Below are 144,179 nucleotides of genomic sequence, written 5' to 3'. Positions count from 1 at the left end.
TAGAGAGTTGAAAACAGCAGGTCTGGGACAGGTAGCACGTCCGGTGAACAGGTCAGGGTTCAATAGCCGCAGGCAGAACAGTTGAAACTGGAGCAGCAGCACGGCCAGGTGGACTGGGGACAGCAAGGAGTCATCATGTCAGGTAGTCCTGAGGCATGGTCCTAGGGCTCAGGTCCTCCGAGAGAGAGAAGGAAAGAAAGAGAGAAAGAGAGAGTTAGAGAGAGGGGTCAGGAGACACCGTGGCCCCATCTGACGATACCCCCAGACAGGGCCAAACAGGAAGGATATAACCCCACCCACTTTGCCAAAGCACAGCCCCCACACCACTAGAGGGATATCTTCAACCACCAACTTACCATCCTGAGACAAGGCCGAGTGTAGCCCACAAAGATCTCCGCCACGGCACAACCCAAGGGGGGGCGCCAACCCAGACAGGAAGACCACGTCAGTGACTCAACCCACTCAAGTGACGCACCCCTCCTAGGGACAGCATGGAAAAGCACCAGTAAGCCAGTGACTCAGCCCCTGTAATAGGGTTAGAGGCAGAGAATCCCAGTGGAGAGAGGGGAACCGGCCAGGCAGAGACAGCAAGGGCGGTTCGTTGCTCCAGAGCCTTTCCGTTCACCTTCACACTCCTGGGCCAGACTATACTTAATCATAGGACCTACTGAAGAGATAAGTCTTCAGTAAAGACTTAAAGGTTGAGACTGAGTCTGCATCTCTCACATGGGTAGGCAGATCATTCCATAAAAATGGAGCTCTATAGGAGAAAGCCCTGCCTCCAGCTGTTTGCTTAGAAATTCTAGGGACAATTAGGAGGCCTGCGTCTTGTGACCGTAGCATACGTGTAGGTATGTACGGCAGGACCAAATCGGAAAGATAGGTAGGAGCAAGCCCATGTAATGCTTTGTAGGCTAGCAGTAACACCTTGAAATCAGCCCTTGCCTTAACAGGAAGCCAGTGTAGGGAGGCTAGCACTGGAGTAGTATGATACAATTTTTTGGTTCTAGTCAGGATTCTAGCAGCCGTATTTAGCACTAACTTAAGTTTATTTAGTGCTTTATCCGGGTAGCCGGAAAGTAGAGCATTGCAGTAGTCCAACCTAGAAGTAACAAAAGCATGGATAAATATTTCTGCATCATTTGTGGACAGAAAGTTTCTGATTTTTGCAATGTTACGTAGGTAATCTATTTCCCTTCATTGCCCAGGTCAGCCTGGGGGCCAACATCCTACAACATGCCTCTGGCCGCCTGGGGGCCAACATCCTACAACATGCCCCAGGTCAGCCTGGGGGCCAACATCCTACAACATGCCCCAGGTCAGCCTGGGGGCCAACATCCTACAACATGCCCCAGGTCAGCCTGGGGGCCAACATCCTACAACATTCCTCTGGTCAGCCTGGGGGCCAACATCCTACAACATGCCTCTGGTCAGCCTGGGGGCCAACATCCTACAACATGCCTCTGGTCAGCCTGGGGGCCAACATCCAACAACATGCCTCTGGTCAGCCTGGGGGCCAACATCCTACAACATGCCCCAGGTCAGCCTGGGGGCCAACATCCTACAACATGCCTCTGGCCAGCCTGGGGGCCAACATCCAACAACATGCCTCTGGCCAGCCTGGGGGCCAACATCCTACAACATGCCTCTGGTCAGCCTGGGGGCCAACATCCTACAACATGCCTCTGGTCAGCCTGGGGGCCAACATCCAACAACATGCCTCTGGTCAGCCTGGGGGCCAACATCCAACAACATGCCTCTGGCCAGCCTGGGGGCCAACATCCTACAACATGCCTCTGGTCAGGCTGGGGGCCAACATCCTACAACATGCCTCTGGCCAGGCTGGGGGCCAACATCCAACAACATGCCTCTGGCCAGGCTGGGGGCCAACATCCAACAACATGCCTCTGGCCAGCCCGGGGGCCAACATCCTACAACATGCCCTAGGTCAGGCTGGGGGCCAACATCCTACAACATGCCTCTGGCCAGCCTGGGGGCCAACATCCAACAACATGCCTCTGGCCAGCCTGGGGGCCAACATCCTACAACATGCCTCTGGCCAGCCTGGGGGCCAACATCCAACAACATGCCTCTGGCCAGCCTGGGGGCCAACATCCTACAACATGCCTCTGGTTTATTTAAGCCTTCAGTTAGATCTAGATTAACCCTAATCGTCCTTATGGAAATCAGATTTTTAAATCTAGACTAGGGCAACTCTAAAACTCTTTTAATAAACTGCAATTTCAGTTAGTCCTGTTTAAAAGTGCAATTTAGTCTAGGATTACGCTTAATCTGTGTCCACGAAGCCAACCCATAGAGTCCCACTAATCCAGTGTTAAATGAACACCTTTGAGTTGATAAAACAACACTTGCTTGATCTCACAGGCGTGACAAAGTGTAGCGTAATCGCCAATATTTAGTTTTAATGCAAATCTTTTCAGGTAATTTCCTTTTCTTCTCCCAGGTAGGTTATTGAGTAAACATGATCTTCTATAGAAATAACCTGACCACAGTAGATGTGGTGACCTTTGACTGAAACAACAGCAGGGTACAAAAGGCTGGTGCGTTCCTCTCTCTGCCTGTTCTATTGTTACCCCTTTTAGGAAAAGACAACTCCTCTATATTTGAATACAGTTTTACTGGGCCATGCAAATCACAGTATTTAAGTGTTAACCTTCATCAGGCTGTCTCAACATGTCACTAGCCAGGTGTCCTGCCGGTCAATTAGTTAGTTAGTTAGTTAGTTAGTTAGTTAGTTAGTTAGTTAGTTAGTTAGTTAGTTAGTTAGTTAGTTAGTTAGTTAGTGCATGGTGTGACTGACTGACCCTCTCCTGTCCCCCTCCTCCTCCTCTTCTTCTACCTCCTTCTTTCCCCTGTATACCCTCCGTCTCTATTGATAGTAACGGTGTTATGATGATGTTACTCAAAGGATAACAACACTGATCGTGATTGTGCTACATCGCCGTAGAAGAAGGTATTTTCTTTGGGACAAAATGCAACACAAGGCCTTTTTCCATAGCATTTACATGTTGCTTTAGAATACCAAATCTTCATGCCTCAGCAGAAACAGAAGATACTCTGAGCGTTGGTCTCAGATGACAGAGGCCTGAACACGCTGATAGAGCTGGAACAATGTGACTGCTCTACTCAAGATACATCAAACATAACAAACATATTATACATGACCCGGTATTTAACGATCTGATACAGAATGTCTCACGGTTAAATGTCCCACCGTGTCTGTCACTCCTGAGACTGAGCTTTCTGAACTCGGGTTCCTAGAAGATTTACAAACATTTGCAAGAATTCGTAAATTTGCTTACTTTGCAAACTTGTGAAGTTGAAGGATTTGCTTGAGACTATCTCCTTGATCTCGTTGTTGTTATTGACAACCATACACACATCCAGGTAGCCTGGTGCCAGTCTGTTTGTGCCATCATGCCACTCCTTGCCACGTCAGATATGTTTGGCAAATGACAATGAGTTGACATGAAAGCACAAACTGATCTGGGACCAGATAGTATTATTATTTTATTTTATTTAACCTTTATTTAACTAGGCAAGTCAGTTAATAACAAATTCTTCTTCCAAATTATTAGGGTTAGAGAGTCTGGTTATTAGGGTTAGGAGTCTGGTTATTAGGGTTAGGGTTAGGGAGTCTGGTTATTAGGGTTAGGGTTAGGGAGTCTGGTTATTAGGATTAGAGAGTCTGGTTATTAGGGTTAGGGTTAGGGAGTCTGGTTATTAGGGTTAGGGAGTCTGGTTATTAGGGTTAGGGTTAGGGAGTCTGGTTATTAGGGTTAGGGAGTCTGGTTATTAGGGTTAGGATTAGAGAGTCTGGTTATTAGGGTTAGAGAGTCTGGTTATTAGGATTAGAGAGTCTGGTTATTAGGGTTAGAGAGTCTGGTTATTAGGGTTAGAGAGTCTGGTTATTAGGGTTAGAGAGTCTGGTTATAAGGGTTAGAGAGTCTGGTTATTAGGGTTAGGGAGTCTGGTTATTAGGATTAGAGAGTCTGGTTATTAGGGTTAGGGAGTGGTTATTAGGGTTAGGGTTAGAGAGTCTGGTTATTAGGGTTAGAGATAGGGTTATTAGGGTTAGAGAGTCTGGTTATTAGGGTTAGGGAGTCTGGTTATTAGGGTTAGGAGTCTGGTTATTAGGGTTAGAGAGTCTGGTATATTAGGGTTAGAGAGTCTGGTTATAAGGGTTAGAGAGTCTGGTTATAAGGGTTAGAGAGTCTGGTTATTAGGGTTAGGGAGTCTGGTTATTAGGATTAGAGAGTCTGGTTATTAGGGTTAGGAGTCTGGTTATTAGGGTTAGAGAGTCTGGTTATTAGGGTTAGAGAGTCTGGTTATTAGGGTTAGAGAGTCTGGTTATTAGGGTTAGGAGTCTGGTTATTAGGGTTAGAGAGTCTGGTTATTAGGGTTAGGGTTAGGGAGTCTGGTTATTAGGGTTAGAGAGTCTGGTTATTAGGGTTAGAGAGTCTGGTTATTAGGGTTAGAGAGTCTGGTTATTAGGGTTAGGGAGTCTGGTTATTAGGGTTAGGGAGTCTGGTTATTAGGTTTAGAGAGTCTGGTTATTAGGGTTAGAGAGTCTGGTTATAAGGGTTAGAGAGTCTGGTTATTAGGGTTAGGGAGTCTGGTTATTAGGGTTAGAGAGTCTGGTTATTAGGGTTAGAGAGTCTGGTTATTAGGGTTAGGAGTCTGGTTATTAGGGTTAGGGTTAGGGAGTCTGGTTATTAGGGTTAGGGAGTCTGGTTATTAGGGTTAGGGTTAGGGAGTCTGGTTATTAGGGTTAGGAGTCTGGTTATTAGGGTTAGGGAGTCTGGTTATTAGGGTTAGGGAGTCTGGTTATCAGGGTTAGGAGTCTGGTTATTAGGGTTAGGGAGTCTGGTTATTAGGGTTAGGGAGTCTGGTTATTAGGGTTATAGAGTCTGGTTATTAGGGTTAGGAGTCTGGTTATTAGGGTTAGAGAGTCTGGTTATTAGGGTTAGGAGTCTGGTTATTAGGGTTAGGGTTAGAGAGTCTGGTTATTAGGGTTAGGGAGTCTGGTTATTAGGGTTAGGGTTAGGGAGTCTGGTTATTAGGGTTAGGAGTCTGGTTATTAGGGTTAGAGAGTCTGGTTATTAGGGTTAGAGAGTCTGGTTATTAGGGTTGGGAGTCTGGTTATTAGGATTAGGGAGTCTGGTTATTAGGGTTAGAGAGTCTGGTTATTAGGGTTAGGAGTCTGGTTATTAGGGTTAGAGAGTCTGGTTATTAGGGTTAGAGAGTCTGGTTATTAAGGTTAGAGAGTCTGGTTATTAGGGTTAGGAGTCTGGTTATTAGGGTTAGAGAGTCTGGTTATTAGGGTTAGGATTAGAGAGTCTGGTTATTAGGGTTAGAGAGTCTGGTTATTAGGGATAGAGAGTCTGGTTATTAGGGTTAGGAGTCTGGTTATTAGGGTTAGAGAGTCTGGTTATTAGGGTTAGAGAGTCTGGTTATTAGGGTTAGGGTTAGAGAGTCTGGTTATTAGGGTTAGAGAGTCTGGTTATTAGGGTTAGGGAGTCTGGTTATTAGGGTTAGAGAGTCTGGTTATTAGGGTTAGGGAGTCTGGTTATTAGGGTTATAGAGTCTGGTTATTAGGGTTAGAGAGTCTGGTTATTAGGGTTAGAGAGTCTGGTTATTAGGGTTAGGGAGTCTGGTTATTAGGGTTAGGGTTAGAGAGTCTGGTTATTAGGGTTAGGGTTAGGGAGTCTGGTTATTAGGGTTAGAGAGTCTGGTTATTAGGGTTAGAGAGTCTGGTTATTAGGGTTAGGATTAGGGAGTCTGGTTATTAGGGTTAGAGAGTCTGGTTATTAGGGTTAGGGTTAGGGAGTCTGGTTATTAGGGTTATAGAGTCTGGTTATTAGGGTTAGAGAGTCTGGTTATTAGGGTTAGAGAGTCTGGTTATTAGGGTTAGGGAGTCTGGTTATTAGGGTTAGAGAGTCTGGTTATTAGGGTTAGGGAGTCTGGTTATTAGGGTTAGGGAGTCTGGTTATTAGGGTTAGGGAGTCTGGTTATTAGGGTTAGGGAGTCTGGTTATTAGGGTTAGGGTTAGAGAGTCTGGTTATTAGGGTTAGGGAGTCTGGTTATTAGGGTTAGGGTTAGAGAGTCTGGTTATTAGGGTTAGGAGTCTGGTTATTAGGGTTAGAGAGTCTGGTTATTAGGGTTAGGGAGTCTGGTTATCAGGGTTAGGAGTCTGGTTATTAGGATTAGAGAGTCTGGTTATTAGGGTTAGAGAGTCTGGTTATTAGGGTTAGAGAGTCTGGTTATTAAGGTTAGAGAGTCTGGTTATTAGGGTTAGGAGTCTGGTTATTAGGGTTAGGGAGTCTGGTTATTAAGGTTAGAGAGTCTGGTTATTAGGGTTAGGGTTAGGAGTCTGGTTATTAAGGTTAGGGAGTCTGGTTATTAGGGTTAGAGAGTCTGGTTATTAGGGTTAGGAGTCTGGTTATTAGGGTTATAGAGTCTGGTTATTAGGGTTAGAGAGTCTGGTTATTAAGGTTAGAGAGTCTGGTTATTAGGGTTAGGAGTCTGGTTATTAGGGTTAGAGAGTCTGGTTATTAGGGTTAGAGAGTCTGGTTATTAGGGTTAGGAGTCTGGTTATTAGGGTTAGGGAGTCTGGTTATTAGGGTTAGAGAGTCTGGTTATTAGGGTTAGAGAGTCTGGTTATTAGGGTTAGGGAGTCTGGTTATTAGGGTTAGGGAGTCTGGTTATTAGGGTTAGAGAGTCTGGTTATTAGGGTTAGAGAGTCTGGTTATTAGGGTTAGGGAGTCTGGTTATTAGGGTTAGAGAGTCTGGTTATTAGGGTTAGGGAGTCTGGTTATTAGGGTTAGGGTTAGGGAGTCTGGTTATTAGGGTTAGAGAGTCTGGTTATTAGGGTTAGGAGTCTGGTTATTAGGGTTAGGGTTAGGGAGTCTGGTTATTAGGGTTAGGGTTAGGGAGTCTGGTTATTAGGGTTAGGAGTCTGGTTATTAGGGTTAGGGTTATAGAGTCTGGTTATTAGGGTTAGGGAGTCTGGTTATTAGGGTTAGGAGTCTGGTTATTAGGGTTAGGGTTAGGGAGTCTGGTTATTAGGGTTAGGGAGTCTGGTTATTAGGGTTAGAGAGTCTGGTTATTAGGGTTAGGGAGTCTGGTTATTAGGGTTAGGAGTCTGGTTATTAGGGTTAGGGTTAGGGAGTCTGGTTATTAGGGTTAGGGAGTCTGGTTATTAGGGTTAGAGAGTCTGGTTATTAGGGTTAGGGAGTCTGGTTATTAGGGTTAGGGAGTCTGGTTATTAGGGTTAGGGAGTCTGGTTATTAGGGTTAGAGAGTCTGGTTATTAGGGTTAGAGAGTCTGGTTATTAGGGTTAGGGAGTCTGGTTATTAGGGTTAGGGAGTCTGGTTATTAGGGTTAGGGTTAGGGAGTCTGGTTATTAGGGTTAGGGAGTCTGGTTATTAGGGTTAGGGAGTCTGGTTATTAGGGTTAGGGAGTCTGGTTATTAGGGTTAGAGAGTCTGGTTATTAGGGTTAGAGAGTCTGGTTATTAGGGTTAGAGAGTCTGGTTATTAGGGTTAGAGAGTCTGGTTATTAGGGTTAGAGAGTCTGGTTATTAGGGTTAGAGAGTCTGGTTATTAGGGTTAGGGAGTCTGGTTATTAGGGGTAGGAGTCTGGTTATTAGGGTTATAGAGTCTGGTATATTAGATTGACAGATTTGAGCTTTTTCAAGGCTAGTGTAACAAAACAAAAATTAAGTTTACAAGAGACTTTTTGTCTTTGTTTATTTTACCTTTATTTAACTAGGCAAGTCAACAACAAATTCTTATTTACAGTGACGGCCTACCGCGGAACAGTGAGTTAATTGCCTTGTTCAGGGGTAGAACGACAGATTTTCACCTTGTCAGCTCGGGGATTCGATCCAGCAACCTTTCGGTTACTGGCCCAACGCTACCTGCCGTAAATGATACATCCTCATTTCATTAAAACCTTGCCCTCTACCCCACGGTACAAAACATCACAATAACCAAAACCTCAACACTTCTACAGCCGTATATCCCATCTTCCCCAGCTATACAGACTACCCCCCCCCCCCCCAGAGAATATCCCATTAAATAATTGTAAAGGGTCTGTTATCCCCTCACCTTTACCCTATTCCTCCATGTTAGACAATGCATACCCTTGGCTTCACTGCTCTGTCTTTCCAAACCAAAGAAGAAGGAGCTGAGAGCATCCATCTCCTTTAGCATGGAGAACCTAGCTCTTACAAGTGCACCCTTTGCTTTAACCTGGAAAAAACTGCCCAGGTCCCTACGTAATTCAGCTAAATTAGCCTGGTGGCCTACATTGCCTTTCCCCATCAGCTCTACCTCCACTTCACTGAGACTACGCTTTAGTTCCCCCAATACTCTCCTAGCCTCTGAGGATGAGAGAGCTGTACAGTCGTGACCAAAAGTTTTGAGAATGACACAAATATTAATTTCCACAAAGTTTGCTGCTTCATTGTCATTACATATTTTTGTCAGATGTTACTATGGAATACTGAAGTATAATTACAAGCATTTCATAAGTGTCAAAGGCTTTATTGACAATTACATGAAGTTGATACAAAGAGTCAATATTTGCAGTGTTGACCCTTCTTTTTCAAGACCTCTACAATCCGCCCTGGCATGCTGTCAATTAACTTCTGGGCCACATCCTGACTGATGGCAGCCCATTCTTGCATAATCAATGCTTGGAGTTTGTCAGAATTTGTGGGGTTTTGTTTGTCCACCCGCCTCTTGAGGATTGACCAGAAGTTCTCAATGGGATTAAGGTCTGGGGAGTTTCCTGGCCATGGTCCCAAAATATCGATGTCTTGTTCCCCGAGCCACTTAGTTATCACTTTTGCCTTATGGCAAGGTGCTCCGTCATGCTGGAAAGGCATTGTTCGTCACCAAACTGTTCCTGGATGGTTGGGAGAAGTTGCTCTCGGAGGATGTGTTGGTACCGTTCTTTATTCATGGCTGTGTTCTTAGGCAAAATTGTGAGTGAGCCCACTCCCTTGGATGAGAAGCAACCCCACACATGAATGGTCTCAGGATGCTTTACTGTTGGCATGACAAAGGACTGATGGTAGCGCTAACCTTGTCTTCTCCGGACAAGCTTTTTTTCTGGATTCCCCAAACAATCGGAAAGGGGATTCATCAGAGAAAATTACTTTACCCCAGTCCTCAGCAGTCCAATCCCTGTACCTTTTGCAGAATATCAGTCTGTCCCTGATGTTTTTCCTGGAGAGAAGTGGCTTCTTTGCTGCCCTTCTTGACACCAGGCCATCCTCCAAAAGTCTTCACCTCACTGTGCGTACAGATGCACTCACACCTGGCTGCTGCCATTCCTGAGCAAGTTCTGTACTGGGGTGCCCCAATCCCGCAGCTGAATCAACTTTAGGAGACGGTCCTGGCGCTTGCTAGACTTTCTTGGGCGCCCTGAAGCCTTCTTCACAATTGAACTGCTCTCCTTGAAGTTCTTGATGATCCGATAAATGGTTGATTTAGGTGCAATCTTACTGGCAGCAATATCCTTGCCTGTGAAGCCTTTTTTGTGCAAAGCAATGATGACAGCACGTGTTTCCTTGCAGGTAACCATGGTTGACAGAGGAAGAACAATCATTCCAAGCACCACCCTCCTTTTGAAGCTTCCAGTCTGTTATTCGAACTCAATCAGCATGACAGAGTGATCTCCAGCCTTGTCCTCGTCAACACTCACACCTGTGTCAACGAGAGAATCACTGGCATGATGTCAGCTGGTCCTTTTGTGGTAGGGCTGTAATGCAGTGGAAATGTTTTTTGGGGCTTCAGTTCAGTTGCATGACAAAGAGGGACTTTGCAATTAATTGCAATTCATCTGATCACTATTCATAACATTCTGGAGTATATGCCAATTGCCATCATACAAACTGAGGCAGCAGACTTTGTGAAAATGTATATTTGTGTCATTCTCAAAACTTTTGGCCACGACTGTATAGTGTTGACAGAAAAGCTGAATTTTGACTTTTCCAACATCCCACTATTGACACAGAGACTCATACTCCTCTTTTCGCTGCCCCCACCTTTCCCAGAAAGTCTGGAAACCTGTGTCAGGGCTGTGGGTAACTGGTGAAAGGAGTCAGGCGCATGAGAGCTGAGATGCGTGGACAAGGTATTTAATACAAGAAAACACCAGTATAAACACAATACTACGGTGCGGGAAAAATACCGGTACCACGAAATAAACGGGCGTGATAACAAAACCCGGCAACAAAATACCAGCCAGCAGTAACAGCCTGAACAATAGAACAAACACGTCTACAAACATGGGGGAAACCAGAGGGTTATATAATGAACATGTAATGGGGGACTTGAAACCAGGTGTGTAGAAAACAAAGACAAAACAAATGGAAAATGAAAAGTGGATCGGCGATGGCTAGGAGGCCGGTGACATCGAGCACCGCTTGAACAAGGAGAGGGACTGACTCCGGTGGAAGTCGTGACAACCTGAGCAAAAAGTGGCATATTGTAAGAGCTTTACATTAAACTTCCAATAGGATACCTGCTGAAGCCCTGGTGAAATAGACAGCCGAGCCCTGGTTGTGTGGTGATCTCTGGCTCCATTTATATTAAGTGAGCCTACCCGAAGAGCCTGCATAAGAAGTGGGAGAAAAGCCAGCGAAGAAAGAGACCAATAGCAAAGCTCAAAAAGCCCCAGTACCAAAAAAACAATTAATCTAAACAGCATCTGAAGGTAGACCCTTACGCACGGTTGTGACCCACTTCCTCAACCTAAAACGTTTCCTGGGTGAGAGGTCACCATGCTCTTCATTTTTCATAGCGTGTTGTACTGATCTTACAACATGCTTAACGGATTCTGCCTGAAAACCTGCCGACAGTACATGAAAACTGCTAGCAAACTTACCATACCGACTCAGTTCTTTCCGGATTTCATCCTCCTTAAAAATGGAGGCAGATTCGCAACTATCAACCTAGTCGAAGGAGTCGAAAGAGGAGTAATCAGCAGCAACACATCCCTTACAAATATTCCACTAGCAATCAGCCTACCCACTAAATGTACTATTTTCATGAACACAACCACAGCTTTATTAATTCTGGATGCAGAATGTATAAATTCAGCTCCTTCCTGTTCACCGACCGTGAGCAGAACCTCCTCCACCTCAACTCCATTCTCAGGACACACCTGAAACCTCCTGTATTCCCTGTTCACCCATGACTGCATGGCCAAGAACGACTCCAACACCATGATTAAGTTTTCCGACGACACAACAGTGGTAGGCCTGATCACCGACAACGATGAGACAGCCTATAGGGAGGAGGCCAGAGAACTGGCTATGTGGTGCCAGGATAACAACCTCTCCCTCAACGTGATCAAGACAAAGGAGATGATTGTGGACAACAGGAAAAGGAGGGTCGAGCACGTCCCCATTCTCATCGACGAGGCTGTAGTGGAGCAGGTTGAGGAGCTGCAAGTTCCTTGGTGTCCACATCACCAACAAACTATCATGGTCCAAACACACCAAGACAGTCGTGAAGAGGGCACGACAAAAGATTTGGCATGGGTCCTCAGATCCTCCAAAAGTTCTACAGCTGCACCGTGGAGAGCATCCTGACTGTTTGCATCATGGCCCTGTATGGCAACTGCTCGGCCTCTGACAGCAAGACACTACAGATGGTAGTGCATATGGTCCAGTACATCACTGGGGCCAAGCTTCCTGACATACAGGACCCCCATACCAAGCGGTGTCAGAGGAAGGCCCAAAAAATTGCCAAAGACTCCAGCCACCCTAGTCATAGACTGTTCTCTCTGCTACCACACGGCAAGCCGTACCGGAGCGCCCAAGTATAGGTCCAAAAAGCTTCTTAACAGCTTCTACCCTCAAGCCATATGACTCATGAACAGCTAATCAAATGTCTACCCGGACTATTTGCATTGTCCCCACCCCCATTTTTACGCTGCTGCTACCCTCTGTTTACTATCCATGCAAGGTCACTTTATCTCTACCTACATGTACATATTACCGAAATTACCATGACTAACCGGTGCCCCCGCACATTGACTCTGTACCGGTACTCACTATATATAGCTACTGTTATTTTATTGCTGCTCCTTAAATTGTTGTTATTTTTGTTATTTTTGATTTTAGTAGTAGTAGTAGCACCAGTATTAGTAGCACCAGAATTAGTAGCACTAGTATTAGTAGCACCAGAATTAGTAGCACTAGTATTAGTAGCACTAGTATTAGTAGTAGTAGCAATAGTATTAGTAGCACTAGTAGTAGCAGCAGTAGTTGCACCAGTACTAGTAGCATATAGTAGTAGTAATAGTAGTAGTAGTAGTAGTAGTAGTAGTAGTAGTAGTTACACCAGTATTAGTAGCTCTAGTAATAGTAGCAGTAGTAGCAGTAGCACCAGTATTAGTAGTACCAGTATTAGTAGTACCAGTAGTAACAGTAGCTCCTGTATTAGTAGCTCCAGTATTAGTAGCACTAGTAGTAGTAGTAGTAGTAGTAGTAGAAGTAGTAGTAGTAGTAGTTACACCAGTATTAGTAGCTCTAGTAATAGTAGCAGTAGTAGCAGTAGCACCAGTATTAGTAGTACCAGTAGTAACAGTAGCTCCTGTATTAGTAGCTCCAGTATTTGTAGCACTAGTAGTAGTAGTAGTAGTAGTAGTAGTAGTAGTAGTAGTGGTAGTAGTAGGAGTAGTAGGAGTAGTAGCAGTAGCAGTAGAGAAAGTATTAGTAGCACCAGTATTATTACTATTATTAGTAGTAGCAGTTGCACCAGTATTAGTAGCACTAGTAGTAGTAGTAGTAGTAGGAGCAGTATCAGTAGGGAAAGTATTAGTAGCACCAGTATTATTACTATTATTAGTAGCAGCAGTTGCACCAGTATTAGTAGCACTAGTAGTAGTAGTAGTAGTAGGAGCAGTATCAGTAGGGAAAGTATTAGTAGCACCAGTATTATTACTATTAGTAGTAGTAGCAGTTGCACCAGTATTAGTAGTAGTAGTAGTAGTAGTAGCAGTATCAGTAGGGAAAGTATTAGTAGCACCAGTATTATTACTATTAGTAGTAGTAGCAGTTGCACCAGTATTAGTAGTACTACTAGTAGTAGTAGTAGGAGCAGTAGCACCAGTATTAGTAGTAGTAGCAGTAGCAGCAGCATCAGTATTAATTGCACCAGCAGTAGTATTAATAGCAGTAGCAGCAGCAGATGCAGTAGTAACAGAAAAAGTAGCAGAAAAAATAACAGAAAAAGTAGCAGTAGTAGCAGTACTAACAGTAGTAACAGTAGCAACAGTAGTAATAGTTTCAGCGAAAGTAACAGTTGCAGTGGTAGTAACAGTAGAAGCAGTAGTAACAGTAGCAGCAGTAGTAAGTAACAGCAGCAGCAGTTGTAACAGCAGCAGCAGTAGAGGCAGCAGTAACCGTAGCAGCAGTAGTAGCAGCAGTAACCGTAGCAGCAGTAGTAGCAGCAGTAACCGTAGCAGCAGCAGTAGTAACAGTAGCATTAGCAGGAGTAGTAACAGCAGTAGTAGTAGTAACAGTAGCAGCAGTAGTAGCAGTATCAGCAGTAGTAGCAGTATCAGCAGCAGTAGTAAAAGTAGCAGCAGTAGTAACAGTAGAAGCAGCAGTAGTAGTAACAGTACAGTAGTAACAGTAGCAGCAGCAGTAGTAGTAGCAGGAGTAGTAACAGTAGCAGCAGTACAGTAGTAACAGTAGCAGCAGCAGTAGAAGTAGCAGGAGTAGTAACAGTAGCAGCAGTACAGTAGTAACAGTAGCAGCGGCAGTAGTAACAGTAACAGTAGTAGTAGTAGCAGGAGTATGAACAGCAGCAGCAGCAGTAGTAACAGCAGTAGCAGCAGCAGCAGTAGCATCAATAGCAGCAGCAGGAGTAGTAACAGTACTAACAGCAGTAACAGTAGTTGCAGTAGTAACAGTAGTAACAGTAGTAACAGTAGCAGCAGTAGTAACAGTAGTAACAGTAGTAGCAGTAGTAACAGTAGTTGCAGTAGTAACAGTAGCAGCAGTAGTAACAGTAGTAACAGTAGTAGCAGTAGTAACAGTAGCAGCAGTAGTAGTAGCAGCAGGAGTAGTAACAGTAGTAACAGTAGCAGTAGCAGCAGTACAGTAGTAACAGCAGCAGTACAGTAGTAACAGCAGCAGTACAGTAGTAACAGCAGTAGCAGCAGCAGCAGCAGCAACAATAGAAGCAGCAGGAGTAGTAACAGTAGTAACAGTAGTAGCAGTAGTAACAGCAGTAACAGCAGCAGTAGTAACAGTAGCAGCAGCAGCAGTAGTAACAGTAGTAACAGTAGCAGCAGTAGTAACAGTAGTAACAGCAGCAGCAGTAGTAACAGTAGCAGCAGTAGTAGTAGCAGTAGCAGCAGTAGTAACAGTAGCAGCAGTAGTAACAGTAGTAACAGTAGTAACAGTAGCAGCAGTAGTAACAGCAGCAGCAGCAGCAGTAGTAACAGTAGCAGCAGTAGTAACAGTAGTAGCAGTAGTAACAGTAGTAACAGTAGTAACAGCAGCAGTACAGTAGTAACAGCAGCAGTACAGTAGTAACAGCAGTAGCAGCAGCAGCAGCAGCAACAATAGAAGCAGCAGGAGTAGTAACAGTAGTAACAGTAGTAACAGCAGTAACAGCAGCAGTAGTAACAGTAGCAGCAGCAGCAGTAGTAACAGTAGTAACAGTAGCAGCAGTAGTAACAGTAGTAACAGCAGCAGCAGTAGTAACAGTAGCAGCAGTAGTAGTAGCAGTAGCAGCAGTAGTAACAGTAGCAGCAGTAGTAACAGTAGTAACAGTAGTAACAGTAGCAGCAGTAGTAACAGCAGCAGCAGCAGCAGTAGTAACAGTAGCAGCAGTAGTAACAGTAGTAACAGTAGTAACAGTAGTAACAGTAGTAGCAGTAGTAACTGTAGTAGCAGTAGTAACAGCAGCAGTAGTAACAGTAGTAACTGTAGTCACAGCAGCAGCAGTAGTAACAGTAGCAGCAGCAGTAGTACCAGTAACAGTAGCAGTAGTAACAGTAGCAGCAGTAGTAACAGTAGCAGCAGCAGTAGTAACAGTAGTAACTGTAGTCACAGCAGCAGGAGCAGCAGTAGTAACAGTAGCAGCAGCAGCAGCAGTAGTAACAGTAGCAGCAGCAGCAGTAGTAGCAGTAGCAGTAGCAGTAGTAACAGTAGCAGCAGTAGTAACAGTAGCAGCAGCAGCAGTAGTAACAGTAGCAGCAGCAGCAGCAGTAACAGTAGCAGCAGCAGCAGCAGCAGTAGTAACAGTAGCAGCAGCAGCAGTAGTAACAGCAGCAGCAGCAGTAGTAGCAGTAGTAACAGCAGCAGCAGTAGTAACAGTAGTAACTGTAGTAGCAGTAGTAGCAGTAGTAACAGTAGTAACAGCAGCAGCAGTAGTAACAGTAGCAGCAGTAGTAACAGTAGCAGCAGCAGCAGTAGTAACAGTAGTAGCAGCAGCAGTAGTAACAGTAGTAACAGTAGTAACAGTAGCAGCAGTAGTAACAGCAGCAGCAGCAGCAGTAGTAACAGTAGCAGCAGTAGTAACAGTAGTAGCAGTAGTAACAGTAGTAACAGTAGTAACAGCAGCAGCAGTAGTAACAGTAGCAGCAGTAGTAACAGTAGTAACTGTAGTAGCAGTAGTAACAGCAGCAGTAGTAACAGTAGTAACAGTAGTCACAGCAGCAGTAGTAACAGTAGCAACAGCAGTAGTACCAGTAACAGTAGCAGTAGTAACAGTAGCAGCAGTAGTAACAGTAGCAGCAGCAGTAGTAACAGTAGTAACTGTAGCACAGCAGCAGGAGAGCAGTAGTAACAGTAGCAGCAGCAGCAGCAGTAGTAACAGTAGCAGCAGCAGTAGTAGCAGTAGCAGTAGCAGTAGTAACAGTAGCAGCAGTAGTAACAGTAGCAGCAGCAGCAGTAGTAACAGTAGCAGCAGCAGCAGCAGTAACAGTAGCAGCAGCAGCAGCAGCAGTAGTAACAGTAGCAGCAGCAGCAGTAGTAACAGCAGCAGCAGCAGTAGTAGCAGTAGTAACAGCAGCAGCAGTAGTAACAGTAGTAACTGTAGTAGCAGTAGTAGCAGTAGTAACAGTAGTAACAGCAGCAGCAGTAGTAACAGTAGCAGCAGTAGTAACAGTAGCAGCAGCAGCAGTAGTAACAGTAGCAGCAGTAGTAACAGTAGTAGCAGTAGTAGCAGTAGTAACAGTAGTAACAGCAGCAGCAGTAGTAACAGTAGCAGCAGTAGTAGCAGTAGTAACAGTAGTAACAGCAGCAGCAGTAGTAACAGTAGCAGCAGTAGTAACAGTAGCAGCAGCAGCAGTAGTAACAGTAGCAGCAGCAGCAGCAGTAACAGTAGTAACAGTAGCAGCAGTAGTAACAGTAGTAACAGTAGCAGCAGTAGTAACAGTAGAAGCAGTAGTAACAGTAACAGTGGCAGCAGTAGTAACAGTATCAGGAGCAGCAGTAGTAACAGTAGCAGCAGTAGTAACAGTAACAGTGGCAGCAGTAGTAACAGTAGCAGGAGCAGCAGTAGTAACAGTAGCAGCAGTAGTAACAGTCAGCAGCAGTAGTAACAGTAGCAGTAGCAGTAGTAACAGTAGCAGCAGCAGCAGTAGTAACAGTAGCAGCAGCAGTAGTACTAACAGCAGCAGCAGTAGTAACAGTAGCAGCAGTAGTAACAGCAGCAGCAGCAGTAGTAGCAGTAGTAACAGTAGCAGCAGTAGTAACAGCAGCAGCAGTAGTAACAGTAGTAACAGTAGCAGCAGTAGTAACAGCAGCAGCAGTAGTAACAGTAGCAGCAGCAGCAGTAGTAACAGTAGCAGCAGCAGTAGTAACAGTAGCAGCAGTAGTAACAGTAGTAACAGTAGCAGCAGTAGTAACAGCAGTAGCAGTAGTAACAGTAGTAACAGCAGCAGCAGTAGTAACAGTAGCAGCAGTAGTAACAGTAGCAGCAGCAGCAGTAGTAACAGTAGCAGCAGTAGTAACAGTAGTAACAGTAGTAACAGTAGCAGCAGTAGTAACAGCAGCAGCAGCAGCAGTAGTAACAGTAGCAGCAGTAGTAACAGTAGTAGCAGTAGTAACAGTAGCAGCAGTAGTAACAGCAGCAGCGGTAGTAACAGTAGCAGCAGTAGTAGTAGCAGCAGTAGTAACAGTAGTAACAGTAGTAGCAGTAGTAACAGCAGCAGTAGTAACAGTAGTAACAGTAGTCACAGCAGCAGTAGTAACAGTAGCAGCAGCAGTAGTACCAGTAACAGTAGCAGTAGTAACAGTAGCAGCAGTAGTAACAGTAGCAGCAGCAGTAGTAACAGTAGTAACAGTAGTCACAGCAGCAGGAGGAGCAGTAGTAACAGTAGCAGCAGCAGCAGCAGTAGTAACAGTAGCAGCAGCAGTAGTAGCAGTAGCAGTAGCAGTAGTAACAGTAGCAGCAGTAGTAACAGTAGCAGCAGCAGCAGTAGTAACAGTAGCAGCAGCAGCAGCAGTAACAGTAGCAGCAGCAGCAGCAGCAGTAGTAACAGTAGCAGCAGCAGCAGTAGTAACAGCAGCAGCAGCAGTAGCAGCAGTAGTAGCAGTAGTAACAGTAGTAACAGCAGCAGCAGTAGTAACAGTAGCAGCAGTAGTAACAGTAGCAGCAGCAGCAGTAGTAACAGTAGCAGCAGTAGTAACAGTAGTAGCAGTAGTAGCAGTAGTACAGCAGTAGTAACAGCAGCAGCAGTAGTAACAGTAGCAGCAGTAGTAACAGTAGCAGCAGCAGCAGTAGTAACAGTAGCAGCAGCAGCAGCAGTAACAGTAGTAACAGTAGCAGCAGTAGTAACAGTAGTAACAGTAGCAGCAGTAGTAACAGTAGTAACAGTAGCAGCAGTAGTAACAGTAGCAGCAGTAGTAACAGTAGTAGCAGTAGTAGCAGTAGTAACAGTAGTAACAGCAGCAGCAGTAGTAACAGTAGCAGCAGTAGTAACAGTAACAGTGGCAGTAGTAGTAACAGTATCAGGAGCAGCAGTAGTAACAGTAGCAGCAGTAGTAACAGTAACAGTAGCAGTAGTAACAGTAAGCAGTAGCAGTAGTAACAGTAGCAGCAGCAGCAGTAGTAACAGTAGCAGCAGCAGTAGTACTACAGCAGCAGCAGTAGTAACAGTAGCAGCAGTAGTAACAGCAGCAGCAGCAGTAGTAGCAGTAGTAACAGTAGCAGCAGTAGTAACAGCAGCAGCAGTAGTAACAGTAGTAACAGTAGCAGCAGTAGTAACAGCAGCAGCAGTAGTAACAGTAACAGCAGCAGTAGTAACAGTAGCAGCAGCAGTAGTAACAGTAGCAGCAGTAGTAACAGTAGTAACAGTAGCAGCAGTAGTAACAGCAGTAGCAGTAGTAACAGTAGTAACATTAGCAGCAGTAGTAACAGCAGCAGCAGTAGTACCAGTAGTAACAGTAGCAGCAGTAGTAACAGCAGCAGCAGTAGTAACAGTAGCAGCAGCAGCAGCAGTAGTAACAGTAGCAGCAGTAGTAACAGTAGCAGTAGTAACAGCAGCAGCAGTAGTAACAGTAGCAGCAGTAGTAACAGTAACAGCAGCAGTAGTAACAGTAGCAGCAGTAGTAACAGTAGCAGCAGCAGTAGTAACAGTAGTAACAGTAGTCACAGCAGCAGGAGCAGCAGTAGTAACAGTAGCAGCAGCAGCAGCAGTAGTAACAGTAGCAGCAGCAGCAGTAGTAGCAGTAGCAGTAGCAGTAGTAACAGTAGCAGCAGTAGTAACAGTAGCAGCAGCAGCAGTAGTAACAGTAGCAGCAGCAGCAGCAGTAACAGTAGCAGCAGCAGCAGCAGCAGTAGTAACAGTAGCAGCAGCAGCAGTAGTAACAGCAGCAGCAGCAGTAGTAGCAGTAGTAACAGCAGCAGCAGTAGTAACAGTAGTAACAGTAGTAGCAGTAGTAGCAGTAGTAACAGTAGTAACAGCAGCAGTAGTAACAGTAGCAGCAGTAGTAACAGTAGCAGCAGCAGCAGTAGTAACAGTAGCAGCAGTAGTAACAGTAGAACAGTAGTAACAGTAGCAGCAGTAGTAACAGCAGCAGCAGCAGCAGTAGTAACAGTAGCAGCAGCAGCAGTAGTAACAGTAGTAACAGTAGCAGCAGTAGTAACAGTAGTAACAGCAGCAGCAGTAACAGTAGCAGCAGTAGTAGTAGCAGTAGCAGCAGTAGTAACAGTAGTAACAGTAGTAACAGTAGCAGCAGTAGTAACAGCAGCAGCAGCAGCAGTAGTAACAGTAGCAGCAGTAGTAACAGTAGCAGCAGTAGTAACAGTAGCAGCAGTAGTAACAGCAGCAGCAGTAGTAACAGTAGCAGCAGTAGTAGTAGCAGCAGTAGTAACAGTAGTAACAGTAGTAGCAGTAGTAACAGCAGCAGTAGTAACAGTAGTAACAGTAGTCACAGCAGCAGCAGTAGTAACAGTAGCAGCAGCAGTAGTAACAGTAACAGCAGCAGTAGTAACAGTAGCAGCAGTAGTAACAGTAGCAGCAGCAGTAGTAACAGTAGCAGCAGTAGTAACAGTAGCAGGAGCAGCAGTAGTAACAGTAGCAGCAGCAGCAGCAGTAGTAACAGTAGCAGCAGCAGTAGCAGCAGTAGCAGTAGCAGTAGTAACAGTAGCAGCAGTAGTAACAGTAGCAGCAGCAGCAGTAGTAACAGTAGCAGCAGCAGCAGCAGTAACAGTAGCAGCAGCAGTAACAGCAGCAGTAGTAACAGTAGCAGCAGTAGTAACAGTAGTAACAGCAGCAGCAGTAGTAACAGTAGCAGCAGTAGTAACAGCAGCAGTAGTAACAGTAGCAGCAGCAGCAGTAGTAGCAGTAGTAACAGTAGCAGCAGTAGTAACAGTAGCAGCAGTAGTAACAGCAGCAGCAGTAGTAACAGCAGCAGCAGTAGTAACAGCAGCAGTAGTAACAGTAGCAGCAGCAGTAACAGCAGCAGCAGTAGTAACAGTAGCAGCAGTAGTAGCAGCAGCAGTAGTAACAGTAGTAGCAGCAGTAGTAATAGTAGCAGCAGCAGTAGTAATAGTAGCAGCAGCAGTAGTAACAGCAGCAGCAGTAGTAACAGCAGCGGCAGTAGTAGCAGTAGTAACAGTAGCAGCAGTAGTAACAGCAGCAGCAGTAGTAGCAGTAGTAACAGTAGCAGCAGTAGTAACAGCAGCAGCAGTAGTAACAGTAGCAGCAGTAGTAACAGTAGCAGCAGCAGTAGTAACAGTAGCAGTAGTAACAGTAGCAGCAGTAGTAACAGCAGTAGCAGTAGTAACAGCAGTAGCAGTAGTAACAGTAGTAACAGCAGCAGCAGTAGTGACAGCAGCAGCAGTAGTAACAGTAGCAGCAGTAGTAGTAGCAGCAGCAGTAGTAACAGTGAGCAGCAGTAGTAACAGACAGCAGCAGTAGTAACAGCAGCAGTAGTAACAGTAGCAGTAGTAACAGTAGCAGCAGCAGTAGTAGTAACAGCAGCAGCAGTAACAGCAGCAGTAGCAGTAGCAGCAGTAGTAACAGTAGCAGCAGCAGTAGTAGCAGCAGCAGTAGTAACAGCAGCAGCAGTAGTAACAGCAGCAGGCAGCAGCAGTAACGAGCAGCAGTCAGTAACAGTAGCAGCAGCAGTACAGCTAGAGCAGTAGCAGCAGCAGTAGTAGCAGCAGCAGTAGTAACAGTAGCAGCAGTAGTAACAGTCAGCAGCAGTAGTAACAGCAGCAGAGTAGTAACAGCAGTAGTAACAGCAGCAGTAGTAACGTAGCAGCAGTAGTAACAGCAGCAGCAGTCAGTAGACAGCAGCAGCAGTAGTAACAGCAGTAGTAGCAGCAGCAGTAGTAACAGTAGCAGCAGCAGTAACAGTAGCAGCAGCAGTAAGCAGCAGCAGCAGCAGTAGCAGCAGCAGTAGCAGCAGCAGTAGTAACAGTAGCAGCAGCAGTAGCAGTAGCAGTAGTAACAGTAGCAGCAGTAGTAACAGTAGCAGCAGTAGTAACAGTAGGAGCAGCAGAAGTAGAACCAGCAGTATCAATCAGTCAAATGTAATTATACTGAACACATATATAAACTCAACATGTAAAGTGTTGGTCCCATGTTTCATGAACTGAAATAAAAGATCCCAGAAATGTTCCATTCCCACAAAAAGCTCAAATGTTCTGCAAATGTGAGCATTCCTTTGCCAAGATAATCCATCCACCTGACAGGTGTGGCACATCAAGAATCTGATTAAACATAATGATCATTACACAGATGTACCTTGTGCTGGGGACAATAAAAGTTCACTCTGTTGCCAGAGAATTGAATGTCCATTTCTCTACCATAAGCCGCCTCCAACGTCGTTCTAGAGAATTTGGCTGTACGTCCAACCGGCCTCACATTCGCAGACCATGTATTACCTGCGGTACTGCCCAGTACTTCCACATCCGGCTTCTTCACCTGCGGGATCGTCTGAGACCAGACACCAGACAGCCCTTTTGTGGGGAATTACTCGTTCTGATTGGCTGGGCCTAGCTGCCCAGTGGGTGGGCATGGCTCCCAAGTGGGTGGGCCTATGCCTTCCCAGGCCCACCCATGGCTGCGCCCCTGCCCAGTCATGTGAAATACATCGAATTTGGGCTCCCGAGTGGCCAGCAGTCTAAGGAACTGCATCTTAGTGCTAGAGCCGTCAACACAGACCCTGGTTTGATTCCAGGCTGTATTACAACCGGCAAGGGAAAGTGACAACCAGGCAGGATATAACCCCAACCACTTTGAAAAAGCACAGCCCCCACACCACTAAAGGGATATCAACAGGCCTTTAACTTACTACCCTCAGGCAAGACCGAGTACAGCCCACGAAGATCACCCCACCAGACAAGGACAGGAAGGATGGAAGAGCGCGAGCAAGCCAGTGACTCAGCCCCCGTCAGAGGATCACAGTGGAGATATGGGAGCCGGCCAGGCAGAGACAGCAAGGGTGTTTGTCACACTAGTGCCTTGCCATTCGCCTTCGCACCCCTGGGCCAGACTACACTCAATCATAGGACCTACTGAAGAGATGAGTCTTCAGTAAAGACTTAAAGGTCGATAGGCAGATCATTCCATAAAAATTGAGCTCTGTAGGAGAAAGCCCTGCCTCCAGCTATTTGCTTAGAAATTCTAGGGACAATTAGGAGGCCTGCGTCTTGTGACCGTAGCGTACGTGTAGGTATGTACGGTAGGACCAAATCGGAGAGATAGGTATGAGCAAGCCCATGTAATGCTTTGTAGGTTATCAGTAAAACCTTGAAATCATCCCTATCCTTAAAACAGGAAGTCAGTGTAGAGAGGCTAGCACTGGAGTAGTATGATAAAAAATATTTTTTGTTTCTAGTCAAGATTCTAGCAACCGTGTTTAGCACTAACTGAAGTTTATTTAGTGCTTTATCCGGGTAGCCGGAGAGTAGATCATTGCAGTAGTCTAATCTAGAAGTGACCAAAGTTTCAGATTTTTGCAATGTTAAGAAGATGGAAAAAAGCTGCCCTTGAAATATTCTTGATGTCAAAAGAGAGACCAGGGGTCCTTCAGTTTTATTTGAGACGGCTGTCACATCAAACAGCAGATCTCTTTGTTTCTTGGGATCTAGAACTAGCATCTCTGTTTGTCCAAATTTAAAATCTAAACATTTGCCGCCATTCACTTCCTTATGTCTGGAACACAGGCTTCCAGGGTAGGTACTTTTGTTTTCTCGAAATGTACAGCTTTGTGTCGTCCACATAGCAGTGAAAGTTGACATTGTGTTTCCCGAATGACATCACCAAGAGATCGGGATATATATATGTTTGTCTATGGAGATTGCGTGTGCTCGATTTTATACACCTGTCAGCAACAGATGTGACTGAAATAGCCGAAACCATTGATATGACGGATTGTCCACGTACTGCTGTACATACAGTAACAGTGTATTCTATAAAACACATTCCTCTTTTTTAGTTGTGCTTTTAATCCTCTCTAATGACTTCTAAACACTTGTACTTGGGCTGTATTCAATCGGTAGTGTTGAATCTAAATTTAAAGCTAATTTCCAAATATGGCGACATATGCAGCGTTTACCGTGACTGCAGTGTCCGCTACTGCGGGAACATTGCCTTTAAATTTAAATCATGCTGTAACGCCAAACTTCAGCGCAATTGATTGAATCCAGCCCTTAGAAATGCTTGGGGGAAAAAATGCTGATTTTATAAAATTCTTAATGTCTAATATATAACCAATAGTCAATGACAAGGTTGACCCACAGCCCATCACATCAAACATCATTAAATCCTTATGGTTAAATCATTATAATGAAATCATTCTCATTAAATCATTATCATTCTCATTAAATCATTATCATTAAATTATTATCATTAAATCATTCTCATTAAATCATTATCATTCTCATTAAATCATTATCATTAAATCATTATCATTATCATTAAATCATTATCATTAAATCATTATCATTAAATCATTCTCATTCTCATTAAATCGTTCTCATTAAATCATTCTCATTAAATCATTCTCATTCTCATGAAATCATTATCATTAAATCGTTATCAATAAATCGTTATCATTAAATCATGATCATTCTCATTAAATCATTATCATTAAATCGTTATCATTAAATCGTTATCGTTAAATCATTATCATTAAAACAAATGTATCCAAAGAATTAAACACCAAACCTGATACAAGAGCTTGATTATTTATAAAGTTTATTGACACATTAGTGATACATTTAAATACTCTACACCATAAAGAGATTTACAACATGCTCATTTAAAATATAATATACATATAAACATTTACATTACCGCTTGAATGAAGTATGTCGGTACTGAGAGGCAGTGCTTATTTAAAAAGAATAACAAAATAGACCAACTACAGCAATAAGTACAGTGACAGACATCGGCATCTAATGGAGTGTCTGTGTGTAATGGAAGACCAGTTAAAACAATTTCCTGATCAAATCCTTGGACAGTAGATGGTCTGAGAGAGCACTGCATAGTTCAGAGCAGACAGAAACGGATATGTCTTAGGGCAATTGGTCCAATGCCAGAATGGTTGGTCTATTTCAAGCCAGTGGGCCAGACTTAATTGAGGGGTTTGTGCAGAATCATCATTATTTAGCCGATAATGGAGGTCTCAAGGAAAAAATAAATACGAGGTTGATTTTTGGTCCCAGTCCGTTCCTGGTAAACATGACTGTTATTACTGTGATGCTCTGTTCGTAACGTTAGTGTGATGTTCTGTTCGTAACGTTAGTGTGATGCTCTGTTCGTAACGTTAGTGTGATGCTCTGTTCATAACGTTAGTGTGATGCTCTGTTCGTAACATTAGTGCTCTGTTCGTAACGTTACTGTGATGCTCTGTTCGTAACGTTACTGTGATGCTCTGTTCGTAACGTTAGTGTGATGTTCTGTTCATAACGTTAGTGTGATGCTCTGTTCATAACGTTACTGTGATGCTCTGTTCGTAACGTTAGTGCTCTGTTCGTAACGTTACTGTGATGCTCTGTTCGTAACGTTACTGTGATGCTCTGTTCGTAACGTTAGTGTGATGTTCTGTTCATAACGTTAGTGTGATGCTCTGTTCATAACGTTACTGTGATGCTCTGTTCGTAACGTTAGTGTGATGTTCTGTTCATAACGTTAGTGTGATGCTCTGTTCATAACGTTACTGTGATGCTCTGTTCGTAACGTTAGTGCTCTGTTCGTAACGTTAGTGTGATGTTCTGTTCATAACGTTAGTGTGATGCTCTGTTCATAACGTTACTGTGATGCTCTGTTCGTAACGTTAGTGTGATGTTCTGTTCATAACGTTAGTGTGATGTTCTGTTCGTAACGTTACTGTGATGCTCTGTTCGTAACGTTAGTGTGATGCTCTGTTCATAACGTTAGTGTGATGCTCTGTTCGTAACGTTAGTGTGATGCTCTGTTCATAACGTTAGTGTGATGCTCTGTTCATAACGTTAGTGTGATGCTCTGTTCGTAACGTTAGTGTGATGCTCTGTTCGTAACGTTAGTGTGATGCTCTGTTCATAACGTTAGTGTGATGCTCTGTTCATAGCCGGTGATGGCCTATTCAAAATGGCCTCCACAGAGAAGGATAGAGACTGGCTGGACACGACCTTCGTCCCGGCTGACTTAGACAGGAACTCCTTGCTGTATCTATTAGAGCCTTTGAAACTGTAGAAGTCCTTAGAAGGTCCTTCACGGTATTTTCTAGCTGCTTCCTCCAGCAGTTCGTTACAGTAAGGGCCCCGGAGCTCGACCCCGGTCCCAGCTCTCTCCCCAGCCCCAGCTCCTACCTCTGCCCCGGCCCTCTCGCTTTCTCCAGCCCCGGCCCTAGCCTTCTCACTCAGTGTCTGCTGGATGAGTGAGTGAAAGGAGTTGAGCTTCATGGATAGCGTGTGTTTGGCGCTGTCCTTGCTCAGCTTGTTCAGGACATGTTCGTGGCTGGGGTGGTGAGGGTGAGGCTGGGGGTGAGATGTACTTGGAGGGAAGGCCTGTCCGAAGCCTCTTTTCGGGGGAGAGAAGGCTGATCGTTTGCGGTGCCCCCCCTGGGACTGGGCGTGGCCGTCCTGCTGCTGGGGGTCAAAACCCTCGGGGAGGCCCACAGCGACCCTCGACCCCTCCAGCTTGGGGGCAGTGATGGCAGTGGTTGCCGTGGCGTCGTGGTCGGGCGGGAGGCTCTCTGCGGCAGCGGCCATCGTCCTGGGATCCCAGACTGCACCTGGCTTCATGTTCTGGATGGCCGTGGTATTGCGCAGGCACTGCTGGTACAGGAGGGAGGGCCCACGTGGCCACACCATGAACCCCCGCGAAGAGGTCAGCGGTGAGGTCAGAGGGTACTGGCGGTAGGTGGTCGCCACGGAGACATTGGAGGAGATGAGCTCCATGTTGCTGGGGCTGGTGGCATATTTCAGGGAGAGGTCCACACAGCTGGGTGACAGGAAGCGACAGAGTTCCTTGTTGTTGTGCTGAGGCTCCTCCGGGGCTGCCTTGTAGGACTTGTACTCTGCAGCATGCCGGACCAGACTGTTGGGGAAGAGCAGAGAGGCTGTAGCAGCCTGGGAGGTTCCTAGCAGCTCTCTCTCCTTGTACTCTCTCTCCAGCATGATCCTCTCCAGCTCTTTGTCAGCAAACGCTCTCCTCTTCCTCATCCTGTCGCTGAGAGGCGGCGGGAGGGACGGGCTGGCCCCCAGGTACGGGTCACCCTGCACCGGACGGTATCCTGAGAGGAGAGATGACATACAAATCAAATCAAATCGGTCACATACACATGGTTAGCAGCACATACACATGGTTAGCAGATGTTATTGTGAATGTAGAGAAGTGCTTGTGCTTCTAGTTCCGACAGTAGAGCAATTTATTTTTTTTTTTTTATTTTACCTTTATTTAACCTTTATTTAACCAGGCAAGTCAGTTAAGAACAAATTCTTATTTACAATGACGGCCTAGGAACAGTGGGTTAACTGCCTTGTTCAGGGGCAGAACGACAGATTTGTACCTTGTCAGCTCGGGGATTCGATCTTTTGGTTACTAGCCCAACGCTCTAACCACGAGGCTACGCTGCCGCCCCAATGCAGCAATTGAACTATATAACAATATGATAGTACATGATAATAATATAGTACTATATTAATAATATTATACCATAATAATAATATAATACTATATGACACTATATGATATTAATTGATACTATATAATAACAATATAATACAATATGATACTATATTATAGTAATACTAAAAATAATAATAATACAATATTCGATTTCATTCTGGGTTAGACTTAATGTTATAGTAAACTGCTGTAAGTATACTTGATCTGTTTCGATATAACTGTTCATTTTATGGATGTTAAAACTGTTCAAAAGAAAGGTAACTGCTTGTAAATGATTGCAGGTTTACGGTGTGGAGTTAAACCTATTGGATATATTTATTATTTACTTTTATGGATGTATGAATCAGATTAGGTTAAATAAGCAGGTTAGATATCAGTCAGATTAGGTTAAATAAAGCAGGTTAGATATCAGACAGATTAGGTTAAATAAAGCAGGTTACATTTAAATCAAATTAGGATAAATGAAGCAGGTTAGATATCAATGAGATTATGTTAAAAAAAAAGCAGGTTAGATATCAATGAGATTAGGATAAATAAAGCAGGTTAGATATCAATGAGATTAGGTTAAAAAAAAGCAGGTTAGATATCAATGAGATTAGGTTAAATAAAGCAGGTTAGATATCAGCCAGATTAGGTTAAATAAAGCAGGTTAGATATCAGCCAGATTAGGTTAAATAAAGCATGATAAAACATAGAAAGTATTGAATATAAGACTAATTATGTATGTGTCTTTTCCACTTTAAAGCATTTTACAAAACATCTCAAGGAGATAAACAAATAATAACGAGAGAGAGAGAGAGAGAGAGAGAATAAACAGGAAGGGTAGGGGAGAGGAGAGGAGAGGATAGGATGAACAGAATAGGAAAGGATAGGAGAGGAGAGGATAAAACAGAATAGGATAGGAGAGGATAACATAGAATATAATAAAATAGAATAGGATATAATAGTATAGGACAAAATAGAATAGGATAGAATAGAATAGAAGATTATAGGATAGAATAGTATAGTATAGGACAAAATAGAGTAGTATAGGACTAGTATAGAATAGGATAGGACAAAATAGAATAGGAGTGAATAGAATAGAATAGGATAGAATAGAATAGGTTTGAATAGAACAGAATAGTATAGGATAGAATAGAATAGGATTGAATAGAATAGAAGAGTGTAGGATAGAAGAGAATAGGTTTGAATAGAACAGAATAGTATAGGATAGAATAGAATAGGATTGAATAGAATAGAAGAGTATAGGATAGAATAGAATAGGATACAATAGTATAGGATAGAATAGTATAGGATACAATAGTATAGGATAGAATAGTATAGAATAGTATAGGATATAATAGTATAGGATAGAATAGTATAGGATACAATAGTATAGGATAGAATAGAATAGAATAGTATAGAATAGAATATTATAGGATAGAATAGAATATAAAATAATAGTATAGAATAGAATAGTATAGAATAGAATAGAATATTATAGGATAGAATAGAATAGGATAGAATAGAATAGTATAGAATATAATATTATAGGATAGAATAGAATAGAATAGAATAGTATAGAATAGGATAGGATAGAATAGAATATTATAGAATAGAATAGAATAGGATAGAATAGAATAGTATAGAATAGAATATTATAGGATAGAATAGAATAGAATATGATAGTATAGAATAGGATAGAATAGAATAGAATATTATAGGATAGAATAGAATATAAAATAATAGTATAGAATAGAATAGTATAGAATATAATATAATATTATAGGATAGAATAGAATAGAATATAATAGTATAGAATAGGATAGAATAGAATAGAATATTATAGAATAGAATATAAAATAATAGAATAGAATAGTATAGAATATAATATAATATTATAGGATAGAATAGTATAGGATAGAATATTATAGGATAGAATAGGATAGAATAGTATATTATAGGATAGAATATAATAGAATAGAATAGTATAGAATATAATAGGATATAATAGAATAGGATATAATAGTATATGATAGAATAGAATAGGATATAATAGTATATGATAGAATAGGATAGGACAAAACAGAATAGTATACAATAGTTTAGTATAGGATAGACTAGACAAGACTAGAATAGACTGTTACCTTCCAGAATGCTCTTAGCCAGCATCGTTGATGGCCTGATGTGTCTCTGGTATATTGCTCTTCTCTCTGCTGGAATTTGCTTCCCACAAATTCCCTTTTTATCCTGATAAAATTACAGAAATAAAAACATTTGAATCGTGATTTCAGAGACCTTATTCGTTTGATACCAGTCCCAAGGTTTTGAAAATATTCGATAATTTATACCAAGAGGCTACTTATAATATAAATACTGTTATTAATGTATTATTCATATCATCCTAGCATGTTACTGTGTTTGGTGAGGAAATAAATAAAATAACTCTACTAAACTAAAACTAAACATTTAAAAATATATTCTGTGTTAGACTTTGCTGCTTCTCTCTTTGTCCTGATAATTCCAATGCTTAAGACCGAAACGGGACATGATTTCAATGTAGGCCCTTTTTACAATGTTTTTTACAATGTAAAAATGACATATGTTTCTAGTCAATGAAGACAGTTGGAATCGATTTTAAATTAAAATGATTTTAAGATACAGTTTTGGCAACATTGCTTCCAAAAAGTTGCATGTGAAACCAACGAGTTTTACACCCTCTCGAATGACTGGGAAAAAACACACACACACACACACACACACACACCTTAATTTAATAACATTATAATTTAGTAGAATCCAAACACACACCTCTGTAGCTTGTTGTCTCCGTAGCGCCACCTGAGCCGCCATGACCCGCTGTCTCTCCACTACCAGAAGACAGTTGGCACACTGGCAGTCCCTCCAGCGACAGAACCGCTTATGCCCCTTCAGACACGACACCACGCCGTGGTTTCTGCAGCGGGCACACTTCGGCGTCCGGCTTAGCTTCCGCTGTTCACCGGACCCCTGGCTGGTGGCGGCCGGCTTGTCATCTCCCTTGGCCCGCGGCTCGTTGTCTCCTGCGCAGGGCAGAGAAGAGCTGTAGTCCGGCTGGTCCTGGTCGTCACTTTCGGTCTCCAGACTCTCCACGTCGATCTCAAACTCTGCACCGGTGATATCCGTCATCATGTCTGTTGCCTGTCTCCCGGTGCCTCGTGCCTACCGTCTTATCTCACGCGACGGTTAGTTCACTACAGTCAATACAGTCTGAAATAAAATAATACATCTGTCATTAAAAGCACTATGGAATTATGTTCCATATTGCGCGCCCTATGGATGACACTTTAATAAATGTCCAATAAAAATACAAATGAGTAATAAACAGAGAAATAATAACAGCATATATTCCCTCCAATCTATGAAGTGTGAAAAACGAGTAAGATAAATGGGTAAACCAGTTAGACTTTACCTCAATGCAGCCAGGTTCCTCCAGAAAAGTTCCTTGACAACATCTAATACTTATTGCAGTTTGTCTCTAGTCAGTGCGCTGTGAACTGATGAACTTGTCTGTAAAACAGCACTGACAGACACCGCTGACAATCTGTTTAATTGTTGCTCAATGTACCGCGGAACAAAGATATCCCAACGACGTGGTCTGTCACTCTGGTCCGCTCCACGGTTTTCTTCCAGGCTTGAAGCCAGAGCACCATCCCAATGAAGAATTTGGGTGCGAGTGGATTCCATCGTGATTGGCTCGTTTTTAACCCCTCGACCCTATTGGCTGTTCACGACGTTCTCTTCCTTGATGGAATTGTTGTAATGGCGTGGAGTTACAATCTAAACAAAACGAGGAAATGACTCGTCAACATATTGGAGCGCAGAAAGAGAGAGAGAGAGAGTGAGAGAGAGAGAGAGAGAGAGAGAGAGAGAGAGAGATGGAGAGAGAGAGAGCAGAGAGAGAGAGAGAGAGAGAGAGACAGAGAGAGAGAGAGAGAGAGAGAGATGGAGAGAGAGAGAGCAGAGAGAGAGAGAGAGAGAGACAGAGAGAGAGAGAGAGAGAGAGAGAGGAGAGAGAGAGAGGGCTTGATGGTGGCGTCATGCGTAACGACAGCCTGTAGCATAGGCCTCATATTCAATGGTAAGAACTTGAAGCTCTTATCAGTTCATGAAGTGTAACAAAGTTGTCTGAGATAAGATAGGTTTCCATCCAATTGGCGCCAGATTTTCATGCGAATATTCAAAAATTCGCATAAAAATATCCATCAAATTTACTTGCTGCTGAAAGAAATGATGTGCGTGATGAGGTAGTGCACATACAAATTACTTTTGTGGATTAAATTCCCATGTACCGAATAAAGAAATACACGTTAAATGTGTTTCCATCGTATTTTCAACTCTACTGATGGTTTTGTCACCAAAAATGTTGCGTTAAATAGTGAATGTGTGTGTAGCCAACTGCTCGCAGGTAAAGTGCGGGTACATCATTACATTATTATGGACAAAAGAGCTAAATTATTTTAATTTGTCAACCTCATCACCGTGCCTTTTCACCACCCTGTGAAGTTTATCATAATGTATGTAATATGTAACCTATTATCTTAAACCGCGTGCTTTCCCGAGTCGTAGTGGGAGGACGACACGATATACTACCACCGCGTGACTCCAAGTTTATTTCAAAATCAAGGTTATTATATCAATGTTTGTCCATAAAAGCGTTTACACGCCGTTTCTCGCATAGTTCATTTTACTGACACAATAAGAGCCCACCGTGTTTAGCATATTTCGTTTTGTCTACATTTGGTCCATTTACCGAGAGATTTGCTGTTTTCATCAGGCCTGTTGTGTCATGTACTTTACTTTCATAAAACGGTGGTTATTTCAAATACAACTTTTTAGAGATGTTCTTTGCATTTTATTATGTTTTTTTAAATGGTCCTACTGTCGGTTTGGAATGATCCCAATTAGGCCCTATTAAATTGTAAATTATTCAACAGCATTTACGCTTTGTTACAATGACCGTTAGACGGTTCAGCAGACACTCTTATACAGAGCGATGCGTAATTAAGAGGAAGTCCCTTGCTCAAGGGCACATCGACATCAGCGCCGGGATACAGCGCCGGGATACAGTGTGTTCAGGTGTAAATTGGTTTTCATTTGTAATATGTAACATTCCTTCCTACTTGTTTTATTTTGGATGTTTCGGCCTCTAATAATCTTATTCACACTCGCTCGTAAACACCAAAACGGAGTTTCATTTATATTGACATTTCGAGTACAACATAGGCTATGAAGAATTTACAGGTGTTTATAAAAAAAAAAAAATACATTTGTTTTAAAATAATACTCTGAATAATTCTAAATAATAGTCCTATTACAATCAGATGCTAAATATTCCTAAAATAACTGTCGGTTACATGTTGTACGAGGAAACAACATTTAGGCAAGGCCTGTATGACAAATGTAGGCTACAAAATTAAATATATTGGTCAAAAATGATCAAAATACTTTCAGACTTTACCAATGCCTACATTGGCTTTGTTATTGCTGTTTTAATGTATAAATACATTACCACTGTGGAATAATAAGTGCTTACAAACTGGCATATTTTTACCTGATGTGGCACCATTTTATTTTATAGAATGTATTTCATCATAACACAGGGCTTTAGATATTATCCAGTTACATTACCTATCACCTCGCTACCGTTTCGACCCTGTCAATGTGAGCAGCTGGAATTAGTGAGACAAAGTGACAGAGTACATATTGGCCTGATTAGAAAGTTGACACAACAAACGAGTCTGTGAAAACACGGTGTCAGCATGCGGGACTAGAGAACACTCTCACTGCCCGCCCGCTCCGCCCGCTCGCCCGCACCGCCCCGCCCGCACCGCCCGCCCCGCCAGACAGACCTTGAAGTTATAGTATGATACACACGCGACGACGTGAGAAGAAATCTTTACAATGTCACCCTACAGATTCATGCCTGGTGTTTCAATATAAATTGCAACTTAAATGTGACATCCTATAGGAATATATATATAAATCCATTCAAATCAAATCAAATGTTATTGGTCACATAGACATGGTTAGCAGATGTGAATGCGAGTGTAGCGAAATGCTTGTTTTTCTAGTTCCGACTATGCAGTAATATCGAACAAGTAATCTAACAAATTCACAACTACCTTAAACACACAAATACACACAAATGTAAAGGGATGAATAGAATATGTACATATAAATATATGGATGAGTGATGACCGAGCAGCATAGTCAAGATGCAGTAGATGGTATAAGATACAGTATATACATATGAGATGAGTAATGTAGGGTATGTAAACATTATTAAAGTGGTGTTATTTAAAGTGACTAGTGATACCTTTATTAAGTCAATTTATTTAAGTGGCCAGAGATTTGAGTCTGTATGTAGGCAGCAGCCTCTCTATGTAAGGGACGGCTGTTTACCAGTCTGATGGTCTAGCGGGTTAGTCCATGAGAAGGTTAGCGATCTGTTGAGGAATGGAATGTGACACCGAACAATAGGAACAGAGTTGACCGCGGGAGATACCAGGGGAGAGGGGAGATACCAGGGGAGAGGGAGATACCAGGGGAGAGGGGGGAGAGAGGGAGATACCAGGGGAGAGAGGGGAGAGAGGGAGATACCAGGGGAGAGAGGGAGATACCAGGGGAGAGGGGGAGATACCAGGGGAGAGGGGGAGATACCAGGGGAGAGAGGGAGATACCAGGGGAGAGGGGGAGATACCAGGGGAGAGGGGGAGATACCAGGGGAGAGAGGGAGATACCAGGGGAGAGGGGGAGATACCAGGGGAGAGGGGGGATACCAGGGGAGAGAGGGAGATACCAGGGGAGAGGGGGAGATACCAGGGGAGAGAGGGAGATACCAGGGGAGAGAGGGAGATACCAGGGGAGAGAGGGAGATACCAGGGGAGAGAGGGAGATACCAGGGGAGAGGGGGGAGAGAGGGAGATACCAGGGGAGAGAGGGGAGAGAGGGAGATACCAGGGGAGAGAGGGAGATACCAGGGGAGAGGGGGAGATACCAGGGGAGAGAGGGAGATACCAGGGGAGAGAGGGAGATACCAGGGGAGAGAGGGAGATACCAGGGGAGAGGGGGAGATACCAGGGGAGAGGGAGATACCAGGGGAGAGGGGGAGATACCAGGGGAGAGGGGGAGATACCAGGGGAGAGGGAGATACCAGGGGAGAGAGGGGAGAGAGGGAGATACCAGGGGAGAGGGGGAGATACCAGGGGAGAGGGGGAGATACCAGGGGAGAGGGGGAGATACCAGGGGAGAGGGGGAGATACCAGGGGAGAGAGGGAGATACCAGGGGAGAGGGGGAGATACCAGGGGAGAGAGGGAGATACCAGGGGAGAGGGAGATACCAGGGGAGAGGGGGAGATACCAGGGGAGAGGGAGATACCAGGGGAGAGGGGGATATACCAGGGGAGAGGGGGAGATACCAGGGGAGAGGGAGATAGCAGGGGAGAGGGGGAGATACCAGGGGAGAGAGGGAGATACCAGGGGAGAGAGGGGAGAGAGGGAGATACCAGGGGAGAGGGAGATACCAGGGGAGAGAGGGGAGATACCAGGGGAGAGAGGGAGATACCAGGGGAGAGAGGGGAGAGAGGGAGATACCAGGGGAGAGGGGGAGATACCAGGGGAGAGGGGGAGATACCAGGGGAGAGGGAGATACCAGGGGAGAGAGGGAGATACCAGGGGAGAGGGGGAGATACCAGGGGAGAGGGAGATACCAGGGGAGAGGGGGATATACCAGGGGAGAGAGGGGAGAGAGGGAGATACCAGGGGAGAGAGGGAGATACCAGGGGAGAGGGGGAGATACCAGGGGAGAGGGAGATACCAGGGGAGAGGGGGAGATACCAGGGGAGAGAGGGATACCAGGGGAGAGGGGGAGATACCAGGGGAGAGGTAGATACCAGGGGAGAGGGGGAGATACCAGGGGAGAGAGGGAGATACCAGGGGAGAGGGAGATACCAGGGGAGAGGGGGAGATACCAGGGGAGAGGGGGAGATACCAGGGGAGAGAGGGAGATACCAGGGGAGAGGGGGAGATACCAGGGGAGAGGGGGAGATACCAGGGGAGAGGGGGAGATACCAGGGGAGAGGGGGAGATACCAGGGGAGAGGGGGATACCAGGGGAGAGGGGGAGATACCAGGGGAGAGGGAGATCGATTAGACGGTGTTTCAGACGCTTCTGTTGTAGATCAGTACATCTGAGGGATTTTATTTTTAGGGACATATAAAAACTTGTTGAAGCTGTTTCCTTCAATATGGCGCCTCCAAGAAAAGAACAATTCAAGGAAACAAACGTGTTGAATTGGTCATTAAAATAGGTTGGACAAAGCTTTAGCCTTTTACTGCAGCGGGCTAAATCAGGGTCACGCGGTGTTTCTGGGTAGTCTTTAACAATTCTACTTTTAAACTAAAGTATCCACCTCACACACACACACGGTTATTGGCTTTAATAAAGAAGACACCTGGACCATGTCAGATAGAGAGTTGAAATTTATTACATTTTGAGTTTACATCCCAATATTACACTTCATAAGACTGAAATTGAACAAAACCGTTTGACATAGAAACCAGATTAAAATATGAACATTCCACCCATGAGGCCAGAGAGGGCAATTTGGTAATTTGACTGCAGGAAGGCGTTACATACTGTAGGCCTAGGCCTGTTTAGGGGTCCCCAGTAGCCTATACAGCCATATGTGAGACACTTTTTATCAATCATCCCCGCAATGAGGGCCCTTTGAAAAAGATTAGGCTGCATAAAGGTCTACATCAGAACCTGTAAGGATTTGCATTTCAAAAGGATGATCCTTTTGTGCGTTGCAAAATAATGAAACAACATAAAGATGATGATGAAAAAAATCTGTGGCAGCTTGAAGATAAAGTTCATTTTTTTCTTGTAGATGAACATTTTCTTTAGTTTTAGCAGTTTTCATTGGCTAGTCCTATAGGTTATAGGCTGCACATAAGACCTATGTATAATACGTGATCTGATTAATACAAAATGGGAAGCTTAGGCTTAAATCATTTATCTGAAAGTGCAGATGGGAAATATTGGTTAGACTTTTTTTTTTTATGAGAAAAAAACACAAAATACGAAATGTATTTTGATATATTCAAAATTAAGAGTGTGTTTTTGGGAAATGGGTAACATTTGGCCTAGACCTACATGAAAACAGAGAAGAAGAATTGGATATGAAAAGACTATTGGCCTAGCCTACTCATTTCAGTAGAACCGTTTAGCTGCCTGTTTTGACTGCAGTTGGTAACTTAACTTGTTGTCCAGTTGTTGCATTGTTGAGACCTGCCGTACCCCGAGCAGGCACACAGACCTCTCTCCCAACATGTGGTGAAGCCGTCAGCGGGCTATGCAGGTGCAGCTCGCCACTCTCTCCTCTTCTCTAATTTATTATCGGGGTTATGACCGCCTCTACCGTAGCACTACCCAGGGTGCCGTTTCCCCCGGCAGGAATGCTTTGATGTCACCGGTCACAGTGTCTTCCAAACAGATTAGATGACCCAATATGAGGTCCGATCTATGTAACCTCTTCGCTCCCAAAAAGGAAATATACTGTCTTTGGGTTTTCTCTATTAGACCAAATAAGACATATTGTATTCATGGCTTTGGTTCCGACTGTTGAAGTGGCGAGTTTATTTTTCATATCAGAGATCTTCATTGGGAAATCAAGCCGGTTATTTAACTTCATGTGTGTTGTTAGGCCTCGTAAAATTCAAAATGTTTCATATAATTCTATTAATGATATTTCTATGGTATGAATGAAATCAGGGTTCCAGTAAGAGCCTGACTATATCCCAGTTTATACATGGTTCTAACTTGCATCTTTGTCCAGATTCTGATTGTGTCCACATTTTCAGACAGGTGTAGACGATTAAAAAGACACATTGTGATCTGATTGTGATCTGATCTTCCTGCTCTCCTCCATAGGTAGTCAGACACACATTGTGTCTGGATATCTTACAAGTGTTTACAGATCTGGACAGATCTTTTATTTTTGTAAACAAAGTTTACAATTTTAATTCAGAAAATGAAAACAAATGGCATGGACAAAATGATCGTCACCCAAGAGCTAGTACTTGGTTGCAGAACCTTTGGCCAAGATAACTACTGACAAATGCTTCTTGTAGCCATCAATAGAGTACCACAGTATGAGTCATAATGCACATAAAACCTAGCGGACAAACAGGGAAATGGTTCCAATAGTTTTTCCACCACTCATTTTTCCCATAGGGGACTTTAGAAACACATAAAATAAGGGCTGTGTTTTGTGTCGGGCTTACCCTGGAATTACGTTTTGATAATGGTGTAAATCTCTGTAGGACAAAGTGACTTGTATCAATGTTTGCCTGTATTTACGCCCCTAAAGTGAAATGTTGATTAGCTGCTAATGTGGCTATCATAAAGAACTACAAATACCATGATGATCTGGACGAGACTACAGAATCAACGGTAAGAATCTCTGGATTAACTATCTAATGTTAGCTAAATGTAGTAAATAATAAACTGGCTACATTTCTTTAAATTTACAATTCTGTGAACTGTCTTGTGCAAGTTTTAAATTGACACAATACCTGTTAGAAAAGGGGTCAGTTAGAGATGACCTGTAGGATCAATACCTGTTAGAGATGACCTGTAGGATCAATACCTGTTAGAGATGACCTGTAGGATCAATACCTGTTAGAGATGACCTGTAGGATCAATACCTGTTAGAGATGACCTGTAGGATCAATACCTGTTAGAGATGACCTGCAGGATCAATACCTGTTAGAGATGACCTGTAGGATCAATACCTGTTAGAGATGACCTGTAGGATCAATACCTGTTAGAGATGACCTGTAGGATCAATACCTGTTAGAGATGACCTGTAGGATCAATACCTGTTAGAGATGACCTGTAGGATCAGTACCTGTTAGAGATGACCTGTAGGATCAATACCTGTTAGAGATGACCTGCAGGATCAATACCTGTTAGAGATGACATGTAGGATCAATACCTGTTAGAGATGACCTGTAGGATCAATACCTGTTAGAGATGACCTGTAGGATCAATACCTGTTAGAGATGACCTGTAGGATCAATACCTGTTAGAGATGACCTGTAGGATCAATACCTGTTAGAGATGACCTGTAGGATCAATACCTGTTAGAGATGACCTGTAGGATCAATACCTGTTAGAGATGACCTGTAGGATCAATACCTGTTAGAGATGACCTGCAGGATCAATACCTGTTAGAGATGACCTGTAGGATCAATACCTGTTAGAGATGACCTGTAGGATCAATACCTGTTAGAGATGACCTGTAGGATCAATACCTGTTAGAGATGACCTGTAGGATCAATACCTGTTAGAGATGACCTGTAGGATCAATACCTGTCAGAGATGACCTGTAGGATCAATACCTGTTAGAGATGACCTGTAGGATCAATACCTGTTAGAGATGACCTGTAGGATCAATACCTGTTAGAGATGACCTGTAGGATCAATACCTGTTAGAGATGACCTGCAGGATCAATACCTGTTAGAGATGACCTGCAGGATCAATACCTGTTAGAGATGACCTGTAGGATCAGTACCTGTTAGAGATGACCTGTAGGATCAATACCTGTTAGAGATGACCTGTAGGATCAATACCTGTTAGAGATGACCTGTAGGATCAATACCTGTTAGAGATGACCTGTAGGATCAATACCTGTTAGTAAAGGTGATGACCTGTAGGATCAATACCTGTTAGAGATGACCTGTAGGATAAATACCTGTTATAGATGACCTGTAGGATCAATACCTGTTAGAGATGACCTGCAGGATCAATACCTGTTAGAGATGACCTGTAGGATCAATACCTGTTAGAGATGACCTGTAGGATCAATACCTGTTAGTAAAGGTGATGACCTGTAGGATCAATACCTGTTAGAGATGACCTGTAGGATCAATACCTGTTAGAGATGACCTGTAGGATCAATACCTGTTAGAGATGACCTGTAGGATCAATACCTGTTAGAGATGACCTGTAGGATCAATACCTGTTAGAGATGACCTGTTGGATCAATACCTGTTAGAGATGACCTGTAGGATCAATACCTGTTAGAGATGACCTGTAGGATCAATACCTGTTAGAGATGACCTGTAGGATCAATACCTGTTAGAGATGACCTGTAGGATCAATACCTGTTAGAGATGACCTGTAGGATCAATACCTGTTAGAGATGACCTGTAGGATCAATACCTGTTAGTAAAGGTGATGACCTGTAGGATCAATACCTGTTAGAGATGACCTGTAGGATCAATACCTGTTAGAGATGACCTGTAGGATCAATACCTGTTAGAGATGACCTGTAGGATCAATACCTGTTAGAGATGACCTGTAGGATCAATACCTGTTAGAGATGACCTGTAGGATCAATACCTGTTAGAGATGACCTGTAGGATCAATACCTGTTAGAGATGACCTGTAGGATCAATACCTGTTAGAGATGACCTGTAGGATCAATACCTGTTAGAGATGACCTGTAGGATCAATACCTGTTAGAGATGACCTGTAGGATCAATACCTGTTAGAGATGACCTGTAGGATCAATACCTGTTAGAGATGACCTGTAGGATCAATACCTGTTAGAGATGACCTGTAGGATCAATACCTGTTAGCTACAGATTACTTGCAGGAGCTTGCAGGGATTTGATGGTAATAAGCATTTTCGAATCTGAGAGTAAATTGAAAGAGTAAACGAAAGGAGGGATAGATAGTCAGTTGTAATGGTATTAACACAGCTGTAAAGCTATTACCACAGCTGTAACATAATTACTACAGCTGTAAAGCTATTACCACAGCTGTAACATAATTACTACAGCTGTAAAGCTATTACCACAGCTGTAACATAATTACTACAGCTGTAAAGCTATTACCACAGCTATTTATTTTATTTATTTATTTATTTCACCTTTATTTAACCAGGTAGGCAAGTTGAGAACAAGTTCTCATTTACAACTGTGACCTGGCCAAGATAAAGCAAAGCAGTTCGACACAAACAACAACACAGAGTTATACATGGAATAAAACAACATACAATAAATGATACAGTAGAAAAATAAGACTATATACAATGTGAGCAAATGAGGTGAGATAAGGGAGGTAAAGGCAAAAAATGCCATGGTGGCAAAGTAAATAAAGTATAGCAAGTAAAACACTGGAATGGTAGATTTGTAATTTGAAGAAAGTTCAAAGTTAAAATATAAATAATATGGTGCAAAGGAGCAAAATAATAAATAAAATAAATAAATACAGTAGGGGAAGAGGTAGTAGTTTGGGCTAAATTATAGATGGGCTATGTACAGGTGCAGTGATCTGTGAGCTGCTCTGACAGCTGGTGCTTAAAGCTAGTGAGGGAGATAAGTGTTTCCAGTTTCAGAGATTTTTGTAGTTCGTTCCAGTCATTGGCAGCAGAGAACTGGAAGGAGAGACGACCAAAGGAGGAGTTGGCTTTAGGGGTGACCAGAGAGATATACCTGCTGGAACGCGTGCTACAGGTGGGTGCTGCTATGGTGACCAGTGAGCGGAGATAAGGGGGGACTTTACCTAGCAGGGTCTTGTAGATGACCTGGTGCCAATGTGTTTGGCGACTATTATGAAGCGAAGGCCAGCCAACGAGAGCATACAGGTCGCAGTGGTGGGTAGTGTATGGGGCTTTGGTGACAAAACGGATGGCACTGTGATAGACTGCATCCAGCTTGTTGAGTAGGGTATTGGAGGCTATTTTGTAAATGACATCGCCGAAGTCGAGGATTGGTAGGATGGTCAGTTTTACGAGGGTATGTTTGGCAGCATGAGTGAAGGATGCTTTGTTGCGAAATAGGAAGCCAATTCTAGATTTAACTTTGGATTGGAGATGATTGATGTGAGTCTGGAAGGAGAGTTTACAGTCTAACCAGACACCTAGGTATTTGTAGTTGTCCACAAATTCTAAGTCAGAACCGTCCAGAGAAGTGATGCTGGACGGGCGGGCAGGTGCAGGCAGCGATCGGTTGAAGAGCATGCATTTAGTTATACTAGCGTTTAAGATCAGTTGGAGGCCACGGAAGGAGAGTTGTATGGCATTGCAGCTCGTCTGGAGGTTAGTTAACACAGTGTCCAAAGAAGGGCCAGAAGTATACAGAATGGTGTCGTCTGCGTAGAGGTGGATCAGAGACTCACCAGCAGCAAGAGCGACATCATTGATGTATACAGAGAAAAGAGTTGGCCCAAGAATTGAACCCTGTGGCACCCCCATAGAGACTGCCAGAGGTCCGGACAACAGGCCATCCGATTTGACACACTGAACTCTATCAGAGAAGTAGATGGTGAACCAGGCGAGGCAGTCATTTGAGCTAGCTATAATGATATTACTACAGATGTAACGATATTACCACAGCTATAATGATATTACTACAGATATAATTGTATAACTACAGCTGTAAAGCTATTACCACAGCTGTAACATAATTACTACAGCTGTAAAGCTATTACCACAGCTATAACATAATTACTACCGCTGTAAAGCTATTACCACAGCTGTAACATAATTACTACAGCTGTAAAGCTATTACCACAGCTGTAACATAATTACTACAGCTGTAAAGCTATTACCACAGCTGTAACATAATTACTACAGATATAATTGTATAACTTCCGCTGTAAAGCTATTATCACAGCTGTAACATAATTACTACAACTGTAAAGCTATTACCACAGCTGTAACATAAATACTACAACTGTAATGATATTACTACAGCTGTAACATAATTACTACAGCTGTAATGATATTACTACAGCTGTATAGCTATTACCACAGCTATAACACTATCAAAAGGGAAAGGGAAAGGGGGATACCAAGTCAGTTCTATCAGTAACATTGGGGCAACAGGTAGCCTAGTGGTTAGAGCGTTGGGCCAGTAACCAGCAGGTAGCCTAGTGGTTAGAGCGTTGGGCCAGTAACCAGCAGGTAGCCTAGTGGTTAGAGCGTTGGGCCAGTAACCAGCAGGTAGCCTAGTGGTTAGAGGAGGCAGGTAGCCTAGTGGTTTGAGCGTTGGACCAGTAACCAGCAGGTAGCCTAGTGGTTAGAGGAGGCAGGTAGCCTAGTGGTTTGAGCATTGGACGAGTAACCAGAAGGTTGCAAGATCAAATCCCCGAGCTGGCAAGGTAGTTAACCCACTGTTCCTAGGCCGTCATTGAAATTTGTTCTTTACTGACTTGCCTGGTTAAATAAAGGTAAAATAATTAAAAATATTACTACAGCTGAAAAGCTCTAACAATATTACTACAGCTATAATGGTATTATTACTACAGCTGTAATGGTATTACTACAGCTATAATGCTATTACTACAGCTATAATGGTATTATTACTACAGCTATAATGATATTACTACAGCTATAATGGTATTACTACAGCTATAATGGTATTATTACTACAGCTATAATGGTATTACTACAGCTATAACGGTATTATTACTACAGCTATAATGGTATTACTACAGCTATAATGGTATTACTACAGCTATAATGGTATTATTACTACAGCTATAATGGTATTACTACTGCTATAATGGTATTACTACAGCTATAATGGTATTGCTACAGCTGAAATGGTATTACTACAGCTATAATGGTATTACTACAGCTATAATGGTATTACTATAGTTATAATGGTATTACTACTACAGCTATAATGGTATTACTACAGCTATAATGGTATTGCTGCAGCTGAAATGGTATTACTACAGCTATAATGGTATTACTACAGCTGAAATTGTATTACTACAGCTATAATGGTATTACTACAGCTGTAAAGTAATTACTACAGCTATAATGGTATTATCACAGATATATGTGATATATATATTACTACAGCTATAACACAATTACTACAGCTATAATGGTATTACTACAGCTATAACACAATTACTACAGCTATAATGGCATTACTACAGCTATAATGGTATTACTACAGCTATAACACAATTACTACAGCTATAATGGTATTACTACAGCTACAATGGCATTACTACAGCTATAATGGTATTACTACAGCTATAATGGCATTACCATAGCTGTCACAATATTACTACAGCTATAATGGTATTACTACAGCTATAATGGTATTACTACAGCTATAATGGTATTACTACAGCTATAATGGTATTACTACAGCTATAATGGTATTACTACAGCTTTAATGGTAATACTACTGCTATAATGGTATTACTACTGCTATAATGGTATTACTACAGCTATAATGGTATTACCACAGCTGTAACAATGTTACTACAACTATAATGGTATTACTGCAGCTATAATGGTAATATCACAGATATAATGGTATTACTACAGCTATAACAATATTACTACAACTATAATGGTATTACTGCAGCTATAACAATATTACTACAACTATAATGGTATTACTGCAGCTATAATGGTATTATCACAGATATAATGGTAATACTCCAGCTTTAACAATATTACTACAGCTATAATGATGTTACTACAGCTATAATGGTATTATCAAATCAAATTTCAAGTCAAATGTATTTATATACCCCTTCTTACATCAGCTTATATCTCAAAGTGCTCTACAGAAACCCAGCCTAAAACCCCAAACAGCAAGTAATGCAGGTGTAGAAGCACGGTGGCTAGGAAAAACTCCCTAGAAAGGCCAAAACCTAGGAAGAAACCTAGAGAGGAACCAGGATATGAGGGGTGGCCAGTCCTCTTCTGGCTGTGCCGGTTGGAGATTATAACAGAACATGGCCAAGATGTTCAAATGTTCATAAATGACCAGCATGGTCAAATCATAATAATCACAGTAGTTGTCGAGGGTGCAACAAGTCAGTAACACAAGAGTAAATGTCAGTTGGCTTTTTCATAGCCGATCTTTGAGAGTATCTCTACCACTCCTACTGTCTCTAGAGAGTTGAAAACAGCAGGTCTGGGACAGGTAGCACGTCCGGTGAACAGGTCAGGGTTCCATAGCCGCAGGGAGAACAGTTGAAACTGGAACAGCAGCACGGCCAGGTGGACTGGGGACAGCAAGGAGTCATCATGCCAGGTAGTCCTGAGGCATGGTCCTAGGTCTCAGGTCCTCCGAGAGAGAGAAAGAAAGAAAGAATTAGAGAGAGCATACTTAAATTCACACAGGACACCGGATAAGACAAGAGAAATACTCCAGATATAACAGACTGACCCTAGCCCCCCGACACATAAACTACTGCAGCATAAATACTGGAGGCTGAGACAGGAGGAGCCAGGAGACACTGTGGCCCCATCCGATGATACTCCCGGACAGGGCCAAACAGGCAGGATATAACCCCACCCACTTTGCCAAAGCACAGCCCCCACACCACTAGATGGATATCTTCAACCACCAACTTACCATCCTGAGACAAGGCCGAGTATAGCCCACAGATATCTCCGCCACGGCACAACCCAAGGGGGGGCGCCAACCCAGACAGGAAAACCACGTCAGTGACTCAACCCACTCAAGTGACGCACCCCTCCTAGGGACGGCATGGAAGAACACCAAGTAAGCCAGTGACTCAGCCCCTGTAATAGGGTTAGAGGCAGAGAATCCCAGTGGAGAGAGGGGAACCGGCCAGGCAGAGACAGCAAGGGCGGTTCGTTGCTCCAGAGCCTTTCTGTTCACCTTCACACTCCTGGGCCAGACTACACTCAACATAGGACCTACTGAAGAGATGAGTCTTCATTACAGACTCAAGTCTGCGTCTCTCACATGGGTAGGCAGACCATTCCATAAAAATGGAGCTCTATAGAAGAAAACCCTGCCTCCAGCTGTTTGCTTAGAAATTCTAGGGACAATTAGGAGGCCCGCATCTTGTGACCGTAGCGTACGTGTAGGTATGTACGGCATGACCAAATCGGAAAGATAGGTAGGAGCAACCCCATGTAATGCTTTGTACGTTAGCAGTAAAACCTTGAAATCAGCCCTTGCCTTAACAGGAAGCCAGTGTAGGGAGGCTAGCACTGGAGTAATATGATCACATTTTTTCGTTCTAGTCAGGATTCTAGCAGCCGTATTTAGCACTAACTGAAGTTTATTTAGTGCTTTCTCCGGGTAGCCGGAAATTAGAGCATTGCAGTAGTCCAACCTAGAAGTAACAAAAGCATGGATTAGTTTTTCTGCATAATTTTTGGACAGAAAGTTTCTGATTTTTGCAATGTTACGTTGATGGATAAAAGCTGTCCTTGAAACAGTCTTGATATGTTCTTCAAAAGAGAGATCAGGGTCCAGAGTAACTCCGAGGTCCTTCACAGTTTTATTTGAGACGACTGTACAACCATCCAGATTAATTGTCAGATTCAACAGAAGATCTCTTTGTTTTTTGGGACCTAGGACAAGCATCTCTGTTTTGTCCGAGTTTAAAAGTAGAAAGTTTGCAGCCATCCACTTCTTTATGTCTGAAACACAGGCTTCTAGCGAGGGCAATTTTGGGGCTTCACCATGTTTCATTGAAATGTACAGCTGTGTGTCATCTGCATAGCAGTGAAAGTTAACATTATGTTTTCGATTGACATCCCCAAGAGGTAAAATATATAGTGAAAACAATAGTGGTCCTAAAACGGAACCTTGAGGAACACCGAAATTTACAGTTGATTTGGAGGACAAACCGTTCACAGAGACAAACTGATATCTTTCCGACAGATAAGATCTAAACCAGGCCAGAACTTGTCCATGTAGACCAATTTGGGTTTCCAATCTCTCCAAAAGAATGTGGTGATCGATGGTATCAAAAGCAGCACTAAGATCTAGGAGCACGAGGACAGATGCAGAGCCTCGGTCTGATGCCATTAAAAGGTCATTTACCACCTTCACAAGTGCAGTCTCAGTGCTATGATGGGGTCTAAAACCAGACTGAAGCGTTTCGTATACATTGTTTGTCTTCAGGAAGGCAGTGAGATGCTGCGCAACAGCTTTTACATTTTTTTTGAGAGGAATGGAAGATTCGATATAGGCCGATAGTTTTTGATATTTTCTGGGTCAAGATTTGGCTTTTTCAAGAGAGGCTTTATTACTGCCACTTTTAGTGAGTTTGGTACACATCCGGTGGATAGAGAGTCGTTTATTATGTTCAACATAGGAGGGCCAAGCACAGGAAGCAGCTCTTTCAGTAGTTTAGTTGGAATAGGGTCCAGTATGCAGCTTGAAGGTTTAGAGGCCATGATTATTTTCATCATTGTGTCAAGAGATACAGTACTAAAACACTTGAGTGTCTCCCTTGATCCTAGGTCCTGGCAGAGTTGTGCAGACTCAGGACAACGGAGCTTTGGAGGAATACGCAGATTTAAAGAGGAGTCCGTAATTTGCTTTCTAACAATGATGATCTTTTCCTCAAAGAAGTTCATGAATTTATTACCGCTAAAGTGAAAGCCATCCTCTCTTGGGGAATGCTGCATTTTAGTTAGCTTTGCGACAGTATCAAAAATACATTTCGGATTGTTCTTATTTTCCTCAATTAAGTTGGAAAAATAGGATGATCGAGCAGCAGTGAGGGCTCTTCGATACTGCACGGTACTGTCTTTCCAAGCTAGTCGGAAGACTTCCAGTTTGGTGTTATAATGGTATTATCACAGATATATTGGTAATACTACAGCTGTAACAATATTACTACAGCATTAACAATATTACTACAGCTATAATGGTATTGCTACAGCTATAATAGTATTTCTACAGCTGTCACAATATAACTACAGCTATAATGGTATTATTACAGCTATAATGATATTACTACAGCTATAATAGTATTTCTACAGCTGTCACAATATTACTACAGCTATAATGGTATTGCTACAGCTATAATGGTATTGCTATAGCTATAATGGTATTGCTACAGCTGTCACAATATTACTTCAGCTATAATGGTATTATTTTAGCTTTAACATTACTACAACAGCTGTATCAATATTACTAGGGCTGTAACAATATTACTACACCTATAATGTTATTACTACTGCTGTAATGGTATTACTAAAGCTATAATGGTATTACTACAACTGCAATTGTATTGGTCACAACTTGCAGACTTGTTTACGCTGCTGTGCGTTTTTGTTGCCGTTCTTACTTTGATACCTGACGGTTTTTTACTTTTTCATTACCGTATATTTTTACTTTTTCCCTCACTCAACTTTTTTCATTCAACTTTTTCACCCCGGAGGTTTTATCTGGACATGGTTCGTCAGGACTTCAAACAGCCGAAGCTAAGTAACATTAACATGATGCCTTCTAATTGCAGTCGTTGTACTTATAATATACAGGAGAACGATCGCCTTACGGCAAGGATAGCTGTGCTGCAAGCCCAGCTTCAGACGCGATCGTTAGGCAAGGGTAATTTCAGTGTAGGAAAGGATGAAACAGCGTCTGTGCCACCAGTAAGTACAGATAGTAACGTTAGTATAAACCCCCTCGCACGGTCCCCGCAGCCGGACAACTTTCTCATGGCTTCTGGAGGGAAACGCTGTAGGAATGCTCAACCGGTGTCGCTTATTCAGCCGACAGAAACTTTCAACCGGTTCTCCCCATTAAGCGAGTCGGAGTCGGAGGCCGAGACTTCTCTGGTCTCTACTCCTCCCGCTGTGGGGTCTGAGACGCCGACGGCTCCCACCATTAGCTCTGACAAATTGAAAACCCTAGTCATTGGCGACTCCATTACCCGCAGTATTAGACTTAAAACTAATCATCCAGCGATCATACACTGTTTACCAGGGGGCAGGGCTACCGAAGTTAAGGCTAATCTAAAGACGGTGCTGGCTAAAGCTAAAACTGGCGAGTGTAGAGAGTATAGAGATATTGTTATCCACGTCGGCACCAACGATGTTAGGATGAAACAGTCAGAGGTCACCAAGCGCAACATAGCTTCAGCGTGTAAATCAGCTAGAAAGATGTGTCGGCATCGATTAATTGTCTCTGGCCCCCTCCCAGTTAGGGGGAGTGATGAGCTCTACAGCAGAGTCTCACAACTCAATCGCTGGTTGAAAACTGTTTTCTGCCCCTCCCAAAAGATAGAATTTGTAGATAATTGGCCCTCTTTCTGGGACTCACCCACAAACAGGACCAAGCCTGGCCTGTTGAGGAGTGACGGACTCCATCCTAGCTGGAGGGGTGCTCTCATCTTATCTACGAACATAGACAGGGCTCTAACTCCTCTAGCTCCACAATGAAATAGGGTGCAGGCCAGGCAGCAGGCTGTTAGCCAGCCTGCCAGCTTAGTGGAGTCTGCCACTAGCACAGTCAGCGTAGTCAGCTCAGCTTTCCCCATTGAGACCGTGTCTGTGCCTCGATCTAGGTTGGGCAAAATTAAAAATGGCGGTGTTCGCTTTAGCAATCTCACTAGTATAAAGACCTCCTCCATTCCTGCCATTATTGAAAGAGATTGTGATACCTCACATCTCAAAATTGGGTTACTTAATGTTAGATCCCTCACTTCCAAGGCAGTTATAGTCAATGAACTAATCACTGATAATAATCTTGATGTGATTGGCCTGACTGAAACATGGCTTAAGACTGATGAATTTACTGTGTTAAATGAGGCCTCACCCCCTGGTTACATTAGAGACCATACCCCCCGTGCATCCGGCAAAGGCGGAGGTGTTGCTAACATTTACGATAGCAAATTTCAATTTACAAAAAAAAAAACAACAATGACGTTTTCGTCTTTTGAGCTTCTAGTCATGAAATCTATGCAGCCTACTCACTCACTTTTTATAGCTACTGTTTATAGGCCTCCTGGGCCATATGCAGTGTTCCTCACTGAGTTCCCTGAATTCCTATCGGATCTTGTAGTCATAGCAGATAATATTCTAATTTTTGGTGACTTTAACATTCACATGGAAAAGTCCACAGACCCACTCCAAAAGGCTTTCGGAGCCATCATCGACTCAGTGGGTTTTGTCCAACATGTCTCTGGACCTACTCACTGCCACAGTCATACTCTGGACCTAGTTTTGTCCCATGGAATAAATGTTGTGGATCTAAATGTTTTTCCTCATAATCCTGGACTATCGGACCACCATTTTATTACGTTTGCAATTGCAACAAATAATCTGCTCAGACCCCAACCAAGGAGCATTAAAAGTCGTGCTATAAATTCTCAGACAACCCAAAGATTCCTTGATGCCCTTCCAGACTGCCTCTGCCTACCCAAGGACGTCAGAGGACAAAAATCAGTTAACCACCTAACCGAGGAACTCAATTTAACCTTGCGCAATACCCTAGATGCAGTTGCACCCCTAAAAACTAAAAACATCTGTCATAAGAAACTAGCTCCCTGGTATACAGAAAATACACGAGCTCTGAAGCAAGCTTCCAGAAAATTGGAACGGAAATGGCGCCACACCAAACTGGAAGTCTTCCGACTAGCTTGGAAAGACAGTACCGTGCAGTATCGAAGAGCCCTTACTGCTGCTCGATCATCCTATTTTTCCAACTTAATTGAGGAAAATAAGAACAATCCGAAATTTCTTTTTGATACTGTCGCAAAGCTAACTAAAACCAGCCTTCGCAAATGGAGGATGGCTTTCACTTCAGCAGTAATAAATTTATGAACTTCTTTGAGGAAAAGATCATGATCATTAGAAAGCAAATTACAGACTCCTCTTTAAATCTGGGTATTCCTCCAAAGCTCCATTGTCCTGAGTCTGCACAACTCTGCCAGGACCTAGGATCAAGGGAGATACTAAAGTGTTTTAGTACTATATCCCTTGACGCAATGATGAAAATAATCATGGCCTCCAAACCCTCAAGCTGCATACTGGACCCTATTCCAACTAAACTACTGAAAGAGCTGCTTCCTGTGCTTGGCCCTCCTATGTTGAACATAATAAACGGCTCTCTATCCACCGGATGTGTACCAAGCTCACTAAAAGTGGCAGTAATAAAGCCTCTCTTGAAAAAGCCGAATCTTGATCCAGAAATTATAAAAAACTATCGGCCTATATCGAATCTTCCATTCCTCTCAAAAATTTTAGAAAAAGCTGTTGCACAGCAACTCACTGCCTTCCTGAAGACAAACAATGTATACGAAACGCTTCAGTCTGGTTTTAGACCCCATCATAGCACTGAGACTGCACTTGTGAAGGTGGTAAATGACCTTTTAATGACGTCAGACCGAGTCTCTGCATCTGTCCTCGTGCTCCTAGATCTTAGTGCCGCTTTTGATACCATCGATCACCACATTCTTTTGGAGAGATTGGAAACCCAAATTGGTCTACATGGACAAGTTCTGGCCTGGTTTAGATCTTATCTGTCGGAAAGATATCAGTTTGTCTCTGTGAATGGTTTGTCCTCTGACAAATCAATTGTAAATTTCGGTGTTCCTCAAGGTTCCGTTTTAGGACCACTATTGTTTTCACTATATATTTTACCTCTTGGGGATGTCATTCGAAAACATAATGTTAAATTTCACTGCTATGCGGACGACACACAGCTGTACATTTCAATGAAACATGGTGAAGCCCCAAAATTGCCCTCGCTAGAAGCCTGTGTTTCAGACATAAAGAAGTGGATGGCTGCAAACTTTCTACTTTTAAACTCGGACAAAACAGAGATGCTTGTTCTAGGTCCCAAGAAACAAAGAGATCTTCTGTTGAATCTGACAATTAATCTGGATGGTTGTACAGTCGTCTCAAATAAAACTGTGAAGGACCTCGGCGTTACTCTGGACCCTGATCTCTCTTTTGAAGAACATATCAAGACTGTTTCAAGGACAGCTTTTTTCCATCTACGTAACATTGCAAAAATCAGAAATGTTCTGTCCAAAAATGACGCAGAAAAATTAATCCATGCTTTTGTTACTTCTAGGCTGGACTACTGCAATGCTCTACTTTCCGGCTACCCGGATAAAGCACTAAATAAACTTCAGTTAGTGCTAAATACGGCTGCTAGAATCCTGACTAGAACCAAAAAATTTGATCATATTACTCCAGTGCTAGCCTCCCTACACTGGCTTCCTGTTAAGGCAAGGGCTGATTTCAAGGTTTTACTGCTAACCTACAAAGCATTACATGGGCTTGCTCCTACCTATCTTTCCGATTTGGTCCTGCCGTACATACCTACACGTACGCTACAGTCACAAGACGCAGGCCTCCTAATTGTCCCTAGAATTTCTAAGCAAACGGCTGGAGGTAGGGCTTTCTCCTATAGAGCTCCATTTTTATGGAATGGTCTGCCTACCAATGTGAGAGACGCAGACTCAGTCTCAACCTTTAAGTCTTTACTGAAGACTTATCTCTTCAGTAGGTCCTATGATTTAGTATAGTCTGGCCCAGGAGTGTGAAGAGGAACGGAAAGGCTGGAGCAACGAACCGCCCTTGCTGTCTCTGCCTTGCCGGTTCCCCTCTTTCCACTGGGATTCTCTGCCTCTAACCCTTTTACAGGGGCTGAGTCACTGGCCTACTGGTGTTCTTCCATGCCGTCCATGGGAGGGGTGCGTCACTTGAGTGGGTTGAGTCACTGACGTGGTCTTCCTGTCTGGGTTGGCGCCCCCCCCCCTTGGGTTGTGCCATGGCGGAGATCGTTGTGGGCTATACTCGGCCTTGTCTTAGGACGGTAAGTTGGTGGTTGGAGACATCCCTCTAGTGGTGTGGGGGCTGTGCTTTGGCAAAGTGGGTGGGGTTATATCCTGCCTGTTTGGCCCTGTCCGGGGGTATCATCGGATGGGGCCACAGTGTCTTCTGATCCCTCCTGTCTCAGCCTCCAGTATTTATGCTGCAGTAGTTTATGTGTCGGGGGGCTAGGGTCAGTCTGTTACATCTGGAGTATTTCTCTTGTCTTATCCGGTGTCCTGTGTGTATTTAAATATGCTCTCTCTAATTCTCTCTTTCTCTCTTTCTGTCTTTCTCTCGGAGGACCTGAGCCCTAGGACCATGCCTCAGGACTACCTGGTATGATGACTCCTTGCTGTCCCCAGTCCACCTGGCCGTGCTGCTGCTCCAGTTTCAACTGTTCTGCCTGCGGCTATGGAACCCTGACCTGTTCACCGGACGTGCTTGTTGCACCCTCGACAACTACTATGATTATTATTATTTGACCATGCTGGTCATTTATGAACATTTTAACATTTTAACATTTTGACCATGTTCTGTTATAATATCCACCCTGCACAGCCAGAAGAGGACTGGCCACCCCTCATAGCCTGGTTCCTCTCTAGGTTTCTTCCTAGGTCTTTGGCCTTTCTAGGGAGTTTTTCCTAGAGAGTTTTTCCTAGCCACCGTGCTTCTTTCACATGCTTTGCTTGCTGTTTGGGGTTTTAGGCTGGGTTTCTGTACAGCACTTTGAGAATATCAGTTGATGTACGAAGGGCTATATAAAAATACATTTGATTTGATTTGATTTGATGCAGCTATAATGGTATTATTACCGTTATGATGATATTATTACAGCTATAATGGTATTACTACAGCTGTAATGGTAATACTACAGCTATAATGGTTTTACTACAGCTATAATGGTATTACTACAGCTACAATGGTATTACTACAACTATAATGGTATTACTACAGCTATAATGGTATTACTACAGCTATAATGGTATTACTACAGCTATAATGGTATTACTACAGCTACAATGGTATTACTACAACTATAATGGTATTACTACAGCTATAATGGTATTACTACAGCTACAATGGTATTACTACAGCTATAATGGTTTTACTAAAGCTATAATGGTATTAGTACAGCTACAATGGTATTACTACAGCTACAATGGTATTACTACAGCTATAACACAATTACTACAGCTATAATGGTATTACTACAGCTATAATGGTATTACTACAGCTATAATGGTATTACTACAGCTACAATGGTATTACTACAACTATAATGGTATTACTACAGCTACAATGGTATTACTACAACTATAATGGTATTACTACAGCTATAATGGTATTACTACAGCTATAATGGTATTACTACAGCTACAATGGTATTACTACAACTATAATGGTATTACTACAGCTATAATGGTATTACTACAGCTATAATGGTATTACTACAGCTATAATGGTATTACTACAGCTACAATGGTATTACTACAACTATAATGGTATTACTACAGCTATAATGGTATTACTACAGCTATAATGGTATTACTACAGCTACAATGGTATTACTACAACTATAATGGTATTACTACAGCTACAATGGTATTACTACAGCTACAATGGTATTACTACAGCTATAATGGTATTATCCTCCTGCTGTAAAGCTGTTACAACAGCTGTAACACTATTAAAAGGGAAAGGGGGATACCTAGTCCTCTAGGGATAGCTAGGGGATAGCTAGTCCTCTAGGGATAGCTAGGGGATAGGTAGTCCTCTAGGGATAGCTAGGGGATACCTAGTCCTCTAGTCCTCTAGGGATAGCTAGGGGATAGCTAGTCCTCTAGTCCTCTAGGGATAGCTAGGGGATAGCTAGTCCTCTAGGAATAGCTAGGGGATACCTAGTCCTCTAGGGATAGCTAGGGGATAGCTAGTCCTCTAGGGATAGCTAAGGGATAGCTAGTCCTCTAGGGATAGCTAGGGGATACCTAGTCCTCTAGTCCTCTAGGGATAGCTAGGGGATACCTAGTCCTCTAGTCCTCTAGGGATAGCTAGGGGATACCTAGTCCTCTAGTCCTCTAGGGATAGCTAGGGGATAGCTAGTCCTCTAGTCCTCTAGGGATAGCTAGGGGATAGCTAGTCCTCTAGGGATAGCTAGGGGATACCTAGGGGATAGCTAGTCCTCTAGTCCTCTAGTCCTCTAGGGATAGCTAGGGGATAGCTAGTCCTCTAGGGATAGCTAGGGGATACCTAGTCCTCTAGTCATCTAGGGATAGCTAGGGGATAGCTAGGGGATACCTAGTCCTCTAGGGATAGCTAGTCCTCTAGTCCTCTAGGGATAGCTAGGAGATAGCTAGTCCTCTAGGGATAGCTAGGGGATACCTAGTCCACTAGTCCTCTAGGGATAGCTAGGGGATAGCTAGTCCTCTAGGGATACCTATTCCTCTAGGGATAGCTAGGGGATAGCTAGTCCTCTAGTCCTCTAGGGATAGCTAGGGGATAGCTAGTCCTCTAGGGATCGCTAGGGGATAGCTAGTCCTCTAGGGATAGCTAGGGGATACCTAACCGCATGTATTCATCATGTATTCATCTGAAATATGCCTTTCCCATGCAACCCCTCTGAATCAGAGAGGTGCGGAGGAGGGCTGCCTTAATCTACATCCTCGGTCCCCGGGGAACAGTGGATTAACTGCCTTGCACAGGGAGCCTAATGTATTGATAAAAGCCACCTTTTTCAGAGAGAGATTTACATTGTAGGGCTCACGCAGTAAACAGTAACATGATCATGGTATAGATATAGCCATGTTATGTTAATCAGCTCTGCTAAAGGTTCATCACTAACCAGACATCATTTATCTCCATATGACGTGGGCCCTAAACTCTCACGCACACATACACACACCGTGCACACAGACACACACACACACACACACACCGTGCACACACCGTGCACACAGACACACATACACACACACCGTGCACACACACACACACACATCGTGCACACACTCACACCAAAGGCTTGTTGACTTAGTGGAGGGCAATCAAATGTTTTGCGGTCCAAGTCAGACCCAGAGTCCTATTTACAGGGTGGCCTATATGGCTCTGGTCCAAGTCAGACCCAGAGTCCTATTTACAGGGTGGCCTATATGGCTCTGGTCTAAGTCAGACCCAGAGTCCTATTTACAGGGTGGCCTATATGGCTCTGGTCCAAGTCAGACCCAGAGTCCTATTTACAGGGTGGCCTATATGGCTCTGGTCTAAGTCAGAGTCCTATTTACAGGGTGGCCTATATGGCTCTGGTCTAAGTCAGAGTCCTATTTACAGGGTGGCCTATATGGCTCTGGTCTAAGTCAGAGTCCTATTTACATGGTGGCCTATATGGCTCTGGTCTAAGTCAGAGTCCTATTTACAGGGTGGCCTATATGGCTCTGGTCTAAGTCAGAGTCCTATTTACAGGGTGGCCTATATGGCTCTGGTCTAAGTCAGAGTCCTATTTACAGGGTGGCCTATATGGCTCTGGTCTAAGTCAGAGTCCTATTTACAGGGTGGCCTATATGGCTCTGGTCTAAGTCAGAGTCCTATTTACAGGGTGGCCTATGTGGCTCTGGTCTAAGTCAGAGTCCTATTTACAGGGTGGCCTATGTGGCTCTGGTCTAAGTCAGAGTCCTATTTACAGGGTGGCCTATATGGCTCTGGTCTAAGTCAGAGTCCTATTTACAGGGTGGCCTATATGGCTCTGGTCTAAGTCAGAGTCCTATTTACATGGTGGCCTATATGGCTCTGGTCTAAGTCAGAGTCCTATTTACAGGGTGGCCTATGTAGCTCTGGTCTAAGTCAGAGTCCTATTTACAGGGTGGCCTATATGGCTCTGGTCTAAGTCAGAGTCCTATTTACAGGGTGGCCTATATGGCTCTGGTCTAAATCAGAGTCCTATTTACAGGGTGGCCTATATGGCTCTGGTCTAAGTCAGAGTCCTATTTACAGGGTGGCCTATATGGCTCTGGTCTAAGTCAGGGTCCTATTTACAGGGTGGCCTATATGGCTCTGGTCTAAGTCAGAGTCCTATTTACAGGGTGGCCTATATGGCTCTGGTCTAAGTCAGAGTCCTATTTACAGGGTGGCCTATATGGCTCTGGTCTAAGTCAGGGTCCTATTTACAGGGTGGCCTATGTAGCTCTGGTCTAAGTCAGAGTCCTATTTACAGGGTGGCCTATATGGCTCTGGTCTAAGTCAGAGTCCTATTTACAGGGTGGCCTATATGGCTCTGGTCTAAGTCAGAGTCCTATTTACAGGGTGGCCTATATGGCTCTGGTCTAAATCAGAGTCCTATTTACAGGGTGGCCTATGTAGCTCTGGTCTAAGTCAGAGTCCTATTTACAGGGTGGCCTATATGGCTCTGGTCTAAGTCAGAGTCCTATTTACAGGGTGGCCTATATGGCTCTGGTCTAAGTCAGAGTCCTATTTACAGGGTGGCCTATATGGCTCTGGTCTAAGTCAGAGTCCTATTTACAGGGTGGCCTATGTGGCTCTGGTCTAAGTCAGAGTCCTATTTACAGGGTGGCCTATGTAGCTCTGGTCTAAGTCAGAGTCCTATTTACAGGGTGGCCTATATGGCTCTGGTCTAAGTCAGAGTCCTATTTACAGGGTGGCCTATATGGCTCTGGTCTAAGTCAGAGTCCTATTTACAGGGTGGCCTATATGGCTCTGGTCTAAGTCAGAGTCCTATTTACAGGGTGGCCTATATGGCTCTGGTCTAAGTCAGAGTCCTATTTACAGGGTGGCCTATGTGGCTCTGGTCTAAGTCAGAGTCCTATTTACAGGGTGGCCTATGTAGCTCTGGTCTAAGTCAGAGTCCTATTTACAGGGTGGCCTATATGGCTCTGGTCTAAGTCAGAGTCCTATTTACAGGGTGGCCTATATGGCTCTGGTCTAAGTCAGAGTCCTATTTACAGGGTGGCCTATATGGCTCTGGTCTAAGTCAGAGTCCTATTTACAGGGTGGCCTATATGGCTCTGGTCTAAGTCAGAGTCCTATTTACAGGGTGGCCTATATGGCTCTGGTCTAAGTCAGAGTCCTATTTACAGGGTGGCCTATGTGGCTCTGGTCTAAGTCAGAGTCCTATTTACAGGGTGGCCTATATGGCTCTGGTCTAAGTCAGAGTCCTATTTACAGGGTGGCCTATATGGCTCTGGTCTAAGTCAGAGTCCTATTTACAGGGTGGCCTATATGGCTCTGGTCTAAGTCAGAGTCCTATTTACAGGGTGGCCTATATGGCTCTGGTCTAAGTCAGAGTCCTATTTACAGGGTGGCCTATATGGCTCTGGTCCAAGTCAGAGTCCTATTTACAGGGTGGCCTATATGGCTCTGGTCTAAGTCAGGGTCCTATTTACAGGGTGGCCTATATGGCTCTGGTCTAAGTCAGAGTTCTATTTTGCTCTGGTCTAAGTCAGAGTCCTACGTTGCTCTGGTCCAAGCAATCGGGGATGCAAATATAGACAATTAGGATACATTTTTTACATTTATTGTTAGGCCTTATTGGTCAACAATACAATATGACAATTAAATGAATGAGATTCAGTTAATCTTCTCCTTTACCCTACGCTAGAGCAGGCAGATTACATTTTATCCTCTTTGAACATCTCACCATCAATGTTGGAGAGGAGTAGAATGCGCTCAACCGCCTACTGGCACTGACTCAGCAGATAACTTCTGTACTGAGGGAAAATGATATTGCTACGACTGTGATGTGGTTGTCTCGCCGAGCTACTTTAAGATGAGTGGACTAACGGTAAGTCACTCTGGATAAGAGCATCTGATAAATTACTAAAATGTACTGTAAAATTGTCCGTGACCCAAAATCATAAAACCAGTTGAAGGGAATTGGCACAACTCTCTCTCTCTCTCTCATAGCCCAATTCAAATATTAATTTAGCAAGTATTCAGACCCTTTAGTATGAGACTCGAAATTGAGCTCAGGTGCATCCTTGTTTCCATAGATCATCCTTGAGATCTTTCTACAACTTGGAGTCCAGCGGTGGTAAATTCAAATGATTGGACATGATTTGGAAAGGCACACACCTGTCTATATAAGGTCCCACAGTTGACAGTGCATGTCAGAGCAAAAACCAAGCCATGAGGTTGAAGGAATTGTCCGTAGAGCTCTGAGACAGGACTGTGTAGACATTGTTAATGTTGTAAATGACTATTGTAGCTGGAAAAGGCGTATTTCTTTAATGGAATATCTACACAGGTGTACACAGGCCCATTATCAGCAACCATCACTCCTGTGTTCCAATGGCACGTTGTGTTAGCTAATCCAAGTTGATCATTTTAAAAGGCTAATTGATCATTAGAAAACCCTTTTGCAATTATGTTAGCACAGCTGAAAACTGTTGTCCTGGTTAAAGAAGCAATAAAACTGGCCTTCTTTATACTAGTTGAGTATCTGGAGCGTCAGCATTTGTGGGTTCAATTACAGGCTCAAAATGGCCAGAAACAAAGACCTTTCTTCTGAAACTCACCAGTCTATTCTTGTTCTGAGAAATGAAGGCTATTCCATGTGAGAAAATGAAAATGGATTAGCTAACACAACGTCCATTGGAACACAGGAGTGATGGTTGCTGATAATGGGCCTCTGTACACCTATGTAGATTTTCCATTAAAAAAAAGGCCTTTTCCAGCTACAATAGTCATTTACAACATTAACAATGTCTACACTGTATTTCTGATCAATTTAATGTTATTTTAATGGACAAAAAAATATGCTTTTCCTTCAAAAACAAGGACGTTTCTAAGTGACCCAACTTTTGAACGGTAGTGTAGGCGATTATAAATGTGGTGTTTTAGTAGCAGGGTTAAATACAGCCTGTTAGAAAAGTTGTCACGCCCTGATCTGTTTCACCTGTGCTTGTTTCCACCCCTTCCAGGTGTCACCCATCTTCCCCACTTACCCTCTGAGTATTCATACCTGTGTTTTCTGTCTGTCTGTGCCAGTTCTTCTTGTTTGTTCCAGCCTACCAGCGTTTTGTCTCAGCCTCCTGCTTTTTCCAGTTTCTCTTTTTTCGCCCTCCAGGTTTTGACCCTTGCCTGTCCTGACTCCGAGCCCGCCTGCCTTGACCACTCTGCCTGTCCTGACTCCGAGCCCGCCTGCCTTGACCACTCTGCCTGTCCTGACTCCGAGCCCGCCTGCCTTGACCACTCTGCCTGTCCTGACTCCGAGCCCGCCTGCCTTGACCACTCTGCCTGTCCTGACTCCGAGCCCGCCTGCCTTGACCACTCTGCCTGTCCTGACTCCGAGCCCGCCTGCCTTGACCACTCTGCCTGTCCTGACTCCGAGCCCGCCTGCCTTGACCACTCTGCCTGTCCTGACTCCGAGCCCGCCTGCCTTGACCACTCTGCCTGTCCTGACTCCGAGCCCGCCTGCCTTGACCACTCTGCCTGTCCTGACTCCGAGCCCGCCTGCCTTGACCACTCTGCCTGTCCTGACTCCGAGCCCGCCTGCCTTGACCACTCTGCCTGACCTGACTCCGAGCCCGCCTGCCTTGACCACTCTGCCTGTCCTGACTCCGAGCCCGCCTGCCTTGACCACTCTGCCTGTCCTGACTCCGAGCCCGCCTGCCTTGACCACTCTGCCTGACCTGACTCCGAGCCCGCCTGCCTTGACCACTCTGCCTGTCCTGACTCCGAGCCCGCCTGCCTTGACCACTCTGCCTGTCCTGACTCCGAGCCCGCCTGCCTTGACCACTCTGCCTGACCACTCTGCCTGGACCACTCTGCCTGGACCACTCTGCCTGGACCACTCTGCCCTGACCACTCTGCCTTGACCACTCTGCCTGACCACTCTGCCTGGACCACTCTGCCTGGACCACTCTGCCTGGACCACTCTGCCTGGACCACTCTGCCTGGACCACTCTGCCCTGACCACTCTGCCTGGACCACTCTGCCTGACCACTCTGCCTGGACCACTCTGCCTGACCACTCTGCCTGGACCACTCTGCCTGGACCACTCTGCCTGGACCACTCTGCCTGGACCACTCTGCCTGGACCACTCTGCCCTGACCACTCTGCCTGGACCACTCTGCCTGACCACTCTGCCTGGACCACTCTGCCCTGACCACTCTGCCCTGACCACTCTGCCTGGACCACTCTGCCCTGACCACTCTGCCTGGACCACTCTGCCCTGACCACTCTGCCCTGACCACTCTGCCCTGACCACTCTGCCTGGACCACTCTGCCTGGACCACTCTGCCCTGACCACTCTGCCCTGACCACTCTGCCTGACCACTCTGCCTGGACCACTCTGCCTGACCACTCTGCCTGACCACTCTGCCTGGACCACTCTGCCTGGACCACTCTGCCTGGACCACTCTGCCCTGACCACTCTGCCTGGACCACTCTGCCCTGACCACTCTGCCCTGACCACTCTGCCCTGACCACTCTGCCCTGACCACTCTGCCTGGACCACTCTGCCTGGACCACTCTGCCCTGACCACTCTGCCTGGACCACTCTGCCTGGACCACTCTGCCCTGACCACTCTGCCTGGACCACTCTACCTGGACCACTCTGCCTGACCCTGAACTCTGCCTGCCGTCCTGTACCATTGCTCCACCCCTGGATAACTGAACTCTGCCTGGACCACTCTGCCTGACCCTGAACTCTGCCTGCCGTCCTGTACCTTTGCTCCTACTCTGAATTATCGACCCCTGCCTGCCTTGACCTGTCGTTTGTCAACTCCCTGTTACAATAAACATTGTTACTTCACACAGTCGGCACTTGGGTCTTACCTTGATCCCTGAAGGTTTTAGGAGCATGGTTCAATATAGCTCATTATAAATGTGGTGTTTTAGTAGTAGGGCTAAATATAGGCTATTATAAATGTGTTTTAGTATAATGGCTAAATATAGCTTATTATAAATGTATTATTTTAGTAGCAGGCTTAAATATAGGCTATTATAAATGTGTTTAAGTACAATTGCTAAATATAGCATATTATAAATGTGGTGTTTTAGTACAAAAACAATTAAATACATTTTAGAATAAGGCTGTTTTAATAGCAGCGTTAAAAATAGGCTATTATAAATGTTTTTTAGTAGCAGGGTTAAAAATAGGCTATTATAAATGTGTTTCTTAGTAGCAGGGTTAAAAACAGGCTATTATAAATGTTATTTTTGTAGCAGGGTTAAAAATAGGCTATTATAAATGTTTTTTTTAGTAGCAGGGTTAAAAATAGGCTATTATAAATGTTTTTTAGTAGCAGGGTTAAAAATAGGCTATTATAAATGTTTTTTAGTAGCAGGGTTAAAAATAGGCTGTTATAAATGTTTTTTAGTAGCAGGGTTAAAAATAGGCTATTATAAATGTTTTTTTAGTAGCAGGGTTAAAAATAGGCTATTATAAATGTTTTTTAGTAGCAGGGTTAAAAATAGGCTATTATAAATGTTTTTTAGTAGCAGGGTTAAAAATAGGCTATTATAAATGTTTTTTTAGTAGCAGGGTTAAAAATAGGCTATTATAAATGTTTTTTAGTAGCAGGGTTAAAAATAGGCTATTATAAATGTTTTTTAGTAGCAGGGTTAAAAATAGGCTATTATAAATGTTTTTTAGTAGCAGGGTTAAAAATAGGCTATTATAAATGTTTTTTAGTAGCAGGGTTAAATAACACTAGGGTAACTAAAATGTTACTAGATCATTTTTTGTTAAATTGTTATCGAATTGAATTATTGATTGCGCAATAATGATATTTTATTTTTTACATAGATGGGGCTTCTGAGGAAAATAACCTGGGTAGCTCAGTTGGTGGGGCTTGCAACGCCAGGGTTGTAAGTTCAATTCCCACGCGGGACCAGTATGATAAAACAAGTATGATAATGTATGAAGTCGCTGTGGATAAGAGCGTTTGCTAAATGACGTAAATGTAAAATACCCGAAGTCCTTATGCACTTGTATTACCCTGATATTATGGAAGTGTGTTTCCTCTCCTGACCACACGGTGGTAGAATAGAGTCCAATTTCATAAGCCCTTTATGGCACAACATCTCCTGCTGAAAGTTGGTCTGTGGTCATTTTCATCCAATTCTATTCTCATTGATTCTTGAAGAATAGAACTGAGGAATTAGCTTATCTAATTCCATAATAACCAGCAATAAGGTAGTTTTACTCAATGGTTTATCTTTTTGTTGTCATTAGTTGTAAAATCAACAGCGCAGGTTTTAGCATCAAAATATGTTACAAAACCTAATTCTGGTTTCTCATGGACTGTCATTCGTTCCATCCACAGCTCGGTCTAGGAATTTGAGAGGGGTGACATTTCTCCAGCCCCATCCCTTAACCAAGCCATGTGCCATTGGACTGAAAACTACTAGGCCTATTGGATAGGCTATGCTTGTTATTCTATACCTAAAATATAAACAACTTCAATCCACAGTCAGAGCTATGTTGGGAGATATGTGTAGATTAATGAATAGGCCATTAGGGTTCAATTATACAGCTAGGTGGTGCTATAAGGTTAGGGTTAGGGTTAGGGTTTAATTATACAGCAAGGTTAGGTTAGGGTTAAATTATACAGCTAGGTGGTGCTATAGGGTTGGGGTTAGGGTTAGGGTTAAATTATACAGCAAGGTTAGGTTAGGGTTAAATTATACAGCTAGGTGGTGCTATAGGGTTGGGGTTAGGGTTAGGGTTAAATTATACAGCTAGGTGGTGCTATAAGGTTAGGGTTAGGGTTAGGGTTAGGGTTCAATTATACAGCAAGGTTAGGTTAGGGTTAAATTATACAGCTAGGTGGTGCTATAGGGTTGGGGTTAGGGTTAGGGTTAAATTATACAGCAAGGTTAGGATTAGGGTTAAATTATACAGCAAGGTGGTGCTATAGGACAGAGATTGAATAATATCATAATAATGTCATTTGTAGACATTTTCATCCAAAGCAATTTACAGTCATGTGTGTCCATATTTTACGTATGGGTGGCCCCAACAAGAATTGAACTCATGACCCTTGGCATTGCAAGCACCATGCTTCACCAACAGATCTTGACAGGATCTGCCGATGGTCAACTAACCATCCATTGGTTTTTATTACCAGAGATCATTTACTCTGGTTTCTACAGACTATGTTATATTAAAGGTGTAAGAGCTTTAAAGAAAACATCAATCACCAATCAGGGCTGTGAATGGAAATATATTTACATTTGTATCAACACGCCCATACAATCAGAATGAGCATTTCAATGGCAAAAGGAGGCTAAATCAATGATATAAAATATAGTTAGAGTTTTTTCATGAAATAAACACCCCCAGAGATGAATTAGACATTCAGTGATGATTTAAAAAATAACATAAAAAATACTGAATGGGGCTTTAAGGCTTTACCTGAATTCAAACCCCACGGTTAATCGGAATCAGTACGTTCATTGTTGAGACATTTCTCCCTTCTGTGATGGAAAGGGTTGGACACATTATATATTATTATACATATATATTATTATACATATATATTATTATACATATATTATATATTATTATACATAATATGATATATTATTATACATATATTACATATAATTATACATATATTATATATTATTATACATATATTATGTATTATTATACATATATGACATATTATTATACATATATAATGATACATATATTACATATTATTATACATATATTATATATTATTATACATATATTACATATTATTACACATATATTACATATTTTAATAAATATATTACATATAATTATACATATATTATATATTATTATACATATATTTTATATTATTATACATATATTATATATTATTTTAAATATATATAATGATACATATATTACATATTATTATATATATATTATATATTATTATACATATATATTATTATACATATATTACATATTATTATACATATATTATATAGTATTATGCATATATTACATATAATTATACATATATTATATATTATTATACATATATTATACATTATTATACATATATTACATATTATTATACATATATTAGACCTATCTGCTGCCTTTGATACTGTGAACCATCAGATCCTCCTCTCCACCCTCTCCGAGTTGGGCATCTCCGGCGCGGCCCACGCTTGGATTGCGTCCTACCTGACAGGTCGCTCCTACCAGGTGGCGTGGCGAGAATCTGTCTCCGCACCATGCGCTCTCACCACTGGTGTCCCCCAGGGCTCTGTTCTAGGCCCTCTCCTATTCTCGCTATACACCAAGTCACTTGGCTCTGTCATATCCTCACATGGTCTCTCCTATCATTGCTATGCAGACGACACACAATTAATCTTCTCCTTTCCCCCTTCTGATAACCAGGCGGCGAATCGCATCTCTGCATGTCTGTCAGACATATCAGTGTGGATGACGGATCACCACCTCAAGCTGAACCTCGGCAAGACGGAGCTGCTCTTCCTCCCGGGGAAGGACTGCCCGTTCCATGATCTCGCCATCACGGTTGACAACTCCCTTGTGTCCTCCTCCCAGAGTGCTAAGAACCTTGGCGTGATCCTGGACAACACCCTGTCGTTCTCCACTAACATCAAGGCGGTGACCCGATCCTGTAGGTTCATGCTCTACAACATTCGCAGAGTACGACCCTGCCTCACACAGGAAGCGGCGCAGGTCCTAATCCAGGCACTTGTCATCTCCCGTCTGGATTACTGCAACTCGCTGTTGGCTGGGCTCCCTGCCTGTGCCATTAAACCCCTACAACTCATCCAGAACGCAGCAGCCCGTCTGGTGTTCAACCTTCCCAAGTTCTCTCACGTCACCCCGCTCCTCCGCTCTCTCCACTGGCTTCCAGTTGAAGCTCGCATCCGCTACAAGACCATGGTAATTGCCTACGAAGCTGTGAAGGGAACGGCACCTCCATACCTTCAGGCTCTGATCAGGCCCTACACCCAAACAAGGGCACTGCGTTCATCCACCTCTGGCCTGCTGGTCCCCCTACCTCTGAGGAAGCACAGTTCCCGCTCAGCCCAGTCAAAACTGTTCGCTGCTCTGGCACCCCAATGGTGGAACAAGCTCCCTCACGACGCCAGGACAGCGGAGTCAATCACCACCTTCCGGAGACACCTGAAACCCCACCTCTCACCTCTTTAAGGAATACCTAGGATAGGATAAAGTAATCCTTCTAACCCCCCCCCCCCCCTTAAAACATTTAGATGCGCTATTGTAAAGTGGTTGTTCCACTGGATATCATAAGGTGAATGCACCAATTTGTAAGTCGCTCTGGATAAGAGCGTCTGCTAAATGACTTAAATGTAAATGTAAATGTAATATATTATATATTATTATACATATATATTATTATACATATATTACATATTATTATACATATATTATATAGTATTATGCATATATTATATATAATTATACATATATTTCATATTATTATACATATACTATATTTTATTATACATATATTACATATTATTATACATATATTATATATTATTATAATTATATTATACATTATTATACATATATTGCATATTATTATACATATATTGCATATTATTATACATATATTATATTATTATACATATATTATATATTATTATACATATATTATATATTATTATACATATACTATATATTATTATACATATATTACATATTATTATACATATATTACATATTATTATACATATATTATATATTATTATACATATATTATACATTATCATACATATATTGCATATTATTATACATATATTATATATTATTATACATATATTGCATATTATTATACATACATTATATATTATTATACATATATTATACATTATTATACATATATTGCATATTATTATACATATATTATATTATTATACATATATTATATATTATTATACATATATTGCATATTATTATACATATATTATATATTATTATACATATATTATACATTATTATACATATATTGCATATTATTATACATATATTATATATTATTATACATATATTGCATATTATTATACATATATTATATTATTATACATATATTATATATTATTATACATATATTATATATTATTATACATATATTGCATATTATTATACATATATTATATTATTATACATATATTATACATTAGTATACATATATTACATAGTAGACAAAAAGCTTCATCTCTTACACCCCTTTGAAAACAGTTAAACACGTATATTATATACTTACTGTTTATCTGTTGTACTATATTGTAGTCCAAAAATATATAGCCTAATGGCAGTTATTTAAAAAATATATATATTTAAATAATTATCCTACTTTGATTTATTTCATCATTACACTTGTAATGTATATATAATGCATTATAATCTATGTACTTTGTGTAATGTATATATAATGCATTATAATGTATATACTTTGTGTAATGTATATATAATGCATTATAATGTATATATAATGCATTATAATGTATGTACTTTGTGTAATGTATATATAATGCATTATAATGTATACACTTTGTGTAATGTATATATAATGCATTATAATGTATGTACTTTGTAGATGTGGTTGAAGATAAACTACAGCTGTGTGTGTTTTGCTACCTGATATGGACAGAACAGAATTAGAATAACTTTAATAAATAAAAGCAAAAATAAATATACAGTATTGTTTATACATTTTTGAGTGCATAATTAGATATATTTTAATTTGAATAGATATATGTAGCATTTGTATATGTGTTTGCCAAAGGTTGGTTGCCTGGTTAATATAATGCAGAACGTTTGGACAGTAACATATTTAGGGTTTTTGATCTGGATAGTAATTTATAAAGCCACAGTCCAATTTTCCAGCAATGTTCAGTTATTTCAAATAATGAAATGTATTCGTTTATTTTAAAGAATATAACTTATAAATGCCTTGCTGGGATTAGTACAACTGTCTTACCTTATTCAGGAAACATATTTGTGTTGTCATGAGATGGTCAACATTTTACATGCTCCAACCCAACTTCTTACAAAGATGATCGATATCTTACGTGCTCCAACCCAACATCTTACAAAGATGATCGATATCTTACGTGCTCCAACCCAACATCTTACAAAGATGATCGATATCTTACGTGCTCCAACCCAACATCTTACAAAGATGATCGATATCTTACGTGCTCCAACCCAACATCTTACAAAGATGATCGATATCTTACGTGCTCCAACCCAACTTCTTACAAAGATGATCGATATCTTACGTGCTCCAACCCAACATCTTACAAAGATGATCGATATCTTACGTGCTCCAACCCAACTTCTTACAAAGATGATCGATATCTTACGTGCTCCAACCCAACATCTTACAAAGATGATCGATATCTTACGTGCTCCAACCCAACATCTTACAAAGATGATCGATATCTTACGTGCTCCAACCCAACTTCTTACAAAGATGATCGATATCTTACGTGCTCCAACCCAACATCTTACAAAGATGATCGATATCTTACGTGCTCCAACCCAACATCTTACAAAGATGATCGATATCTTACGTGCTCCAACCCAACTTCTTACAAAGATGATCGATATCTTACGTGCTCCAACCCAACATCTTACAAAGATGATCGATATCTTACGTGCTCCAACCCAACATCTTACAAAGATGATCGATATCTTACGTGCTCCAACCCAACTTCTTACAAAGATGATCGATATCTTACGTGCTCCAACCCAACATCTTACAAAGATGATCGATATCTTACGTGCTCCAACCCAACATCTTACAAAGATGATCGATATCTTACGTGCTCCAACCCAACATCTTACAAAGATGATCGATATCTTACGTGCTCCAACCCAACTTCTTACAAAGATGATCGATATCTTACGTGCTCCAACCCAACTTCTTACAAAGATGATCGATATCTTACGTGCTCCAACCCAACATCTTACAAAGATGATCGATATCTTACGTGCTCCAACCCAACATCTTACAAAGATGATCGATATCTTACGTGCTCCAACCCAACTTCTTACAAAGATGATCGATATCTTACGTGCTCCAACCCAACATCTTACAAAGATGATCGATATCTTACGTGCTCCAACCCAACATCTTACAAAGATGATCGATATCTTACGTGCTCCAACCCAACATCTTACAAAGATGATCGATATCTTACGTGCTCCAACCCAACTTCTTACAAAGATGATCGATATCTTACGTGCTCCAACCCAACATCTTACAAAGATGATCGATATCTTACGTGCTCCAACCCAACATCTTACAAAGATGATCGATATCTTACGTGCTCCAACCCAACATCTTACAAAGATGATCGATATCTTACGTGCTCCAACCCAACATCTTACAAAGATGATCGATATCTTACGTGCTCCAACCCAACATCTTACAAAGATGATCGATATCTTACGTGCTCCAACCCAACTTCTTACAAAGATGATCGATATCTTACGTGCTCCAACCCAACATCTTACAAAGATGATCGATATCTTACGTGCTCCAACCCAACATCTTACAAAGATGATCGATATCTTACGTGCTCCAACCCAACATCTTACAAAGATGATCGATATCTTACGTGCTCCAACCCAACTTCTTACAAAGATGATCGATATCTTACGTGCTCCAACCCAACTTCTTACAAAGATGATCGATATCTTACGTGCTCCAACCCAACATCTTACAAAGATGATCGATATCTTACGTGCTCCAACCCAACATCTTACAAAGATGATCGATATCTTACGTGCTCCAACCCAACTTCTTACAAAGATGATCGATATCTTACGTGCTCCAACCCAACATCTTACAAAGATGATCGATATCTTACGTGCTCCAACCCAACATCTTACAAAGATGATCGATATCTTACGTGCTCCAACCCAACATCTTACAAAGATGATCGATATCTTACGTGCTCCAACCCAACATCTTACAAAGATGATCGATATCTTACGTGCTCCAACCCAACATCTTACAAAGATGATCGATATCTTACGTGCTCCAACCCAACATCTTACAAAGATGATCGATATCTTACGTGCTCCAACCCAACATCTTACAAAGATGATCGATATCTTACGTGCTCCAACCCAACTTTGCTATTTTGTGACTTTTTTTCATGTTTATCCTTATTATATTTTTCGTACGGAAAGCTCACACCATGACCTATGACCGCCAAGTATTTTTTGTGCTATGAATCGACAGCTACTAATCTCGACTTAGACCTCGATTTCGGCTCGTACTTCAACTCCGACTCAGCTGTTCCATTGTTAATGCCGAACCCTACTCCATTGTTTGGGCTACTCAAGAGAGAAGGGAGGAGGGGTGCAAGTCCTTTTTAGACTTGGACGGCACTCCCCACCGTTTTATTGGCAAATGTCCAGTCACTTGAGAACAAGATGGATGAGCACCGTTTGAGAGTTTCTTACCAACGGGACGTGAAAAGCTATTATATTCTATGCTTTTCAGAAACTTGGCTGACGGGCGATATGGACATAAAACTCAAAACTTTGGCAAAACCAAAGGGGGAGGGGTGTGCCTCTTTGTAAACAACAACTGGTGCGCCACTTGTAAGTGTGAAGGAAGTCTTGAGCTTTTGCACACCTGAACTAGAATACCTCATGGTAAATTGCAGACCTTTTTTATCTACCAAGAGAGTTTTTATCTGTAATCATCACTGCTGTCTACATCCCACCACAAAACGAGAATGACACTAAGTAGGCAGTCAACGAGCTGTATAGGGCCATAAACAAACAAGAAATGAGACTGAAATGCGCTTTACCCCACTTTTACCAACACTTCTCCTGTGCCACAAGAGACACTAAGACTCTGGACCACTTTTACTCTACCCACAGAAATGCATACAAGGCCCTCCCTCACCCTCCCGTTCTGCAAATCACACCATGACTTCATCCTCTTGCTTCCTGTTTAAAAGCAAAAACTCAAACAGGAAGTACCAGTGGTCCGACGAAGCGAAAGCTAAGCTACAAGACTGCTTCGCTAGCACAGACTGGAATATGTTCAGAGTTTCATCCGATAACATTGAGTTTACCACATCAACCCACAGTGACCATACCTACACAAAAGCCAGTATGCGCACCGGGCTATTGGCTAGAGCTACCACTTTCAAGGAACGGGACAAGGATGCTTACAAGAAAAAACACTGAGACCTCCAACGAGCCATCCAACATGGAAAAGGTCAATATAGGACTAAGATAGAATCTTACTACTGCGACTCTAAAGCTTGTCGGATGAGGCAGGGTTTGCAGATGATTTAAGGACTACAAAGAGAAACCCAGCCGTGAGTTGCCCAGGGACGCAAACCTCCCAGAGATGAATGCCTTCTATGCAAACAACACTGAGCCAGACATGACAGCCCCGTCTGTCCCGGATGACTATGTGATCTCGCTCTCCATGGCTGATGTGAGTAAGTCTTTTAAAGAGGTTAAGACTCGCAAGGGTGCTGGGCCAGACGGAATACCAGGGCGCATTCCCATTGCATGCACAGACCAGCTGGCAAGTGTCTTCACTGACATGTTCAACCTCTCCCTGACCCAGTCAACATTAGATTGTGGTCCCATTAGATTATGGTCCCATGTGGCTCAGTTGGTAGAGCATGGTGTTTGCAACGCCAGGGTTGTGGGTTCGATTCCCACGGGGGACCAGTACAAAAAAATGTACGAAATGTATGAATTAAGTCGCTCTGGATAAGAGCATCTGCTAAATGACTAAAATGTAATACCTACATGTTTCATGCAGACCACCATTGTCCATGTTCCTAAGAACTCAAAGATAACCTGCCTAAATGACTGTTGTCCTGTATCACTCACATCTGTAACCATGAAATGCTTTGAACGGCTGGTCATGACACACATCAACACCATCACCCTGGACCCACTTCAAATTGCATACCGCCCCAATATATCCAATCGTTATTGCACTCCACACTGTTCTCTCCCACCTCGACAAGAGGAATACCTATGTGAGAATGCTCTTCATTGACTACAGCTCAGCAGCGTTCAACACCACAGTCCCCTCCAAGCTATTCACCAAGACTCAGGACAGGGGTGTGTGTTTAGTCCCCTCCTGTACTCCCTGTTCACCCATGACTGCACGGCCAAACACGGCTCCAACATCATCATTAAGTTTGCTGACGACACAACAGTGGTAGGCCTGATCACCGACAACAATGAGACAGCCTATAGGGAGGAGGTCAGAGACCTGACAGTGTGGTGCCAGGACAACAACCTCTCCCTCAACGTCAACAAGACAAAGGAGCTGATCGCGGACTACAGGAAACGGAGGGCTGCATTGCTAAGGATCTATCATGTTCCACACACACCGACATAGTCGTGAAGAGAGCACGACAGCGCCTCTTCCACCCTCAGGAGGTTGAAAAGATTTGGCGTGGTCCCTCAGATCCTTAAAGTTCTACAGCTGCACCATTGATAGCATCTTCATTGGCTGCATCACCGCTTGATATGGCAACTGCACCGCCCTCGATCACAAGGCACTTCAGAGGGTGGTGCACTGGGGCCGGGCTCCCTGCCACCCAGGACCTCTACACCAGGCGGTGCACTGCCACCCAGGACCTCTACACCAGGCGGTGCACTGCCACCCAGGACCTCTACACCAGGCGGTGCCCTGCCACCCTGGACCTCTACACCAGGCGGTGCACTGCCACCCAGGACCTCTACACCAGGCGGTGCACTGCCACCCAGGACCTCTACACCAGGCGGTGTCAGAGGAAGGCCCTAGCCATCCAAGCCATAGACGGTTCACTCTGCTATCGCATGGCAAGCAGTACCGGAGCGCCAAGTCTAGGACCTAAAGGCACCTGAACTGCTTCTACCCCCAAGCCATAAGACCGCTGAACAGTTCATCACATGACTACCCAGACTATTGCATTGGCCCTTTTCCCACTGACTCTCCTACACTACGCACACTCCCTAGACTTCACACTCACACTCTATCACGCTGACTCTATCACACTGACTCTATCACACTGACTCTATCACACTGACTCTATCACCTCTATCACACTGACTCTATCACGCTGACTCTATCACACTGACTCTATCACACTGACTCTACACTGACTCTACCCCGCTGACTCTCCCCACATACTCTGATGCTCCTCTGTTTGTTATCTGACCTGGGATTGTATTTAATCCACATCGCGTGAATTCAGTTTTTCAGAGGGATTGAATTTGAAAGGGAATTCACGGGTAAAAGCTGCATATGTCTGCTCAGTCGGAAATTGCCTTAAAATTTCTATACAGGAATCTGTAAAGCTTTCTGATTGTCACCTAGTCACCTTTACCCCAACCAATATGTACATATTACTGTAATTACCTAGTCACCTTTACCCCAACCAATATGTACATATTACCGTAATTACCTAGTCCCCTTTACCCCAACCAATATGTACATATTACTGTAATTACCTAGTCCCCTTTACCCCAACCAATATGTACATATTACTGTAATTACCTAGTCCCCTTTACCCCAACCAATATGTACATATTACTGTAATTACCTAGTCACCTTTACCCCAACCAATATGTACATATTACCGTAATTACCTAGTCCCCTTTACCCCAACCAATATGTACATATTACTGTAATTACCTAGTCCCCTTTACCCCAACCAATATGTACATATTACTGTAATTACCTAGTCACCTTTACCCCAACCAATATGTACATATTACTGTAATTACCTAGTCACCTTTACCCCAACCAATATGTACATATTACCGTAATTACCTAGTCCCCTTTACCCCAACCAATATGTACATATTACTGTAATTACCTAGTCCCCTTTACCCCAACCAATATGTACATATTACTGTAATTACCTAGTCACCTTTACCCCAACCAATATGTACATATTACCGTAATTACCTAGTCCCCTTTACCCCAACCAATATGTACATATTACTGTAATTACCTAGTCCCCTTTACCCCAACCAATATGTACATATTACTGTAATTACCTAGTCACCTTTACCCCAACCAATATGTACATATTACCGTAATTACCTAGTCACCTTTACCCCAACCAATATGTACATATTACTGTAATTACCTAGTCCCCTTTACCCCAACCAATATGTACATATTACTGTAATTACCTAGTCACCTTTACCCCAACCAATATGTACATATTACCGTAATTACCTAGTCCCCTTTACCCCAACCAATATGTACATATTACCGTAATTACCTAGTCCCCTTTACCCCAACCAATATGTACATATTACAGTAATTACCTAGTCCCCTTTACCCCAACCAATATGTACATATTACCGTAATTACCTAGTCCCCTTTACCCCAACCAATATGTACATATTACCGTAATTACCTAGTCCCCTTTACCCCAACCAATATGTACATATTACCGTAATTACCTAGTCCCCTTTACCCCAACCAATATGTACATATTACCGTAATTACCTAGTCCCCTTTACCCCAACCAATATGTACATATTACCGTGTAATTACCTAGTCCCCTTTACCCCAACCAATATGTACATATTACCGTAATTACCTAGTCCCCTTTACCCCAACCAATATGTACATATTACCGTAATTACCTAGTCCCCTTTACCCCAACCAATATGTACATATTACTGTAATTACCTAGTCCCCTTTACCCCAACCAATATGTACATATTACCGTAATTACCTAGTCCCCTTTACCCCAACCAATATGTACATATTACTGTAATTACCTAGTCCCCTTTACCCCAACCAATATGTACATATTACCGTAATTACCTAGTCCCCTTTACCCCAACCAATATGTACATATTACCGTAATTACCTAGTCCCCTTTACCCCAACCAATATGTACATATTACCGTAATTACCTAGTCCCCTTTACCCCAACCAATATGTACATATTACCGTAATTACCTAGTCCCCTTTACCCCAACCAATATGTACATATTACCGTAATTACCTAGTCCCTTTTACCCCAACCAATATGTACATATTACTGTAATTACCTAGTCCCCTTTACCCCAACCAATATGTACATATTACCGTAATTACCTAGTCCCCTTTACCCCAACCAATATGTACATATTACTGTAATTACCTAGTCCCCTTTACCCCAACCAATATGTACATATTACCGTAATTACCTAGTCCCCTTTACCCCAACCAATATGTACATATTACTGTAATTACCTAGTCCCCTTTACCCCAACCAATATGTACATATTACTGTAATTACCTAGTCCCCTTTACCCCAACCAATATGTACATATTACCGTAATTACCTAGTCACCTTTACCCCAACCAATATGTACATATTACCGTAATTACCTAGTCCCCTTTACCCCAACCAATATGTACATATTACCGTAATTACCTAGTCCCTTTTACCCCAACCAATATGTACATATTACTGTAATTACCTAGTCCCCTTTACCCCAACCAATATGTACATATTACTGTAATTACCTAGTCCCTTTTACCCCAACCAATATGTACATATTACTGTAATTACCTAGTCCCCTTTACCCCAACCAATATGTACATATTACCGTAATTACCTAGTCACCTTTACCCCAACCAATATGTACATATTACCGTAATTACCTAGTCCCCTTTACCCCAACCAATATGTACATATTACTGTAATTACCTAGTCCCCTTTACCCCAACCAATATGTACATATTACTGTAATTACCTAGTCCCTTTTACCCCAACCAATATGTACATATTACCGTAATTACCTAGTCCCCTTTACCCCAACCAATATGTACATATTACCGTAATTACCTAGTCCCCCTGCACACTGACTCGGTACTGGTGCTCCTTGTATACACCCATGTTATTGCTATTTATTGTTTTATTATGTTCTATTTTTATTGGCCCACAGATGCATCATAGAAATTAAGTTCTGGGAAAATGTGACGGATTCATTTGAAGAGTTTATAACAGCAATAATGCAAGAGGGGGTGTGGCCAATATACCACGACTATGGGCTGTTCTTAGGCACGACGCATCGCGGAGTACCTGGATACGGCTCTTAGCCGTGGTATATTGGCCACATACCACAAACCCCCGAGGTGCCTTATTGCTATTATAAACTGGTTACCAACGTCATTAGAGCAGTAAAAATAAATGTTTTGTCAAACCCGCGGTATACTGTCTGATGTACCACGGCTGTCAGCCAATCAGCATTCAGGACTCAAACCACCCAGGTTATAATTCTTCAATAAAAATGTAGGATTTGTACATTTCATTATAAAAATGTAGGATTTGTACATTTCATTATAAAAATGTAGGATTTGTACATTTCATTATAAAAATGTAGGATTTGTACATTTCATTGTAAAAATGTAGTTATTTGTACATTTCATTATAAAAATGTAGGATTTGTACATTTCATTATAAAAATGTAGGATTTGTACATTTAATTATAAAAAATGTAGGATTTGTACATTTCATTATATAAATGTAGGATTTGTACATTTCATTATAAAAATGTAGGATTTGTACATTTCATTATAAAAAGTGTAGTTATATTTACAGTTACATTTGACTGTGTAAAACGTAGCAGTACTACTCTCTCTGAAATGAAACCATCAAGTGACAGGTTTCAAACAAACACATGTTTGTCTCTTTCATTATTTTATTAAACAATAAAATCGAATTTACAAAAATGTTTGAAAATAGCGTTTTGGACTGAAACTCTTCATTTGCTTAATTTATTTTTGTGGTTTTAAGCACAAATTGAAGGAGTGTGGCTTAAAACATTTTCAGAACAACTTCAAAATAGCATGAGAGCCATTTTGTACCTGATACATTTGGAATGAATTTGTCTACATCTTGTCAATAAACATGAATCACACAATGTATTATTATCCCCTACGTTTATTTGGCATAATCCTGACATGCTGCAAGGTAACATCAACGACATCATATTCACAGTACATTACATGCATCTGTCTGGAAAGAGATGGATTTTCACAAACGTCTGATCTGTCCCATTCTTTTACATTGATTATTTCTGGTCATATCCATGTGATAATACCATGAGATAATGTTAGAGCCTAACATTCAGCTACATTACCTGTAGAGAGATAATGTTACAGCCTAGCATTCAGCTACATTACCTGGAGAGAGCTCATGTTACAGCCTAACATTCAGCTACATTACCTGGAGAGAGATAATGTTACAGCCTAGCATTCAGCTACATTACCTGGAGAGAACTCATGTTACAGCCTAACATTCAGCTACATTACCTGGAGAGATAATGTTACAGCCTAACATTCAGCTACAATACCTGTAGAGAGCTCATGTTACAGCCTAACATTCAGCTACATTACCTGGAGAGAGATAATGTTACAGCCTAACATTCAGCTACATTACCTGGAGAGAACTCATGTTACAGCCTAACATTCAGCTACATTACCTGGAGAGAGATAATGTTACAGCCTAACATTCAGCTACATTACCTGGAGAGAGCTCATGTTACAGCCTAACATTCAGCTACATTACCTGGAGAGAGATAATGTTACAGCCTAACATTCAGCTACATTACCTGGAGAGAACTCATGTTACAGCCTAACATTCAGCTACATTACCTGGAGAGAGATAATGTTACAGCCTAACATTCAGCTACATTACCTGGAGAGAGCTCATGATACAGCCTAACATTCAGCTACATTACCTGGAGAGATAATGTTACAGCCTAACATTCAGCTACAATACCTGGAGAGAGCTCATGTTACAGCCTAACATTCAGCTACATTACCTGGAGAGAGATAATGTTACAGCCTAACATTCAGCTACATTACCTGGAGAGAGCTCATGATACAGCCTAACATTCAGCTACATTACCTGGAGAGATAATGTTACAGCCTAACATTCAGCTACATTACCTGGAGAGAGCTCATGTTACAGCCTAACATTCAGCTACATTACCTGGAGAGAGATAATGTTACAGCCTAACATTCAGCTACATTACCTGGAGAGAGCTCATGTTACAGCCTAACATTCAGCTACATTACCTGGAGAGAGATAATGTTACAGCCTAACATTCAGCTACATTACCTGGAGAGAGCTCATGATACAGCCTAACATTCAGCTACATTACCTGGAGAGATAATGTTACAGCCTAACATTCAGCTACAATACCTGGAGAGAGATAATGTTACAGCCTAACATTCAGCTACATTACCTGTAGAGGCCCGATGGCCCAACAACTTTCAGTTCAAACCAGACAACAATACCTCTTGATACCCGTTCCTGCATTACGTTCATCCTTAGAACTTTTGTAGGAGCATAGTTAGATCTCTGAGCTGTTTCCCGAAACGATCGTTACTAAAGTTGCTCTTGAAAACGCTTTTTATTTAACAACTGCCTCAGACCACTCGTAGAATAGCTCGTAGAATAGATCGTAGAATAGCTCGTAGAATAGATCGTAGAATAGCTCGTAGAATAGCTAAGTACGTCGTTAGATGCTTTTTTTGCCCTTTATACACAGAAGATCTCCGCTAAACACAAATTGAAAATGTTTATTTGTCTTTCTGTGACCACCAAAACGAACGTGAGTGACTAAAGCTGCCCATGTCTTTACATAACAAGAGAAGGATATAGTGCATTCGGAAAGTATTCAGACCCCATGACTTTTTCCACATTATGTTAGGTTACAGCCTTATTATAAAATGTATAAAAAAATATATACTCGTCAATCTACACACAATACTCCATAACAACAAAGCAAAAAGAGGTTTAATTTATTTTATTTTTTTAATGAAAAAATAAATTTACACAAGTATTCAGAGCCTTTGGCAGCGATTACAGCCTGGAGTCTTCTTGGGTATGACGCTACAAGCTTGGCACAGCTGTATTTGGGGAGTTTCTCCCATTCCTCTCTGCAGATCCTCTCAAGCTCTGTCAGGTTGGATGGGGGGTGTCGCTGCACAGCTATTTTCAGGTCTCTCCAGAGATGTTTGATCAGGTTCAAGTCCGGGCTCTGGCTGGGCCACTCAAGGACATTCAGAGACTTGTCCCGAAGCCACTCCTGCATTGTCTTGGCTGTGTGCTTAGGGTCGGTGTCGTGTTGGAAGGTGAACCTTCGCCCCAGTCTGAGGTCCTGAGCGCTCTGGAGCAGGTTTTCATCAAGGATCTCTCTGTACTTTGCTCTGTTCATCTTTGCCTCGATCCTGACTAGTCTCCCAATACCTGCCACTGAAAAACATCCCCACAGCATGAATCATGTTTCCAATGGTTTGAGAGTCATTTATATGACTTTTGGCAAACTACAAGCTGGATGTCATGTGCCTTTTACTGAGGAGTGGCTTCTGTCTGGCCACTCTACCATAAAGGCCTGATTGGTGGAGTACTACAGAGATTGGTTGGCCTTCTGGAAGGTTCTCCCATCTCCACAGCTCTGTCAGTGACCATTGGATTCTTGGTCACCTCCCTGACCAAGGCCCTTCCCCCCCGATTGCTCAGTTTGGCCGGGCGGCCAGCTCTAGGAAGAGTCTTGGTGGTTCCAAACTTCTTCCATTTAAGAATGATGGAGGCCACTGTGTTCTTGGGGTCAATGCTGCATACATGTTTTGGTACCCTTCTCCAGATCTGTGCCTCGACACAATCCTGTCTCAGAGCTCTACGGTCAATTCCTTCGACCTCATGGCTTGGTTTTCTTTCTGACATGCACTGTCAACTGTGGGACCTTAAATAAACAGGTGTGTGCCTTTCCAAATCATGTCCAATCAATTGAATTTACAACAGTTGGACTCCAATAAAATTGTAGAAACATCTCAAGGATGATCAATGGAAACAGGATGCACCTGAGCTACATGTTGAGTCTCATAGCAAAGGGTCTGAATACTTATGTAAATAACGTATTTCTGTTTTCTATTTTTTTTGTTTTTAATGTGCAAACATTTCTACATAACCCATTTTTGCTTTGTCATTATGGGGTATTGTGTGTAGAATGCTGAGAAAAAAAAATCATATTTAATCCATTTCAGAATAAGGCTGTAACGTAGCAAAATGTATAAAAAGTTAAGGGGTGTGAATCCCTTCCGAAGGCACTGTATAAAGACTCTTCAGATGAAAACCCAGATGACTGTATTAATGATCCATACAGCATAGACTACATAGATCTATGTCTTGGAATGATACTAAAATCAATTTCATGTTAATTCAATAGTTTTATTTAGCTATTTGTACGCTACTGTCTGTCCCTCGTGTTTTGCCTCGATATATTTCATGATGTGTAACATCACAATGATGTGCCAAGTCTTGACTTAGTGCGTTATTGTAGGGTAAGCGTTAGAATGAGCCGCCTCGATATTTGCAGGTGTATCTCTCCAGCAGCTGACTCCTCATCAGTATTGTAGAATAACTCTAATGTTAAGGTAAGATTGGAAAGGGAGAATGCTGATCTGAGAGCAGTGCTTTGTTTCTTTTCCATCTTATCAGTATTGACCCATACCTCAATGATGTACTAAGCGAACGTTCTCTCCGCGTGGTGTTTTGGGAAACACAAGTTACATCTTCGGCCATTGTAGCAAAGATACATCATTAATTAAAACACTTTTAAGCCTAAATTCCATCGCTATCTGGAAACTGGGCCCTGATCTGATCACAAGACATTTCTGGTGCTTCATTTCAGTAAACCGGTGGTTCATTGGTGTTTCAGTAGCCAGTGGTTCAGTAGCCAGTGGTTCAGTAGCCAGTGGTTCATTGGTGTTTCAGTAACCAGTGGTTCATTGGTGTTTCAGTAGCCAGTGGTTCATTGGTGTTTCAGTAACCAGTGGTTCATTGGTGTTTCAGTAACCAGTGGTTCATTGGTGTTTCAGTAGCCAGTGGTTCATTGGTGTTTCAGTAGCCAGTGGTTCATTGGTGTTTCAGTAGCCAGTGGTTCATTGCTGTTTCAGTAGCCAGTGGTTCATTGGTGTTTCAGTAGCCAGTGGTTCATTGGTGTTTCAGTAGCCAGTGGTTCATTGGTGTTTCAGTAGCCAGTGGTTCATTGGTGTTTCAGTAGCCAGTGGTTCAGTAGCCAGTGGTTCAGTAGCCAGTGGTTCATTGGTGTTTCAGTAGCCAGTGGTTCATTGGTGTTTCAGTAGCCAGTGGTTCATTGGTGTTTCAGTAACCAGTGGTTCATTGGTGTTCAGTAACGAGTGGTTCATTGGTGTTTCAGTAGCCAGTGGTTCATTGGTGTTTCAGTAGCCAGTGGTTCATTGGTGTTTCAGTAACCAGTGGTTCATTGGTGTTTCAGTAGCCAGTGGTTCATTGGTGTTTCAGTAGCCAGTGGTTCATTGGTGTTTCAGTAGCCAGTGGTTCATTGGTGTTTCAGTAGCCAGTGGTTCATTGGTGTTTCAGTAACCAGTGGTTCATTGGTGTTTCAGTAACCAGTGGTTCATTGGTGTTTCAGTAGCCAGTGGTTCATTGGTGTTTCAGTAACCAGTGGTTCATTGGTGTTTCAGTAGCCAGTGGTTCATTGGTGTTTCAGTAACCAGTGGGGCATCATAGTTGGGGTTGGGGTGCCAGTGTAGCCTACTGGTTAGAGCATTGAACTAGTAACCGAAAGGTTGCAAGTTCAAATCCCATGAACTGACAAGGTACAAATCTGTTGTTCTGCCCCTAAACAAGGCAGTTGTTCCTAGGCCGTCATTGAAAATATGAATTTGTTCTTCACTGACTTGTCTAGTTAAATAAAGGTAAAATAAAAATAGTTCATATGTTTCATTGGTTAATATGTTCATATTGGTTCTTATAAAACGGGTTGGTTGGATCCTGGATGCTAATTGGTTGATAGAAGGGAGTTATAACAACACAATCCCCACATTCCAGGGGTAATGCCTGTTAACAGTTCCATTAGATGTATCAATGCATCCCATAGAATTACAATTATAACACTAATTCTAATTAGGCTATATTCGTAATTTAATAGAATCTCTATGGTGCATCCACTGTCCCACAGCTCGGCAAGTTAATTTATCAACTTAATCTCCCTTGGAAAAAAGCATCTAGACAATATTTCCCTATGCTACTAGGCTAGCATTTAGCATTTAGTTAGCTAGCTAGCATTTAGTTTCCAACAGTTGGGGTTTGCCTGCCTCTCCGACCTTTGGTGTTGCAGTATCTCCACCATGCTATGCATATGAACACGACGAGACTGACAGCTTCTCTGAGCCAGGCAAATGTATTTATCAGGATCATTATAATTTATATATTAGCATTATAAAGGATAAATCCAATGAAATGGCAATAGAAATACAGGTCAAATCAACATAGTTTGCTGTCAGTGCTTGATGTGATTGTTTGTTAGCTTTAGTTGGCTATGTAGCAAAGGACAAGTAGCTAGCCTGCATAGCTACATGGGTTCTGACTGGGTGGAATACAGATACGACCGGAACTGAGTTTGTCGTTTGGGGAACGAACTTACGCTGCAGGTTAGGAGAATTACAGTGGCAGGTTAAGAGAATTAGGTTATTAAGGTTAGGCAAAGGGTTAGGGTTAGCTATAATGCCCTCCTAACCTGCTATGAAAAGTAACTTCTGGTCGTAGCTGTGCTCCATCTAGTTACCACCAGCTACACGCCAATGATTTGTTTAGCATAGCAACCATTAAAAATAAAATGGACAGAATGAATGGCCTGCTCATTTGGCTAGCAACTTCACATCCTCAGAATGAATGACCCGCTCGTTTGGCTAGCAACTTCACAACTTCAGAATGAATGACCCGCTCGTTTGGCTAGCAACTTCACAACCTCAGAATGAATGACCCGCTCATTTGGCTAGCAACTTCACAACCTCAGAATGAATGACCCGCTCATTTGGCTAGCAACTTCACAACCTCAGAATGAATGACCCGCTCATTTGGCTAGCAACTTCACAACCTCAGAACTAAGGACTGGCTTTTACCCTGACTATTTTGTATGGCGGAAGGATGACATAAAACGAATTTAGTCAATATAATAACGTTTTTTAAAACATGCAGATAATCTTTTTTAATATGTTGGGAATGATCTAGAGTAACATCCTCATAAGGGCAGTCTCCCCAGCCCTTGGCTTCGCCTCTGTTCTAAAAACAGCCCGTAGCCAGGAGTTATTCACACATTCATTCTGCTTAAAATATTGGTTCATTTGTTCATATTGGTTCAGGTGGAGGAGTTGAGGATTCGTGAGTCGAAGGAGTCTGAGCGGTCCTCGTAGTCCTACTCTGGGATGTAGAGGGTCTGTTTAGCGCTGGGGTTGGGGGAGATGGGTGCAGGGGGACAGTCCTCTAGCTGGGAGAGACGATGCACCTTCTGGGGGCGGGAGGAGGAGAGGAGTGGGGAGGAGGAGGAGGAGAGGAGAGGGGAGGAGGAGGAGAGGAGAGGAGAGGAGGAGGAGGACGAGAGGAGTGGGGAGGAGGAGGAGGAGAGGAGGGTGGAGGAGGAGGAGGAGAGGAGGGTGGAGGAGGAGGAGGAGAGGAGGGTGGAGGAGGAGGAGAGGAGTGGGGAGGAGGAGGAGGAGAGGAGTGGGGAGGAGGAGAGGAGTGGGGAGGAGGAGGAGGAGAGGAGTGGGGAGGAGGAGAGGAGTGGGGAGGAGGAGGAGGAGAGGAGTGGGGAGGAGGAGGAGGAGAGGAGGGTGGAGGAGGAGGAGGAGAGGAGAGGGGAGGAGGAGGAGAGGAGTGGGGAGGAGGAGGAGGAGAGGAGAGGGGAGGAGGAGGAGAGGAGAGGAGAGGAGGAGGAGGAGGAGAGGAGTGGGGAGGAGGAGGAGAGGAGAGGAGAGGAGAGAAGCGGAGAGCGTTGGAAGACCCCAGCGGAGGAAAAAGGAGAGACGTACTGAGCTGACGGTAGCTGGTAATGCTGCTGCAGCATCATAGTGTTCCATAGGGTCAAGTCATTGCAGAAGGGTCCGGTCCGGCCACCACGTGTCAGAGAGTTCCTCAGCCTCAGAGGGTAGTGGGGTGGATGGGGGAATGACCCTGGCTGCAGGGTCAGGGGGCTGGACGACGAGTCAGACGAGAAGCACAGGGACTCAGGCACCCTGAAAGCAGAGTCCACAGACCACTTGGCAGAGGTGGCCAGAGGGTGGTAAGACCCCAGGGAGTGGTCCAGGAGATGGCTGATGGAGGGCAGGACCAGGGTGTTGGGGTGGAGGCCCTGACTGTGTGGGTGACCCCCCCTGGCCTCCTGGGCCTGGCTGGACAGCAGCACCTCGATGGCCCCCACCAGGTCCCCTCCACACCCCTGCAGTATCAATTCCAGCACCGGGGGCTTATGGGAAGGGAAGATCTTCTTCAGCACCTCCAGGGGTGGCCGGTTGGCTCGCAGGTTGAAGGGAAGGGAGACAGACCCAGACAGGCCCTCAATCACTAGGCTGTGGTCCCCTGGCAGCCCCCCTGCCCCAACCCCGGGGTAGCCCTTAGTGGGGCTGTCTGCCTTGGGCTCTGGAGAGGTGCTGCAGGTCTTAGGGAGGGCCAGGGGAAGAGGGAAGCTGTAGCGGCCCTCATTGGTCTGGGATGGAGTGCTAGGGTCCTGGTCCTTCTCACTGCCGCTACCATTACCGTTCTGGTCCCCCGACGCATCCTCACTCAGCACTACAGAGAACACAGAAACACATCCTCACTCAGCACTACAGAGAACACAGAAACACATCCTCACTCAGCACTACAGAGAACACAGAAACACATCCTCACTCAGCACTACAGAGAACACAGAAACACATCCTCACTCAGGACTACAGAGAACACAGAAACACATCCTCACTCAGGACTACAGAGAACACAGAAACACATCCTCAGCACTACAGAGAACACAGAAACACATCCTCAGCACTACAGAGAACACAGAAACACATCCTCAGCACTACAGCGAACACAGAAACACATCCTCAGGACTACAGAGAACACAGAAACACATCCTCAGCACTACAGAGAACACAGAAACAAACACATTCTCAGATCTACACAGAAACATCCTCACTCAGACAGCTACTCAGACAACACAGAAAGAACACTGCATAGGACATCCTATAAAAAAATAATTTGACTTGCTACATAGTCATATTAACTTGGGACCAGCGACATACAACAACCGGGAGTTCTGATTGGTTCAATGGGAAAACAGGCATCTATATTATCCAGAGCTGGAGAAAAGCTAATTTTACATTTTAGTCATTTTAGCAGACGCTCTTATCCAGAGCGACTTACAGTAGTGAATGCATACATTTCATACATTTTTCTTTTTTTTTGTACTGGCCCCCCGTGGGAATCGAACTCACAACCCTGGCGTTGCAAACACCATGCTCTACCAACTGAGCCACACAGAAGACCACAGTTTAGTAGAGAATACACAGAGGTCTAGAAGAGACTACACAGAGGCCTAGTAGAGACTACACAGAGGTCTAGTAGAGACTACACAGCAAGATAGAGGTCTAGTAGAGACTACACAGCAACATAGAGGTCTAGTAGAGGCCTAGTAGAGGCTACACAGCAACATAGAGGTCTAGTAGAGGCTACATATTAGCATCGAGATCTAGTAGAGGCTACACAGCAACATAGAGGTCTAGTAGAGAACTACACAGCAACATAGAGGTCTAGTAGAGGCCTAGTAGAGGCTACACAGCAACATAGAGGTCTAGTAGAGGCTACATATTAGCATCGAGATCTAGTAGAGGCTACACAGCAACATAGAGGTCTATTAGAGGCTACACAGCAACATAGAGGTCTAGTAGAGGCTACACAGCAACATAGAGGTCTAGTAGAGGCGACACAGCAACATAGAGATCTAGTAGAGACTACACAGCAAAATAGAGATCTAGTAGAGACTACACAGCAACATAGAGGTCTAGTAGAGGCTACACAGCAACATAGAGGTCTAGTAGAGGCTACACAGCAACATAGAGATCTAGTAGAGACTACACAGCAACATAGAGATCTAGTAGAGACTACACAGCAACATAGAGGTCTAGTAGAGCCTACACAGCAACATAGAGGTCTAGTAGAGACTACACAGCAACATAGAGGTCTAGTAGAGGCTACACAGCAACATAGAGGTCTAGTAGAGGCTACACAGAAACATAGAGATCTAGTAGAGACTACACAGCAACATAGAGATCTAGTAGAGACTACACAGCAACATAGAGGTCTAGTAGAGACTACACAGCAACATAGAGCTCTAGTAGAGACTACACAGTAACATAGAGGTCTAGTAGAGACTACACAGAAACATAGAGGTCTAGTAGAGGCTACACAGCAACATAGAGGTCTAGTAGAGGCAACACAGCAACATAGAGGTCTAGTAGAGGTCTAGTAGAGTCTACACAGCAACATAGAGGTCTAGTAGAGGTCTAGTAGAGGCTACACAGCAACATAGAGGTCTAGTAGAGACTACACAGCAACATAGAGGTCTAGTAGAGACTACACAGCAACATAGAGGTCTAGTAGAGGCTACACAGCAACATATAGGTCTAGTAGAGGCTACACAGCAACATAGAGGTCTAGGAGAAGCTACACAGCAACATAGAGGTGTAGTAGAGACTACACAGCAACATAGAGGTCTAGTAGAGGTCTAGTAGAGACTACACAGCAAGATAGAGGTCTAGTAGAGCCTACACAGCAACATAGAGGTCTAGTAGAGGCTACACAGCAACATAGAGATCTAGTAGAGGCTACACAGCAACATAGAGATCTAGTAGAGACTACATAGCAACATAGAGATCTAGTAGAGACTACACTGCAACATAGAGGTCTAGTAGAGACTACACAGCAACATAGAGGTCTAGTAGAGGCTACACAGCAACATAGAGGTCTAGTAGAGGCTACACAGCAACATAGAGGTCTAGTAGAGACTACACAGCAACATAGAGGTCTAGTTGAGGTCTAGTAGAGTCTACAGAGCAACATAGAGGTCGAGTAGAGGTCTAGTAGAGGCTACACAGCAACATAGAGGTCTAGTAGAGACTACACAGCAACATAGAGGTCTAGTAGAGACTACACAGCAACATAGAGGTCTAGTAGAGGCTACACAGCAACATATAGGTCTAGTAGAGGCTACACAGCATCATAGAGGTCTAGTAGAAGCTACACAGCAACATAGAGGTGTAGTAGAGACTACACAGCAACATAGAGGTCTAGTAGAGTTCTAGTAGAGGCTACACAGCAACATAGAGGTCTAGTAGAGGCTACACAGCAACATAGAGGTCTAATAGAGACTAAACAGCAACATAGAGGTCTAGTAGAGGCTACACAGCAACATAGAGGTCTAGTAGAGTCTACACAGCAACATAGAGATCTAGTAGAGACTACACAGCAAAATAGAGATCTAGTAGAGACTACACAGCAACATAGAGGTCTAGTAGAGCCTACACAGCAACATAGAGGTCTAGCAGAGGCTACACAGCAACATAGAGGTCTAGTAGAGGCTACACAGCAACATAGAGGTCTAGTAGAGGCTACACAGCAACATAGAGGTCTAGTAGAGACTAAACAGCAACATAGAGGTCTAGTAGAGACTACACAGCAACATAGAGGTCTAGTAGAGGCCTAGTAGAGGCTACACAGCAACATAGAGGTCTAGTAGACGCTACATATTAGCATCGAGTTCTAGTAGAGGCTACACAGCAACATAGAGGTCTAGTAGAGGCTACACAGCAACATAGAGGTCTAGTAGAGACTACACAGCAACATAGAGGTCTAGTAGAGGCTACACAGCAACATAGAGGTCTAGTAGAGCCTACACAGCAACATAGAGATCTAGTAGAGGCTACACAGCAACATAGAGGTCTAGTAGAGGCTACACAGCAACATATAGGTCTAGTAGAGGCTATACAGCATCATAGAGGTCTAGTAGAAGCTACACAGCAACATAGAGGTGTAGTAGAGACTACACAGCAACATAGAGGTCTAGTAGAGTTCTAGTAGAGGCTACACAGCAACATAGAGGTCTAGTAGAGGCTACACAGCAACATAGAGGTCTAGTAGAGACTAAACAGCAACATAGAGGTCTAGTAGAGGCTACACAGCAACATAGACGTCTAGTAGAGACTACACAGCAACATAGAGGTCTAGTAGAGCCTACACAGCAACATAGAGGTCTAGCAGAGGCTACACAGCAACATAGAGGTCTAGTAGATACTACACAGCAACATAGAGGTCTAGTAGAGGCTACACAGCAACATAGAGGTCTAGTAGAAACTACACAGCAACATAGAGGCCTAGTAGAGACTACACAGCAACATAGAGGTCTAGTAGAGGCCTAGTAGAGGCTACACAGCAACATAGAGGTCTAGTAGAGGCTACATATTAGCATTGAGTTCTAGTAGAGGCTACACAGCAACATAGAGGTCTAGTAGAGACTACACAGCAACATTGAGGTCTAGTAGAGGTCTAGTAGAGTCTACACAGCAACATAGAGGTCTAGTAGAGGTCTAGTAGAGGCTACACAGCAACATAGAGGTCTAGTAGAGCCTACATATTAGCATCGAGTTCTAGTAGAGGCTACACAGCAACATAGAGGTCTAGTAGAGGCTACACAGCAACATAGAGGTCTAGTAGAGGCTACACAGCAACATAGAGGTCTAGTAGAGTCTACACAGCAACATAGAGATCTAGTAGAGACTACACAGCAACATAGAGGTCTAGTAGAGACTACACAGCAACATAGAGCTCTAGTAGAGACTACACAGTAACATAGAGGTCTAGTAGAGACTACACAGCAACATAGAGGTCTAGTAGAGGCTACACAGCAACATAGAGGTCTAGTAGAGACTACACAGCAACATAGAGGTCTAGTAGAGGTCTAGTAGAGTCTACACAGCAACATAGAGGTCTAGTAGAGGTCTAGTAGAGGCTACACAGCAACATAGAGGTCTAGTAGAGACTACACAGCAACATAGAGGTCTAGTAGAGACTACACAGCAACATAGAGGTCTAGTAGAGGCTACACAGCAACATATAGGTCTAGTAGAGGCTACACAGCAACATAGAGGTCTAGGAGAAGCTACACAGCAACATAGAGGTGTAGTAGAGACTACACATCAACATAGAGGTCTAGTAGAGGTCTAGTAGAGACTACACAGCAACATAGAGGTCTAGTAGAGCCTACACAGCAACATAGAGGTCTAGTAGAGGCTACACAGCAACATAGAGATCTAGTAGAGGCTACACAGCAACATAGAGATCTAGTAGAGTCTACATAGCAACATAGAGATCTAGTAGAGACTACACTGCAACATAGAGGTCTAGTAGAGACTACACAGCAACATAGAGGTCTAGTAGAGGCTACACAGAAACATAGAGGTCTAGTAGAGGCTACACAGCAACATAGAGGTCTAGTAGAGACTACACAGCAACATAGAGGTCTAGTAGAGGTCTGGTAGAGTCTACACAGCAACATAGAGGTCGAGTAGAGGTCTAGTAGAGGCTACACAGCAACATAGAGGTCTAGTAGAGACTACACAGCAACATAGAGGTCTAGTAGAGACTACACAGCAACATAGAGGTCTAGTAGAGGCTACACAGCAACATATAGGTCTAGTAGAGGCTACACAGCATCATAGAGGTCTAGTAGAAGCTACACAGCAAAATAGAGGTGTAGTAGAGACTACACAGCAACATAGAGGTCTAGTAGAGTTCTAGTAGAGGCTACACAGCAACATAGAGGTCTAGTAGAGGCTACACAGCAACATAGAGGTCTAGTAGAGACTAAACAGCAACATAGAGGTCTAGTAGAGGCTACACAGCAACATAGAGGTCTAGTAGAGTCTACACAGCAACATAGAGATCTAGTAGAGACTACACAGCAAAATAGAGATCTAGTAGAGACTACACAGCAACATAGAGGTCTAGTAGAGCCCACACAGCAACATAGAGGTCTAGCAGAGGCTACACAGCAACATAGAGGTCTAGTAGAGACTACACAGCAACATAGAGGTCTAGTAGAGGCTACACAGCAACATAGAGGTCTAGTAGAGACTACACAGCAACATAGAGGTCTAGTAGAGACTACACAGCAACATAGAGGTCTAGTAGAGGCCTAGTAGAGGCTACACAGCAACATAGAGGTCTAGTAGAGGCTACATATTAGCATCGAGGTCTAGTAGAGGCTACACAGCAACATAGAGGTCTAGTAGAGACTACACAGCAACATAGAGGTCTAGTAGAGGCTACACAGCAACATAGAGGTCTAGTAGAGACTACACAGCAACATAGAGGCCTAGTAGAGGCTACACAGCAACATAGAGGTCTAGTAGAGACTACACAGCAACATAGAGGTCTAGTAGAGACTACACAGCAACATAGAGGTCTAGTAGAGGCTACACAGCAACATAGAGGTCAAGTAGAGCATACACAGCAACATAGAGATCTAGTAGAGGCTACACAGCAACATAGAGGTCTAGTAGAGGCTACACAGCAACATATAGGTCTAGTAGAGGCTATACAGCATCATAGAGGTCTAGTAGAAGCTACACAGCAACATAGAGGTGTAGTAGAGACTACACAGCAACATAGAGGTCTAGTAGAGTTCTAGTAGAGGCTACACAGCAACATAGAGGTCTAGTAGAGGCTACACAGCAACATAGAGGTCTAGTAGAGACTAAACAGCAACATAGAGGTCTAGTAGAGGCTACACAGCAACATAGACCTCTAGTAGAGTCTACACAGCAACATAGAGGTCTAGTAGAGCCTACACAGCAACATAGAGGTCTAGCAGAGGCTACACAGCAACATAGAGGTCTAGTAGATACTACACAGCAACATAGAGGTCTAGTAGAGGCTACACAGCAACATAGAGGTCTAGTAGAAACTACACAGCAACATAGAGGCCTAGTAGAGACTACACAGCAACATAGAGGTCTAGTAGAGGCCTAGTAGAGGCTACACAGCAACATAGAGGTCTAGTAGAGGCTACATATTAGCATCGAGTTCTAGTAGAGGCTACACAGCAACATAGAGGTCTAGTAGAGACTACACAGCAACATAGAGGTCTAGTAGAGGCTACACAGCAACATAGAGGTCTAGTAGAGTCTACACAGCAACATAGAGGTCTAGTAGAGACTACACAGCAAAATAGAGATCTAGTAGAGACTACACAGCAACATAGAGGTCTAGTAGAGGCTACACAGCAACATAGAGGTCTAGTAGAGGCTACACAGCAACATAGAGGTCTAGTAGAGACTACACAGCAACATAGAGGTCTAGTAGAGGCTACACAGCAACATAGAGGTCTAGTAGAGGCTACACAGCAACATAGAGGTCTAGTAGAGACTACACAGCAACATAGAGGTCTAGTAGAGGCTACACAGCAAAATAGAGAGTCTAGTAGAGACTACACAGCAACATAGAGGTCTAGTAGAGACTACACAGCAACATAGAGGTCTAGTAGAGACTACACAGCAACATAGAGGTCTAGTAGAGGCTACACAGCAACATAGAGATCTAGTAGAGACTACACAGCAACATAGAGATCTAGTAGAGACTACACAGCAACATAGAGGTCTAGTAGAGACTACACAGCAACATAGAGCTCTAGTAGAGACTACACAGTAACATAGAGGTCTAGTAGAGACTACACAGCAACATAGAGGTCTAGTAGAGGCTACACAGCAACATAGAGGTCTAGTAGAGACTACACAGCAACATAGAGGTCTAGTAGAGGTCTAGTAGAGTCTACACAGCAACATAGAGGTCTAGTAGAGGTCTAGTAGAGGCTACACAGCAACATAGAGGTCTAGTAGAGACTACACAGCAACATAGAGGTCTAGTAGAGACTACACAGCAACATAGAGGTCTAGTAGAGGCTACACAGCAACATAGAGGTCTAGTAGAGGCTACGCTACACAGCAACATAGAGGTCTAGTAGAGTCTACACAGCAACATAGAGGTCGAGTAGAGGTCTAGTAGAGGCTACACAGCAACATAGAGGTCTAGTAGAGACTACACAGCAACATAGAGGTCTAGTAGAGACTACACAGCAACATAGAGGTCTAGTAGAGGCTACACAGCAACATATAGGTCTAGTAGAGGCTACACAGCATCATAGAGGTCTAGTAGAAGCTACACAGCAACATAGAGGTGTAGTAGAGACTACACAGCAACATAGAGGTCTAGTAGAGTTCTAGTAGAGGCTACACAGCAACATAGAGGTCTAGTAGAGGCTACACAGCAACATAGAGGTCTAGTAGAGACTAAACAGCAACATAGAGGTCTAGTAGAGGCTACACAGCAACATAGAGGTCTAGTAGAGTCTACACAGCAACATAGAGGTCTAGTAGAGCCTACACAGCAACATAGAGGTCTAGCAGAGGCTACACAGCAACATAGAGGTCTAGTAGAGCCTACACAGCAACATAGAGGTCTAGTAGAGGCTACACAGCAACATAGAGGTCTAGTAGAGACTACACAGCAACATAGAGGTCTAGTAGAGGCTACACAGCAACATAGAGGTCTAGTAGAGGCTACACAGCAACATAGAGGTCTAGTAGAGACTACAGAGCAACATAGAGGTCTAGTAGAGGCCTAGTAGAGGCTACACAGCAACATAGAGGTCTAGTAGAGGCTACACAGCAACATAGAGGTCTAGTAGAGGCTAACAGCACATAGAGGTCTAGTAGAGCTACACAGCAACATAGAGGTCTAGTAGAGACTACACAGCAACATAGAGGTCTAGTAGAGTTCTAGTAGAGGCTACACAGCAACATAGAGGTCTAGTAGAGGCTACACAGCAACATAGAGGTCTATAGAGACTACACAGCAACATAGAGGTCTAGTAGAGGCTACACAGCAACATAGAGGTCTAGTAGAGTCTACACAGCAACATAGAGGTCTAGTAGAGACTACACAGCAACATAGAGGTCTAGTAGAGACTACACAGCAACATAGAGGTCTAGTAGAGGCTACACAGCAACATAGAGGTCTAGTAGAGGCTACACAGCAACATAGAGGTCTAGTAGAGACTACACAGCAACATAGAGGTCTAGTAGAGGCTACACAGCAACATAGAGGTCTAGTAGAGGCTACACAGCAACATAGAGGTCGTAGTAGAGACTACACAGCAACATAGAGGTCTAGTAGAGGTCTAGTAGAGGCTACACAGCAACATAGAGGTCTAGTAGAGGCTACACAGCAACATAGAGGTCTAGTAGAGACTACACAGCAACATAGAGGTCTAGTAGAGGCTACACAGCAACATAGAGGTCTAGTAGAGGCTACACAGCAACATAGAGGTCTAGTAGAGGCTACACAGCAACATAGAGGTCTAGTAGAGGCTACACAGCAACATAGAGGTCTAGTAGAGGTCTAGTAGAGACTACACAGCAACATAGAGGTCTAGTAGAGGCTACACAGCAACATAGAGGTCTAGTAGAGCTACACAGCAACATAGAGGTCTAGTAGAGGCTACACAGCAACATAGAGGTCTAGTAGAGGCTACACAGCAACATAGAGGTCTAGTAGAGACTACACAGCAACATAGAGGTCTAGTAGAGGCTACACAGCAACATAGAGGTCTAGTAGAGGCTACACAGCAACATAGAGGTCTAGTAGAGACTACACAGCAACATAGAGGTCTAGTAGAGACTACACAGCAACATAGAGGTCTAGTAGAGGCTACACAGCAACATAGAGGTCTAGTAGAGGCTACACAGCAACATAGAGGTCTAGTAGAGACTACACAGCAACATAGAGGTCTAGTAGAGACTACACAGCAACATAGAGGTCTAGTAGAGCTACACAGCAACATAGAGGTCTAGTAGAGGCTACACAGCAACATAGAGGTCTAGTAGAGGCTACACAGCAACATAGAGGTCTAGTAGAGGCTACACAGCAACATAGAGGTCTAGTAGAGGACTACACAGCAACATAGAGGTCTAGTAGAGGCTACACAGCAACATAGAGGTCTAGTAGAGACTACACAGCAACATAGAGGTCTAGTAGAGGCTACACAGCAACATAGAGGTCTAGTAGAGCTACACAGCAACATAGAGGTCTAGTAGAGCCTACACAGCAACATAGAGGTCTAGCAGAGGCTACACAGCAACATAGAGGTCTAGTAGAGACTACACAGCAACATAGAGGTCTAGTAGAGGCTACACAGCAACATAGAGGTCTAGTAGAGACTACACAGCAACATAGAGGTCTAGTAGAGACTACACAGCAACATAGAGGTCTAGTAGAGGCCTAGTAGAGGCTACACAGCAACATAGAGGTCTAGTAGAGGCTACATATTAGCATTGAGTTCTAGTAGAGGCTACACAGCAACATAGAGGTCTAGTAGAGACTACACAGCAACATTGAGGTCTAGTAGAGGTCTAGTAGAGTCTACACAGCAACATAGAGGTCTAGTAGAGGTCTAGTAGAGGCTACACAGCAACTAGTAGAGGTCTAGTAGCAGCAACATAGAGGTCTAGTAGAGACTAAACAGCAACATAGAGGTCTAGTAGAGGCTACACAGCAACATAGAGGTCTAGTAGAGTCTACACAGCAACATAGAGATCTAGTAGAGACTACACAGCAAAATAGAGATCTAGTAGAGACTACACAGCAACATAGAGGTCTAGTAGAGCCTACACAGCAACATAGAGGTCTAGCAGAGGCTACACAGCAACATAGAGGTCTAGTAGAGACTACAGAGCAACATAGAGGTCTAGTAGAGGCTACACAGCAACATAGAGGTCTAGTAGAGACTACACAGCAACATAGAGGTCTAGTAGAGACTACACAGCAACATAGAGGTCTAGTAGAGGCACTACACAGCAACATAGAGGTCTAGTAGAGACTAAACAGCAACATAGACGTCTAGTAGAGGCTACACAGCAACATAGAGGTCTAGTAGAGACTACACAGCAACATAGAGGTCTAGTAGAGTCTACACAGCAACATAGAGGTCTAGTAGAGGCTACACAGCAACATAGAGGTCTAGTAGAGCCTACACAGCAACATAGAGGTCTAGTAGAGGCTACACAGCAACATAGAGGTCTAGTAGAGACTACACAGCAACATAGAGGTCTAGTAGAGGCCTAGTAGGGGCTACAGAGCAACATAGAGGTCTAGTAGAGGCTACATATTAGCATCGAGATCTAGTAGAGTCTACACAGCAACATAGAGGTCTAGTAGAGACTACACATATCATAGAGGTCTAGTAGAGCTACACAGCAGTTCTAGTAGAGGCTACACAGCAACATAGAGGTCTAGTAGAGGCTACACAGCAACATAGAGGTCTAGTAGAGGCTACACAGCAACATAGAGGTCTAGTAGAGTCTACACAGCAACATAGAGATCTAGTAGAGACTACACAGCAAAATAGAGATCTAGTAGAGACTACACAGCAACATAGAGGTCTAGTAGAGACTACACAGCAACATAGAGGTCTAGTAGAGACTAAACAGCAACATAGACGTCTAGTAGAGGCTACACAGCAACATAGAGGTCTAGTAGAGACTACACAGCAACATAGAGGTCTAGTAGAGACTACACAGCAACATAGAGGTCTAGTAGAGGCTACACAGCAACATAGAGGTCTAGTAGAGCCTACACAGCAACATAGAGGTCTAGTAGAGGCTACACAGCAACATAGAGGTCTAGTAGAGGCTACACAGCAACATAGAGGTCTAGTAGAGACTACACAGCAACATAGAGGTCTAGTAGAGGCCTAGTAGGGGCTACAGAGCAACATAGAGGTCTAGTAGAGGCTACATATTAGCATCGAGATCTAGTAGAGTCTACACAGCAACATAGAGGTCAATTAGAGACTACACAGCAACATAGAGGTCTAGTAGAGGCTACACAGCAACATAGAGGTCTAGTAGAGGCTACACAGCAACATAGAGATCTAGTAGAGACTACACAGCAAAATAGAGATCTAGTAGAGACTACACAGCAACATAGAGGTCTAGTAGAGGCTACATTGCAACATAGAGGTCTAGTAGAGGCTACACAGCAACATAGAGATCTAGTAGAGACTACACAGCAACATAGAGGTCTAGTAGAGACTACACAGCAACATAGAGGTCTAGTAGAGCCTACACAGCAACATAGAGGTCTAGTAGAGACTACACAGCAACATAGAGGTCTAGTAGAGGCTACACAGCAACATAGAGGTCTAGTAGAGGCTACACAGCAACATAGAGGTCTAGTAGAGGTCAAGTAGAGTCTACACAGCAACATAGAGGTCTAGTAGAGTTCTAGTAGAGGCTACACAGCAACATAGAGGTCTAGTAGAGACTACACAGCAACATAGAGGTCTATTAGAGACTACACAGCAACATAGAGGTCTAGTAGAGGCTACACAGCAACATATAGGTCTAGTAGAGGCTACACAGCAACATAGAGATCTAGTAGAGACTACACAGCAACATAGAGGTCTAGTAGAGACTACACAGCAACATAGAGGTCTAGTAGAGCCTACACAGCAACATAGAGGTCTAGTAGAGACTACACAGCAACATAGAGGTCTAGTAGAGGCTACACAGCAACATAGAGGTCTAGTAGAGGCTACACAGCAACATAGAGGTCTAGTAGAGGTCAAGTAGAGTCTACACAGCAACATAGAGGTCTAGTAGAGTTCTAGTAGAGGCTACACAGCAACATAGAGGTCTAGTAGAGACTACACAGCAACATAGAGGTCTAGTAGAGACTACACAGCAACATAGAGGTCTAGTAGAGGCTACACAGCAACATATAGGTCTAGTAGAGGCTACACAGCATCATAGAGGTCTAGTAGAAGCTACACAGCAACATAGAGGTGTAGTAGAGGCTACACAGCAACATAGAGGTCTAGTAGAGGTCTAGTAGAGACTACACAGCAACATAGAGCTCTAGTAGAGACTACACAGTAACATAGAGGTCTAGTAGAGACTACACAGCAACATAGAGGTCTAGTAGAGGCTACACAGCAACATAGAGGTCTAGTAGAGACTACACAGCAACATAGAGGTCTAGTAGAGGTCTAGTAGAGTCTACACAGCAACATAGAGGTCTAGTAGAGGTCTAGTAGAGGCTACACAGCAACATAGAGGTCTAGTAGAGACTACACAGCAACATAGAGGTCTAGTAGAGACTACACAGCAACATAGAGGTCTAGTAGAGGCTACACAGCAACATATAGGTCTAGTAGAGGCTACACAGCAACATAGAGGTCTAGGAGAAGCTACACAGCAACATAGAGGTGTAGTAGAGACTACACAGCAACATAGAGGTCTAGTAGAGGTCTAGTAGAGACTACACAGCAACATAGAGGTCTAGTAGAGGCTACACAGCAACATAGAGATCTAGTAGAGGCTACACAGCAACATAGAGATCTAGTAGAGACTACATAGCAACATAGAGATCTAGTAGAGACTACACTGCAACATAGAGGTCTAGTAGAGACTACACAGCAACATAGAGGTCTAGTAGAGGCTACACAGCAACATAGAGGTCTAGTAGAGGCTACACAGCAACATAGAGGTCTAGTAGAGACTACACAGCAACATAGAGGTCTAGTAGAGGTCAATTAGAGTCTACACAGCAACATAAAGGTCTAGTAGAGGCTACACAGCAACATAGAGGTCTAGTAGAGACTACACAGCAACATAGAGGTCTAGTAGAGACTACACAGCAACATAGAGGTCTAGTAGAGGCCTAGTAGAGGCTACACAGCAACATAGAGGTCTAGTAGAGGCTACATATTAGCATCGAGTTCTAGTAGAGGCTACACAGCAACATAGAGGTCTAGTAGAGACTACACAGCAACATTGAGGTCTAGTAGAGGTCTAGTAGAGTCTACACAGCAACATAGAGGTCTAGTAGAGACTACATATTAGCATCGAGTTCTAGTAGAGGCTACACAGCAACATAGAGGTCTAGTAGAGGCTACACAGCAACATAGAGGTCTAGTAGAGGCTACACAGCAACATAGAGGTCTAGTAGAGTCTACACAGCAACATAGAGATCTAGTAGAGACTACACTCTGCAAAATAGAGATCTAGTAGAGACTACACAGCAAAATAGAGGTCTAGTAGAGACTACACAGCAACATAGAGGTCTAGTAGAGGCTACACAGCAACATAGAGGTCTAGTAGAGACTACACAGCAACATAGAGGTCTAGTAGAGACTACACAGCAACATAGAGGTCTAGTAGAGGCTACACAGCAACATAGAGGTCTAGTAGAGCCTACACAGCAACATAGAGGTCTAGTAGAGGCTACACAGCAACATAGAGGTCTAGTAGAGGCTACACAGCAACATATAGGTCTAGTAGAGGCTATACAGCATCATAGAGGTCTAGTAGAAGCTACACAGCAACATAGAGGTGTAGTAGAGACTACACAGCAACATAGAGGTCTAGTAGAGTTCTAGTAGAGGCTACACAGCAACATAGAGGTCTAGTAGAGGCTACACAGCAACATAGAGGTCTAGTAGAGACTAAACAGCAACATAGAGGTCTAGTAGAGGCTAGACAGCAACATAGACGTCTAGTAGAGACTACACAGCAACATAGAGGTCTAGTAGAGCCTACACAGCAACATAGAGGTCTAGCAGAGGCTACACAGCAACATAGAGGTCTAGTAGATACTACACAGCAACATAGAGGTCTAGTGGAGGCTACACAGCAACATAGAGGTCTAGTAGAGACTACACAGCAACATAGAGGTCTAGTAGAGACTACACAGCAACATAGAGGTCTAGTAGAGGCCTAGTAGAGGCTACACAGCAACATAGAGGTCTAGTAGAGGTCTAGTAGAGGCTACACAGCAACATAGAGGTCTAGTAGAGCCTACATATTAGCATCAAGTTCTAGTAGAGGCTACACAGAAACATAGAGGTCTAGTAGAGGCTACACAGCAACATAGAGGTCTAGTAGAGGCTACACAGCAACATAGAGGTCTAGTAGAGGCTACACAGCAACATAGAGGTCTAGTAGAGGCTACACAGCAACATAGAGGTCTAGTAGAGTCTACACAGCAACATAGAGATCTAGTAGAGACTACACAGCAAAATAGAGATCTAGTAGAGACTACACAGCAACATAGAGGTCTAGTAGAGACTACACAGCAACATAGAGGTCTAGTAGAGACTAAACAGCAACATAGACGTCTAGTAGAGGCTACACAGCAACATAGAGGTCTAGTAGAGACTACACAGCAACATAGAGGTCTAGTAGAGACTACACAGCAACATAGAGGTCTAGTAGAGACTACACAGCAACATAGAGGTCTAGTAGAGGCTACACAGCAACATAGAGGTCTAGTAGAGGCTACACAGCAACATAGAGATCTAGTAGAGACTACACAGCAACATAGAGGTCTAGTAGAGACTACACAGCAACATAGAGGTCTAGTAGAGCCTACACAGCAACATAGAGGTCTAGTAGAGACTACACAGCAACATAGAGGTCTAGTAGAGGCTACACAGCAACATAGAGGTCTAGTAGAGGCTACACAGCAACATAGAGGTCTAGTAGAGGTCAAGTAGAGTCTACACAGCAACATAGAGGTCTAGTAGAGTTCTAGTAGAGGCTACACAGCAACATAGAGGTCTAGTAGAGACTACACAGCAACATAGAGGTCTATTAGAGACTACACAGCAACATAGAGGTCTAGTAGAGGCTACACAGCAACATATAGGTCTAGTAGAGGCTACACAGCATCATAGAGGTCTAGTAGAAGCTACACAGCAACATAGAGGTGTAGTAGAGGCTACACAGCAACATAGAGGTCTAGTAGAGGTCTAGTAGAGACTACACAGCAACATAGAGCTCTAGTAGAGACTACACAGTAACATAGAGGTCTAGTAGAGACTACACAGCAACATAGAGGTCTAGTAGAGGCTACACAGCAACATAGAGGTCTAGTAGAGACTACACAGCAACATAGAGGTCTAGTAGAGGTCTAGTAGAGTCTACACAGCAACATAGAGGTCTAGTAGAGGTCTAGTAGAGGCTACACAGCAACATAGAGGTCTAGTAGAGACTACACAGCAACATAGAGGTCTAGTAGAGACTACACAGCAACATAGAGGTCTAGTAGAGGCTACACAGCAACATATAGGTCTAGTAGAGGCTACACAGCAACATAGAGGTCTAGGAGAAGCTACACAGCAACATAGAGGTGTAGTAGAGACTACACAGCAACATAGAGGTCTAGTAGAGGTCTAGTAGAGACTACACAGCAACATAGAGGTCTAGTAGAGGCTACACAGCAACATAGAGATCTAGTAGAGGCTACACAGCAACATAGAGATCTAGTAGAGACTACATAGCAACATAGAGATCTAGTAGAGACTACACTGCAACATAGAGGTCTAGTAGAGACTACACAGCAACATAGAGGTCTAGTAGAGGCTACACAGCAACATAGAGGTCTAGTAGAGGCTACACAGCAACATAGAGGTCTAGTAGAGACTACACAGCAACATAGAGGTCTAGTAGAGACTACACAGCAACATAGAGGTCTAGTAGAGCCTACACAGCAACATAGAGGTCTAGTAGAGGCTACACAGCAACATAGAGGTCTAGTAGAGACTACACAGCAACATAGAGGTCTAGTAGAGGCTAAACAGCAACATAGAGGTCTAGTAGAGACTCACAGCAAGATAGAGGTCTAGTAGAGACTACACAGCAACATAGAGGTCTAGTAGAGGCCTAGTAGAGGCTACACAGCAACATAGAGGTCTAGTAGAGGCTACATATTAGCATCGAGATCTAGTAGAGACTACACAGCAACATAGAGGTCTAGTAGAGGCTACACAGCAACATAGAGGTCTAGTAGAGGCTACACAGCAACATAGAGGTCTAGTAGAGGCTACACAGCAACATAGAGATCTAGTAGAGACTACACAGCAACATAGAGATCTAGTAGAGACTACACAGCAACATAGAGGTCTAGTAGAGACTACACAGCAACATAGAGCTCTAGTAGAGACTACACAGTAACATAGAGGACTAGTAGAGACTACACAGCAACATAGAGGTCTAGTAGAGGCTACACAGCAACATAGAGGTCTAGTAGAGACTACACAGCAACATAGAGGTCTAGTAGAGGTCTAGTAGAGTCTACACAGCAACATATAGGTCTAGTAGAGGTCTAGTAGAGGCTACACAGCAACATAGAGGTCTAGTAGAGACTACACAGCAACATAGAGGTCTAGTAGAGACTACACAGCAACATAGAGGTCTAGTAGAGGCTACACAGCAACATATAGGTCTAGTAGAGGCTACACAGCAACATAGAGGTCTAGTAGAAGCTACACAGCAACATAGAGGTGTAGTAGAGACTACACAGCAACATAGAGGTCTAGTAGAGGTCTAGTAGAGACTACACAGCAACATAGAGGTCTAGTAGAGCCTACACAGCAACATAGAGGTCTAGTAGAGGCTACACAGCAACATAGAGGTCTAGTAGAGACTACATAGCAACATAGAGGTCTTGTAGAGCCTACACAGCAACATAGAGGTCTAGTAGAGACTAAACAGCAACATAGACGTCTAGTAGAGGCTACACAGCAACATAGAGGTCTAGTAGAGCCTACACAGCAACATAGAGGTCTAGTAGAGGCTACACAGCAACATAGAGGTCTAGTAGAGGTCAATTAGAGTCTACACAGCAACATAGAGGTCTAGTAGAGCCTACACAGCAACATAGAGGTCTAGTAGAGGCTACACAGCAACATAGAGGTCTAGTAGAGGTCAAGTAGAGTCTACACAGCAACATAGAGGTCTAGTAGAGGTCTAGTAGAGGCTACACAGCAACATAGAGGTCTAGTAGAGTCTACACAGCAACATAGAGGTCTAGTAGAGACTACACAGCAACATAGAGGTCTAGTAGAGGCTACACAGCAACATATAGGTCTAGTAGAAGCTACACAGCAACATAGAGGTGTAGTAGAGGCTACACAGCAACATAGAGGTCTAGTAGAGGTCTAGTAGAGGCTACACAGCAACATAGAGGTCTAGTAGAGGCTACATATTAGCATCGAGATCTAGTAGAGGCTACACAGCAACATAGAGGTCTAGTAGAGGCTACACAGCAACATAGAGGTCTAGTAGAGGCTACACAGCAACATAGAGGTCTAGTAGAGGCTACACAGCAACATAGAGATCTAGTAGAGACTACACAGCAACATAGAGATCTAGTAGAGACTACACAGCAACATAGAGGTCTAGTAGAGACTACACAGCAACATAGAGCTCTAGTAGAGACTACACAGCAACATAGAGGTCTAGTAGAGGCTACACAGCAACATAGAGGTCTAGTAGAGGCTACACAGCAACATAGAGGTCTAGTAGAGACTACACAGCAACATAGAGGTCTAGTGGAGGTCTAGTAGAGTCTACACAGCAACATAGAGGTCTAGTAGAGGTCTAGTAGAGGCTACACAGCAACATAGAAGTCTAGTAGAGCCTACACAGCAACATAGAGGTCTAGTAGAGACTACACAGCAACATAGAGGTCTAGTAGAGGCTACACAGCAACATATAGGTCTAGTAGAGGCTACACAGCATCATAGAGGTCTAGTAGAAGCTACACAGCAACATAGAGGTGTAGTAGAGACTACACAGCAACATAGAGGTCTAGTAGAGTTCTAGTAGAGGCTACACAGCAACATAGAGGTCTAGTAGAGGCTACACAGCAACATAGAGGTCTAGTAGAGACTAAACAGCAACATAGAGGTCTAGTAGAGGCTACACAGCAACATAGAGGTCTAGTAGAGACTACACAGCAACATAGAGGTCTAGTAGAGGCTACACAGCAACATAGAGGTCTAGCAGAGGCTACACAGCAACATAGAGGTCTAGTAGAGGCTAAACAGCAACATAGAGGTCTAGTAGAGACTACACAGCAAGATAGAGGTCTAGTAGAGACTACACAGCAACATAGAGGTCTAGTAGAGCCTACACAGAAACATAGAGGTCTAGTAGAGGCTACACAGCAACATAGAGGTCTAGTAGAGACTACACAGCAACATAGAGGTCTAGTAGAGGCTAAACAGCAACATAGAGGTCTAGTAGAGACTACACAGCAAGATAGAGGTCTAGTAGAGACTACACAGCAACATAGAGGTCTAGTAGAGGCCTAGTAGAGGCTACACAGCAACATAGAGGTCTAGTAGAGGCTACATATTAGCATCGAGATCTAGTAGAGACTACACAGCAAAATAGAGTTCTAGTAGAGGCTACACAGCAACATAGAGGTCTAGTAGAGGCTACACAGCAACATAGAGGTCTAGTAGAGGCTACACAGCAACATAGAGATCTAGTAGAGACGACACAGCAACATAGAGATCTAGTAGAGACTACACAGCAACATAGAGGTCTAGTAGAGACTACACAGCAACATAGAGCTCTAGTAGAGACTACACAGTAACATAGAGGACTAGTAGAGACTACACAGCAACATAGAGGTCTAGTAGAGGCTACACAGCAACATAGAGGTCTAGTAGAGACTACACAGCAACATAGAGGTCTAGTAGAGGTCTAGTAGAGTCTACACAGCAACATATAGGTCTAGTAGAGGTCTAGTAGAGGCTACACAGCAACATAGAGGTCTAGTAGAGACTACACAGCAACATAGAGGTCTAGTAGAGACTACACAGCAACATAGAGGTCTAGTAGAGGCTACACAGCAACATATAGGTCTAGTAGAGGCTACACAGCAACATAGAGGTCTAGTAGAAGCTACACAGCAACATAGAGGTGTAGTAGAGACTACACAGCAACATAGAGGTCTAGTAGAGGTCTAGTAGAGACTACACAGCAACATAGAGGTCTAGTAGAGCCTACACAGCAACATAGAGGTCTAGTAGAGGCTACACAGCAACATAGAGGTCTAGTAGAGGTCTAGTAGAGACTACACAGCAACATAGAGGTCTTGTAGAGCCTACACAGCAACATAGAGGTCTAGTAGAGACTAAACAGCAACATAGACGTCTAGTAGAGGCTACACAGCAACATAGAGGTCTAGTAGAGCCTACACAGCAACATAGAGGTCTAGTAGAGGCTACACAGCAACATAGAGGTCTAGTAGAGTCTAGACAGCAACATAGAGGTCTAGTAGAGGCCTAGTAGGGGCTACAGAGCAACATAGAGGTCTAGTAGAGGCTACATATTAGCATCGAGATCTAGTAGAGGCTACACAGCAACATAGAGGTCTATTAGAGACTACACAGCAACATAGAGGTCTAGTAGAGGCTACACAGCAACATAGAGGTCTAGTAGAGGCTACACAGCAACATAGAGATCTAGTAGAGACTACACGGCAAAATAGAGATCTAGTAGAGGCTACACAGCAACATAGAGGTCTAGTAGAGGCTACACAGCAACATAGAGATCTAGTAGAGAGTACACAGCAACATAGAGATCTAGTAGAGACTACACAGCAACATAGAGGTCTAGTAGAGACTACACAGCAACATAGAGGTCTAGTAGAGCCTACACAGCAACATAGAGGTCTAGTAGAGGCTACACAGCAACATAGAGGTCTAGTAGAGGCTACACAGCAACATAGAGGTCTAGTAGAGGCTACACAGCAACATAGAGGTCTAGTAGAGGTCAAGTAGAGTCTACACAGCAACATAGAGGTCTAGTAGAGGTCTAGTAGAGGCTACACAGCAACATAGAGGTCTAGTAGAGTCTACACAGCAACATAGAGGTCTAGTAGAGACTACACAGCAACATAGAGGTCTAGTAGAGGCTACACAGCAACATATAGGTCTAGTAGAAGCTACACAGCAACATAGAGGTGTAGTACAGGCTACACAGCAACATAGAGGTCTAGTAGAGGTCTAGTAGAGGCTACACAGCAACATAGAGGTCTAGTAGAGGCTACATATTAGCATCGAGATCTAGTAGAGACTACACAGCAAAATAGAGATCTAGTAGAGGCTACACAGCAACATAGAGGTCTAGTAGAGGCTACACAGCAACATAGAGGTCTAGTAGAGGCTACACAGCAACATAGAGATCTAGTAGAGACTACACAGCAACATAGAGATCTAGTAGAGACTACACAGCAACATAGAGGTCTAGTAGAGACTACACAGCAACATAGAGCTCTAGTAGAGACTACACAGTAACATAGAGGACTAGTAGAGGCTACACAGCAACATAGAGGTCTAGTAGAGGCTACACAGCAACATAGAGGTCTAGTAGAGACTACACAGCAACATAGAGGTCTAGTGGAGGTCTAGTAGAGTCTACACAGCAACATAGAGGTCTAGTAGAGGTCTAGTAGAGGCTACACAGCAACATAGAAGTCTAGTAGAGCCTACACAGCAACATAGAGGTCTAGTAGAGACTACACAGCAACATAGAGGTCTAGTAGAGGCTACACAGCAACATATAGGTCTAGTAGAGGCTACACAGCATCATAGAGGTCTAGTAGAAGCTACACAGCAACATAGAGGTGTAGTAGAGACTACACAGCAACATAGAGGTCTAGTAGAGTTCTAGTAGAGGCTACACAGCAACATAGAGGTCTAGTAGAGGCTACACAGCAACATAGAGGTCTAGTAGAGACTAAACAGCAACATAGAGGTCTAGTAGAGGCTACACAGCAACATAGAGGTCTAGTAGAGCCTACACAGCAACATAGAGGTCTAGTAGAGACTACACAGCAACATAGAGCTCTAGTAGAGACTACACAGTAACATAGAGGACTAGTAGAGACTACACAGCAACATAGAGGTCTAGTAGAGGCTACACAGCAACATAGAGGTCTAGTAGAGACTACACAGCAACATAGAGGTCTAGTAGAGGTCTAGTAGAGTCTACACAGCAACATATAGGTCTAGTAGAGGTCTAGTAGAGGCTACACAGCAACATAGAGGTCTAGTAGAGACTACACAGCAACATAGAGGTCTAGTAGAGACTACACAGCAACATAGAGGTCTAGTAGAGGCTACACAGCAACATATAGGTCTAGTAGAGGCTACACAGCAACATAGAGGTCTAGTAGAAGCTACACAGCAACATAGAGGTGTAGTAGAGACTACACAGCAACATAGAGGTCTAGTAGAGGTCTAGTAGAGACTACACAGCAACATAGAGGTCTAGTAGAGCCTACACAGCAACATAGAGGTCTAGTAGAGGCTACACAGCAACATAGAGGTCTAGTAGAGGTCTAGTAGAGACTACACAGCAACATAGAGGTCTTGTAGAGCCTACACAGCAACATAGAGGTCTAGTAGAGACTAAACAGCAACATAGACGTCTAGTAGAGGCTACACAGCAACATAGAGGTCTAGTAGAGCCTACACAGCAACATAGAGGTCTAGTAGAGGCTACACAGCAACATAGAGGTCTAGTAGAGTCTAGACAGCAACATAGAGGTCTAGTAGAGGCCTAGTAGGGGCTACAGAGCAACATAGAGGTCTAGTAGAGGCTACATATTAGCATCGAGATCTAGTAGAGGCTACACAGCAACATAGAGGTCTATTAGAGACTACACAGCAACATAGAGGTCTAGTAGAGGCTACACAGCAACATAGAGGTCTAGTAGAGGATACTCAGCAACATAGAGATCTAGTAGAGACTACACGGCAAAATAGAGATCTAGTAGAGGCTACACAGCAACATAGAGGTCTAGTAGAGGCTACACAGCAACATAGAGATCTAGTAGAGAGTACACAGCAACATAGAGATCTAGTAGAGACTACACAGCAACATAGAGGTCTAGTAGAGACTACACAGCAACATAGAGGTCTAGTAGAGGCTACACAGCAACATATAGGTCTAGTAGAGGCTACACAGCAACATAGAGGTCTAGTAGAAGCTACACAGCAACATAGAGGTGTAGTAGAGACTACACAGCAACATAGAGGTCTAGTAGAGGTCTAGTAGAGACTACACAGCAACATAGAGGTCTAGTAGAGCCTACACAGCAACATAGAGGTCTAGTAGAGGCTACACAGCAACATAGAGGTCTAGTAGAGGTCTAGTAGAGACTACACAGCAACATAGAGGTCTTGTAGAGCCTACACAGCAACATAGAGGTCTAGTAGAGACTAAACAGCAACATAGACGTCTAGTAGAGGCTACACAGCAACATAGAGGTCTAGTAGAGCCTACACAGCAACATAGAGGTCTAGTAGAGGCTACACAGCAACATAGAGGTCTAGTAGAGTCTAGACAGCAACATAGAGGTCTAGTAGAGGCCTAGTAGGGGCTACAGAGCAACATAGAGGTCTAGTAGAGGCTACATATTAGCATCGAGATCTAGTAGAGGCTACACAGCAACATAGAGGTCTATTAGAGACTACACAGCAACATAGAGGTCTAGTAGAGGCTACACAGCAACATAGAGGTCTAGTAGAGGATACACAGCAACATAGAGATCTAGTAGAGACTACACGGCAAAATAGAGATCTAGTAGAGGCTACACAGCAACATAGAGGTCTAGTAGAGGCTACACAGCAACATAGAGATCTAGTAGAGAGTACACAGCAACATAGAGATCTAGTAGAGACTACACAGCAACATAGAGGTCTAGTAGAGACTACACAGCAACATAGAGGTCTAGTAGAGCCTACACAGCAACATAGAGGTCTAGTAGAGGCTACACAGCAACATAGAGGTCTAGTAGAGGCTACACAGCAACATAGAGGTCTAGTAGAGGCTACACAGCAACATAGAGGTCTAGTAGAGGTCAAGTAGAGTCTACACAGCAACATAGAGGTCTAGTAGAGGTCTAGTAGAGGCTACACAGCAACATAGAGGTCTAGTAGAGTCTACACAGCAACATAGAGGTCTAGTAGAGACTACACAGCAACATAGAGGTCTAGTAGAGGCTACACAGCAACATATAGGTCTAGTAGAAGCTACACAGCAACATAGAGGTGTAGTACAGGCTACACAGCAACATAGAGATCTAGTAGAGGTCTAGTAGAGGCTACACAGCAACATAGAGGTCTAGTAGAGGCTACATATTAGCATCGAGATCTAGTAGAGACTACACAGCAAAATAGAGATCTAGTAGAGGCTACACAGCAACATAGAGGTCTAGTAGAGGCTACACAGCAACATAGAGGTCTAGTAGAGGCTACACAGCAACATAGAGATCTAGTAGAGACTACACAGCAACATAGAGATCTAGTAGAGACTACACAGCAACATAGAGGTCTAGTAGAGACTACACAGCAACATAGAGCTCTAGTAGAGACTACACAGTAACATAGAGGACTAGTAGAGGCTACACAGCAACATAGAGGTCTAGTAGAGACTAAACAGCAACATAGACGTCTAGTAGAGGCTACACAGCAACATAGAGGTCTAGTAGAGCCTACACAGCAACATAGAGGTCTAGTAGAGACTACACAGCAACATAGAGGTCTAGTAGAGGCCTAGTAGAGGCTACACAGCAACATAGAGGTCTAGTAGAGGCTACATATTAGCATCGAGATCTAGTAGAGACTACACAGCAAAATAGAGTTCTAGTAGAGGCTACACAGCAACATAGAGGTCTAGTAGAGGCTACACAGCAACATAGAGGTCTAGTAGAGGCTACACAGCAACATAGAGATCTAGTAGAGACGACACAGCAACATAGAGATCTAGTAGAGACTACACAGCAACATAGAGGTCTAGTAGAGACTACACAGCAACATAGAGCTCTAGTAGAGACTACACAGTAACATAGAGGACTAGTAGAGACTACACAGCAACATAGAGGTCTAGTAGAGGCTACACAGCAACATAGAGGTCTAGTAGAGACTACACAGCAACATAGAGGTCTAGTAGAGGTCTAGTAGAGTCTACACAGCAACATATAGGTCTAGTAGAGGTCTAGTAGAGGCTACACAGCAACATAGAGGTCTAGTAGAGACTACACAGCAACATAGAGGTCTAGTAGAGACTACACAGCAACATAGAGGTCTAGTAGAGGCTACACAGCAACATATAGGTCTAGTAGAGGCTACACAGCAACATAGAGGTCTAGTAGAAGCTACACAGCAACATAGAGGTGTAGTAGAGACTACACAGCAACATAGAGGTCTAGTAGAGGTCTAGTAGAGACTACACAGCAACATAGAGGTCTAGTAGAGCCTACACAGCAACATAGAGGTCTAGTAGAGGCTACACAGCAACATAGAGGTCTAGTAGAGGTCTAGTAGAGACTACACAGCAACATAGAGGTCTTGTAGAGCCTACACAGCAACATAGAGGTCTAGTAGAGACTAAACAGCAACATAGACGTCTAGTAGAGGCTACACAGCAACATAGAGGTCTAGTAGAGCCTACACAGCAACATAGAGGTCTAGTAGAGGCTACACAGCAACATAGAGGTCTAGTAGAGTCTAGACAGCAACATAGAGGTCTAGTAGAGGCCTAGTAGGGGCTACAGAGCAACATAGAGGTCTAGTAGAGGCTACATATTAGCATCGAGATCTAGTAGAGGCTACACAGCAACATAGAGGTCTATTAGAGACTACACAGCAACATAGAGGTCTAGTAGAGGCTACACAGCAACATAGAGGTCTAGTAGAGGATACACAGCAACATAGAGATCTAGTAGAGACTACACGGCAAAATAGAGATCTAGTAGAGGCTACACAGCAACATAGAGGTCTAGTAGAGGCTACACAGCAACATAGAGATCTAGTAGAGAGTACACAGCAACATAGAGATCTAGTAGAGACTACACAGCAACATAGAGGTCTAGTAGAGACTACACAGCAACATAGAGGTCTAGTAGAGCCTACACAGCAACATAGAGGTCTAGTAGAGGCTACACAGCAACATAGAGGTCTAGTAGAGGCTACACAGCAACATAGAGGTCTAGTAGAGGCTACACAGCAACATAGAGGTCTAGTAGAGGTCAAGTAGAGTCTACACAGCAACATAGAGGTCTAGTAGAGGTCTAGTAGAGGCTACACAGCAACATAGAGGTCTAGTAGAGTCTACACAGCAACATAGAGGTCTAGTAGAGACTACACAGCAACATAGAGGTCTAGTAGAGGCTACACAGCAACATATAGGTCTAGTAGAAGCTACACAGCAACATAGAGGTGTAGTACAGGCTACACAGCAACATAGAGGTCTAGTAGAGGTCTAGTAGAGGCTACACATTAACATAGAGGTCTAGTAGAGGCTACATATTAGCATCGAGATCTAGTAGAGACTACACAGCAAAATAGAGATCTAGTAGAGGCTACACAGCAACATAGAGGTCTAGTAGAGGCTACACAGCAACATAGAGGTCTAGTAGAGGCTACACAGCAACATAGAGATCTAGTAGAGACTACACAGCAACATAGAGATCTAGTAGAGACTACACAGCAACATAGAGGTCTAGTAGAGACTACACAGCAACATAGAGCTCTAGTAGAGACTACACAGTAACATAGAGGACTAGTAGAGGCTACACAGCAACATAGAGGTCTAGTAGAGGCTACACAGCAACATAGAGGTCTAGTAGAGACTACACAGCAACATAGAGGTCTAGTGGAGGTCTAGTAGAGTCTACACAGCAACATAGAGGTCTAGTAGAGGTCTAGTAGAGGCTACACAGCAACATAGAAGTCTAGTAGAGCCTACACAGCAACATAGAGGTCTAGTAGAGACTACACAGCAACATAGAGGTCTAGTAGAGGCTACACAGCAACATATAGGTCTAGTAGAGGCTACACAGCATCATAGAGGTCTAGTAGAAGCTACACAGCAACATAGAGGTGTAGTAGAGACTACACAGCAACATAGAGGTCTAGTAGAGTTCTAGTAGAGGCTACACAGCAACATAGAGGTCTAGTAGAGGCTACACAGCAACATAGAGGTCTAGTAGAGACTAAACAGCAACATAGAGGTCTAGTAGAGGCTACACAGCAACATAGAGGTCTAGTAGAGACTACACAGCAACATAGAGGTCTAGTAGAGACTACACAGCAACATAGAGCTCTAGTAGAGACTACACAGTAACATAGAGGACTAGTAGAGACTACACAGCAACATAGAGGTCTAGTAGAGGCTACACAGCAACATAGAGGTCTAGTAGAGACTACACAGCAACATAGAGGTCTAGTAGAGGTCTAGTAGAGTCTACACAGCAACATATAGGTCTAGTAGAGGTCTAGTAGAGGCTACACAGCAACATAGAGGTCTAGTAGAGACTACACAGCAACATAGAGGTCTAGTAGAGACTACACAGCAACATAGAGGTCTAGTAGAGGCTACACAGCAACATATAGGTCTAGTAGAGGCTACACAGCAACATAGAGGTCTAGTAGAAGCTACACAGCAACATAGAGGTGTAGTAGAGACTACACAGCAACATAGAGGTCTAGTAGAGGTCTAGTAGAGACTACACAGCAACATAGAGGTCTAGTAGAGCCTACACAGCAACATAGAGGTCTAGTAGAGGCTACACAGCAACATAGAGGTCTAGTAGAGGTCTAGTAGAGACTACACAGCAACATAGAGGTCTTGTAGAGCCTACACAGCAACATAGAGGTCTAGTAGAGACTAAACAGCAACATAGACGTCTAGTAGAGGCTACACAGCAACATAGAGGTCTAGTAGAGCCTACACAGCAACATAGAGGTCTAGTAGAGGCTACACAGCAACATAGAGGTCTAGTAGAGTCTAGACAGCAACATAGAGGTCTAGTAGAGGCCTAGTAGGGGCTACAGAGCAACATAGAGGTCTAGTAGAGGCTACATATTAGCATCGAGATCTAGTAGAGGCTACACAGCAACATAGAGGTCTAGTAGAGGCTACACAGCAACATAGAGGTCTAGTAGAGGCTACACAGCAACATAGAGGTCTAGTAGAGGTCAAGTAGAGTCTACACAGCAACATAGAGGTCTAGTAGAGGTCTAGTAGAGGCTACACAGCAACATAGAGGTCTAGTAGAGTCTACACAGCAACATAGAGGTCTAGTAGAGACTACACAGCAACATAGAGGTCTAGTAGAGGCTACACAGCAACATATAGGTCTAGTAGAAGCTACACAGCAACATAGAGGTGTAGTACAGGCTACACAGCAACATAGAGGTCTAGTAGAGGTCTAGTAGAGGCTACACAGCAACATAGAGGTCTAGTAGAGGCTACATATTAGCATCGAGATCTAGTAGAGACTACACAGCAAAATAGAGATCTAGTAGAGGCTACACAGCAACATAGAGGTCTAGTAGAGGCTACACAGCAACATAGAGGTCTAGTAGAGGCTACACAGCAACATAGAGGTCTAGTAGAGACTACACAGCAACATAGAGATCTAGTAGAGACTACACAGCAACATAGAGGTCTAGTAGAGACTACACAGCAACATAGAGCTCTAGTAGAGACTACACAGTAACATAGAGGACTAGTAGAGGCTACACAGCAACATAGAGGTCTAGTAGAGGCTACACAGCAACATAGAGGTCTAGTAGAGACTACACAGCAACATAGAGGTCTAGTGGAGGTCTAGTAGAGTCTACACAGCAACATAGAGGTCTAGTAGAGGTCTAGTAGAGGCTACACAGCAACATAGAAGTCTAGTAGAGCCTACACAGCAACATAGAGGTCTAGTAGAGACTACACAGCAACATAGAGGTCTAGTAGAGGCTACACAGCAACATATAGGTCTAGTAGAAGCTACACAGCAACATAGAGGTGTAGTACAGGCTACACAGCAACATAGAGGTCTAGTAGAGGTCTAGTAGAGGCTACACAGCAACATAGAGGTCTAGTAGAGGCTACATATTAGCATCGAGATCTAGTAGAGACTACACAGCAAAATAGAGATCTAGTAGAGGCTACACAGCAACATAGAGGTCTAGTAGAGGCTACACAGCAACATAGAGGTCTAGTAGAGGCTACACAGCAACATAGAGATCTAGTAGAGACTACACAGCAACATAGAGATCTAGTAGAGACTACACAGCAACATAGAGGTCTAGTAGAGACTACACAGCAACATAGAGCTCTAGTAGAGACTACACAGTAACATAGAGGACTAGTAGAGGCTACACAGCAACATAGAGGTCTAGTAGAGGCTACACAGCAACATAGAGGTCTAGTAGAGACTACACAGCAACATAGAGGTCTAGTGGAGGTCTAGTAGAGTCTACACAGCAACATAGAGGTCTAGTAGAGGTCTAGTAGAGGCTACACAGCAACATAGAAGTCTAGTAGAGCCTACACAGCAACATAGAGGTCTAGTAGAGACTACACAGCAACATAGAGGTCTAGTAGAGGCTACACAGCAACATATAGGTCTAGTAGAGGCTACACAGCATCATAGAGGTCTAGTAGAAGCTACACAGCAACATAGAGGTGTAGTAGAGACTACACAGCAACATAGAGGTCTAGTAGAGTTCTAGTAGAGACTACACAGCAACATAGAGGTCTAGTAGAGGCTACACAGCAACATAGAGGTCTAGTAGAGACTAAACAGCAACATAGAGGTCTAGTAGAGGCTACACAGCAACATAGAGGTCTAGTAGAGACTACACAGCAACATAGAGGTCTAGTAGAGCCTACACAGCAACATAGAGGTCTAGCAGAGGCTACACAGCAACATAGAGGTCTAGTAGAGCCTACACAGCAACATAGAGGTCTAGTAGAGGCTACACAGCAACATAGAGGTCTAGTAGAGGCTACACAGCAACATAGAGGTCTAGTAGAGGCTACACAGCAACATAGAGGTCTAGTAGAGGCTACACAGCAACATATAGGTCTAGTAGAGGCTACACAGCATCATAGAGGTCTAGTAGAAGCTACACATCAACATAGAGGTGTAGTAGAGACTACACAGCAACATAGAGGTCTAGTAGAGACTACACAGCAACCTTGAGGTCTAGTAGAGGCTACATAGCAACATAGAGGTCTAGTAGAGGCTACACAGCAACATAGAGGTCTAATAGAGGTTACACAGCAACATAGAGGTCTAGTAGAGGCTACATAGCAACATAGAGGTCTAGTAGAGGCTACACAGCAACATAGAGGTCTTGTAGAGACTACACAGCAACATAGAGGTCTAGTAGGGGCTACACAGCAACATAGAGATCTAGTAGAGGCTACACAGCAGCATAGAGGTCTAGTAGAGGCTACACAGCAACATAGAGGTCTAGTAGAGGATACACAGCAACATAGAGATCTAGTAGAGACTACACGGCAAAATAGAGATCTAGTAGAGGCTACACAGCAACATAGAGGTCTAGTAGAGGCTACACAGCAACATAGAGATCTAGTAGAGAGTACACAGCAACATAGAGATCTAGTAGAGACTACACAGCAACATAGAGGTCTAGTAGAGACTACACAGCAACATAGAGGTCTAGTAGAGCCTACACAGCAACATAGAGGTCTAGTAGAGGCTACACAGCAACATAGAGGTCTAGTAGAGGCTACACAGCAACATAGAGGTCTAGTAGAGGCTACACAGCAACATAGAGGTCTAGTAGAGGTCAAGTAGAGTCTACACAGCAACATAGAGGTCTAGTAGAGGTCTAGTAGAGGCTACACAGCAACATAGAGGTCTAGTAGAGTCTACACAGCAACATAGAGGTCTAGTAGAGACTACACAGCAACATAGAGGTCTAGTAGAGGCTACACAGCAACATATAGGTCTAGTAGAAGCTACACAGCAACATAGAGGTGTAGTACAGGCTACACAGCAACATAGAGGTCTAGTAGAGGTCTAGTAGAGGCTACACAGCAACATAGAGGTCTAGTAGAGGCTACATATTAGCATCGAGATCTAGTAGAGACTACACAGCAAAATAGAGATCTAGTAGAGGCTACACAGCAACATAGAGGTCTAGTAGAGGCTACACAGCAACATAGAGGTCTAGTAGAGGCTACACAGCAACATAGAGGTCTAGTAGAGACTACACAGCAACATAGAGATCTAGTAGAGACTACACAGCAACATAGAGGTCTAGTAGAGACTACACAGCAACATAGAGCTCTAGTAGAGACTACACAGTAACATAGAGGACTAGTAGAGGCTACACAGCAACATAGAGGTCTAGTAGAGGCTACACAGCAACATAGAGGTCTAGTAGAGACTACACAGCAACATAGAGGTCTAGTGGAGGTCTAGTAGAGTCTACACAGCAACATAGAGGTCTAGTAGAGGTCTAGTAGAGGCTACACAGCAACATAGAAGTCTAGTAGAGCCTACACAGCAACATAGAGGTCTAGTAGAGACTACACAGCAACATAGAGGTCTAGTAGAGGCTACACAGCAACATATAGGTCTAGTAGAGGCTACACAGCATCATAGAGGTCTAGTAGAAGCTACACAGCAACATAGAGGTGTAGTAGAGACTACACAGCAACATAGAGGTCTAGTAGAGTTCTAGTAGAGGCTACACAGCAACATAGAGGTCTAGTAGAGGCTACACAGCAACATAGAGGTCTAGTAGAGACTAAACAGCAACATAGAGGTCTAGTAGAGGCTACACAGCAACATAGAGGTCTAGTAGAGACTACACAGCAACATAGAGGTCTAGTAGAGCCTACACAGCAACATAGAGGTCTAGCAGAGGCTACACAGCAACATAGAGGTCTAGTAGAGCCTACACAGCAACATAGAGGTCTAGTAGAGGCTACACAGCAACATAGAGGTCTAGTAGAGGCTACACAGCAACATAGAGGTCTAGTAGAAGCTACACATCAACATAGAGGTGTAGTAGAGGCTACACAGCAACATAGAGGTCTAGTAGAGACTACACAGCAACCTTGAGGTCTAGTAGAGGCTACATAGCAACATAGAGGTCTAGTAGAGGCTACACAGCAACATAGAGGTCTAATAGAGGTTACACAGCAACATAGAGGTCTAGTAGAGGCTACATAGCAACATAGAGGTCTAGTAGAGGCTACACAGCAACATAGAGGTCTTGTAGAGACTACACAGCAACATAGAGGTCTAGTAGGGGCTACACAGCAACATAGAGATCTAGTAGAGGCTACACAGCAGCATAGAGGTCTAGTAGAGCCTACACAGCAACATATAGGTCTAGTAGAGGTTACACAGCAACATAGAGGTCTAGTAGAGACTACACAGCAACATAGAGGTCTAGTAGAGGTCTAGTACAGGCTACACAGCAACATAGAGGTCTAGTAGAGGATACACAGCAACATAGAGGTCTAGTAGAGACTACACAGCAACATAGAGGTCTAGTAGAGACTACACAGCAACATAGAGGTCTAGTCGAGGTCTAGTAGAGGCTACACAGCAACATAGAGGTCTAGTAGATGATACACAGCAACATAGAGGTTTAGTAGAGGCTACACAGCAACATAGAGGTCTAGTAGAGCCTACACAGCAACATAGAGGTCTAGTAGGGGCTACACAGCAACATAGAGGTCTAGTAGAGGCTACACAGCAACATAGAGGTCTAGTAGAGACTACACAGCAACATAGAGGTCTAGTTGGCGATATACAGCAACATAGAGGTCTAGTAGAGACTACACAGCAACATAGAGGTCTAGTAGAGACTACACAGCAAAATAGAGGTCTAGTTGGCGATATACAGCAACATAGAGGTCTAGTTTAGACTACACAGCAACATAGATGTCTAGTAGAGACTACACAGCAACATAGAGGTCTAGTAGAGGTCTAGTAGAGCCTACACAGCAACATAGAGGTCTAGTAGGGGCTACACAGCAACATAGAGGTCTAGTAGAGGCTACACAGCAACATAGAGGTCTAGTAGAGACTACACAGCAACATAGAGGTCTAGTTGGCGATATACAGCAACATAGAGGTCTAGTAGAGACTACACAGCAACATAGAGGTCTAGTAGAGACTACACAGCAAAATAGAGGTCTAGTTGGCGATATACAGCAACATAGAGGTCTAGTTTAGACTACACAGCAACATAGATGTCTAGTAGAGACTACACAGCAACATAGAGGTCTAGTAGAGGTCTAGTAGAGCCTACACAGCAACATAGAGGTCTAGTGGAGGCTACACAGCAACATAGAGGTCTAGTAGGGGCTACACAGCAACATAGAGGTCTAGTAGAGACTACACAGCAACATAGAGGTCTAGTAGAGACTACACAGCAACATAGAGGTCTAGTTGGCGATATACAGCAACATAGAGGTCTAGTAGAGACTACACAGCAACATAGAGGTCTAGTAGAGACTACACAGCAACATAGAGGTCTGGTAGAGACTACACAGCAACATAGAGGTCTAGTAGAGGCTACACAGCAACATAGAGGTCTAGTAGACGTCTAGTAGAGTCTACACAGCAACATAGAGGTCTAGTAGAGGTCTAGTAGAGGCTACACAGCAACATAGAGGTCTAGTAGAGACTACACAGCAACATAGAGGTCTAGTAGAGACTACACAGAAACATAGAGGTCTAGTAGAGGCTACACAGCATCATAGAGGTCTAGTAGAAGCTACACAGCAACATAGAGGTGTAGTAGAGACTACACAGCAACATAGAGGTCTAGTAGAGTTCTAGTAGAGGCTACACAGCAATATAGAGGTCTAGTAGAGGCTACACAGCAACATAGAGGTCTAGTAGAGACTAAACAGCAACATAGAGGTCTAGTAGAGGCTACACAGCAACATAGAGGTCTAGTAGAGACTACACAGCAACATAGAGGTCTAGTAGAGCCTACACAGCAACATAGAGGTCTAGCAGAGGCTACACAGCAACATAGAGGTCTAGTAGAGCCTACACAGCAACATAGAGGTCTAGTAGAGGCTACACAGCAACATAGAGGTCTAGTAGAAACTACACAGCAACATAGAGGTCTAGTAGAGTCTACACAGCAACATAGAGGTCTAGTAGAGGCCTAGTAGAGGCTACACAGCAACATAGAGGTCTAGTAGAGGCTACATATTAGCATCGAGTTCTAGTAGAGGCTACACAGCAACATAGAGGTCTAGTAGAGACTACACAGCAACATTGAGGTCTAGTAGAGGTCTAGTAGAGTCTACACAGCAACATAGAGGTCTAGTAGAGGTCTAGTAGAGGCTACACAGCAACATAGAGGTCTAGTAGAGACTACACAGCAACATAGAGGTCTAGTAGAGACTACACAGCAACATAGAGGTCTAGTAGAGGCTACACAGCAACATATAGGTCTAGTAGAGGCTACACAGCATCATAGAGGTCTAGTAGAAGCTACACAGCAACATAGAGGTGTAGTAGAGACTACACAGCAACATAGAGGTCTAGTAGAGCCTACACAGCAATCTTGAGGTCTAGTAGAGGCTACATAGCAACATAGAGGTCTAGTAGAGACTACACAGCAACATAGCGGTCTAGTAGAGGCTACACAGCAACATATAGGTCTAGTAGAGGCTACACAGCATCATAGAGGTCTAGTAGAAGCTACACAGCAACATAGAGGTCTAGTAGATGATACACAGCAACATAGAGGTTTAGTAGAGGCTACACAGCAACATAGAGGTCTAGTAGAGCCTACACAGCAACATAGAGGTCTAGTAGGGGCTACACAGCAACATAGAGGTCTAGTAGAGGCTACACAGCAACATAGAGGTCTAGTAGAGACTACACAGCAACATAGAGGTCTAGTTGGCGATATACAGCAACATAGAGGTCTAGTAGAGACTACACAGCAACATAGAGGTCTAGTAGAGACTACACAGCAAAATAGAGGTCTAGTTGGCGATATACAGCAACATAGAGGTCTAGTTTAGACTACACAGCAACATAGATGTCTAGTAGAGACTACACAGCAACATAGAGGTCTAGTAGAGGTCTAGTAGAGGCTACACAGCAACATAGAGGTCTAGTAGATGATACACAGCAACATAGAGGTTTAGTAGAGGCTACACAGCAACATAGAGGTCTAGTGGAGGCTACACAGCAACATAGAGGTCTAGTAGGGGCTACACAGCAACATAGAGGTCTAGTAGAGACTACACAGCAACATAGAGGTCTAGTAGAGACTACACAGCAACATAGAGGTCTAGTTGGCGATATACAGCAACATAGAGGTCTAGTAGAGACTACACAGCAACATAGAGGTCTAGTAGAGACTACACAGCAACATAGAGGTCTGGTAGAGACTACACAGCAACATAGAGGTCTAGTAGAGGCTACACAGCAACATAGAGGTCTAGTAGAGGTCTAGTAGAGTCTACACAGCAACATAGAGGTCTAGTAGAGGTCTAGTAGAGGCTACACAGCAACATAGAGGTCGAGTAGAGGTCTAGTAGAGAATACACAGCAACATAGAGGTCTAGTAGAGACTACACAGCAACATAGAGGTCTAGTAGAGACTACACAGCAACATAGAGGTCTAGTAGAGCCTACACAGCAACATAGAGGTCTAGTAGAGGCTACACAGCAACATAGAGGTCTAGTAGAAACTACACAGCAACATAGAGGTCTAGTAGAGACTACACAGCAACATAGAGGTCTAGTAGAGGCCTAGTAGAGGCTACACAGCAACATAGAGGTCTAGTAGAGGCTACATATTAGCATCGAGTTCTAGTAGAGGCTACACAGCAACATAGAGGTCTAGTAGAGCCTACACAGCAACATTGAGGTCTAGTAGAGGTCTAGTAGAGTCTACACAGCAACATAGAGGTCTAGTAGAGGTCTAGTAGAGGCTACACAGCAACATAGAGGTCTAGTAGAGACTACACAGCAATATAGAGGTCTAGTAGAGACTACACAGCAACATAGAGGTCTAGTAGAGGCTACACAGCAACATATAGGTCTAGTAGAGGCTACACAGCATCATAGAGGTCTAGTAGAAGCTACACAGCAACATAGAGGTGTAGTAGAGACTACACAGCAACATAGAGGTCTAGTAGAGACTACACAGCAATCTTGAGGTCTAGTAGAGGCTACATAGCAACATAGAGGTCTAGTAGAGACTACACAGCAACATAGAGGTCTAGTAGAGGCTACACAGCAACATATAGGTCTAGTAGAGGCTACACAGCATCATAGAGGTCTAGTAGAAGCTACACAGCAACATAGAGGTGTAGTAGAGACTACACAGCAACATAGAGGTCTAGTAGAGTTCTAGTAGAGGCTACACAGCAACATAGAGGTCTAGTAGAGGCTACACAGCAACATAGAGGTCTAGTAGAGACTACACAGCAACATAGAGGTCTAGTAGAGACTACACAGCAACATAGAGGTCTAGTCGAGGTCTAGTAGAGGCTACACAGCAACATAGAGGTCTAGTAGATGATACACAGCAACATAGAGGTTTAGTAGAGGCTACACAGCAACATAGAGGTCTAGTAGAGCCTACACAGCAACATAGAGGTCTAGTAGGGGCTACACAGCAACATAGAGGTCTAGTAGAGGCTACACAGCAACATAGAGGTCTAGTAGAGACTACACAGCAACATAGAGGTCTAGTTGGCGATATACAGCAACATAGAGGTCTAGTAGAGACTACACAGCAACATAGAGGTCTAGTAGAGACTACACAGCAAAATAGAGGTCTAGTTGGCGATATACAGCAACATAGAGGTCTAGTTTAGACTACACAGCAACATAGATGTCTAGTAGAGACTACACAGCAACATAGAGGTCTAGTAGAGGTCTAGTAGAGGCTACACAGCAACATAGAGGTCTAGTAGATGATACACAGCAACATAGAGGTTTAGTAGAGGCTACACAGCAACATAGAGGTCTAGTGGAGGCTACACAGCAACATAGAGGTCTAGTAGGGGCTACACAGCAACATAGAGGTCTAGTAGAGACTACACAGCAACATAGAGGTCTAGTAGAGACTACACAGCAACATAGAGGTCTAGTTGGCGATATACAGCAACATAGAGGTCTAGTAGAGACTACACAGCAACATAGAGGTCTAGTAGAGACTACACAGCAACATAGAGGTCTGGTAGAGACTACACAGCAACATAGAGGTCTAGTAGAGGCTACACAGCAACATAGAGGTCTAGTAGAGGTCTAGTAGAGTCTACACAGCAACATAGAGGTCTAGTAGAGGTCTAGTAGAGGCTACACAGCAACATAGAGGTCGAGTAGAGGTCTAGTAGAGACTACACAGCAACATAGAGGTCTAGTAGAGACTACACAGCAACATAGAGGTCTAGTAGAGACTACACAGCAACATAGAGGTCTAGTAGAGGCTACACAGCAACATATAGGTCTAGTAGAGGCTACACAGCATCATAGAGGTCTAGTAGAAGCTACACAGCAACATAGAGGTGTAGTAGAGACTACACAGCAACATAGAGGTCTAGTAGAGTTCTAGTAGAGGCTACACAGCAACATAGAGGTCTAGTAGAGGCTACACAGCAATATAGAGGTCTAGTAGAGACTAAACAGCAACATAGAGGTCTAGTAGAGGCTACACAGCAACATAGAGGTCTAGTAGAGACTACACAGCAACATAGAGGTCTAGTAGAGCCTACACAGCAACCTAGAGGTCTAGCAGAGGCTACACAGCAACATAGAGGTCTAGTACAGCCTACACAGCAACATAGAGGTCTAGTAGAGGCTACACAGCAACATAGAGGTCTAGTAGAAACTACACAGCAACATAGAGGTCTAGTAGAGACTACACAGCAACATAGAGGTCTAGTAGAGGCCTAGTAGAGGCTACACAGCAACATAGAGGTCTAGTAGAGGCTACATATTAGCATCGAGTTCTAGTAGAGACTACACAGCAACATAGAGGTCTAGTAGAGGCTACACAGCAACATAGAGGTCTAGTAGAGGTCTAGTAGAGTCTACACAGCAACATAGAGGTCTAGTAGAGGTCTAGTAGAGGCTACACAGCAACATAGAGGTCGAGTAGAGGTCTAGTAGAGACTACACAGCAACATAGAGGTCTAGTAGAGACTACACAGCAACATAGAGGTCTAGTAGAGACTACACAGCAACATAGAGGTCTAGTAGAGCCTACACAGCAACATAGAGGTCTAGTAGAGGCTACACAGCAACATAGAGGTCTAGTAGAAACTACACAGCAACATAGAGGTCTAGTAGAGACTACACAGCAACATAGAGGTCTAGTAGAGGCCTAGTAGAGGCTACACAGCAACATAGAGGTCTAGTAGAGGCTACATATTAGCATCGAGTTCTAGTAGAGGCTACACAGCAACATAGAGGTCTAGTAGAGACTACACAGCAACATTGAGGTCTAGTAGAGGTCTAGTAGAATCTACACAGCAACATAGAGGTCTAGTAGAGGTCTAGTAGAGGCTACACAGCAACATAGAGGTCTAGTAGAGACTACACAGCAATATAGAGGTCTAGTAGAGTCTACACAGCAACATAGAGGTCTAGTAGAGGCTACACAGCAACATATAGGTCTAGTAGAGGCTACACAGCATCATAGAGGTCTAGTAGAAGCTACACAGCAACATAGAGGTGTAGTAGAGACTACACAGCAACATAGAGGTCTAGTAGAGACTACACAGCAATCTTGAGGTCTAGTAGAGGCTACATAGCAACATAGAGGTCTAGTAGAGACTACACAGCAACATAGAGGTCTAGTAGAGGCTACACAGCAACATATAGGTCTAGTAGAGGCTACACAGCATCATAGAGGTCTAGTAGAAGCTACACAGCAACATAGAGGTGTAGTAGAGACTACACAGCAACATAGAGGTCTAGTAGAGTTCTAGTAGAGGCTACACAGCAACATAGAGGTCTAGTAGAGGCTACACAGCAACATAGAGGTCTAGTAGAGACTACACAGCAACATAGAGGTCTAGTAGAGACTACACAGCAACATAGAGGTCTAGTCGAGGTCTAGTAGAGGCTACACAGCAACATAGAGGTCTAGTAGATGATACACATTAACATAGAGGTTTAGTAGAGGCTAAACAGCAACATAGAGGTCTAGTAGAGCCTACACAGCAACATAGAGGTCTAGTAGGGGCTACACAGCAACATAGAGGTCTAGTAGAGGCTACACAGCAACATAGAGGTCTAGTAGAGACTACACAGCAACATAGAGGTCTAGTTGGCGATATACAGCAACATAGAGGTCTAGTAGAGACTACACAGCAACATAGAGGTCTGGTAGAGACTACACAGCAAAATAGAGGTCTAGTTGGCGATATACAGCAACATAGAGGTCTAGTTTAGACTACACAGCAACATAGATGTCTAGTAGAGACTACACAGCAACATAGAGGTCTAGCAGAGGTCTAGTAGAGGCTACACAGCAACATAGAGGTCTAGTAGATGATACACAGCAACATAGAGGTTTAGTAGAGGCTACACAGCAACATAGAGGTCTAGTGGAGGCTACACAGCAACATAGAGGTCTAGTAGGGGCTACACAGCAACATAGAGGTCTAGTAGAGACTACACAGCAACATAGAGGTCTAGTAGAGACTACACAGCAACATAGAGGTCTAGTTGGCGATATACAGCAACATAGAGGTCTAGTAGAGACTACACAGCAACATAGAGGTCTAGTAGAGACTACACAGCAACATAGAGGTCTGGTAGAGACTACACAGCAACATAGAGGTCTAGTAGAGGCTACACAGCAACATAGAGGTCTAGTAGAGGTCTAGTAGAGTCTACACAGCAACATAGAGGTCTAGTAGAGGTCTAGTAGAGGCTACACAGCAACATAGAGGTCGAGTAGAGGTCTAGTAGAGACTACACAGCAACATAGAGGTCTAGTAGAGACTACACAGCAACATAGAGGTCTAGTAGAGACTACACAGCAACATAGAGGTCTAGTAGAGGCTACACAGCAACATATAGGTCTAGTAGAGGCTACACAGCATCATAGAGGTCTAGTAGAAGCTACACAGCAACATAGAGGTGTAGTAGAGACTACACAGCAACATAGAGGTCTAGTAGAGTTCTAGTAGAGGCTACACAGCAACATAGAGGTCTAGTAGAGGCTACACAGCAACATAGAGGTCTAGTAGAGACTAAACAGCAACATAGAGGTCTAGTAGAGGCTACACAGCAACATAGAGGTCTAGTAGAGACTACACAGCAACATAGAGGTCTAGTAGAGCCTACACAGCAACCTAGAGGTCTAGCAGAGGCTACACAGCAACATAGAGGTCTAGTAGAGCCTACACAGCAACATAGAGGTCTAGTAGAGGCTACACAGCAACATAGAGGTCTAGTAGAAACTACACAGCAACATAGAGGTCTAGTAGAGACTACACAGCAACATAGAGGTCTAGTAGAGGCCTAGTAGAGGCTACACAGCAACATAGAGGTCTAGTAGAGGCTACATATTAGCATCGAGTTCTAGTAGAGACTACACAGCAATATAGAGGTCTAGTAGAGACTACACAGCAACATTGAGGTCTAGTAGAGTTCTAGTAGAGTCTACACAGCAACATAGAGGTCTAGTAGAGGTCTAGTAGAGGCTACACAGCAACATAGAGGTCTAGTAGAGACTACACAGCAACATAGAGGTCTAGTAGAGACTACACAGCAACATAGAGGTCTAGTAGAGGCTACACAGCAACATATAGGTCTAGTAGAGGCTACACAGCATCATAGAGGTCTAGTAGAAGCTACACAGCAACATAGAGGTGTAGTAGAGACTACACAGCAACATAGAGGTCTAGTAGAGACTACACAGCAATCTTGAGGTCTAGTAGAGGCTACATAGCAACATAGAGGTCTAGTAGAGGCTACACAGCAACATAGAGGTCTAATAGAGGTTACACAGCAACATAGAGGTCTAGTAGAGGCTACACAGCAACATAGAGGTCTTGTAGAGACTACACAGCAACATAGAGGTCTAGTAGGGGCTACACAGCAACATAGAGATCTAGTAGAGGCTACACAGCAGCATAGAGGTCTAGTAGAGCCTACACAGCAACATATAGGTCTAGTAGAGGTTACACAGCAACATAGAGGTCTAGTAGAGACTACACAGCAACATAGAGGTCTAGTAGAGGTCTAGTACAGGCTACACAGCAACATAGAGGTCTAGTAGAGGCTACACAGCAACATAGAGGTCTAGTAGAGACTACACAGCAACATAGAGGTCTAGTAGAGACTACACAGCAACATAGAGGTCTAGTCGAGGTCTAGTAGAGGCTACACAGCAACATAGAGGTCTAGTAGATGATACACAGCAACATAGAGGTCTAGTAGGGGCTACACAGCAACATAGAGGTCTAGTAGAGGCTACACAGCAACATAGAGGTCTAGTAGAGCCTACACAGCAACATAGAGGTCTAGTAGGGGCTACACAGCAACATAGAGGTCTAGTAGAGGCTACACAGCAACATAGAGGTCTAGTAGAGACTACACAGCAACATAGAGGTCTAGTTGGCGATATACAGCAACATAGAGGTCTAGTAGAGACTACACAGCAACATAGAGGTCTAGTAGAGACTACACAGCAAAATAGAGGTCTAGTTGGCGATATACAGCAACATAGAGGTCTAGTTTAGACTACACAGCAACATAGATGTCTAGTAGAGACTACACAGCAACATAGAGGTCTAGTAGAGGTCTAGTAGAGGCTACACAGCAACATAGAGGTCTAGTAGATGATACACAGCAACATAGAGGTTTAGTAGAGGCTACACAGCAACATAGAGGTCTAGTAGAGGCTACACAGCAACATAGAGGTCTAGTAGGGGCTACACAGCAACATAGAGGTCTAGTAGAGACTACACAGCAACATAGAGGTCTAGTAGGGGCTACACAGCAACATAGAGGTCTAGTAGAGACTACACAGCAACATAGAGGTCTAGTAGAGACTACACAGCAACATAGAGGTCTAGTTGGCGATATACAGCAACATAGAGGTCTAGTAGAGACTACACAGCAACATAGAGGTCTAGTAGAGACTACACAGCAACATAGAGGTCTGGTAGAGACTACACAGCAACATAGAGGTCTAGTAGAGGCTACACAGCAACATAGAGGTCTAGTAGAGACTACACAGCAACATAGAGGTCTAGTAGAGACTACACAGCAACATAGAGGTCTAGTAGAGGCTAAACAGCAACATATAGGTCTAGTAGAGGCTACACAGCATCATAGAGGTCTAGTAGAAGCTACACAGCAACATAGAGGTGTAGTAGAGACTACACAGCAACATAGAGGTCTAGTAGAGTTCTAGTAGAGGCTACACAGCAACATAGAGGTCTAGTAGAGGCTACACAGCAACATAGAGGTCTAGTAGAGACTAAACAGCAACATAGAGGTCTAGTAGAGGCTACACAGCAACATAGAGGTCTAGTAGAGGCTACACAGCAACATAGAGGTCTAGTAGAGCCTACACAGCAACATAGAGGTCTAGTAGAGGCTACACAGCAACATAGAGGTCTAGTAGAGGCTACACAGCAACATAGAGGTCTAGTAGAGGCTACACAGCAACATAGAGGTCTAGTAGAGACTACACAGCAACATGAGGCAGGAGGTCTAGTAGAGGCTACACAGCAACATAGAGGTCTAGTAGAGGCTACATATTAGCATCGAGTTCTAGTAGAGGCTACACAGCAACATAGAGGTCTAGTAGAGACTACACAGCAACATTGAGGTCTAGTAGAGGTCTAGTAGAGTCTACACAGCAACATAGAGGTCTAGTAGAGGTCTAGTAGAGGCTACACAGCAACATAGAGGTCTAGTAGAGACTACACAGCAACATAGAGGTCTAGTAGAGACTACACAGCAACATAGAGGTCTAGTAGAGGCTACACAGCAACATAGAGGTCTAGTAGAGGCTACACAGCAACATAGAGGTCTAGTAGAGGCTACACAGCAACATAGAGGTCTAGTAGAGACTACACAGCAACATAGAGGTCTAGTAGAGCCTACACAGCAATCTTGAGGTCTAGTAGAGGCTACACAGCAACATAGAGGTCTAGTAGAGGCTACACAGCAACATAGAGGTCTAGTAGAGGCTACACAGCAACATAGAGGTCTAGTAGAGACTACACAGCAACATAGAGGTCTAGTAGAGGCTACACAGCAACATAGAGGTCTAGTAGATGATACACAGCAACATAGAGGTTTAGTAGAGGCTACACAGCAACATAGAGGTCTAGTAGAGCCTACACAGCAACATAGAGGTCTAGTAGGGGCTACACAGCAACATAGAGGTCTAGTAGAGGCTACACAGCAACATAGAGGTCTAGTAGAGACTACACAGCAACATAGAGGTCTAGTTGGCGATATACAGCAACATAGAGGTCTAGTAGAGACTACACAGCAACATAGAGGTCTAGTAGAGACTACACAGCAAAATAGAGGTCTAGTTGGCGATATACAGCAACATAGAGGTCTAGTTTAGACTACACAGCAACATAGATGTCTAGTAGAGACTACACAGCAACATAGAGGTCTAGTAGAGGTCTAGTAGAGGCTACACAGCAACATAGAGGTCTAGTAGATGATACACAGCAACATAGAGGTTTAGTAGAGGCTACACAGCAACATAGAGGTCTAGTGGAGGCTACACAGCAACATAGAGGTCTAGTAGGGGCTACACAGCAACATAGAGGTCTAGTAGAGACTACACAGCAACATAGAGGTCTAGTAGAGACTACACAGCAACATAGAGGTCTAGTTGGCGATATACAGCAACATAGAGGTCTAGTAGAGACTACACAGCAACATAGAGGTCTAGTAGAGACTACACAGCAACATAGAGGTCTGGTAGAGACTACACAGCAACATAGAGGTCTAGTAGAGGCTACACAGCAACATAGAGGTCTAGTAGAGGTCTAGTAGAGTCTACACAGCAACATAGAGGTCTAGTAGAGGTCTAGTAGAGGCTACACAGCAACATAGAGGTCGAGTAGAGGTCTAGTAGAGAATACACAGCAACATAGAGGTCTAGTAGAGACTACACAGCAACATAGAGGTCTAGTAGAGACTACACAGCAACATAGAGGTCTAGTAGAGCCTACACAGCAACATAGAGGTCTAGTAGAGGCTACACAGCAACATAGAGGTCTAGTAGAAACTACACAGCAACATAGAGGTCTAGTAGAGACTACACAGCAACATAGAGGTCTAGTAGAGGCCTAGTAGAGGCTACACAGCAACATAGAGGTCTAGTAGAGGCTACATATTAGCATCGAGTTCTAGTAGAGGCTACACAGCAACATAGAGGTCTAGTAGAGCCTACACAGCAACATTGAGGTCTAGTAGAGGTCTAGTAGAGTCTACACAGCAACATAGAGGTCTAGTAGAGGTCTAGTAGAGGCTACACAGCAACATAGAGGTCTAGTAGAGACTACACAGCAACATAGAGGTCTAGTAGAGACTACACAGCAACATAGAGGTCTAGTAGAGGCTACACAGCAACATATAGGTCTAGTAGAGGCTACACAGCATCATAGAGGTCTAGTAGAAGCTACACAGCAACATAGAGGTGTAGTAGAGACTACACAGCAACATAGAGGTCTAGTAGAGACTACACAGCAATCTTGAGGTCTAGTAGAGGCTACATAGCAACATAGAGGTCTAGTAGAGACTACACAGCAACATAGAGGTCTAGTAGAGGCTACACAGCAACATATAGGTCTAGTAGAGGCTACACAGCAACATAGAGGTCTAGTAGAAGCTACACAGCAACATAGAGGTGTAGTAGAGACTACACAGCAACATAGAGGTCTAGTAGAGGTCTAGTAGAGGCTACACAGCAACATAGAGGTCTAGTAGAGGCTACACAGCAACATAGAGGTCTAGTAGAGACTACACAGCAACATAGAGGTCTAGTAGAGACTACACAGCAACATAGAGGTCTAGTCGAGGTCTAGTAGAGGCTACACAGCAACATAGAGGTCTAGTAGATGATACACAGCAACATAGAGGTTTAGTAGAGGCTACACAGCAACATAGAGGTCTAGTAGAGCCTACACAGCAACATAGAGGTCTAGTAGGGGCTACACAGCAACATAGAGGTCTAGTAGAGGCTACACAGCAACATAGAGGTCTAGTAGAGACTACACAGCAACATAGAGGTCTAGTTGGCGATATACAGCAACATAGAGGTCTAGTAGAGACTACACAGCAACATAGAGGTCTAGTAGAGACTACACAGCAAAATAGAGGTCTAGTTGGCGATATACAGCAACATAGAGGTCTAGTTTAGACTACACAGCAACATAGATGTCTAGTAGAGACTACACAGCAACATAGAGGTCTAGTAGAGGTCTAGTAGAGGCTACACAGCAACATAGAGGTCTAGTAGATGATACACAGCAACATAGAGGTTTAGTAGAGGCTACACAGCAACATAGAGGTCTAGTGGAGGCTACACAGCAACATAGAGGTCTAGTAGGGGCTACACAGCAACATAGAGGTCTAGTAGAGACTACACAGCAACATAGAGGTCTAGTAGAGACTACACAGCAACATAGAGGTCTAGTTGGCGATATACAGCAACATAGAGGTCTAGTAGAGACTACACAGCAACATAGAGGTCTAGTAGAGACTACACAGCAACATAGAGGTCTGGTAGAGACTACACAGCAACATAGAGGTCTAGTAGAGGCTACACAGCAACATAGATGTCTAGTAGAGACTACACAGCAACATAGAGGTCTAGCAGAGGTCTAGTAGAGGCTACACAGCAACATAGAGGTCTAGTAGATGATACACAGCAACATAGAGGTTTAGTAGAGGCTACACAGCAACATAGAGGTCTAGTGGAGGCTACACAGCAACATAGAGGTCTAGTAGGGGCTACACAGCAACATAGAGGTCTAGTAGAGACTACACAGCAACATAGAGGTCTAGTAGAGACTACACAGCAACATAGAGGTCTAGTTGGCGATATACAGCAACATAGAGGTCTAGTAGAGACTACACAGCAACATAGAGGTCTAGTAGAGACTACACAGCAACATAGAGGTCTGGTAGAGACTACACAGCAACATAGAGGTCTAGTAGAGGCTACACAGCAACATAGAGGTCTAGTAGAGGTCTAGTAGAGTCTACACAGCAACATAGAGGTCTAGTAGAGGTCTAGTAGAGGCTACACAGCAACATAGAGGTCGAGTAGAGGTCTAGTAGAGGCTACACAGCAACATAGAGGTCTAGTAGAGACTACACAGCAACATAGAGGTCTAGTAGAGACTACACAGCAACATAGAGGTCTAGTAGAGGCTACACAGCAACATATAGGTCTAGTAGAGGCTACACAGCATCATAGAGGTCTAGTAGAAGCTACACAGCAACATAGAGGTGTAGTAGAGACTACACAGCAACATAGAGGTCTAGTAGAGTTCTAGTAGAGGCTACACAGCAACATAGAGGTCTAGTAGAGGCTACACAGCAACATAGAGGTCTAGTAGAGACTAAACAGCAACATAGAGGTCTAGTAGAGGCTACACAGCAACATAGAGGTCTAGTAGAGACTACACAGCAACATAGAGGTCTAGTAGAGCCTACACAGCAACATAGAGGTCTAGCAGAGGCTACACAGCAACATAGAGGTCTAGTAGAGCCTACACAGCAACATAGAGGTCTAGTAGAGGCTACACAGCAACATAGAGGTCTAGTAGAAACTACACAGCAACATAGAGGTCTAGTAGAGACTACACAGCAACATAGAGGTCTAGTAGAGGCCTAGTAGAGGCTACACAGCAACATAGAGGTCTAGTAGAGGCTACATATTAGCATCGAGTTCTAGTAGAGACTACACAGCAACATAGAGGTCTAGTAGAGACTACACAGCAACATTGAGGTCTAGTAGAGGTCTAGTAGAGTCTACACAGCAACATAGAGGTCTAGTAGAGGTCTAGTAGAGGCTACACAGCAACATAGAGGTCTAGTAGAGACTACACAGCAACATAGAGGTCTAGTAGAGACTACACAGCAACATAGAGGTCTAGTAGAGGCTACACAGCAACATATAGGTCTAGTAGAGGCTACACAGCATCATAGAGGTCTAGTAGAAGCTACACAGCAACATAGAGGTGTAGTAGAGACTACACAGCAACATAGAGGTCTAGTAGAGACTACACAGCAATCTTGAGGTCTAGTAGAGGCTACATAGCAACATAGAGGTCTAGTAGAGGCTACACAGCAACATAGAGGTCTAATAGAGGTTACACAGCAACATAGAGGTCTAGTAGAGGCTACATAGCAACATAGAGGTCTAGTAGAGGCTACACAGCAACATAGAGGTCTTGTAGAGACTACACAGCAACATAGAGGTCTAGTAGGGGCTACACAGCAACATAGAGATCTAGTAGAGGCTACACAGCAGCATAGAGGTCTAGTAGAGCCTACACAGCAACATATAGGTCTAGTAGAGGTTACACAGCAACATAGAGGTCTAGTGGAGGTCTAGTAGAGGCTACACAGCAACATAGAGGTCTAGTAGAGGTCTAGTACAGGCTACACAGCAACATAGAGGTCTAGTAGAGGCTACACAGCAACATAGAGGTCTAGTAGAGACTACACAGCAACATAGAGGTCTAGTAGAGACTACACAGCAACATAGAGGTCTAGTCGAGGTCTAGTAGAGGCTACACAGCAACATAGAGGTCTAGTAGATGATACACAGCAACATAGAGGTTTAGTAGAGGCTACACAGCAACATAGAGGTCTAGTAGAGCCTACACAGCAACATAGAGGTCTAGTAGGGGCTACACAGCAACATAGAGGTCTAGTAGAGGCTACACAGCAACATAGAGGTCTAGTAGAGACTACACAGCAACATAGAGGTCTAGTTGGCGATATACAGCAACATAGAGGTCTAGTAGAGACTACACAGCAACATAGAGGTCTAGTAGAGACTACACAGCAAAATAGAGGTCTAGTTGGCGATATACAGCAACATAGAGGTCTAGTTTAGACTACACAGCAACATAGATGTCTAGTAGAGACTACACAGCAACATAGAGGTCTAGTAGAGGTCTAGTAGAGGCTACACAGCAACATAGAGGTCTAGTAGATGATACACAGCAACATAGAGGTTTAGTAGAGGCTACACAGCAACATAGAGGTCTAGCAGAGGCTACACAGCAACATAGAGGTCTAGTAGGGGCTACACAGCAACATAGAGGTCTAGTAGAGACTACACAGCAACATAGAGGTCTAGTAGAGACTACACAGCAACATAGAGGTCTAGTTGGCGATATACAGCAACATAGAGGTCTAGTACAGACTACACAGCAACATAGAGGTCTAGTAGAGACTACACAGCAACATAGAGGTCTGGTAGAGACTACACAGCAACATAGAGGTCTAGTAGAGGCTACACAGCAACATAGAGGTCTAGTAGAGGTCTAGTAGAGTCTACACAGCAACATAGAGGTCTAGTAGAGGTCTAGTAGAGGCTACACAGCAACATAGAGGTCTAGTAGAGACTACACAGCAACATAGAGGTCTAGTAGAGACTACACAGCAACATAGAGGTCTAGTAGAGGCTACACAGCAACATAGAGGTCTAGTAGAGGCTACACAGCATCATAGAGGTCTAGTAGAAGCTACACAGCAACATAGAGGTCTAGTAGAGCCTACACAGCAACATAGAGGTCTAGTAGAGGCTACACAGCAACATAGAGGTCTAGTAGAGGCTACACAGCAACATAGAGGTCTAGTAGAGACTACACAGCAACATAGAGATCTAGTAGAGACTACACAGCAACATAGAGGTCTAGTAGAGACTACACAGCAACATAGAGGTCTAGTAGAGCCTACACAGCAACATAGAGGTCTAGTAGAGACTACACAGCAACATAGAGGTCTAGTAGAGGCTACACAGCAACATAGAGGTCTAGTAGAGGCTACACAGCAACATAGAGGTCTAGTAGAGGTCTAGTAGAGGCTACACAGCAACATAGAGGTCTAGTAGAGGCTACACAGCAACATAGAGGTCTAGTAGAGGCTACACAGCAACATAGAGGTCTAGTAGAGACTAAACAGCAACATGGAGGTCTAGTAGAGGCTACACAGCAACATAGAGGTCTAGTAGAGGTCTAGTAGAGGCTACACAGCAACATAGAGGTCTAGTAGAGGATACATATTAGCATCGAGATCTAGTAGAGCCTACACAGCAAAATAGAGATCTAGTAGAGGCTACACAGCAACATAGAGGTCTAGTAGAGGCTACACAGCAACATAGAGGTCTAGTAGAGGCTACACAGCAACATAGAGATCTAGTAGAGACTACACAGCAACATAGAGATCTAGTAGAGACTACACAGCAACATAGAGGTCTAGTAGAGACTACACAGCAACATAGAGCTCTAGTAGAGACTACACAGTAACATAGAGGACTAGTAGAGACTACACAGCAACATAGAGGTCTAGTAGAGGCTACACAGCAACATAGAGGTCTAGTAGAGACTACACAGCAACATAGAGGTCTAGTGGAGGTCTAGTAGAGTCTACACAGCAACATAGAGGTCTAGTAGAGGTCTAGTAGAGGCTACACAGCAACATAGAGGTCTAGTAGAGACTACACAGCAACATAGAGGTCTAGTAGAGACTACACAGCAACATAGAGGTCTAGTAGAGGCTACACAGCAACATATAGGTCTAGTAGAGGCTACACAGCATCATAGAGGTCTAGTAGAAGCTACACAGCAACATAGAGGTGTAGTAGAGACTACACAGCAACATAGAGGTCTAGTAGAGTTCTAGTAGAGGCTACACAGCAACATAGAGGTCTAGTAGAGGCTACACAGCAACATAGAGATCTAGTAGAGACTACACAGCAACATAGAGATCTAGTAGAGACTACACAGCAACATAGAGGTCTAGTAGAGACTACACAGCAACATAGAGGTCTAGTAGAGCCTACACAGCAACATAGAGGTCTAGTAGAGACTACACAGCAACATAGAGGTCTAGTAGAGGCTACACAGCAACATAGAGGTCTAGTAGAGGCTACACAGCAACATAGAGGTCTAGTAGAGGTCTAGTAGAGGCTACACAGCAACATAGAGGTCTAGTAGAGGCTACACAGCAACATAGAGGTCTAGTAGAGGCTACACAGCAACATAGAGGTCTAGTAGAGACTAAACAGCAACATGGAGGTCTAGTAGAGGCTACACAGCAACATAGAGGTCTAGTAGAGGTCTAGTAGAGGCTACACAGCAACATAGAGGTCTAGTAGAGCCTACACAGAAACATAGAGGTCTAGTAGAGGCTACACAGCAACATAGAGGTCTAGTAGAGACTACACAGCAACATAGAGGTCTAGTAGAGGCTAAACAGCAACATAGAGGTCTAGTAGAGACTACACAGCAAGATAGAGGTCTAGTAGAGACTACACAGCAACATAGAGGTCTAGTAGAGGCCTAGTAGAGGCTACACAGCAACATAGAGGTCTAGTAGAGGATACATATTAGCATCGAGATCTAGTAGAGCCTACACAGCAAAATAGAGATCTAGTAGAGGCTACACAGCAACATAGAGGTCTAGTAGAGGCTACACAGCAACATAGAGGTCTAGTAGAGGCTACACAGCAACATAGAGATCTAGTAGAGACTACACAGCAACATAGAGATCTAGTAGAGACTACACAGCAACATAGAGGTCTAGTAGAGACTACACAGCAACATAGAGCTCTAGTAGAGACTACACAGTAACATAGAGGACTAGTAGAGACTACACAGCAACATAGAGGTCTAGTAGAGGCTACACAGCAACATAGAGGTCTAGTAGAGACTACACAGCAACATAGAGGTCTAGTGGAGGTCTAGTAGAGTCTACACAGCAACATAGAGGTCTAGTAGAGGTCTAGTAGAGGCTACACAGCAACATAGAGGTCTAGTAGAGACTACACAGCAACATAGAGGTCTAGTAGAGACTACACAGCAACATAGAGGTCTAGTAGAGGCTACACAGCAACATATAGGTCTAGTAGAGGCTACACAGCATCATAGAGGTCTAGTAGAAGCTACACAGCAACATAGAGGTGTAGTAGAGACTACACAGCAACATAGAGGTCTAGTAGAGTTCTAGTAGAGGCTACACAGCAACATAGAGGTCTAGTAGAGGCTACACAGCAACATAGAGGTCTAGTAGAGACTAAACAGCAACATAGAGGTCTAGTAGAGGCTACACAGCAACATAGAGGTCTAGTAGAGACTACACAGCAACATAGAGGTCTAGTAGAGTCTACACAGCAACATAGAGGTCTAGTAGAGGTCTAGTAGAGGCTACACAGCAACATAGAGGTCTAGTAGAGACTACACAGCAACATAGAGGTCTAGTAGAGACTACACAGCAACATAGAGGTCTAGTAGAGGCTACACAGCAACATATAGGTCTAGTAGAGGCTACACAGCATCATAGAGGTCTAGTAGAGGCTACACAGCAACATAGAGGTGTAGTAGAGACTACACAGCAACATAGAGGTCTAGTAGAGACTACACAGCAATCATAGAGGTCTAGTAGAGGCTACACAGCAACATAGAGGTCTAGTAGAGGCTACACAGCAACATAGAGGTCTAAGTAGAGGTCTACACAGCAACATAGAGGTCTAGTAGAGGCTACACAGCAACATAGAGGTCTAGTAGAGGCTACACAGCAACATAGAGGTCTAGTAGAGACTACACAGCAACATAGAGGTCTAGTAGAGGCTACACAGCAACATAGAGGTCTAGTAGAGGCTACACAGCAACATAGAGGTCTAGTAGAGCCTACACAGCAACATAGAGGTCTAGTAGAGGCTACACAGCAACATAGAGGTCTAGTAGAGACTACACAGCAACATAGAGGTCTAGTAGAGGCTACACAGCAACATAGAGGTCTAGTAGAGGTCTAGTAGAGGCTACACAGCAACATAGAGGTCTAGTAGAGGCTACACAGCAACATAGAGGTCTAGTAGAGACTACACAGCAACATAGAGGTCTAGTAGAGACTACACAGCAACATAGAGGTCTAGTCGAGGTCTAGTAGAGGCTACACAGCAACATAGAGGTCTAGTAGATGATACACAGCAACATAGAGGTTTAGTAGAGGCTACACAGCAACATAGAGGTCTAGTAGAGCCTACACAGCAACATAGAGGTCTAGTAGGGGCTACACAGCAACATAGAGGTCTAGTAGAGGCTACACAGCAACATAGAGGTCTAGTAGAGACTACACAGCAACATAGAGGTCTAGTTGGCGATATACAGCAACATAGAGGTCTAGTAGAGACTACACAGCAACATAGAGGTCTAGTAGAGACTACACAGCAAAATAGAGGTCTAGTTGGCGATATACAGCAACATAGAGGTCTAGTTTAGACTACACAGCAACATAGATGTCTAGTAGAGACTACACAGCAACATAGAGGTCTAGTAGAGGTCTAGTAGAGGCTACACAGCAACATAGAGGTCTAGTAGATGATACACAGCAACATAGAGGTTTAGTAGAGGCTACACAGCAACATAGAGGTCTAGCAGAGGCTACACAGCAACATAGAGGTCTAGTAGGGGCTACACAGCAACATAGAGGTCTAGTAGAGACTACACAGCAACATAGAGGTCTAGTAGAGACTACACAGCAACATAGAGGTCTAGTTGGCGATATACAGCAACATAGAGGTCCAGTACAGACTACACAGCAACATAGAGGTCTAGTAGAGACTACACAGCAACATAGAGGTCTGGTAGAGACTACACAGCAACATAGAGGTCTAGTAGAGGCTACACAGCAACATAGAGGTCTAGTAGAGGTCTAGTAGAGTCTACACAGCAACATAGAGGTCTAGTAGAGGTCTAGTAGAGGCTACACAGCAACATAGAGGTCTAGTAGAGACTACACAGCAACATAGAGGTCTAGTAGAGACTACACAGCAACATAGAGGTCTAGTAGAGGCTACACAGCAACATATAGGTCTAGTAGAGGCTACACAGCATCATAGAGGTCTAGTAGAAGCTACACAGCAACATAGAGGTGTAGTAGAGACTACACAGCAACATAGAGGTCTAGTAGAGTCTAGTAGAGGCTACACAGCAACATAGAGGTCTAGTAGAGGCTACACAGCAACATAGAGGTCTAGTAGAGACTAAACAGCAACATAGAGGTCTAGTAGAGGCTACACAGCAACATAGAGGTCTAGTAGAGACTACACAGCAACATAGAGGTCTAGTAGAGCCTACACAGCAACATAGAGGTCTAGCAGAGGCTACACAGCAACATAGAGGTCTAGTAGAGCCTACACAGCAACATAGAGGTCTAGTAGAGGCTACACAGCAACATAGAGGTCTAGTAGAGACTACACAGCAACATAGAGGTCTAGTAGAGACTACACAGCAACATAGAGGTCTAGTAGAGGCCTAGTAGAGGCTACACAGCAACATAGAGGTCTAGTAGAGGCTACATATTAGCATCGAGTTCTAGTAGAGGCTACACAGCAACATAGAGGTCTAGTAGAGACTACACAGCAACATTGAGGTCTAGTAGAGGTCTAGTAGAGTCTACACAGCAACATAGAGGTCTAGTAGAGGTCTAGTAGAGGCTACACAGCAACATAGAGGTCTAGTAGAGACTACACAGCAACATAGAGGTCTAGTAGAGACTACACAGCAACATAGAGGTCTAGTAGAGGCTACACAGCAACATATAGGTCTAGTAGAGGCTACACAGCATCATAGAGGTCTAGTAGAAGCTACACAGCAACATAGAGGTGTAGTAGAGACTACACAGCAACATAGAGGTCTAGTAGAGACTACACAGCAACCTTGAGGTCTAGTAGAGGCTACATAGCAACATAGAGGTCTAGTAGAGGCTACACAGCAACATAGAGGTCTAATAGAGGTTACACAGCAACATAGAGGTCTAGTAGAGGCTACATAGCAACATAGAGGTCTAGTAGAGGCTACACAGCAACATAGAGGTCTTGTAGAGACTACACAGCAACATAGAGGTCTAGTAGGGGCTACACAGCAACATAGAGATCTAGTAGAGGCTACACAGCAGCATAGAGGTCTAGTAGAGCCTACACAGCAACATAGAGGTCTAGTAGAGGCTACACAGCAACATAGAGGTCTAGTAGAGAGTCTAGTAGAGGCTACACAGCAACATAGAGGTCTAGTAGATGACTACACAGCAACATAGAGGTCTAGTTGGCGATATACAGCAACATAGAGGTCCAGTAGAGACTACACAGCAACATAGAGGTCTAGTAGAGACTACACAGCAAAATAGAGGTCTAGTTGGCGATATACAGCAACATAGAGGTCTAGTTTAGACTACACAGCAACATAGATGTCTAGTAGAGAGTACACAGCAACATAGAGGTCTAGTAGAGGTCTAGTAGAGGCTACACAGCAACATAGAGGTCTAGTAGATGATACACAGCAACATAGAGGTTTAGTAGAGGCTACACAGCAACATAGAGGTCTAGTAGAGGCTACACAGCAACATAGAGGTCTAGTAGGGGCTAGACAGCAACATAGAGGTCTAGTAGAGACTACACAGCAACATAGAGGTCTAGTAGAGACTACACAGCAACATAGAGGTCTAGTTGGCGATATACAGCAACATAGAGGTCCAGTAGAGACTACACAGCAACATAGAGGTCTAGTAGAGACTACACAGCAACATAGAGGTCTAGTAGAGACTACACAGCAACATAGAGGTCTGGTAGAGACTACACAGCAACATAGAGGTCTAGTAGAGGCTACACAGCAACATAGAGGTCTAGTAGAGGTCTAGTAGAGGCTACACAGCAACATAGAGGTCTAGTAGAGACTACACAGCAACATAGAGGTCTAGTAGAGACTACACAGCAACATAGAGGTCTATTAGAGGCTACACAGCAACATATAGGTCTAGTAGAGGCTACACAGCATCATAGAGGTCTAGTAGAAGCTACACAGCAACATAGAGGTGTAGTAGAGACTACACAGCAACATAGAGGTCTAGTAGAGTTCTAGTAGAGGCTACACAGCAACATAGAGGTCTAGTAGAGGCTACACAGCAACATAGAGGTCTAGTAGAGACTAAACAGCAACATAGAGGTCTAGTAGAGGCTACACAGCAACATAGAGGTCTAGTAGAGACTACACAGCAACATAGAGGTCTAGTAGAGCCTACACAGCAACATAGAGGTCTAGCAGAGGCTACACAGCAACATAGAGGTCTAGTAGAGCCTACACAGCAACATAGAGGTCTAGTAGAGGCTACACAGCAACATAGAGGTCTAGTAGAGACTACACAGCAACATAGAGGTCTAGTAGAGACTACACAGCAACATAGAGGTCTAGTAGAGGCCTAGTAGAGGCTACACAGCAACATAGAGGTCTAGTAGAGGCTACATATTAGCATCGAGTTCTAGTAGAGGCTACACAGCAACATAGAGGTCTAGTAGAGACTACACAGCAACATTGAGGTCTAGTAGAGGTCTAGTAGAGTCTACACAGCAACATAGAGGTCTAGTAGAGGTCTAGTAGAGTCTACACAGCAACATAGAGGTCTAGTAGAGTCTACACAGCAACATAGAGGTCTAGTAGAGACTACACAGCAACATAGAGGTCTAGTAGAGGCTACACAGCAACATATAGGTCTAGTAGAGGCTACACAGCATCATAGAGGTCTAGTAGAAGCTACACAGCAACATAGAGGTGTAGTAGAGACTACACAGCAACATAGAGGTCTAGTAGAGACTACACAGCAACCTTGAGGTCTAGTAGAGGCTACATAGCAACATAGAGGTCTAGTAGAGGCTACACAGCAACATAGAGGTCTAATAGAGGTTACACAGCAACATAGAGGTCTAGTAGAGGCTACATAGCAACATAGAGGTCTAGTAGAGGCTACACAGCAACATAGAGGTCTTGTAGAGACTACACAGCAACATAGAGGTCTAGTAGGGGCTACACAGCAACATAGAGATCTAGTAGAGGCTACACAGCAGCATAGAGGTCTAGTAGAGCCTACACAGCAACATAGAGGTCTAGTAGAGCCTACACAGCAACATAGAGGTCTAGTAGAGGCTACACAGCAACATAGAGGTCTAGTAGAGGCTACACAGCAACATAGAGGTCTAGTAGAGGCTACACAGCAACATATAGGTCTAGTAGAGGCTACACAGCAACATAGAGGTCTAGTAGAGGCTACACAGCAACATAGAGGTCTAGTAGAGGCTACACAGCAACATAGAGGTCTAGTAGAGACTACACAGCAACATAGAGGTCTAGTAGAGGTCTAGTAGAGGCTACACAGCAACATAGAGGTCTAGTAGAGACTACACAGCAACATAGAGGTCTAGTAGAGACTACACAGCAACATAGAGGTCTAGTCGAGGTCTAGTAGAGGCTACACAGCAACATAGAGGTCTAGTAGATGATACACAGCAACATAGAGGTTTAGTAGAGGCTACACAGCAACATAGAGTTCTAGTAGAGCCTACACAGCAACATAGAGGTCTAGTAGGGGCTACACAGCAACATAGAGGTCTAGTAGAGGCTACACAGCAACATAGAGGTCTAGTAGAGACTACACAGCAACATAGAGGTCTAGTTGGCGATATACAGCAACATAGAGGTCTAGTAGAGACTACACAGCAACATAGAGGTCTAGTAGAGACTACACAGCAAAATAGAGGTCTAGTTGGCGATATACAGCAACATAGAGGTCTAGTTTAGACTACACAGCAACATAGATGTCTAGTAGAGACTACACAGCAACATAGAGGTCTAGTAGAGGTCTAGTAGAGGCTACACAGCAACATAGAGGTCTAGTAGATGATACACAGCAACATAGAGGTTTAGTAGAGGCTACACAGCAACATAGAGGTCTAGTAGAGGCTACACAGCAACATAGAGGTCTAGTAGGGGCTACACAGCAACATAAAGGTCTAGTAGAGACTACACAGCAACATAGAGGTCTAGTAGAGGCTACACAGCAACATAGAGGTCTAGTTGGCGATATACAGCAACATAGAGGTCTAGTAGAGACTACACAGCAACATAGAGGTCTAGTAGAGACTACACAGCAACATAGAGGTCTAGTAGAGACTACACAGCAACATAGAGGTCTAGTAGAGGCTACACAGCAACATAGAGGTCTAGTAGAGGCTACACAGCAACATAGAGGTCTAGTAGAGGCTACACAGCAACATAGAGATAGAGGTCTAGTAGGGCTACACAGCAACATAGAGGTCTAGTAGAGGCTACACAGCAACATAGAGGTCTAGTAGAGGCTACACAGCAACATAGAGGTCTAGTGGCGATATACAGCAACATAGAGGTCTAGTAGAGACTACACAGCAACATAGAGGTCTAGTAGAGACTACACAGCAACATAGAGGTCTAGTAGAGACTACACAGCAACATAGAGGTCTAGTAGAGGCTACACAGCAACATAGAGGTCTAGTAGAGGCTACACAGCAACATAGAGGTCTAGTAGAGGCTACACAGCAACATAGAGGTCTAGTAGAGCTACACAGCAACATAGAGGTCTAGTAGAGGCTACACAGCAACATAGAGGTCTAGTAGAGGCTACACAGCAACATAGAGATCTAGTAGAGACTACACAGCAAAATAGAGATCTAGTAGAGACTACACAGCAACATAGAGATCTAGTAGAGGCTACACAGCAACATAGAAATCTAGTAGAGACTACACAGCAACATAGAGGTCTGGTAGAGACTACACAGCAACATAGAGTTCTAGTTGAGCCTACACAGCAACATAGAGGTCTAGTAGAGGCTACACAGCAACATAGAGGTCTAGTAGAGACTACACAGCAACATAGAGGTCTAGTAGAGGTCTAGTAGAGGCTACACAGCAACATAGAGCTCTAGTAGAGACTACACAGCAACATAGAGGTCTAGTAGAGGCTACACAGCAACATAGAGGTCTAGTAGAGGCTACACAGCAACATAGAGATCTAGTAGAGACTACACAGCAACATAGAGATCTAGTAGAGACTACACAGCAACATAGAGGTCTAGTAGAGCCTACACAGCAACATAGAGGTCTAGTAGAGGCTACACAGCAACATAGAGGTCTAGTAGAGACTACACAGCAACATAGAGGTCTAGTATTGTGATGACTCCTTGCTGTCCCCAGTCCACCTGGCCGTGCTGCTGCTCCAGTTTCAACTGTTCTGCCTGCGGCTATGGAACCCTGACCTGTTCACCGGACGTGCTTGTTGCACCCTCGACAACTACTATGATTATTATTATTTGACCATGCTGGTCATTTATGAACATTTTAACATTTTGACCATGTTCTGTTATAATATCCACCCTGCACAGCCAGAAGAGGACTGGCCACCCCTCATAGCCTGGTTCCTCTCTAGGTTTCTTCCTAGGTTTTTGGCCTTTCTAGGGAGTTTTTCCTAGGGAGTTTTTCCTAGCCACCGTGCTTCTTTCACATGCTTTGCTTGCTGTTTGGGGTTTTAGGCTGGGTTTCTGTACAGCACTTTGAGAATATCAGCTGATGTACGAAGGGCTATATAAAAATACATTTGATTTGATTTGATTTGATTAGTAGAGCCTACACAGCAACATAGAGGTTTTGCAGATTCTGCAGCTACAGAGACGATCAACTTGTCTACAACTCTGCAATTTATGTACATTAACTCTTTTCTCTGTGAAAAGCTGTTGTCAGGAAGTGCTGAGTGTGTCAGCGAGGGATTGGTCTTCCACGTTCATTGACCACAGTTTGTAAACAGATCAGGCTCTTGCTCGGTAACATTTCACTGAGAGTTGACCTCACGAAGAAATGATGCCGATTATATTGGATTAGAACCTGTCCAGTCTGGAGTACTGTAATGTTTCCAATGACATGCTTTCATCCCTCACACTGAAATGGATCTGATGTGAAGTCAATACCAATTTCACCTGCATGCCCTGCATTCTGTCCTTGTGTTCTATCCTATCTCTGGACAATGCTTTTCTCAAAACATCTTATTGTGGTATATTTTTGAAACCACATGACTAAAACTATACTGTATCTGATCCACACAGGGATAATGCATTCACTTGAAACTTGTCTTTTTGATTTTCTCAAACAAATAGCCAATGATCAATATGATAATGTAGGCATTATGTTTAAAATCCTCTCTAGATGGAGTCCTCTAGATTGTTGATTAGGCCAATTCATGAAAATAAAAACTTTATTTACAAAGTGCTTTAAACAGTGATTTTAAAAACATTATCATATCGATAATTGGCTATCACTGAATAATAGAAAAGAAATACAAGACAAGTGCAGGATCTCTTCCTGGCTGAAATAATGTAGACTAAAAAGAGAAATAAAAAATGTTTTTGATCATATGATGGGATATGTTGTTTTGATTTCAGTAGCCCGACAAACAACGGCTTGGCGGTTTATGCAAATTAACCAACACATAAATGAAGCCTGTGACTGTATGGCTATAAATAGTAAAACCATTTTTATACATGATTAAAAAAAAATATGTAGACACATTTACAATAATAAAACTATTAGGCCTATACATGAACATAAATAGCAAGTAATGCTGAAACAAAATAAAAGTTGGTTAGAATACTGCCATTAATATCAATTAATGTTGCAGTGTTTGATCAAATGTTGAGAATACTCTTTCTGCTCCCAAATCATTTCTGAAAATACCAGTCCATGTTTATCAATGTATAGGCCTCCTTATAACGCACGAGAAAACCCTGGAATTTACAATGTACATTTACTGTTTATTAATTTAGTTTTTTGTAACTTATTTAAATGATTTCTATTTGTTCCCTGACACAAATGTGAACCTATTATATGTAGTAGTCTATACATATAATGTGTCTGTAAAGTCAGGCCACCGCTGGCGTAACTCGGGTAATAATGACTGCATTAATGCAGTGACGCTTGCAGCTTTTAATCTCGGCAATATTTGGGATAAAGACAGTAATGATTTGGATTTGAAGTCTAGTGCAATGTTGATATTAGCATACATTTTTTTCAACCAATAAATGCAGCCACTTCGAAGTGTCCAAACGACCTTGTTGCTAAGTGTTCTAATACCCATATGCAAACAGCACATTTAAGATCTCTTTTTGTAATGAAATGTGTTTTATAAATAAAAGTAAATACATAATGTTGTATTATTATTATTACTATTATTATTATTATTATTAGCTTACCCTGTGTGTTGGCAGTCTGTTCCGATGTCCATTGGAGGTCCATGTCTCCAGAGTGGGGCGGCAGGCCCTGGTAACCCGCCCCCTGTCCAGGCACCGTGATGCCGGGCAGGGCTCTCAGAGACTCAGGGATAATGCTCTCCAAACTCTCGTTGGCCTGCTGTTTGCGGAGCGCCACCTGCGCTGCCATGACCCGCTGCCTCTCGATGATCAGGATGCATTTCTCACAGGTGCAGTCCTTGAAGCAGCAGTATCGCTTGTGGCCCTTCAGCCAGGACAGGACGCCGTGGTTACGGCACCGCGCGCACTTAGGGGTCCTCTGGAGCGGCGCTCGGACCTGGGTCACCAGACCCCCTATGTACAGGTAGGGAGATCTGTAACCATTCATTTCTCACACCGTCAGTCAGCCAGTCAGCCAGTCAGTCAGCCAGTCAGTCAGCCAGTCAGTCAGTTAGTCACACACACACACACACAGTCTCGCCACTTTTCCTCCCCAAAGCGCTGGAGGCGCGAGGTGCATCTGATAAGGGCGCGTGCGCACGGCCCGGGCCAGACAGAGTAGAGAGCAGTGAAAGTCAGGAGATTATAGGAGGTGCTGGTTGGACCCACCTCTACCTCTCCTGCTCCCCTGGCCATAAAGACGTGCATCGGCCACCATCTGACACGTGGTCATGGAGGCAAGTAACTAAATACTGTTTTTGTGCATCACACGGCACCCGATCAGCCAATCCCCGGGGAGAGAGAGAGAGACGTTCCATCCAGGGTGCCGTAACTCTACCGGGACGATGAAAGTCCTAATTAAATGTTTACATTGAACAGTTACTGGGATGGGATCATTACTACTGGAGTTCAGAAAACGGACAGCAACATGCTGAAGTCTATAGAATAAGGCTTATTTAACCACAGTGCAATAAAACAGTGCTGCAGTTTGTTTGTATATTACTGGCTACAGTGCTTTGACAAAAAAAAATCTAATGTTATTTGTAACATGTGCCTAAATAGTAACACAATAAAATAACAATAAGGATGCTATCGAGGGTTACCAGGTAGTAATGAGGCTATATACAAGGAGTACCAGTATCGAGTCAATGTTTTTGTATTTGTATTTATTACATTGGGGATCCATAATAAACCCCAGGAAGAGTAGCTGCTGCCTTGGCAGGAACTAATGGGGATCCATAATAAACCCCAGGAAGAGTAGCTGCTGCCTTGGCAGGAACTAATGGGGATCCATAATAAACCCCAGGAAGAGTAGCTGCTGCCTTGGCAGGAACTAATGGGGATCCATAATAAACCCCAGGAAGAGTAGCTGCTGCCTTGGCAGGAACTAATGGGGATCCATAATAAACCCCAGGAAGAGTAGCTGCTGCCTTGGCAGGAACTAATGGGGATCCATAATAAACCCCAGGAAGAGTAGCTGCTGCCTTGACAGGAACTAATGGGGATCCATAATAAACCCCAGGAAGAGTAGCTGCTGCCTTTATTATGGGGTTTATTATGGGGTAGAGTCCAGTCAGTGTGGGTAGAGTCCAGTCAGTGTGGGTAGAGTCAAGTCAGTGTGGGTAGAGTCCAGTCAGTGTGTGGGTAGAGTCCAGTCAGTGTGGGTAGAGTCCAGTCAGTGTGGGGAAGAGTCCAGTCAGTGTGTGGGTAGAGTCCAGTCAGTGTGTGGCTAGAGTCCAGTCAGTGTGGGTAGAGTCCAGTCAGTGTGGGTAGAGTCCAGTCAGTGTGTGGGTAGAGTCCAGTCAGTGTGGGTAGAGTCCAGTCAGTCTGGGTAGAGTCCAGTCAGTGTGTGGGTAGAGTCCAGTCAGTGTGGGTAGAGTCCAGTCAGTGAGGGTAGAGTCCAGTCAGTGTGTGGGTAGAGTCCAGTCAGTGTGGGTAGAGTCCAGTCAGTGTGGGTAGAGTCCAGTCAGTGTGTGGGTAGAGTCCAGTCAGTGTGGGTAGAGTCCAGTCAGTGTGGGGGTAGAGTCCAGTCAGTGTGGGGGTAGAGTCCAGTGAGTGTGTGGGTAGAGTCCAGTCAGTGTGGGGGTAGAGTCCAGTCAGTGTGGGTAGAGTCCAGTCAGTGCGGGGGTAGAGTCCAGTGAGTGCGTGGGTAGAGTCCAGTCAGTGTGTGGCTAGAGTCCA

The 144,179-nt window shown here is 43.5% G+C and overlaps 2 protein-coding genes across 2 annotated transcripts; both read right to left on the bottom strand.

Moving 5' to 3' along the window:
- Positions 1-23,697: 23,697 nt before the first annotated feature.
- Positions 23,698-30,313, bottom strand: LOC106585999 (doublesex- and mab-3-related transcription factor 2). Its single transcript, XM_014172769.3, has 4 exons — positions 30,061-30,313; positions 29,421-29,858; positions 28,757-28,859; positions 23,698-26,235 (listed from the first exon to the last, which is right to left on the bottom strand). Exons 2-4 carry the CDS (start codon positions 29,778-29,780, stop codon positions 25,046-25,048), a joined length of 1,653 nt encoding a protein of 550 aa, XP_014028244.2. The 5' UTR covers positions 29,781-29,858; positions 30,061-30,313; the 3' UTR covers positions 23,698-25,045.
- A 51,118-nt stretch (positions 30,314-81,431) lies between these two features.
- Positions 81,432-142,446, bottom strand: LOC106586000 (doublesex- and mab-3-related transcription factor 3). Its single transcript, XM_045706836.1, has 5 exons — positions 142,062-142,446; positions 83,074-83,100; positions 82,971-82,976; positions 82,017-82,801; positions 81,432-81,524 (listed from the first exon to the last, which is right to left on the bottom strand). Exons 1-5 carry the CDS (start codon positions 142,444-142,446, stop codon positions 81,432-81,434), a joined length of 1,296 nt encoding a protein of 431 aa, XP_045562792.1.
- Between the last annotated feature and the right edge of the window lie 1,733 nt (positions 142,447-144,179).

Source organism: Salmo salar, chromosome 24 (genome assembly GCF_965601325.2).
Source record: "Salmo salar chromosome 24, fSalSal1, whole genome shotgun sequence".
NCBI classification, from domain to species: domain Eukaryota; kingdom Metazoa; phylum Chordata; class Actinopteri; order Salmoniformes; family Salmonidae; genus Salmo; species Salmo salar.
Note: the sequence above shows the minus strand (reverse complement) of the source record. Positions and strands in the feature narration are given on the sequence as shown.

Coding starts and splice junctions, on each gene's coding strand:
- LOC106585999 (XM_014172769.3), bottom strand. CDS start 29,780: ATGATGACGGATATCACCGGTGCAGAGTTTGAGATCGACGTGGAGAGT. Junction 28,860..29,420: donor GGAGACAACAAGCTACAGAG/GTGTGTGTTTGG, acceptor TAATTTTATCAG/GATAAAAAGGGAATTTGTGG. Junction 26,236..28,756: donor GGCTAAGAGCATTCTGGAAG/GTAACAGTCTAT, acceptor CTCTCCTCTCAG/GATACCGTCCGGTGCAGGGT.
- LOC106586000 (XM_045706836.1), bottom strand. CDS start 142,446: ATGAATGGTTACAGATCTCCCTACCTGTACATAGGGGGTCTGGTGACC. Junction 83,101..142,061: donor ACAGACTGCCAACACACAGG/GTAAGCTAATAA, acceptor TGTTCTCTGTAG/TCCTGAGGATGTGTTTCTGT. Junction 81,525..82,016: donor CTCCTTTTTCCTCCGCTGGG/GTCTTCCAACGC, acceptor TCCCGCCCCCAG/AAGGTGCATCGTCTCTCCCA.